This window comes from Cyprinodon tularosa, unplaced genomic scaffold (assembly GCF_016077235.1).
Source record: "Cyprinodon tularosa strain WSP-4 unplaced genomic scaffold, ASM1607723v1 ctg551, whole genome shotgun sequence".
Lineage (NCBI taxonomy): Eukaryota > Metazoa > Chordata > Actinopteri > Cyprinodontiformes > Cyprinodontidae > Cyprinodon > Cyprinodon tularosa.
The window spans coordinates 1,556,592-1,698,216 of record NW_024039287.1 but is presented as its reverse complement, the minus strand read 5'-3'; the positions used below and the strand labels follow the sequence as shown (position 1 = coordinate 1,698,216).

At 38.0% G+C, this 141,625-nt stretch overlaps 10 protein-coding genes across 20 annotated transcripts; 5 read left to right on the top strand and 5 right to left on the bottom strand.

The window, feature by feature from the left end:
- Positions 1-490: 490 nt before the first annotated feature.
- LOC119796510 (solute carrier family 43 member 3-like) lies at positions 491-10,725 on the bottom strand. Its single transcript, XM_038305106.1, has 13 exons — positions 10,559-10,725; positions 10,061-10,327; positions 9,834-9,963; positions 8,118-8,164; positions 7,955-8,031; positions 5,380-5,472; positions 5,145-5,284; positions 3,927-4,036; positions 3,704-3,847; positions 1,770-1,877; positions 1,399-1,585; positions 1,131-1,254; positions 491-1,040 (listed from the first exon to the last, which is right to left on the bottom strand). The coding sequence occupies exons 2-13, from the start codon at positions 10,245-10,247 to the stop codon at positions 918-920; spliced, it is 1,470 nt and encodes a 489-aa protein (XP_038161034.1). The 5' UTR covers positions 10,248-10,327; positions 10,559-10,725; the 3' UTR covers positions 491-917.
- Positions 10,726-16,164: 5,439 nt separating this feature from the next.
- LOC119796511 (solute carrier family 43 member 3-like) lies at positions 16,165-30,363 on the bottom strand. Its single transcript, XM_038305107.1, has 13 exons — positions 30,222-30,363; positions 29,775-30,070; positions 29,518-29,647; positions 28,324-28,370; positions 28,151-28,227; positions 26,433-26,525; positions 26,199-26,338; positions 24,495-24,604; positions 24,229-24,372; positions 21,850-21,957; positions 19,386-19,572; positions 18,095-18,218; positions 16,165-18,012 (listed from the first exon to the last, which is right to left on the bottom strand). The coding sequence occupies exons 2-13, from the start codon at positions 29,959-29,961 to the stop codon at positions 17,899-17,901; spliced, it is 1,461 nt and encodes a 486-aa protein (XP_038161035.1). The 5' UTR covers positions 29,962-30,070; positions 30,222-30,363; the 3' UTR covers positions 16,165-17,898.
- Positions 30,364-41,854: 11,491 nt separating this feature from the next.
- On the bottom strand, positions 41,855-48,224 carry LOC119796539. The gene is made up of 5 exons (XM_038305137.1): positions 48,207-48,224; positions 43,077-43,111; positions 42,944-42,996; positions 42,604-42,864; positions 41,855-42,522 (listed from the first exon to the last, which is right to left on the bottom strand). Exons 1-5 carry the CDS (start codon positions 48,222-48,224, stop codon positions 42,074-42,076), a joined length of 816 nt encoding a protein of 271 aa, XP_038161065.1. The 3' UTR covers positions 41,855-42,073.
- Positions 48,225-50,049: 1,825 nt separating this feature from the next.
- On the top strand, positions 50,050-55,350 carry smtnl1 (smoothelin-like 1). 2 transcript variants are annotated; one of them, XM_038305162.1, is made up of 6 exons: positions 50,056-50,129; positions 50,258-50,355; positions 53,606-54,177; positions 54,284-54,398; positions 54,488-54,639; positions 54,764-55,350. In XM_038305162.1, the coding sequence occupies exons 2-6, from the start codon at positions 50,287-50,289 to the stop codon at positions 55,110-55,112; spliced, it is 1,257 nt and encodes a 418-aa protein (XP_038161090.1). In that variant the 5' UTR covers positions 50,056-50,129; positions 50,258-50,286; the 3' UTR covers positions 55,113-55,350. The 2 variants fall into 2 exon arrangements, with proteins under 2 accessions (XP_038161088.1, XP_038161090.1); XM_038305160.1 differs by having other exon boundaries at positions 50,050-50,355.
- Positions 55,351-63,990: 8,640 nt separating this feature from the next.
- Positions 63,991-72,398, top strand: LOC119796559 (asparagine-rich zinc finger protein AZF1-like). Its single transcript, XM_038305165.1, has 4 exons — positions 63,991-64,382; positions 69,754-69,857; positions 69,941-70,016; positions 70,144-72,398. Exons 1-4 carry the CDS (start codon positions 64,082-64,084, stop codon positions 70,938-70,940), a joined length of 1,278 nt encoding a protein of 425 aa, XP_038161093.1. The 5' UTR covers positions 63,991-64,081; the 3' UTR covers positions 70,941-72,398.
- A 949-nt stretch (positions 72,399-73,347) lies between these two features.
- On the top strand, positions 73,348-97,472 carry LOC119796500 (catenin delta-1-like). Of its 8 annotated transcripts, none has more exons than XM_038305087.1 (22): positions 73,348-73,626; positions 78,940-79,068; positions 81,556-81,719; positions 84,205-84,273; positions 84,357-84,476; positions 84,588-84,844; positions 87,177-87,458; positions 87,545-87,785; positions 87,880-88,102; positions 88,561-88,753; positions 88,830-88,947; positions 89,057-89,210; positions 89,425-89,442; positions 89,742-89,810; positions 91,438-91,565; positions 91,651-91,801; positions 91,892-92,084; positions 93,353-93,561; positions 93,644-93,685; positions 93,762-93,829; positions 93,986-94,040; positions 96,030-97,472. In XM_038305087.1, the coding sequence occupies exons 3-22, from the start codon at positions 81,561-81,563 to the stop codon at positions 96,086-96,088; spliced, it is 2,808 nt and encodes a 935-aa protein (XP_038161015.1). In that variant the 5' UTR covers positions 73,348-73,626; positions 78,940-79,068; positions 81,556-81,560; the 3' UTR covers positions 96,089-97,472. The 8 variants fall into 8 exon arrangements, with proteins under 8 accessions (XP_038161015.1, XP_038161012.1, XP_038161014.1 ...); XM_038305084.1 differs by lacking the exon at positions 96,030-97,472 and adding an exon at positions 94,157-94,254; XM_038305088.1 differs by having other exon boundaries at positions 73,349-73,626; positions 93,986-94,089.
- A 7,480-nt stretch (positions 97,473-104,952) lies between these two features.
- LOC119796521 lies at positions 104,953-120,502 on the top strand. Its single transcript, XM_038305118.1, has 6 exons — positions 104,953-105,343; positions 106,006-106,119; positions 106,634-107,817; positions 109,223-109,894; positions 112,022-112,138; positions 119,087-120,502. The coding sequence occupies exons 3-6, from the start codon at positions 106,804-106,806 to the stop codon at positions 119,921-119,923; spliced, it is 2,640 nt and encodes an 879-aa protein (XP_038161046.1). The 5' UTR covers positions 104,953-105,343; positions 106,006-106,119; positions 106,634-106,803; the 3' UTR covers positions 119,924-120,502.
- A 724-nt stretch (positions 120,503-121,226) lies between these two features.
- Positions 121,227-123,266, bottom strand: cryba1l1 (crystallin, beta A1, like 1). Its single transcript, XM_038305120.1, has 6 exons — positions 123,108-123,266; positions 122,824-122,906; positions 122,598-122,716; positions 122,090-122,231; positions 121,877-122,019; positions 121,227-121,771 (listed from the first exon to the last, which is right to left on the bottom strand). The coding sequence occupies exons 2-6, from the start codon at positions 122,896-122,898 to the stop codon at positions 121,624-121,626; spliced, it is 627 nt and encodes a 208-aa protein (XP_038161048.1). The 5' UTR covers positions 122,899-122,906; positions 123,108-123,266; the 3' UTR covers positions 121,227-121,623.
- Positions 123,267-125,081: 1,815 nt separating this feature from the next.
- On the top strand, positions 125,082-126,816 carry LOC119796522 (beta-crystallin B1-like). Its single transcript, XM_038305119.1, has 6 exons — positions 125,082-125,200; positions 125,316-125,413; positions 125,504-125,622; positions 125,706-125,838; positions 125,921-126,063; positions 126,150-126,816. Exons 2-6 carry the CDS (start codon positions 125,321-125,323, stop codon positions 126,319-126,321), a joined length of 660 nt encoding a protein of 219 aa, XP_038161047.1. The 5' UTR covers positions 125,082-125,200; positions 125,316-125,320; the 3' UTR covers positions 126,322-126,816.
- A 2,989-nt stretch (positions 126,817-129,805) lies between these two features.
- On the bottom strand, positions 129,806-141,273 carry cabp2b (calcium binding protein 2b). Of its 3 annotated transcripts, XM_038305103.1 has the most exons (7): positions 140,848-141,273; positions 139,842-140,123; positions 133,110-133,140; positions 132,896-133,030; positions 131,721-131,830; positions 130,206-130,353; positions 129,806-130,132 (listed from the first exon to the last, which is right to left on the bottom strand). In XM_038305103.1, exons 1-7 carry the CDS (start codon positions 140,929-140,931, stop codon positions 130,107-130,109), a joined length of 816 nt encoding a protein of 271 aa, XP_038161031.1. In that variant the 5' UTR covers positions 140,932-141,273; the 3' UTR covers positions 129,806-130,106. The 3 variants fall into 3 exon arrangements, with proteins under 3 accessions (XP_038161031.1, XP_038161033.1, XP_038161032.1); XM_038305105.1 differs by lacking the exons at positions 139,842-140,123; positions 140,848-141,273 and adding an exon at positions 135,712-135,928; XM_038305104.1 differs by lacking the exons at positions 139,842-140,123; positions 140,848-141,273 and adding an exon at positions 134,423-134,903.
- Positions 141,274-141,625: the final 352 nt, after the last annotated feature.

Below are 141,625 nucleotides of genomic sequence, written 5' to 3'. Positions count from 1 at the left end.
TGGGGAACTAGACTTTTAATTTGGTGCATTAATGGACAGAGCACATGGAGGACTTGACTGATGCACTTACACTGATGGACAGGCCAAATTTACAGAACCAGGTTTGTTCATCATCTCATAAGAAGTGTCACAGGTAACGGAAAAGCTGAAGTTATTTGGTAAGGAGGACTGAATGAGATTCCCTTTGAAGCGTCTGGCAGTGACGAGCCATGAATTGTTGCATTAAAAACTTTAAAAATGTATATGTTGTGGCATAATAGGAAAACAGGCTTTTACTGATTATCGAGCCTCAGAAACAAGATGGCCACTGTGGCTTTAGTTGAATATGGACATCGCCACTAAAACGATTCCTGTCAGTAGGAAGAGAACCAGGATCAGACACAGAAACTGAGAAATGACCTAAATTAAACTTCTATTCATAGGAAGCTTTGAGGTTTCCATCAAAATGAGTGTGACATTTTACCAGGGGCCATTGATGTCCTGCTCTTCACTCCTGAACATGAAGGTTTGGATGTTTTTTTTTCCGTTTTTTTGGGAGGGGGTTCAATCAAAGTAGAATCCATAACATGGTCTCTCAGAGCCAGAACTGCCAGATTTAACACTTCAACAGGACTGTGGTATGTGCTCATGTGATTTTTGGAGTAGATAGGGGAAAGAAAGCTGTGTGTGTTGGTGAATTACAGATGACCTTTCATCAGCAGCATGGTTCCTGTGGCTCAGATAAATTGTGAAGCTCCGGGCAAACTATGTGGTTGTTAGGAAATAAACTCATGAAAAAGCCTGTCTGTTACACTTAGGGGTCACCATACTGTTTGCAGATCTTGTGTATTAGATAAAAACAAATTTCTGTCTCCATTGGTGAAATTGAAGAGTTATATCCTGTGTGTTGTCAACCTTATCCCATAAGTCTGTTGTCTTCAAGAGGACAAAGGGATGGCTTTGATCTTGTCTCTCTGAGATGCAAGTTTTCGACAATGAAGATATACAGAAAGGGGATGTATAAAAGCCAGCAGGCATAGCAGTGTCAGGCCAATGTTCACCTGCACACACAAAGAGTGATAGGTAGGAAGCCATTAGAGAAGGCCTCTCAACAATAACAACAAAAAATGAAAAAAAAAATGGGTGCTCACATATAAAGGATCTCCACCAAGAGCTCCGTTCACCAAAGCAAAGCAAGGATACTGGAGCAGAGAAAAAGACGCAGACAGCGACATGGCAAGACCATACAGCTTTCCAAAGTGACGTGAAGGAAATCTTATCAAGAGAACAGAAAAAATTGAAGATCAGAAAATTTTTTATACAGAATTTTTTTTAATAAATAGCATAAATCCTTATGTTTCTTGTCAAAACACAATCAGGCAACTCGCGTTCAAGCTTCCATTTGAGGATGATACTCACGCCACGCTGATGAAGGCTGCAATGCCACCGTACAGGAAGGAGCGGTTGAGCACCTGCAGGATGAAGGTGAGGTACTGAAGAGGCAGGTAGGGGGTGGAGGCACAAAGAGAGAACAACACGCACTGCAGCGCCGTCAGGAATAAGGAAAGCACAGAAGCTCGCAGGTCAGCCTCGTGCTCTGTTTCTCCTAAAAGCATAGAGAATCCTGTCAATTAATTTCACATTAATATTTCTGCAAACCGTTCCCTTTAATTTTTTATCAGCATCCTAAAATTGATGCTCGCAAGTTCAGAGAAACCTTAACTGATACTGTAAAAATTGGCTTTTGGGTGTAGAAATTTCAGAGATCCTGCTAAAAATCAGTAGGTTACCTGCAGCTCGAGACCTGCCCCTGTGTCTGTCCATAATGAGACCGTTCCAGGGAGCACACAGAACAGCACACAGCTGGGTGAAAGCAAAGGCATTGGTGTACTGGCTTACTGCAGGGAAAAGGTAGCATTAAAAAAAAAGAAGTCAGAAGAACATTCATTTGTAAATACTCCTACTCTTTCACCATGCTAAACAGTCTGAATACATGGCTGGTACAGGTGCTGGTCATAAAATTAGAATATCATGAAAAAGTAGATTGATTTCAGTAATTCCATTTAAAAAGTGAAACTTGTATATTATATTCATACATTACATACAAACTCATATATTTCAGATGTTTATTTTGTTTAATTTTGATGATTACAAATGACAACAAATGAAAATCTCAAATTCATCATATCAGAAAATTAGAATATTACTGAAGACCAATAAAAACAAAGGATTTATAGAAATGTTGGCCAACTGAAAAGTATGAACATGAAAAGTATGAGCATGTACAGCACTCAGTATTTAGTTGGGCCTCCTTTGGCCTGTATTACTGCAGCAATGCGGCGTGGCATGGAGTCGATCAGTCTGTGGCACTGCTCAGGTGTTATGATAGCCCAGGTTGCTCTAATAGTGGCTTTTAGCTCTTCTGAATTGTTGGGTCTGGTGTATTGCATCTTCTTCTTCACAATACCCCATAGATTTTCTATGGGGTTAAGGTCAGGAGAGTTTGCTGGCCAATTAAGAACAGGGATACCATGGTCCTTCAACCAGGTACTGGTAGCTTTGGCACTGTGTGCAGGTGCCAAGTCCTGTTGGAAAATGAAATCTGCATCTCCAAAAAGTTGGTCAGCTGCAGGAAGCATGAAGTGCTCTAAAACTTCCTGGTATGTGGCTGCGTTGACCCTGGACCTCAGAAAACACAATGGACCAACACCAGCAGATGACATGGCACCCCAAACCATCACTGACTGTGGAAACTTTACACTGGACTTCAAGCAACGTGGATGAAGTGCCTCTCTTCTTTTCCTCCAGACTCTGGGACCTTGATTTCCAAAGGAAATGCAAAATTTACTTTCATCAGAGAACATGACTTTGGACCACTCAACAGCAGTCCAGTCCTGTTTCTCTTTAGCCCAGGCAAGACGCTTCTGACGCTGTCTGTGGTTCAAGAGTGGCTTGACACAAGGAATGCGACAGCAGAAACCCATGTCTTTCATACGTCTGTGTGTGGTGGTTCTTGAAGCACTCACTCCAGGTGCAGTCCACTCTTTGTGAATCTCCCCCACATTTTTGAATGGGTTTTGTTTCACAATCCTCTCCAGGGTGCGGTTATCTCTCTTGCTTGTACACTTTTTTCGACCACATCTTTTCCTTCCCTTCGCCTCTCTATTAATGTGCTTGGACACTGAGCTCTGTGAACAGCCAGCCTCTTTAGCGATGACCTTTTGTGTCTTGCCCTCCTTGTGCAAGGTGTCGATGGTCGTCTTTTGGACAACTGTCAAGTCAGCAGTCTTCCCCATGATTGTGTAGCCTATAGAACTAGACTGAAAGACCATTTAAAGGCTTTTGCAGGTGGTTTGAGTTAATTAGCTGATTAGAGTGTGGCACCAGGGGCCATCAATTTTGAACCTTTTCACAATATTCTAATTTTCTGATATGATGAATTTGAGATTTTCATTTGTTGTCATTTGTAATCATCGAAATTAAACAAAATAAACATCTGAAATATATGAGTTTGTATGTAATGTATGAATATAATATACAAGTTTCACTTTTTAAATGGAATTACTGAAATCAATCTACTTTTTCATGATATTCTAATTTTATGACCAGCACCTGTATGTTAGATCTTCCAATAAATACATGTCAGCCTCAGCAAAGAAGAAACAGTCTGCAAAAATACATTTTCCTTTCCCGAAAAGAGTTAGGATAACTGTAAGGGTGTTACCCAGAGAGGAATCTCCTTCTGTCAGCCTCTGCAGCATGGGGTTGAGGGTGCCGATGAACAGGTAGTGCCTGAGCTGCATCACTGACAGCCAGAGCAGGTGGCACACAAAGAACCTGGACAGCAAACACTCACGAAAAGTCTTCTCTGAAAGGGAAAGATAGTTAATAAACCAAGAAAAGAAGATGGAACATAAAATACAAAAAAATGGGTAGAAATGACAAACCATGCTTGAATGGGACACTATGTGTACACATTGTGTCCTCCAGTGCTGAATGTCCACAACAATTTGCAGTCACCTCTCTGCTCACAGGCTGTGAAGCACCGCAAGAAATCCTGCAGATAAATGAGAAAGGAGTTCAGCTTCAAGGTGTTTTTCTTTATAAAACATTTTCTCTATAAAACATTTAAACATTTCCAGAATTAAAGGACTAATGTCTCAGCATGATCTGGAAAATGCGTTTATTTTAGTCCAATTGATTACTGCAACAGTGTTTTCACAGGTCTGCCTAAAAAGTGGATCAGACAGCTGCAGCTGATCTAGAACGCTGCTGCCCATGTCCTCACTAAGGACATATCACCCCAGTTCTAAAGTCCTTACACTGGCTCCCTGTATCTCAGAGAATAGACTTTAAAATACTTCGGTTAGTCTATACATCTCTGAATGGCTTAGCACCTAAATACATCATAGACTTTCTAGCAGTGTATCAACCCTCCAGACCACTCAGGTCTTCTAGCTGCAGCCTGCTCTGCATACCTAGAACCAGAACTAAACATGGAGAAGCAGCATTTTGCTCCTTTGCTCCACTTATCTGGAAAAAAAAAAAACTCCCAGAAAACTGTAAAATTGCAGAAAGCCTGAGTTCCTTGAAATCAAGACTAAAAACAACTTTGTTTAGGATTGCCTTCGACTGTTCTAGTTCAATTGAAACATCATTAGTTCAACTTTTTTATTTTCTTTAGTCCAACTGTTTTTAATGTTCTTTTTTGTTTCTGTATTTTTTATTTATTTATTTCCATACTTGCTTTGATTCTGTTTTATTTTCTTATATTTTAATTATGTAAAGCACTTTGCATTGTGTTTGTACTGAATTGTGCTATACAAAGAAATTTGCCTTGCCTATAAATGAGATTCTTTATTATATAAATATCACACTAATGCAGGGTCACAGCTAACACAATGTCTACCACTCCAGAAAGCTATAACAAAATTGATTAATTATTTTCTGCTTATCCAAACTGTTACTGTCTCTTTAAATCAGTGGAATTGTGACATATTTGAAATGACTGAGATTCATTTTTCATGTATAAAGAATTTGAGAAAAAAAAAATTCCAATTAGTCACTGCCTATCTAATGTGGTCCTGACCCCCGCTTTGGGAAATCTTGGATTATCGTGAAAAAAGAAAAACAGAAAATGCTGCTTCTGGTTAGTCTGTTCTCACCCGTATGAGTATTGATCAGGAAGCGGGTGAGGAATGAAGTTTCTGGGCAGCAGGAAGAAGGTTCTGAGGCTGTGAAAGATGCTGCAGGCAGTAAGAAATAGGAAGGCGGAATGAAGGGAGACGCCAGACTCATGCACCAACTGCAGAGAAAAGAAAGCTAAGTTATATCAGGTATATTTTTCATCCTAGATGATTTAAAAACACGAGCAATACTTTGATTCTAAATATCTGTTACCTTAATGATGAGGAAGAGTGCTGAGGAAGAATCAAAAGCACCATTGTAAAGATTGATGATGGTGGAGCGATGTGAACCAAAAAGGTTTCCAACCTTAAGGAGGTAGAAACAAAACAACATGGAATTAAAGTTTTTGTATGATGATATTGGGACTTAGAAAAACGATTTTGTTATGTTTTTTTGGTCGGTGAACTCAGGATGTGGACACGACATTATATTTAACTAAGCCATGGGTTTTTCAAAGAGGCCTTGTGGTTTGTCTGTTGAATATTAGCTGGACTTGGCTAGTGAAACAGACAGAAAAAAGAGAACCGTTTCTTCAGAAAGTGGGTCATGGAAAAGTTAATTGGTTCCTGATCATGTGTATTTTCTCTGTTTTCCTTTAGGGGATCAGACAATAATAGTACTTCAGATAATCCAAAGATGGATGTTTAAAATTAGTCAGACGATGGACTTTAATTTGCATCATTCAGTGCATCTAAGTTAACCATCTGTCCTGCGTGACACCAGTGGGGTCATGGTGTTCATTTGCAGCTGAAAAGGACTTAAGTTTAACAGCTGCATAATAAATGCAGTTTTATGGACTGCACTTTTCATGTTGCTGATGAAATGTATTTAAAGACACTGCATGAATTGCAGACACATATTGAGACAGTAACATAAACCCCTATATCTCAGAGCTTTTGCTTGAGGTTCGGAACATTGGCAGGGATCTAATTTAGATCAGCTTGCTGAATAACTGGAAGTGCAAGATCTTACACTTGAAAAAGAAAAAAATAAGGTTCTGAGAGTGAATACAAAATGTATCCACTATCCAAAATAATAAAAAAACAAAATATAAACAGACCTTTTGTGGAAATATAATTTCCTCCTATAATTTTGACAGCTAAGTTCACCTTCTCTTGACCTGAGAAGTTCCAGATTTGTAGAATCAAGAATTCACTCAATTCACTCTAATGTCTAATCTCCAGAAATAAAAAAAAAAAACAAGGAGAAAAAACTCAGCATTTGTTGGAAAGCATTTTTACCAAATACTGGTGAACCCTCCCAGGAGGAGGTAACTGATCACATTTCCCTAAGGGGCAAGCCGACAACCTGTCCAGCAGCTCTCACTGGAAACCAGAATCTAAAGCCCTGCAGCCTCATCTCCTTTGCTGTAATTAGGGTAAGAATTCATGAATTATTGATTGATTGATTATTTGATTGACTTTATTGATCTCACAGTGGAGAAATTTACTCGTTACAGTGGCTCAATAGTCAAAAAGACGAAAAGGAGGAAGTTGCCGCCAATATACATATACAGTGCACTGTATATACAGGGTTTTAAATGGTATTTTTTTTAAAAATAGGCTGAGCATAAATGGCAGACATAAAGGAAGTGCTTAATCCAAATTCATCCTGACTGACATGCACAAAGTTCTGTATCATCCTTTAAAAAAATAAAATATTCAGACAATACCCAGAATTTTGGGAAATCCGTATTTCCATTGCATAAGTAGAAGTTAGTTCAAAGTCTCTTCTGACTGAAAGTCCAAGTTTTGACAAACTCTTTTTCCAAGAAGGGCTAAAGTAGAAAGATCCATTTTGAGATGAAGTGAAAGAGAAAATGAATGTACAATGTTCCCATGACGGACATCAAGGTATGATTTAGAGAGGCTTATTTTTAGATGTACTGGAATGATCATGTTCAAATGCTTCCAACGTCATTCCCAGTTTATCAGATAAATAAAATATATAATTTTTTTTCCTTTCTAGCCCTTTTAAAGTTCACAAGTTTCCAGTATCTGAGTCTTTCTGTGAATTTAGCAATGGAAATAAGGGTAAACAAGAGCATACTATGATTAGGGAAACATGCGTTATACACTTTCACAGAGCTAAAAGACTCTATTCAAGCAGAAGCTTCCCTGAAAGCCTGCGGTTATTTCCGCCCCTCTGAGCAATGACTTGCCTTTCTGGCTCTTTTAAAGAAGCTCAGTTTAAGCACCTTGTCCTTTCCTTGAGGATAACGAAGATAGTCCCAATCTTACTTTAAATGCCATATGGTAGTTTTCAGATTGTATGTAAAATGTCTGAATAATGATGCTAATATTCTGAATTACCGGTAATTAAGTTCCTCTTTTGAGGAGAACTGATTTTCTCCAAGTTCTGATCTGATGGTCTCATGAGGGGCAGAAGAACACTACTTATCATCACCACCCCAACACCCTGCTTCTCAGTTGGTATGAGACCTTTGCGTTGTTACAGGTTTCTCAGAATATTTTGCTTCACCTTATCGACAAAACTCATTAATTTAATCAGCGTAAACAAAAACGTTCAAGAAATAATTAGGTCGATTATCCACAATTTTATCTTCTTATGTTGTGTGGGCTTATTATTTCAAGAATAAATCAACAAATTACGTTGTAGATTTATTGTATATATAGATATGTAGATACTTCTGTTATTAATTTGACAGGTCTGTTTAACCAGATCCACACAGCTGCTTTCTCCACTCCTTCGTCTTGCAGAAACACCAAAGACAAACCTAGTTTTCCTATGACTGTGTTGAGAGATTAATATTCAAAGACCAACTCACCTGCATGTTTGTGATGAGAAATAATATGCCGCCCACAGCCATTAATGGGAGGGCCGGGAAGAGCAGGTAAGGCAGAGCTGATAGGAAAAGCCAAAAAAAAAAAAGGTTATAAATAGATATAACAGCTTTTGATCAATTACTTGAATCTGTCATTGCTTTTCACCTGGTGAAGAGAAAGCCACCATCAGCGTACCCATGGTATAAAGAAATCTGGTGAGAGGCAGAGATGCTTTGACATAGATTGGCTCATGTATAACAGATCACTTTGTGTAATTACTAAGAAATGTTTATGATTCAAATACACCAATGCAAATGTTTTGGTCTGATAAAGACTATAGCAAATATCTATTTGAGAAGTTGATAGTTGACTTTCTTGATAATACACCTTTGTTTGTTTTAAAATGAGAACAATCTGCTGTCCCATGCAATGACACCTGATTTCTGTTGCTTAAATATGGTAACCTCTATAGTTATTTGCCTAAGATTTGTTGAATTTTTTTTTGACAGATTCTGGACTGTGGAAGTTCCGAAAAAGTAAAAAAAACAAACCACTGGACTTTCTTTTCAAAGTTTTAAGATGTCTCACTTCTCATCCAGGAAGCTTTTTCAATTCAAAATGTCAGTATTAGCTTTGAGTTTCAAGCTTTATAGAGTAGCCCAACAAAGCCTTGTTTTGGCTTAGAAAACAAGCAAATTGAACCTGAAGAACAGGTCCGCCCCCTAATAGTGAATCGTTGAGGTCTTTGCTAGCCTGCAATGCCCGATACTGGCCTATGCCTCTGAAAAGGGGGAGTCGTTAGTGGCATTGTTTGCCTGGCTGACCAGGCGAGACTTTGGAATTCACATGAGGATTTAGGCTTCAGATTTTGGACATTTCAATAAACACACAGTGCACTTTGCTTTGGTTACACACCAATCAGACTAATGAACAATCTTTTGCTTTGTGTCTACACTGGTCAATGATAAGGATTTGACTTTGGCCTGAAGGTGAAAATTGTTATTTTGCAGGAAGGATAGCCCTGCTCTGTGTTTTGCTGCCCCCAACAGGTTTCCATCCAGGTTTGTACTCTATTCAGCCCAAATCCACGTATGTACATATTTCAAAGTATTATAGGAGTTAATATATTAACATAATATTAGAATTTAAATTTGAATATGAAATGTTGGCCAAATTATTCCAGTGTCATTCCATCTAAGCTGGGACTCCAGATATTTAGTTTTTCCCCTAATGGCTTGTAACAAACTGAAAAGGGAACTTCTTAGGTTGTTCCTACAATGTCTTTAATTTAGATGTAAAGACATTACATTTTTTTAAAGAAGAGATTGAAAATAGATTGAAAATAAACAACTACGGTTGTCATGCTAACCTAACCTAACCTGACTTGACTTTACCTGACCTAACTTAACTTAACTTAACTTAACTTAACTTAACTTAACTTAACTTAACTTAACTTAACTTAACTTAACTTAACTTAACTTAACTGGTTGAATTAAGCTCCACATATTTTCCTGCCAAGTTTAGCTGGCTTCCCAATATCCCACAGCATCATCATACCACCATTATGTTTTACAATGGGGGTGATTGCAAACCTTTACTCCTATACTGAACAGTTATATTTAGATTGAGATTCGACACACAGCTGGACTCTTATGACCAATTAGTGGGTAATTGGTTGCATTTTAAGAGAATCAGGGAAGGGGGTAAAACTGAGTTCTGTTAGTTTGAAAGTTAAATATATTGATTTCTTATTTCCTGTCTATGACATGAATGATGTGGGGCTGTAACAGGAAAATAAATTGGACAAACTTAAAGTGCTTGCATAAAATAAATGAGTATCAGTGTAGTCTATATGTAATTCATAAATGTGGATGTACTTACATTGCAAAGAGCCGAGCAACTGTGGTACCAAAGTGATCAAAAAGGAAGCCATTGGGCAGAGTGAGGAAGTTGTTCATAAAAGAGGCAATGGTGAAAATAAGAGAGAACTGTTCATCCTGTGCACTGCAGTCTGTCGGGGATAAAGAGAATTACATTACAGTAGTAGTGTAAAACTGATTTTCTCAAATTAGATCTATAGTTTAAAGTAGTGGTAACATCAAACTAACCTAATATTTGAGTGTGATTGTCTCCTGTTGCATTAGCACACAGAAAGCTGAAGTATCCATCTGCTTTGAGGACAGTAACAAGACTAGCCCATCCAAAGACAGCCCCGGCGAAGCATAAGCACTCCACTAGCCCCGTAGCAAAGGTGAGGTAGCGTCTGACCGACAACCTCTTCTCCAACACCTGCATGATCACCCACGTACAAGTCCTCAGCAGCACAAAATTTACAAACTAATTCACACTGGCAGTTTAGTAACTGCAACAGGCTCCTAATAACAAAGACAAGAGAAAAAGAATAATGATTTAGACAAGCACAGGAAAAAGCATTAAATGTCAAACATTTTAAAGCGCTATCATAAGGTGAAACAGGATATGTCCTCTATAAGATGCTGTGAAGAGTTACATTTCGGCAAAGAAAGCAGAAAGTTAAAAATAAAAAAAATCAGCAGCAGTAAACTTTTTAATATTGCAAGTAAACAAACCTATAAAAACAAACTAACCTTCTCTGTTGCTGAGATAGTCTGGTTGCAGCTTAAAACTGTCTCAAGAAATAGTTTCTTTCTCTGGTCCTACTGTCTGACTTTATAAAGATTAGCTCTTCCCTCCTCTGCTTAACTCCAAAGTTTCCTCCCACTTATATCCCTCCAGTCGTTATCTCCCTCATCATCCTCATGGCTTTTAGTGTCTGTAAAGAATACAAAATACAAGGGGCTATGACAGATGTCTTATAGATGTGGAAGCTGAAAAGCTGTGGTCAAAGTGTCATATGATGGAAACACCGTGGGTGAATTTGCAGAAGCTGATAGGCCTAATCTGTGGTGCAAGATTTCGAGTCTCAGAAAAAAAAAAAAAACTTTGCTGTGTTAAATTGAGGCTAACAAATAGCTCCTTTCACTTTTTCAGAGCTATACAATAATAAAGGGGCTATGCATCTTGAGAGGAGGAATGGTTAGTAGGCACAAATATTAACCCATACTGGGAAATACCACAACGTGTTACGTGACTGAAATAGTAATGAGTCTATATGTCCATGGGATTATTGATTAACACTTTCTCAGGGCAAGTTAAAATGTTTAATAAGTCTGAATGGTCACTTTGTCCATTAAACCTTTAAATCTGTTGCAAAATCTCAAAGTTAGACTCAGCAGGTCTTTAATTGGGAGGCAAATGATAACAAATGATAAAGAAGCTGCAGGCGGTAATCATTAAAAGCCCTTTAGGTTGTAAAGAGAAAGATTAAAGCTGTTTAAACACAAGCATGACAGGTGAAATTCATATTCTCACATGGCAGACTATTACTAAAGCCCAATGAAAATTATGCATATTGTGGTGTAGAATAAAGGTAAATAAACATAGAAATACAACCATGCTAGAGATTCACAACAGCAGCTTTTTGTTTTATTAGAAGGATACAATTATTACAAATTGATTGTGATTAAATGTTTGGGTTATAAGTCACAGCAGGGCAGAGAGGAAACGAAACATCCTTCTCTATTCATGTAAATAAGGAAAAGAAATGTGGATCTATCACTATGGATATTTTTGATCTTTTATCAAAGAGGATATTAGAGCTTTTAGTTCATAAAAAGAATGGGAGAAAATCGGTTGGTTTCCTGTAGGAGTTCTTAACGATAAGGTTCAGCAAATCCAATGCAAAAATATTTAATTTTTCCACCAATGACTGTCATTCCTGATGCGTAACTTAAAAAAAACAAAAATGCTTTTTCAGCACTGGCCATGTGCGAACCACAGCATGAACAACTCCAACTCTAACAAACAGAGATAAGCTATTTATATCATGAAATATAACAACAAATCTTCGGACTGATAAACACAGGAAAATTCCACTTCTCCATATTTCCACAATGTCAGGGGCAATCTTGGATCTGACTTTTAATTGTGCTATACTGTATATAAACCCAGAAACTATACCAACATTGCATTTGAGCTTTGATCAATCATATTGGGGGTGTTTAATTACATTTAAATATTCTCCTCCCTGTATTTTGCATGTTTTGATTACAAGTAAATGGATCACGTATTTTGTTAATTTCAGAGATGCTATCTAATGTGCACTTTGTCAGTAGATTAGCTTTCCTCTACAATCAAGTTTTCATTTTTTTTTTTTTTTTTTTTTTACAGAAACCTTTATGGTCTAAATGTACGGATATGCTATATAAGTATGGTAGCCGTGTTGGATTTTGATTTCTAAATTAGTAAGTGAAGGAAAATTTATTTATATAGCAGGTTTTTGGACTGTGGGAGGATTATCTCTTAAAGTGCCTATATTTAAAATCAATTTAAGAGAAACAGAAATATGCTATAAATAGAACGATTTTTTTAATCTCTTTTAAAAGTTGCTAAGGGTGGGAGCGGTCTTACTTTCTACAAGTTTTTTGGCAGCTTTAGAGTGGAGCCAAATTCTATGCATTTTTTTCTAACTCTTGGTGTTAAAACACTTACAATGATCTAATGATCTTTGTAATTAGGGCTCTGATTAATATGTACTTAGAAGGCCATTGATAATCTAACCTTTTGAAAACCTCAGAGTTGGACTGATATGAAGATCCTTCTTTTTGTTTGTAAGGACACTATTAGCAGTATTTTAAATATATTGTATTTGTCATTTTTTTTTAGAAGTTTTGTAAAAATAGCTCACTGTAATTAAGTCTAATAAAAAGAAATCCAGGAATTTATTTTTCAGATTCTCGTTTGGACATATTTCATCAAATTCTAATTTTTTGAGCCGATGGTAAACGTGTCATGATGGGTTTCTCAAGTTAGCCCACATGCAGAACACCACTCTGGGGCAGGGTAAAAGTTTACCAGTTTATTGACTGAATGGAACTCAGAGAGACAAAACTAAGGGAATTATCAGCATGAACCGGAACTGGAAACTCTGGGGGAGAAATCACAGTGATGAGTTCAAGGTCCTTAGGGAATTTGATCGAAGTATATGAATGGTTTAGTTTTGACTCACAAGGAATGGTTCTTGGTTGATCCTTGGGTCCAGTTTGAGGGGGATTAGTCCAGAGATAATTGTATCTTGCTGGAGGGTGGACAAGCAGACTAATGGTGGGTCCTGAGGAGATGGTTTCTTGCTGGAGGGCGAACAGGCAGACTAATGGTGGGTCCAGAGGAGCAGCGGAGCAGACTGTCACAGAAATTCCTGAGGTGGGCTTGGACGGATCTGGTGAAGGTTTCCCCTTGCTCAGTTAGAGACAAATTATTCCTTCCAAGGGGAGAAGGACCAGGCTTATCAGCGGATCAGGGGGTAATCCTGCCGGAGAACACAAAGGAGACAAAAGGGTAAATAACCTTAAACTCAGAGAGACAAAGACTCAAAGGTTTGACTACGCTAATCTCTGTGAGGCTAGAGTACCCAATACTGGCAGACATTCTGGCGTCGAGGTGGTGACAGTCCGCTACTCAAATACTCCTCTGGTGATGACCCAATGAGCCGCAGGTGTGGGGGGGGGGACCGGAAGAGGCCCTCCAGGCCAAATAGTGGAAAGGGCACCATCTAGTGGATGGATGGAGAAACAAAAACGAACACAAAACAGCCTCCACAAACTGGAACCCTAACAAAACGGACTCTATGCTAAGTTTAATGTCAATATTCAGATCGGGGTTCATGATGTTCATGAACTTTGGCTTTTCAAACTGGCTTTCTATGAGCTCTTAAAACCAGCAGGCAAAAGGTGGATACTGGCTGCTATTTTATGCTCAAATAAAAATTTAGGCTTCAGTTTTATAGATTTTTTTTACCTGACCAGTATTATGACACACCGCTTTGTAGAGAGCAAGAACCCAAAACATCTGATACATTTCAAAATAAATTGGTAGTAGGGTAGCTGGACAACAGAGGTAGTGTTGAAAGTATTGTGACAAAATGACATGTATTCATCAGTTAAATTATTTTTTGGTGTAAAAAGAAGCAAATGATCTCCAGTAGCCAAAGTTCAAGAGTGTGGTGGGAGCAACAGTGTCTACAACAGTTTTGATTTTAGAAGTAATATTATCTACTAAATTACTAAGATAAATCAATGGACATACAGGAGTTGAGTAGAAAGCCTGGATTTTGTGCCTTTTAGAGATTACTTTAGTATGAAAATATCTTTGGACAGCAGGACAGCACAAAGCAGCGGCACAGGAATGATCAAATAACATCCACCTCTCTAAACAGAGATAAGAAGTCCTTTATAAATGATTCAATCAACAGTGTGTCTATAATTATTTTTGGGTTCTGTTACATGTTGCATCAGTTCATGACTAAAAAGCTCATTTAACCTTTTATAGGGCAAATTACCGTTATTGATCACCAGCATACTCCTTACAAACACAGTCCCCCCCAATCATATGAGGTTCTTTTTGTGTCAAAAATAAGCAGATGTAAAATGTCTAGATGTTGTGCTATTGTTGCATATGTTTTGTCTGCATATGTATAAGTTGCACATGTATTTATTGCATATGTAGATTCTGCATGTCTATGTTGTACATGTAGATGTTGCATATGTCTATGTTGTATACTATGTCAATGTTGCATATGTCTATGCTGCATATGTTTATGTTGTATACTATGTCAATGTTGCATTTGTCTATGTTGCATATGTAGAAGTTCCCTCACTGTAATCTTGCCAGTCTACATGTCTGAAACATCTGTGATTACGAACCTAGTGGCGGAAAAATTGTTCGGTTGGTTGAGCTGCGATTGAAAAACACAGTGATTCAAACACTAGATACCATATAAAGTATGAGGTTCCATTTGTATAAAAAATAAGCAGATGTAAAATGTCTAGATGTTGTGCTGTTGTTGCATATCTGTTGCCTGCATATGTACAAACGGAACCTCACAGTAGGAAAAAAAAGTGTTTCTTTCACTCTGTGGGTGTTTTTGATGAATTTATTAAAGAAGCACTTTTATTTTTCCTAATATATTAGGGCAAGTGGCTGTTTCTTGTTATTACATTGACCTTAGGTAATATAGGCTACATATTTTTGAATGTTGCATAAGTAATAAGGTCTTGTCCTATCCTCCAATAACCCTCCTGGCTTGAAATTTAGATTTTCAAAGTATTTAAATTAGTGCCCAGTAAAGAGTTTAAGTTCTTCAACACTTCATTCCTCTGCGTTACTAATATGAAGTTGTAATAACCAACAAGAACAGCAACATTAAAAATCTAAAAGGACAGTAGTTTAGTAAGATAATTCAAGAAAGCTATACAATCTTTGGGAAGTCAGTATATGTTCAACAATAGGATTTGAGAGAATGAGTGTAGCTGTAGAGCAACATAATCGAAAGAGAGAAAATTTACATTAGCAAGCTGACTGCATGTGAAGACCGCTTTGAATAAAACTGCAACTCCCCCTACATAGATCTGTTCATTCTTTTCTTGTTTACAAAACTAAAGGTTTGCGAGATGTTTTGATGAGAATAGATAAAAAGTCATTTTGGTCTAATCAGGTTTCAGTTAGAAATAGAAAGCCCAGCCTATGATGAATCAGAAATGATTTCCCAGCCTGATATCTCATATTCAATAAGGGAAACTTCAAGGACAGTTCTGAAGTCCTCTCATTTCTGTTTAGATCTGGCAATGGCTGAAGATTAAATTAAAGAACATTTAGAAATCGAAAGGATGCTTTGTTGTCCTGCTATTTAATAGCTTTTATTTATCAAAGTTGTGATTGATGAGCCTCCCATAATACAATGCAGTGGTTTCACCAGGAAGCAATCATGTATATCTCTAACCTTATTAGTTTTAAACCTTTTTTTCGTGACCCTTTAATTTAATTGAAATGAGAGGCAAACTCAGTCTTGTTTGAATAAACTGTGGAGGGTGAGGAAGACCAACAAGTGCCGAACCTGATAGCCCTGACCTTAAAACTGTGAAAAAACAGTTGAAATAAACTCCATCTCTGTTAAAAAGTTTGCATCATTTCATTAAAACACAAATTGTAGGTTCCACAGTATTCGGAAGATTCTGTTGGAGAGCCAGAGTGACATCCTAAAGAGGATTTTCATTTTTGAAAAACGTTAAATTAGGTGTATTCTAAAAGAGCAAAAAAAAAAATTAAGTCACTGAAACAAACAGTAACAAAGAAATGCTGATTTTAAAATTTTATTTAGGTTGTAAGTTTGTATACAAAAACATGTTTATCAGTCACGTTTCTTGAAAACAATGGTTCAATTTCACTTTTCATTATGTCCTCTAGGTGGCAGATGACCTCATTTTGACAAACTGGGTGAGGTTTAAAAAAAAATCCTTTTTTAACAGAGATAATCAAAAGCTTTATTTTGTTAAGTAAATGTGTGCATTTTTATTCTCTTTCAAAATCTCTTTCAAAAATACTTAGAGTTGAAAATGTCCCTTTCTGATCCTATACAAATGTTAGTACAACATAACATAATTACTAATTACTATAAAACACAGATAATAATACTCTATTTAAGAAAAAGGAGAAACAATTCCAGATTAAGACATGAATCTGCCTTACAGCCAGCAGAGGGCAGAGTTTCCCACTCTCCAGAACTGATTAACAAGCTTTAACTGTTTGCATAAATAAACATGACCCCTGTGACTTTACCCTTTCAGCCATAAATGACATAATATCAAATAGTAAACAAACAGTTTGCAAAAAACAACGTGAGTGAGTTGTTAAACATTCCAAAACGTTGCATTAGTGGGGAAAAAAGTAAGACCTACTTAAAATATCTTAACATAATGTAAGTAACTATTAAAACATAGGAAGAGGTATGTAACAAGCCCTGTAAATCTGTGCAAAAAAAGAGTATCTTCAAGCATCAGTTGACAAGGTAAACACAACAAAAAATACAAAACTAAAAAAAAATTGAAGTGAAACACACTTTTACTTTTATAAAGAATCTGTTTCCCTTCCCATTTCATTTAAAATCCCTTTTCTCTCCAAAAAAAGAATGGCAGTAGAAGTCATTTTATTGAGACTGTGCAGACCTAAAGAGGAGGTTTTGGAAAGGACTGCTGTTCTACATTATTTTACATTTACGGATGCTAACACTGAATTTTTGAGTAAAGAACTGACTTACAACATGCCACACTAAAAACCTTCATGTTTTTGTTCCCTTTTTTGTTTACTTCCTTTTTTCTTTTAATCATAATAGAAGCTCCGTATTCTAGTTTCCCATTTCATTATCCCAGAGTTTAAGAGAATATAACACTGCTACATAAAGGGGTGTTTGTGCATTTATAAATGGCTGATTCTATTCAAATGCTATCTGAAAAAGGTTATGTTTATATTAGAACAGGATATTTGGAATAAGTGCTTAATGTAGCTTTTATCCACATGTGAGGCTTTAATGATTCATTAGCCATTACACATGCGTTCTATCCCTTTGTACATTTAAATTGCTGCAAAACTTAGGATTGATATAGGACCATATTTAAGTATTTTATTTTTTATTTTATGCTAAGGTTTGCAGTTTGTAGATAAAACAAATGTCCTGTGCTGATAGGTTTAAAGCTGCATTAGATGGTAGGCTTTGGTCTGAAGTTAGATCGTTGCTCCTGAGTTTTCCAGAATAGCACTTTTAGGGCGTAAAAAATCCTCAACTTGACACTGTGACATAAAGATTTGTAATTTTATGCCTAATGTTTGTCTTCCCTTGGACAGTTAGGACCACAAACAAATAGAACATTAGCTTAAACTAAGTGTTAAATATTAAAAATGATCACCTTATTAACTGAAGGTAAAGTTTTCTTAGTTTCTAGTGAGGAAATGGTTTGCAGCCTTGTGCGGACCAGATGATAACACTATTCACGGTGGAAAGCTTTAAACACTAGTGACTGATCTCATTTTACTCTCTTTAATTTGAGGCTTTGCTCTTTGCTCTCTCAGAGGCGAGATTTCGGCAGTGCAGGTAGACAAACAACGGATGTATGAAGGCCAGCAGGCTGAGCACGGTCAGTCCGACGTTCACCTGCATGTACATGAAGAGGAAAGAGACCATGAGAGGAGGGTTCATAGCTAAGCTAACAAGGTGGTAAAAACAGAGCGCTTACATATAAAGGATCTCCACCCAGAGCTCCTTTCATCAGAGCAAAGCAGGGATACTGGAGCAGAGAAAAGACGGCAGACAGAGCCATGACCAGACCATACAGCTTCCCAAAGTGGCAGGATGGAAATCTAAAGAAAAAATAATAATTACCCAGAAGAACCACATTAAGTAGTTCCTTATACCTACACCAAAACAGCTATTGGTTTATTCTTGGTCAAAACGGGTCCTTTTATTGAGTGACAACATTCAAGGTGGGCAGAGTAGCCAAAACTTTCACTCAAGAGTAGCAATATTTCAGAATATTATTGGTTAAGTAATATTAGAAAGTATACTGAAATATTATCACTCCTAAAGGTATATTTTAGGAGTTCCTTTTCTCGCTGATGTGGAAAACTGAATTTGAAATACAAGTTGGAGAGATGCTTTACAGGCAGTAACCGAAGCATCTATCGGGACAGTCAAAACAACGAGAGGAAGGTCAGCATACATAGTCGATGCCTTTCAGAGGCATTAGGCCGCCTTACAAGCACCGGATGGCGTTTTCCTGAGGTAGGATGTCTGGATTTTGTGCTTAAGTACAATGCTAGAACCAATTGATAGATAAGGGCATACATACATCTTCTTTCTGTCTGTAATGAATCATGTATTGAATGAATCATGTAATCTGGTGACCATCATGACAGCTTTTACTGTTAGATGCTCCAGCAACTGCCTGTAACACATCCTTGGCTCATGATATCAGAGTTTAAAGAGATGCTGGTTCTATAAATTTGAAAAATTATCCTTATCAGTCATAATCAATTAATTAGATTTTTAAATGTTTCAATTCAAATGTATCAAAATAATCTTAATCAGCCCAAATTTCTGTTTTAATATGTTTTAGTCTGATGTCAATTTCTATTTTTTAAAATGTTATTAGCTGTATGCATTAAAATAATAATCATAATTATCAGAAATAAAAGCTCAAAAACAAAACAGTCTGTGCCAAATGATGCTATAAATATATTCACTTTGCAAATTGAGGTGCTGAAATTAATTAAATTTGCAATAACATTCGAATTGACTAAATGACTGTAGATGTCCACTAAAATATACATTTTCTGCCAGAGAGAATTTTTTTTTTTATTCATGAACAGGCCAAAATTAACATAAACAACACATTTTCTGAATGACCGAAAATAAAAAAACAGAGTAACAAAATGTTAAACTCTACAGTCTAATTATATTCATAGAGAGGGGCTTTTACAAACAACTCAGGTTCTTTTTATAATTTGAAAACAGGATTTGATACTCACGCCACGCTGATGAAGGCTGCATTGCCGCCATACAGGAAGGAGCGGTTGAGCACCTGCAGGATGAAGGTGAGGTACTGAAGAGGCAGGTAGGGGGTGGAGGCACAGAGAGAGAACAACACGCACTGCAGCGCCGTCAGGAACAAAGAAAGCACAGAAGCCCGCAGGTCAGCCTCATGCTCTGTTTCTCCTGTAAATATAAAAACATGAGAAGTTTACAGATAGACTTGGAATCCATAAACAACAACCAGGCATTCTGTTGGCATGATCCTATTCTACCTAAAGGCAGCCAAAGTGTCACTGACAGCTGATTTCGTGTTCTGTTTAATCTTAACTTCAGAAAAAAGAAAGCCGTGCTGGCAAATCTGGTCAATTAACATCTTTATTTAGTTATTTCTTTTCCTTTTTGATGAACCAGAACAAACAGACAACCAGTGCAGCAAAATGAAATGTTTACTTTTACAGCATCTTAAATTGTAGAGAAAAAAAACGACAGATAAGGGCAAACACGTTTCTCAACCTCTTAGCCTCATAATGAAGAAGCAAGCAGATGTGTCTGCTATTTAAAATCCCAAATTATCAAAGGACTTTATTTTCCATTAATAAACCAGCAAAGCTGAACTGGACTGCTCTACAGATGAGCAGACATCTTTAATTTGTCTCCTTACAACTTTTTGTTCAAGTTGCTATAAAATTAATTTACCAGCTTATTTCTCTAATGATGCTTATGAATCATTTACAAAGCCTTTTAGTAAGTCAAATTAACAGTTCCCACTGGAATCATTTCTATATGGATGTTGAAACTTTAAAGGATTGAGTTTGTTAAAGATATGCGCCTAACAAGTTTTAACCAGTTAAATTAGGGAGGTAAGGAATTCATTGTGTGTTTGGGTCAGAGGGCGCCCTGGTTCTGCCTGCCTGCCTAGGGCAGCTGTGGATGCAATATAGCTAACCACTATCAGTGCATGAACAACTGAACGTGTAAAACGCTTTGCTAACTCTATAAAGTGTGTTATAAGCACAGGTCCTTCTGACCAAAAAAGAGAAAAAAGGCAAAAAGCTGCAATATCTTCACTCTGTCTGAAATGTTTTCAATGCAAGAAGTCAGAAGTCTATGTGAGACTAATTCTAGATCAGGGGTCTTCAACGCTTTCGAGGCCAAGGAGCCCCAAACTGATTGCGAGATGGAGCGGGGACCCCCTAATTATATATATTGTATGAAATTGTGTTATATCAAACTGGTCCTATAGTCACTCTATTACAGATGGAGTCATGTAACAAAAGTAATTTCTCCCTGGGATTATTAAAGTATTTCTGATTCCTGGTTGATGGGACAGGTGTTGTGAATGAAATGGTGCCCAGGTTTGAAAGAGCCCCTGTGTGTTGCTAAATGTGTGCATTGATGATTGAAAGACATCTTCTGCTTTCATTTATCTGTTTACTACAGTGTGTTGAATTCATGTTGATGTGGATTTAAAGACATTTTAATTAGTGCAAAAAAATTGCAGGATGGGAATATAAAAAAAAGTACTCAACCAAGACATTCGTGACCCCCATGCAGTACCTCTGCGGACCCCCTAGGGGTCGCGGACCCCCTTTTGAAGACCTCTGTTCTAGATATTTTAATTTCACATTCCCACAATAAACTATACTGGAATATTTTGATTAATATAACCCAAACAGTATGATCATTATGGAAAGAGGCTGTAAACAATATACTAGACTTCAGACCTGGACGTTAACCCTATCAAAATAAAGGCAAACTACTGCCTTTTATTTCATCCTACACAACCTGCATTTGGGATTAATTTCCAAGTATGTTTGTGTCCAATCTATGTTTGTCAATATGTAGCATCTTACCACCAAAGTAAATCCCTGAATGTTTAAGACTATTTGATGATATGACTTTTTTCTTGAGTTGAATATTTTCCTATTTCTTGTTTTATAATTTATTAGTAACTGATTTTTTTGGTCCTTCTTACCAATATCATAGAAAGCAATGGATTATAAAATATATACCTTGTCTGGTAGCTTACATTTTTTATTTTCATAAATTTTTCTGATGTTTCATTGTTTGTTTTATTTGCTTTGTTTTTTTAAGCATCCACTTTCGCTGCAGTCAGGACAAAGAAAATCCTTTTACTGGCTACAAATAGCCAATTTGTCTTACGCTGGACCCCTCTAGAGCCCTAAAGCTCCTTTTCCAACTCCAGGCTCAATGAGTCAACAATAGGTAAAATATTTACTTCTAAAGATGTAAAAATGCTTTCTTTTTAATCAATCATTTAAATGCTCCCCCCTTTTTATTGGCTATTCGTCTGTATGCAGGGGAATATTTCTCATTAATCCAGGACATGGAAAATCAAAACAACTGGACATCAAAGCTTTTGTCTCTTTGCTTCGTCCAAATAGCTCTCTCAGGGAAAACATTAAATCTGAAATCACATGCAGATTATCGGTGTGTTACCTGCAGCTCGCGGTTTGCCTTTATGCCTGTCCATAATGAGCCCATTCCAGGGAGCGCACAGCACTCCACACAGCTGGGTGATGGCGAAGGCGTTGGTGTACTGGCTCACTGTAAAAACACAATGGTAGCATATCAAGAAACAGCAGTCTCACATAAATGCAATGATGTAAAAGTGTTAATTTGCAGTTTATAATTTAATGTTTATTACAAATGAAAACACCTTTCTAATCATGGAAACAATTATCAGACCTCTCTGATATGAAGTGGCAAACAAGGTGGTCTAATAACATTTTTCATGACTGTAAATATGTCAGAGGTTTTATCAGCAAATTCCTAAACTTTGTGATTATATCTTACAGTGTTGACTTTTCTTATTCTGTGCTAAACTCCCAACGAAATCATCAGCTTAGAGTTAATCATATATTATGACATATTCCTCATATGATTACTTGTCATTACAAATAATTACAAGTCATTACAGTTTGTTGGAAGATAAATCTGAATCAGAAAACCTATGTCCAAAGAATGCATAACTGTTATATCTATAACAGAAACTATTTATGCTATTTAACTAAGGAGGAATCCCTAAATAAATTAGACACTCCTGTATAAATCGGTCTGTGAATTTAATTATCAGAGTAACCCCAGCTGAATGCGTTCACATCTTTACCTTCTCAGGGCTGCCAAAATCCAGTGCTTTAGAGCTGCCATCCCATAACTTTTCAACACATGAGTTTAACAGCAGGATTCAAAGTCATTCAGCTCAGCATATATCTGGTAACAAACCATTAATTTTATTCATGCAAGTAAAACTTGCAGGTATTTCTCGAGGACCGGACTATGGACCCCCATGGGTTATTTGGTATACTTGACATGGATCTAGCTGCTTTGTTTTCTTTCTCAGCTCTCCTTCCCTGCAGTCAATCTCATCGATTCCACCTACCTACCATCAGGCTCATGCCATGCCCTTGCCCCCCTGCAGTTACATAAAGTTCCTTGGCAGGCAGATGGTTTTTTTGAAGCCTCAATGTGAGTCTGCTGCTTCCTTACTGATCTTGACCACATTCTTACTCCTGCTATCTAGTCATCGACCTTGTTTCTGCCCCACGATGCCTGTGTCCTGCTACGCCCACGGATTTGCCTACTCTAATATGACTAACATGGTTTCTTAACCAAACTCTGTCTTTTGACCTCCAACAGCTGCCAAGTTTCTGGGTTTGTAAAGCCGAGCCTGCCCCTGTTGTACGATCCAGTTTCTCTTGAATTAAAGAGGAAGTTCTCTCTGACTTGCCGTGATCCACTGCTAGCTCATCACCCACTACTGAGGAGCTGAGTTTCAGATTCGCCTAAAGTCCGTGGATTCAGAGAGGCTCCTGGTTCTGCTGTTGGTGGGTTCTAGTTGTTCCACGTCAGATTAAAAACCTTTTCACTGCTCAGATTGTGTCCTGATTAAATAATAGGTGCTTAAAAAATCCTTACAATACTAAAAAAAAAATTATCTAATATGGGCATCAAGACTAATCCTATTACGGTACTTTGCAAGTAGATTAACCTGTCGACTATTTTCTAGATTAACTAATCAACAAACAGCCAAAAGTGCTGATTAGAAGATTTTATACAATGTTTTACCAGGTGTTCTGGATAAATTATACTCTATAATAAATGCTAAGTGTATATTTTGTGTATTCTTTTGGTCTAGTTGATGCTGTGGTGGTTGTTTTGTCAGAAAATGACGTCTTTTAGAGTCTGTATACTCCAGGTAATGATTATTCGATTACGAAATCGGTAGGCAATCATTTCCATAATCAAATAATTGTCCTTGTCAGGTTTGCGGTGAGGCCGGTGCCTATCTCCGGCAGTCTACGGGCGAGAGGGAAGGTACAACCTGGACAGGTCGCCAGTCTGTCGCAGGGTAACACAAAGACACACAACCATGCACACACAAACTCACACCTAAGGACAGTTTAGAAAAGCCAATTAACCTAACAATCACATTTTGGACTGTGGGAAGAAGCCGGAGTACCTGGGGAGAACCCACACATGCACAGGGAGAACATGCAAACTCCACGCAGAAAGACGCCGGGCCGGGAATATAACCCACAACTTTCTTGCTGCGAGGCAACACAACCCACTGCACCACCATGAAGCTCCCTAATAAGGACCATTTTGTGCGAGAACAAAAGTACAATAAAAGTTTTTTTCTTTCAAAACAAAAAAATTAAATAAATCACATGTGAATCTGAGCCCTGGGTGCAATAATATAAAACAATGTACATCAGAAAGACTGAGACGGTTTTGTTAGGAAAATGTAACATTGGTTTCTCTGTCATAGACTTTTGCTCTGACATTGAGACAGTGATGAGTTTGAATGGCTGTTACCCAGTGAGGGGTCTCCTTCTGTCAGCCTCTGCAGCATGGGGTTGAGGGTGCCGATGAACAGGTAGTGCCGGAGCTGCATCACCGACAGCCAGAGCAGGTGCCAGATAAAGAACCTGGACAGCAAACACTCACGGAAAGTCTTCTCTAAGGATGGCAAAAAGAGGCAAAGTTTATAAATACAGTGAAATGACAAAAAGGATTCATATTTTACCAAATAAATAAGGGCATATAAGTAATATTCTTCATTTTTAGGTTAAATAATGAACCTTGTTTGATGGAAGCCTTCTCTGTGAGCGGGGTGTCCTCAGTTGCTGAATGTGCCTGACCATTTGCTGCCACCTCTGTGCTCGCATCCTCTGATTTACCACAAGAGACCCTGCAGAGGATGAGATTAAAACATTTTCTTTCTTTGATTCTTTGGAATAATTGATTCAGAGTGACTGAACCCTGAATCAGCTTTTTTCCCCCGCAGGTACCAGAACAGCTTTGTACGTGTCTGCTTCACGGCCGCCTGCAGCACGTTAGGACATTGGGCTGTGTGACTGAGCGGCCCCATGCTGCATGGAACGGTTCTGGTACTGTTCCTGTCTGAAGTTTATAACAGAGTGATTAGTTCTTCCCATAAAAGAGGAAAATAGTCACCCATGACTTTGTTTATCTCCCATATTGTTACAGCAGCAAATTACTTTGTCTCCACCTTATCAGTCCAGTGACCTTTATCAGCTTCATTGTTTAAGTGTCTTTTTTGCCCACAAGGACATTTTGCAAACTAGACCTGTTGTGCTTAGTCTGCACCTTCCATCAATATGCAAACAAGGGTTTTGAAGAGAGACTCAGATTCAAACCCTTTTCAATTTGATATACCTTAAAATTAATAAAATAAGTCCCATTCTTTGCACATTTCACATAAAGAAACAAAAACGTAATTATTAAGATTTTATGTACAGCATCTTCTGCCTCGATTCAGTGAACCATATTTGTGCAGACAAGTTTGAATTGTTAAGATGTGATGATGAATATAAGGGACCAATAAGGCACTACAGATCAGATCTAATACCAAAAAAGAAAACAGTGGGACAAAAAGCATGCTTATGAGGGATAAAACATAACAGATGCAGCTTTTTATGCTGCATATGTTTTTTTCTTTTTTAACCCACATTTATAGTGTTGCTTTATATCAAGCCCCAAATGAATCAAATCTAAAAATAAATTGGTAAACTTCAGAAAAAGCTCTCTAGGAATCACCCAGCTATTAACGACTTCACAGTCTTTATAGTGGAAGAGTTTTCCTTTCTTTGACCATCATATTCTCTGTTAAAATCCTTCAGCTCTTCTGCTTTAAAAGCATCAAGTGCAGCTTTGTGACACTGACTGTAGCTCTGCTTTCTTAATGTTTAGGAAAGATGCTTGTAGATATATTTTTGGACTTTTTTCCTCATTTGACTCAGCCAAATGCTGGACATCGCTTTCCTTTGTGGGACGGCAGAACAGAAGTGAAAAATATGGGCTTGCATTGCATATTTCAGGGCCTACAGATATAAATGATCAATACGCCTTCTGCTATACCCTTATATTGCACATACAGTAAATCCTACAAACATACTAAGAAATAATAGTTAAACACGGTGGTGGCAGAATTATGGTATGGGAACACTTTAATTTAGTAAGTGTAGGGAATCTGTTTGGATTTGATGGAAGGATGAACTGAGTGTCACACTGAATAATTGTAGAAGAAACCTGAGACTGAGTTGGAGCTTAACCTTTTACAGGGACATGAACCATAAACACAGCCAGAGGGCTATTTAGATCAAACCATAAGAAGCTGGTCAAACTGCCAGGTTTGAGTCAGGACCTAAATGTAATAAATATCACACTTTATGTGCAGAAAATGTTGTTCCCAGACATAAAACAACTCAAAGGGTGAGTAATTCCTGTTTTTCTCTCGATGTATTTATGAAGCCTGCTCTTACCCATATGTGTAACGATCGGGCAGTGGGTAAGGAATAAAGTTTCTGGGAAGCAGGAAGAAAGTCCTGAGGATATGAATGACGCTGCAGGAAGACAGGAAGAGGAAGGCAGCACGCAGGGAGACGCCAGACTCATGTAGCAGCTGCAGAGGAAAACAGACGTGATGCAGAACATTAGGGGCACATGTATTTATAGCTGAAATAGAGACATAAAAAAACACCTTTTACTTTTCTTACCTTGATGACGAGGAAGAGCGCTGAAGAAGAATCAAAAGCCCCGTTGTAGAGAGTGATGATGGTGGAGCGACGCGAGCCGAACAGGTTTCCAACCTTAAAGACATAAAGCGGGTTATTATTGTCGTAGGTTACATTTATGTGGATCTCTCTGAACTAGCGTTGAATGTCAGGATCTCTTTCTGGATTTTTTTGTCAACAGCTACATTTCATTTGGCATTTTCACAAAGGAGATTCATGTTTTCTTTGAACATCATCATGAATTGGATCAGAGATATAAAGCATCGTCCCAAAAATCAGGAACCTCTTTTACTGATGAAGCACTGGCACGTTGGCATGAATAACCTTTGTCACATAAAGTCTTTTGCAATAGCTTTGCAATGTTTCCTCAGAAACTGGATCACACATGAGAGGAGAAGTAGTTCCTAATGATGAGATTTTTCTTTTTTTTGTGTCCTTTTTTTGGAGCAGAGTTGGAAGCAGAAGCCTGCTGGAAACACAAGCGGATATTTCATAGATCTGATCTATTTTAAAATGCATATTTTCTCCACTTGTGATCTAAATCACCTTTCAGAAAAGATGCACCAATCAGGGTTGACCCCAAAAAATCCTCATGAATGCATTTAAGACATTCTTTCCAAACCTGCATCTTATTAGGCCATCAAAAAAGTGTCAAATTAACAGTGATGCATTTTCAGACCGAGTATCACACAGTTTAGATGAATTTAAATGACAGAAATACCTCAGATTTTTTCAGCTAATCTGCTCAACAGCAATTGGAGCAAACTGAACTAACTGGATTTCTTCCCGATTGATAGGTGTCTCTAATTTTTTAACATAATTATTTGGAAATGCAAAAAAAAAAATGTATTTATTTATTCAAAAAAGGCCTAATTGGGTCATCAATCCTAAAAATGGTCACTATTACTGATATGATAACATCATTTAGGAGAATTTCAGAGAGATGAAAGGTAAAACAGAAAGAAGCCTATTTATTTAAAGTAATCTACTCACTATGGCATCTTTTGTGTGCCCCAAGTCTCCATCCTCAATAAACTTTAAATTCAATATGAAAAATACTTTTTCTAATAAGTGTTCCAGACAAAGACTTTGGAACCAGACGAACCACCTTTGGCCAGATTGTTCTTTCAGTCAGGGGCAATAACATCTGGAACAGCATCCTACTCAATATTAGAGAATCCTCTACTTTTAACACATTCAAAACTCAGTTAAAAAACTGATTAAAATCAAATCAACAATTTGCTCATTAGACCTTACTGATCTCCTGGTGCATGACTCACCAAAATGTCAGGCTTGAGTGTTACCTTGTAAATATCTGTATATATTTATGCTTATGTCTCTGTTTGAACTATCTGACCCGCCCTTGTAAGTATTTTGCCTTATTTTCTTTTATAATTTTTTTTTGGCATTATACACCTTGCCCAGGTACAACAGTTGAAAACTAGCTTCATAGCTGATACTGACACATTTACAGAAATGTTTATTAATGTGTACTGTCCCTGACAAATAAACAAATGAATAAATAAGTAGGAAGAATCAGAGACTTTAAAGACATTTTCAAATGTCACCAAATATGCTTTAGTCCAAATTCTACAACACCGACACAGTGAAAGCAGCCATCCATGTTTTGGGATGATCGGTTGTCCCAGGATCATACAAAAAAATCCTTTTGATAATCAAACTATAAGATTCCAAAGTACCTGCATGTTTGTCATTAGGAATAAGATGCCTCCAACCGCCAGGAAAGAGAGAGCCGGGAAGAGAATGTAGGCAAGAGCTGTTAGGAGTAAAAAATATTGATGTCAAATAGCTTCCCTTCCTTACAGATTTTTGTGTGTTTTACTTTGAGACAGAAAACTTTTTGATCTTTTACCTGATGAAGAAAAAGCCAGCATCAAGGTACCCAGGGTGTAAATGAATCTGGAAGGAGAGAGAATATTGTTGTTGTTTTTTTGCCCTTAAGGTTTAATATACAGCATGGAGACACAGCTTATTAGTTAGTGTTATTCTCATGCAGATTGTTTTTCCTTTAGTAGACATTTATTTCCTTTTCTTGGCTTGCATTAAGCACACTTTATCCTCATCACCATTTTTGCTTTTAAGCTATTTTCATTCCATGGCTCTAAATATTACCTCCACCCTCTTCTAGTAGAAACATGTGTTGGCTTCTCACCAGGTTTTGGACAAATCTAAAATAAATAAGCAGTTTCGTGCTCCAAAGCCCAGGTTTTAGATTAGAGGGGTCTCAACGGCATTTAGAAAAGGTATGTTTAAAATGTAAAACATAAAATAATCCCAACCTCTTGACCTTTCTCCAAACCAAATCCGAGCAGAATTATTATTTTTTTTTTACCTTATCCAGGCTTCTTTTAATAATCTGTGCTTAGATGGATGATTCTTCATAATTACGTATATATATATTTTTTATTTGACCTTAACGTCTTTATCAAAAAAGGAACTCTAAAGGAACAAGTTTTGCTCCTGAAAAACATAAGGTGACTTTTACAGTTGGCTAAATTATGTAAAAAAAAAAAAAAAATGGAAGATAGCTCATGCAAATGTTATAGTGTGGCTTATTTACACTATGGAAATTGTATTTCATCTTAAAAAAAAAGAAAGTTCTCTATAAATGGTTAAAACAGGAAGGTAAACTATAGCATGATGATCTACCATCCTCATCAAATCTTGATGGCTCAAAAACTTAAGTATTAAATCTATAAAATGCCAATTCAGTCCTCATGTTGACCCGTTCTAATCTTTTTAACCGACCGCTGAACTTTTGCATACTGTGAATATTAGAACTGACAATAAAAATGATGTCACCATGCTTTACAGTGTAAAAATCAATGAAGAACAACATTATTTGACCTTTCTGTCAATAGGTTTGCATTTTTACAGATAGATAGAAGAGGATTCTGTAGAATTTTCTGTAAAAATCTGCATATGAATCACAAACCTTTGCAAAATGAGCAAAACGGATTTTCAAGTAATCATCATATTCTCTGTAGCCAGCTGAGTATTAAAGTGTTTTTATTCTTACTCATTTTTTGGGGGGTATTTTACTCACATTCCATAGAGGCGAGTCACTGTTGTACCGAATCGATCAAAGATGAAACCATTGGGCAACGTCAGAAAGTTGTTCATGAAGGAGGCGATGGTGAAAATGAGTGAGAACTGTTCATCCTGTGGGCCGCAGTCTGAGGCAATCCAGAAAGAGAGACAAACCAAGAAGTGTGAGATCAATAAGTGATAAGCAGGTCCAACTAACAATAGAACAAGAGTTTAAAATCAACCTTTTAATCAATGGCGGCAAATAAAACTCACCCAGCGTTTGTGTGCCGTTGGGTCCTGTGCCATTAACACACAAGGAGCTGAAATAACGGTCCTCCTTGAGGACAAAGACGAGGGAAGCCCACCCAAACACAGCTCCAGCAAAACAGAGGCACTCCACCAGGCCAGTAGCAAAGGTGAGGCAGCGTCGCACCGACAGCTTGTTGTCAGGCCCAGGCATGGTCGATCAGATGTAAACAGTCAGCAGCAGAAACTCACACACATGCTCACCGGCGTTTGTGTCAGCATGCACTTCCTGACATGTGGCTTTGGTCTTGTCCTCCTGCTTGCTACAAAAAACGACAAGAGAGGGCAGCATTTTCAGAGAGAATAGAGATTATAAAATATTTGTTCATCTGTAAGAAGCAACAAAGCTATTCTGAATGAAGATTATGAAGTTGCACCATAGCTGAAAACATCTGTTTTAAATATTTCACTTGCCTTTAAGGCTTTAGAAAAACACACAATCCGGAACTCACAGGCAATCATAAAAAAAAACACAAATATGGAAAATACAACTTTTTGTCCCAAAAGAAAGAAAAAAAAGAAGCAGCCTTTTCTATGATGGTTATAGAAACCTAAACGATACCTTCTTGAACGTTCTCCTTTTATACAGGCTAAATCCTCCTTCCTGTTTTTACCCTGCACAGGCCTCCCTCTGGTCCCACCCAAACTTTTTTTTTTTATCTCCCTTTCCCAGCCCCTCACGGCTCTGCAGAGAAACCCTTTTCCTCGGGAGTGTCAACTGTTAAAATAACACTCCTGCATTCCAGGCAGGCTTCACTATGGAGCAACAGAAGCTATGAAAAAAGCTGCCGACGGGGATGCTGTGGAGAGCTGCCGGTTTAGTCAAGAGGTCATATTACTAGTTTTCAGAACTACAGGACGGAAAATGACACACAGTTGAATAAATATTGAAAGGAATGAAAAAAAAAAAAAAAACACGATTCCTTAGAAATAAACTCCAGCCATACAGCCTGTAGTTTTCTTTCTAAGGCACGTCCGGCAGTTAAAATGGCTCGAATTGTTTTGGCGGATTTGCATTTCTGTTTGCATTTGCAAATATCAACTCTAAGCTCATGTTTTACGAGTCCTGTCTGTCATTGGAACATCCCAACCCTGGAAATCAGAAAGGATTTAAATCCATTAATGTTTGATCATCAGCAAAAAAAGGAAAATTCATAATTATAAAGCAGAAAATAAAACTGTAATGTTCAGACCTGCCCATCTTATTAAATGAATAAGTGAATTGTTCCCAATGTCATCAGGACAAGTGATGGAAACTCAGTCAGACTTTAATTTGAAATCGACAAATAAAACAGGAAGCCATTTGAATTAAACTAATAAGGGAAAGAATGAATAAAAGCTAAAAAAAATTAAGTAAATTAAGTAATGTGGTGCAATAAGGTAGTGAAAATTACTGACTGTATTATAGAGGAAACCAAAATTCTGTTTACAAAATCCGTCTGTAAAGTCAACAAGACATGAAGGTCTATAAAGTACCAGCTTAATAAAACCTCCACATTTTAAACAGCCTTGATCAATAAGAGTCTTTCAAATTGTATATATAATTTTACAAATAACTAATGTGGTACAAAAGGTGTAGGAGTAGAAATAATTTGTTTAGAAACAGACGCAGGGAGAGTGGAGTCATGTTACCATTTAGGTGGGAGAAAGATTGTAAGCTGCTCTATAATACACTATAAAGCTTTATAATGCACATGAAAAATAAAGCATTATTCTATTCTCATTCTGGAATATAATGACCAAGAATTTGGCAAATTTCTCATCAAATGTACATGTTTAAAAGTGAACTCATTAGAAAGGTACTAATGATAAAAACAGGTATGTTATCTGATAAATGTAACTTGTAGTAGTGCGCATTTCTCAACTCGTTTTGCAGCCTGTTGCAGATAGTCCTGTTTATTTCTCGTATTTTACTACTTTTAATACATTTGTGTCTTTTTAAACTTTTTATTTTTATACAATTAAAGAATTTCCTGCAAGGGATTAATAAAGTAATTCTGATTGTGATTCTGATTCTTTGTAAAAACAGTCAACACACATTCATACTATAATTCAAGTAATTATAAATGTGATAACCATGATTTATCATCTGACTGCATATCAGGTTTACATAAATATTCACTGACATAAAAGTTCAAACTAAGTTTGAACTAAGTTCATTTTAGAAATATTACTACATTTATTCAAACATTTAAAGCTGCAAAATATTTCACATTGCATTCATTCCGATGATTGCCTGGTTGCCATGTTTTTATCAGGTATGTTTTAAGTAAAATACATTATCGGGCTGAAAGCACATGATGCAGTGACCCAGAGACTGAAATACGTAGGCTCAAAGAAATGTTCTAAATACACTACCGTTCAAAAGTTTGGGGTCACATTGAAATGTCCTTATTTTTGAAGGAAAAGCACTGTACTTTTCAATGAAGATAACTTTAAACTAGTCTAACTTTAAAGAAATACACTCTGTACATTGCTAATGTGGTAAATAACTATTCCAGCTGCAAATGTCTGGTTTTTGGTGCAATATCTACATAGGTGTATAGGTGTGTTTACTCATTAGCTCAGAAGGCTAATTGATAATTAGAAAACCCTTGTGCAATCATGTTCACACATCTGAAAACAGTTTAGCTCATTACAGAAGCTACAAAACTCACCTTCCTTTGAGCAGATTGAGTTTCTGGAGCATCACATTTGTGGGGTCAATTAAATGCTTTTGAGAACTTTCATCTGAAACTCGACAGTCTATTCTTGTTCTTAGAAATGAAGGCTATTCCATACGAGAAATGACTAAGAAATTGAAGATTTCCTACAACGGAGTGTACTACTCCCTTCAGAGGACAGCACAAACAGGAGGCTCTAACCAGAGTAGAAAAAGAAGTGGGAGGCCGCGTTGCACAACTGAGCAAGAAGATAAGTACATTAGAGTCTCTAGTTTGAGAAACAGATGCCTCACAGGTCCCCAACTGGCATCTTCATTAAATAGTACCCACAAAACACCAGTGTCAACATCTACAGCAGGGATGTCAAACTGGTTCCAGAAAGGGCCGTGTGGCTGCAGGTCTTGTTTCCAACCAAGCAATAGCACACCAGACTCAATTCATCTCATCAAGTCATTGTGTTCAGATTGAACTCACTTAATGAGATGACTGGAGTCTGGTTTGCTACTGCTTGGTTGGAAAGAAAACCTGCAGCCACACGGCCCTTTCTGGAACCAGTTTGACATCCCTGATCTACAGTGAAGAGGCGGCTGTGGGATTCTGGGCTTCAGGGCAGAGTGGTGAAGAAAAAGCCATATCTGAGACTGCCCAATAAAAGAAAAAGATTAAGATAGGCAAAAGAACACAGACATTGGATGGAGGAAGACTGGAAAAAAGTGTTGTGGACGGATTAATCCAAATTTGAGATGTATGGATCACAAAGAAGAACGTTTGTGAGACGCAGAACAAATGAAAAGATGCTGGAAGAATGCCTGACACCATCTGTTAGGCATGGTGGAGGTAATGTGATGGTCTGGGGTTGCTTTGGTGCTGGTAAGGTGGGAGATTTGTCCAGGGTCACTCCATTTTGCAACGCCATGCCATACCCAGTGGACAGCGCTTGATTGGAGCCAATTTCATCCTACAACAGGACAATGACCCTAAACACACCTCCAAACTGTGCAAGAACTATTAAGAGCAGAAGGAGGCAGCTGGTATTCTATCGGTAATGGAGTGGCCAGCACAGTCACCAGATCTGAACCCCAATGAGCTGTTGTGGGAGCAGCTTGACCATATGGTACGCAAGAAGCGCCCATCCAACCAATCCAACTTGTGGGAGCTGCTTCTGGAAGAGTGGGGTGCAATTTCTCCAGATTACCTCAACAAATTAACAGCTAGAAAGCCAAAGGTCTGCAATGCTGTAATTGCTGCAAATGGAGACAAAAGCAAAGTTTGATGTAAAAAAAATCTTATTTCAAATACAAATCATAATATCTAACTTTGTCAATGTCTTGACTCTATTTTCTATTAATTTCACAATGTATGGTGGTAAATAAGTGTGACTTTTCAGGAAAACAAAAAATTCTTTGGGTGACCCCAAACCTTTGATAGTGTATGTCTAAATATTTTTCAGCAACACTGCAAATGCTTGACATGAGCTTAGCTGTAGCTTTAAGTTTGCTCCTTGTCTTATTTTTAAGCTGCTGTAGCCTCCAGTTCTGCTTCGTCTAAAGAAATGAGGCAGAACTTGATGACAACACCATGTTTATGTGGAAAAATGTGTTTATTTATTAATAATATAACAAGAAAAAAGTCAAATTAAGATTTGCTTTACTTCACATTTAGGGGTATGAGTCTGGGTTGCTGCTGCTGGAATATGGAATCAAAGCAGAGAGATTACATCTTTACAGCGTTACATGATAATCCAGGCTTTGTTAATTTGTTGTATCAGCTGGACTTTTAAGGCTAAAGAATATTCAGCACTCAGTTTCTATTTTAAATTAAAATATCACACTACTTATAAAACCAGTTTGCAACCACAGCGATCATCTCATCACAAGACAGACCAGCTTGTGGCACGCAAACCACTACTCACTTCCTAAAAGCTAAGTTTGACCCAGGAATCACAGCACTGCATGCCTATATGGATATGTGGTAATAACAGTGACATACTAAGCAATAAAAGTCATAAAACACATGACAGCACGCTTCATAACAATACAGTTACTCTAGGTCAAACAAAAATACTACTATAGCTCTACTATACTAGCTGTTTCACATGCAAAGATTAAATAATAATTAGGGCTGAAACAATTAATCAGATTAATCGTGATTAGTCGATTATTGAAATCGTCAACTAATGTATTAATCGAATAATCGTTAACCGGAGTATAGATTCTTTAAAACATGCTTTTAGCTGACAGAGCGATCCACTTTGAGCAGTAATTATATTAAAATTGTAAGAAAATAAATAAACATTTTGCATTTAAGATAAAAAAACAAAACATTTTTGTCTGTCAATATGCTCTATCCAAAACTCCTCAAGTTGAAAAGTTTTAGTTTAACCCGGTTTAATTTAATAAAAAATCTTCTTTGGGGAACCTTTGGCTATCCGATTATTAATCGATTAATTAAAAAAATTAATCAGATTAATCAATTCACTAAATAATCGTTAGTTGCAGCCCTAATAGAAATAGATGAATGAACTTAGAATGATGAGAGGAATTGACTATTCTAGGGAAGACTGAATTTTCTTAGAATATTTTTTAACATTGTGTTCGTGGTAAAACGCTCATGTCCCAAATGACTTAAAACATATTACTAAAACATATTGTTTTTTTGTCTTTTTTTTTTTTTTTTACATATTTAATATGGATTTGAAAATACCCCAAAAATCAGATCATATAAACAGAATCTAAAAGAAAAGAAAATGACTTCTAATCACATGCTTTTTAGAAGATAGGTAATAGAATAATTCAGATAATTAAACATTTATTCTAATTTTTAATCGTCTATAATTAGACTCGTCTTACGTTGGCCCTGCGATGGACTGGCGACCTTTCCAGGATGTACCCCGCCTCTCTCCTGCTGACCGCTGGAGATGGGCACCAGCACCCCCAAAACCCCGCTTTAGATAAGCGTGATGGAAAATGGATGAACAGATATTACGTTGAGCACCCATGATGATAAATCGGTCCCTTATATATCCCATTAAAAGTTCAGATGTTTAGTTTAGCTCAAAATTGATTAAGAATTTTGAATTAACAATTGAATGAAATGAAAACGTGTGTACAGCCGCAGAGCAACGTTTCCCTTTGATAGAAAACCCACTTTTGTTTTTTTTACTACAACAAGGTAAAATTTACAGGCTAACGATGGAACTAACGACCCATTCATCGGTTACCATTGCATGTTTCCAAGCGATACAAGGCGTTGTCTATATAAGACTTAACTCACTGCGGATCCAGACATTTGAATTGAGAAAGCTTCCTGGAGAGGTGGCGAAACGTCTTCAAATCTTGAAAACCAAGTCCAGTGGATATTTGTTTTTTTGTTTTTTTAATTTTTACGGAATGACTTTGACCTGGATGACTGAGAACCTTCATCAGCATAAAATTTACTTGTTTTTTTATGAATTGAAAATAAAATGAGAGATCAATATACTGTATGAACACTTTGTCCAAATGACATCCTAACTGCTACATTATATTTAAAAACGACTTTCATAAATGGGCTTAAGCAACTCTAATGCTGAAAGACAATAAAAATTATCCTTTATAGGCTCATGGGTAAATGGTTAACGCTGTTCTCCTGATGAATTTTGTAAAAGGATAACATTTATTTTTAGAGCAAGGACTCCCTTTTAAAATATGTCCATGATAAAAGCATATATTTCTACTAAATTCAAATTACTGTCCTGTCCTTAGAAATCTTGTAAAGTTTTTTCGTGTTTGCATAACTAGCAGTCAAAGGCCGACTTCATTTACGTCAAAATGCAACCATCAGCAACTTCTAGTCCTTACAAATATCAAACATGGTCATGCTTTCACAGAGAAAAGCCAAAATAGAAGGAAACCATGGGACTGTCACTCTTTCATATTTTTTACTTCTGTTTTTTTTTTTCCTTTCTATAACTTTCACGAGAAAGCTGAATGTTACGATGAAGAGCGACAAATTCCTCATTTCTGAATTATTATAGGAAAAGAGCAGAGTTAGCAACATGATTAAAACCCTCCAGTTTTACACTGGGTTTGCTGTACTTCGCACAACTTTTATTCCCTAAAATACAACTGATATTTAAAAAAATACCTTTTTGTTTGTTCTATGGCTGTTTGCATATGTCTTTAGGGTAATTCATAAAATGTGTGGATTTATGACACTTGCTGATTCCTTAGGTAGAGAAGCCTGTCAATAACTATTTGATCAAATTAAGCTTAAAGAACTTAAAATCTACCATAGGACACTTTAATAAGAATTACAATATTAAATACATAGTGCTTGTTTAACCTTATAATGAGCTCCTATTTTGAGTTGAATAAAATGTGAATTATATCTTATTGCAGAGTTTGCAGGGTCATTTTTGTCAAGTTAAAGTCAAGATAAATATCTTCCAAGTTTTTCCCTTAATGTTTTGTTAGAGATGCTGAATCCAGGAGGATAGAGATGCCGTCCCTCAGAGATGAGTTAATTAGATTAAATTCTAAAATGTTACAGAATCTAGGGCTGAAACAATTAATCTTAAATAATTAATTATTAAAATAATCATCAATTAATTCATTAATCGTAAACTGTAGTATAAAGGCTCTAGAATATGCATTCAGATAACAGGGCGACCCCCTTAGAGCAGTAATTAAACCAAAATTGTGATAAAATATTTTGCATTTCAGATTTTAAAAAATGTATCCTTTCTATATGCTCGACAAGTTGAAAAGTTTTAGTTTCACCTGGTTTAATTCTGTATAAAATCTTCTTTAAGGATCCTTTCGCTATTTGATCATTAATCGATTAATCGAAAAAATTATTTGACACAATAAATGATTATCAAAATAATCTTTAGTTGCAGCCCTTACTGAATCTCTCTTTAAGTTAAACTGTCTTTTAAGGTTTGTCTTCTAAGCTTGAAAAAAAGGAAAAACTTTGTAGCATTTCCATAATACGTTCTTTGAGTGTAAAAGAAGCATTTAAACAAATTTTACAAAACACTTGCATGGATGCTCTCTAGGTTTAATGTTCTCCATATTCTCATTTATGTCACAGCATCCTGTTGGATGTTTATATATATATATATATATATATTTTTTTTTTTTCTTTTTTTTTTTTTTCTCCATGTTGCATCTTTTTTTTACATTTTCTGTAATTTTAAATTCTGATTTTAAAGGTTTGCATTAGGGGACATCTAGCAGGATTTGGCGTTTAAGTACCTTTGTTTGGTAATGCATATAAACAATTAGCATTAAAGGTATAGTGGAGGATATTTGAAAAGACACTCCCTCTCCACTTGAATAAAGAAAATGCAAATGCACAACCTTGTTTTCGTACAAGCTTACTTTCCAAAAGAAGATTTGCTATTTTGGCTCTAGAATATGGTAAGTAAAAATGGGGACGAGCACGAAGGACAGCCTTACCTATAAATATCACAGGAATGATCAAAATTAGGAGGACCACTTATTTTGATGATCCACCCGGAAAAAGAAAATCATCCACTATACCTTTAAGTACCATTGTTTGGTAATGCATATAAAATATTAGCATTAATTTATTTATTGGAAAGTTTTGCAGAAATAATATCTTAGTAATGAAAACTGGAGATCTAGTAATGAGAAAAAAATCTATGTTTTAAGGTTGCTAAACCCAGCTGACCTGTTTCTGGGACTGGAGACAGATCTTTCAGGTCCAGGTGAAAGCAGACTGAAGTTAGTAAAAGCTTACAATCTGTTTTAAGAGCAAGGACCACCTTTTAAAGTGAATCTATCAATTTAAACGAATAGCATGTCCTCAGAAGTCATAGAAAACATATGCGTTTGTTTCACGTGTGTTTTCAGGAAAAAGGCCAACATTTTTTTTTTTATTCCCACTTTTTGGAATGAAAATTCAAAATAAAATGAAACCACAAGGCTGTCTTTATAAAAACCTCAACATCTGTCTTTTTACTAAATAGAAAGTCAAGATATTGTAATTGTCTCCTCTCTGAAAGCTTTCTGGAGTAAAATTAGAGTTAAAAAGTTCAAGTTTTACCGTTTGTGACCAGAGGTTCTGCTTGTTTTTCCCTCAAAGGAAGTGAGCTGAAAATCACGCTTAGCTGATTGATTCAGTGGAAAGAAATCAATGATCTGACATCATCAAACACAGTTAAACAGAAGCCAGATAATGTTTAAGGGTTCACCAGTTCACCCTGAGACCCAGTAAGTTACTAAAGCTCTGTCTTTTACTGTCAGTGCACAAACTAACTGTGCTAAAGTACTTTTAACAATTAAAGTTTTCATTGTTTTGAATAATGGGGGTGAGAGGGAGCTATACTCTGCACAGGATGCAAACCCTTCCCAACGTAAATAAATAAAGCTGCATAACAACAAAGAACAATAAGTATAAAACAAATATGAATAAGCAGGTTGAAAAATTGAGTGCAGAGGACACAGATGTTCACCTTTCAGAGGGAGACAAACAGCTGGAGATGTGGTGACTTTTATATAGTTGGAAAGACTTACACCTTTTTGATGCAATCAAACTCATGATTTAGTTTTATTAAGAATGGGGAAAAACATCTTTATGTGCAAAACATCCCATAAGTAGCAGACAAGAAAGATGTCTATAAACGGAGAGGCTGAACACAAACCCACCAAACGCTTTTCCAGGTTTTTAACTGGTGTAGATTCTCAGTCATCAGGGTCATAGTCATTTCAAAAAAATTAAATTAAAAACAATCTACTGGACTTTATTTCCGAGTTTGAAGACGTTTTGCTTACCATCCAGGAAGCTTTTTCAATTCAAACTGTCAGGAATTGAATTGACTTCCGTGTTTTATACTGCAGCCCATCAAAAGTCTGTTTGAATTTTCATGTTTTCAAAACCAAACCAGGTATTTATGGGCTACTGTATAAAACCTGGAACTCAACGCTATTCCTCACATTTCGAATTGAAAAAAGCTTCCTAGATGGGAAGTGAAACGTCTTCAAACTTGGAAACAAAGTCCAGCGGATTTTTTTTTAATAAAACATTTTTGGAACAGGTTGTTAACTGTTACATTAATTAGAAAACAGTGTATTGCTTTCTCTTAAAGTACATTGTGATTTGTTTGTGATCTTTTTAGCATAAAAGCAAGACTAGAAAACACCTAATTTTGTTGTCAAGTGATGCAAAAAGTTGTAAAACAGCTTTGGTCAGGCAGTGTAAATCAGCCCATCATCATCATCATCATCATCATCATCATCATCATCATCATCATCATCATCGTCATCATCATCATCATCATCATCATCACTGGTTTAGGATCCAACTATGGAGGATTAATTGCCCCCCAAAATAAAAAACAAACAAACAAATAAATGTAGGTAGAAGTTAAATTATAGCTTCTTTATTTTTTCACCTTTGTAATAATTACCTTATCTATTTCTTGTCCCTTATAATCTTCTACTTTATTTATTTATTTCTTACTTTTTAAGCATTTATTTATGTGTATGATATAATATTCTTATCTGTTTTATTCTTATTTTGTATTTTTTTTAAATAAATACAGAAATACATAAATGCTCAATAAATAAATAAGCATACAATTAATTGCCCCCAAAAATACAATAAACAAATAAATGTAAGTAGAAATTAAATTATAGCTTCTTTATTTATTCGCCTTTGTAATAATTACCTTATCTATTTATTGTCCCTTATAATCTTTAACTTTTTTATTTATTATTTTTTAAAGTATTTATTTATGTGCATATATTTTTGTCTGTTTTATTCTTACTTTGTTTTTTTTTTTAAATAAATACAGAAATAAATACTCAATAAATAAGCATACAATTATTTGCCCCCAAAAATACAATAAACAAATAAATGTAGGTACAAATTAAATTATAGCTTCTTTATTTATTTGTCTTTGTAATAATTCCCTTATCTATTTATTGTACCTTATAACCTTCAACTTTATTTATTTATTACTTACTTTTTAAGCATTTATGTGCATGCTTTAATATTTTTATCTGTTTTATTCTTCCTTTGGATTTTTTTTTTTACCCTCTTTATTTCTTCCATGCTATTTATTTCTGCCTGTCGTACATTTCTGTATGAATTTCTGCCTCACTATACAAACGAGGGGTGTGTCTTAGAGTCAATTTATGACACTTATGACATATGACAGAGTTGGTCCTCCATACAGACCTTTTACTTGATGTTAGAAAATTACCTTCATACAGAACCAGTTGATGTAATTTACTTTCCTGTCTGTGTGTTTTAACAGTTTTTCTTAACCTCATTCTATAACTGGATTCATCTTCCTGCAGAAACAGTGTTAATATCTGATTATCCACTTACTGCAGCCTCCTGTTGTTGGATAACCTTTGTTATATTTCCACACAGAGCGCTTCCTTTCCCTCCTCCCTGATAAAAGACGCACCAATCCTCTGTACCAAAACAAAATGCAGGTTAATTTGGGTGTTTCTTTTACATATTTGAAAATATAACTTGAAAAACAGAACAGGGTCTTACTAAACGATCAGCCCTTCATTGATGCTCGTCGCATCAGTCGGTTTATGAGGCGCAGTCCCGTTTCCCATCCCTCCCCACTCATTGCATGCGATCCCCTGCAGCGTCCCCCATTGTCAAAGCAGTGTAAATATTGTTCCTGGATCTGAAGCAGACAGGACGGTGCTTGGGGCGGTGCGTTTCCAGGTTCAAAAGAAGATGAACCAACCAGAACACTTTGGGTAACAAGGTTATCAGGTTCTTTAGCAGTTTACGTAGAGCATTAGAGATAAAGGGAAAGCCGTTTCTGATGGAAATTCGGAAAGTAGTCCGCGCGCGCCACCTTGTGGCAATCTTTGGTACTACCGCCTGTCTAATAGGTCATATGGTTCAGTATTCTGACTAGTGGAAGGAGGCCATGGAAGCAAATCGTTACCATATTTCAGAAATGCGTTTTAAGTTTAAGAATGTAGCTGCATTGTTTGACCCAATGAAATTAGTAATCATCCCATTTGCATTTTTAAACTGTAGCATCTACTTGTAAACAAGGTGTGTACTTTTGACACCACTGCACAAACTTAGATATTTTGCCCCCTAGTATGCCCTGTGTATCTGAGCATTTATTTCTGCATATTGAACATTGGTTTGTCCTTCAGATAATATTTTCAATCTAAGGATCTAGATACAGAGAAAATTGCAACCTGGTTTGTGACAGATTGTTACAAGTGACACAATCTTAAAACCCTGACCAATACAGACATTTCCCATCTCGTCTAAGGTTTTTAACATGGAAACATTTGGAGGCACAGAATTTTTTTTATTTTAGAGTAAAGTGTTCACAAATGCGATCGGAGCAAAAAAAAAAAAAAAAAAAAGCTGCTCAAGTCACATTCGGTGTAAACATAGCATAAGCCTTTACACTATGGTTCTCCCCTTCATATAACCATGGCCAAGTCATTCTGGCAAAACATATATACACCAAATGCGATGAGTGCTTGCATGATTTTTAATTGAAAATATGGCTTCCAACCATTTTAATCCCCAGAAGACCTGCAAACAATAGAACAAGTTGAGAGTTTTAATACAGTCCACCGAGTTTTCACACCACCAGCCTTAAGGAGTCCCAGGAAAGAGTTTCTGTTGCCCAGGTTCAGGGTTCTGAGGAGAATCTGGGCCATGCTCTTTCAAGTAATGGACTTCCTGAGAGTGTTCCTTCCCTTTTTCATGGTGTTGGCTAAAGGTACTGTAGGTTCCAGGAGGGTACAGGCCATAAATGAGCATGTAATCAAACTCAGGGTAAAGAAACGGATTTTCCCAAAGGCCATGAAAATCTGGTACTGCGTACTGAAAACCCTGAACAGGCCCCACATTGGAAGCCGGGAAACCAAAATGCTCTGTTAGCTGCTCATAGTTTCCAAGCTCCGCTTCCTTTACAGAGTTGGAAGCTTCCCCTGGCTGAGGGATGGGGGCCTGAGGGACGGATGGCCCAACAATGCTTGCATCGTCAGGCTGGATGTGTGTGGTTTCTTCAAAGTTTGGAGGTGGAACAAACCAATTCATCTCTGACAAAAACAAAAAATGCTAAGTTTTAGATCTCCATGTGCCTTAAAGCAACATTAGAGAACCATGATTAAGGAATTTACCTGATGGGGCAGCCTGAGTCTCAGACTGTTCAGGAATGACAGCGTATCTCCTGTCAGCAGGCATAGATAAGCCAGCAGCATATGCAGCAGGTTCAGAACCGCTAGAAATGAATTCTCCCTGACTGGGCAGGTAAGACCCAGTGACAACTTGATCCTGAGGAGGCATAAAATAAACACTGCTAGAGGCTGATCCCTGCTGGGAGCCAAAATGATCTGCAGCTACTGGATCACTGGGTATGCCCTGGTCTTGAGATTTAAAACCTGGAAGAAAAAAAATATACACACACACACACATCAGTCTTTAAAAAACATTTCCTTTCAAGCAAGTCTAATAGCTCACCTTTTACTGGAGCATTATGAACCTCCACACACAGCAAGGCAAAGAGGGATACCCTGAAAGGATTTTCAGACAAAATATTTGGAAAGCCTTTCAATTAAACAGTAATCACATTACAACACAACTTTCTCTGTACCTCAGCAAGACCTGTGCAGTCACCATTTTGAAGAGCTGCAATGAAAACAGAGAAGAAGGGAAGATTTTAAAGACTATGCCAACTCCAATCAGAGCTTACCTACCTAAAGCACAGCTGATGACAATTGTGTCTCATCAAGAGGACCAAAACACTGAAAGGCCCAGGTTCAGAAAGTCGGATAGGTGAGAACTCAGAATAAAAATATGGGGAAAATCCCTGCATACCCAGGATTTTTGCTTTCATAAGGCTGGACAGCCGTTATAATGAGAGAAGTCAATACTGCAAGTTATTTCAGCAATCAAATTTCACATAAGATTAATTTACAAATTCTGGGATAAAAGGTTAAGTCATACCTGACTAAGCCAAAAGAGCACATTCTGGCTTTAATTGTTTTACATAGAACAAGCCATTATATATAGGTGCAGCTATTTCAAGCCAATACGTTTAACAAATAAATATATATATATAATATTTAGATATAGATTAAATATTTATAATTAGCCTTTCCTGCTAAAATCGAAAGAAAATGCGCATAATTCGAAGAAAGTGTGGTTAATAACAGAAATGTGTCATTAAAAACTACTTACGGAGAAATTTCACAGAAATTGTGGTTCAACGACAATTTCTTCCATAAAAGGGCATGCCATTTGACACTTCTTTGTGCAGAAGTTAGCTAAAAAGTAGGAAATACCCAAGGTTAGGCCAACTCCAAACAAGCATCCTACTGTGCAGGAGTTCACCCCAGGAAATTACTTTTAAACTTACTCTGGATTACCACTAACCCTGCTTTGTGAAATTGGCCCATATATGTTGATAGTTTGCATGCCATCATCAAAACACACTTAGAAGCTTATGCCCTGCTGTTAACAGGGTGAAATGCATTATCAATATTTCATTAATGAGAGCTTCTTATATGATTGAGCAGGTGCTAAACTCAAAGTTAAAAGTATAGTTGTGGATTTTCGTGAATTTTTAAACGACTCGCCCTTTCCTCTTTTCCTCAATAAGGAGGACCACTTATTTTGATGATACACCTGGAAAAGGAACATCCTCCACTATACCTTTAATTAGATCCTCAGTTTAGTTACCCGATTGATCACCGATTCTGAAACCGAAACTCTGAGATGGGGGAGAGGGGTAGAGTTACTCTACTACTACAGAGTCTGTAGTAATAGACTACCTCAAATTGGTAAGGAAACTTAAACCACAGCAGAAGTGCTTCAGCTGTTGCCATGATAAGTGCTATTCAAATGCAGGAGGACGGAAGGAGGACGCATTCTTCCAGTTCAGTTAGGGGGCAACTGTGCAGCTCCTAGCAGGGGCTAGGAATGCCAGGAGGTCCCTAACTGAACTGGAAGAAAGCGTCCTCCTTCCTGGTCCTGGCTTCTTACTGGACCTCCTTTGCATGACAGGAAGTGTAGGCACAACCCATTTCACAGAGTATACAAAAATATATAAGTTCTTCACTTCTTTTAAAAATTAGATTTCATGATCAAACCTGATTATTCTTACCAAATACCTTCTTCCCAAATGCTAATTTACGAAAACCAACCCTAGGCATGCTGAAGGCATGCTCTGTTTGGGTTTATACGTGTATACTGTAAATGATGAAACTTAAGAATGCTTATCTTTATCTAAATAATGGTTTATTTTTAGGCTTTACAATTATGTGACATGACAAATACCCTAGTTGGAACATTTATCGATTTGTTTTTACACTAATTTGACCTTGTTACGAATTGTCTGAGATCAAGTTTGGCTTTCCATCAAAAAGAAACTTGTATTTAAAGAATAATTTTTTAATTTATTTTTGGTGGTGCTGAGGTGCTGAAACTCAGAGGTCTGCAAAGACTTATGTATTTTTCTTCTTTGGTACAGTTAGGGTTGTCTGAGTTTAAAGAATAGAAGAAACACATATAGAGTAAAGTTGCTTGTGGAAATAATGTGAAGCATATATTAGAATTTATTAACAATAGAAATGCCACTTATTGCCGTTTCAGTAAATCATTTGAAAGTTTAATGTCATTCATGTGTCCATTTGCTTCAAATTATCTGTTTGATTTGTGAATTTAAGAAAATTATTTTTTAATTGCTTGAAAACTAAAGCTTAAGCAAGGAAAGGTCAGTTACCTTAAGTAACTGACCTTTAGTTAGTGGTTAGTGGTTTGAGATTCTCTAATGCCCCCCCCCCCACCACCCCCCACCCCCCACCCCCCTAAGAGGAGAATGCTTTAGCTTTGAAGTAAATCAGTCAATGTTGAACTTTCTACTGTTCTGACCAACACCACAGTCTTAGTTTACTAAAACATCAAAAACTATATTTCCATATGGCTGTTTTACGAAAGATTAATCTGAAAACCAAGGATAACAGATAAATTCAGGCTTTATCCATTTCCCCCTTCAAGTAGTGTATCAACTAAATGTCTAAACAGCATGAAATATACACCTTTTAACCACTTTTCTTAATGGAAAATACAATATTTTAAAGATTTGCTTGTCTTTTACCCAAATTAGCAACCATTGCTATTAAAAATCTACAGTAGAAGTTAATATTGTAACATGCACATATCGGACAGCTGTCAGATTTGTAAATCTTTGACACTATGGATCTCAGGATCAAATTCCAGCTATATCAAGCCTAGCATCCAGCATAGAAACTTTGTCAAGCTGTAGAAATAATTCATCACTTTTGTTTTGGATAGACCTCCTGTCAATATCTATATAAAACTAAGAACTAGACCAAAAAGTACCTGATAGCATGTATCTGTATCAAATGTTAACTATTGTACAAATTATTGGTACTAATGACTTAGAAGATGACTGCAAAAATATTATATTATATTACTTGTTTTAAGTATTAAATTGCCTCATGTATCTGGCACAAGGAGTGCCCCACCATCCCAAGAAATCCCACCAGAGGAAAAGTTGGACCTTAATTTAAAAAAGCAGACCTATTTTAAAATGGATACAGTGAGGGACAGGTTTTTGAGTCATGAGCTGAGCCAGGCCATGTTGCTCAAGGTGCAGTCTACATCACAGGTCATCTGAAACACTTGGGACATTTAAGTAATTTAATACACATATTAAATATACAGTATGTAATTGAAAATAGGGCTAACCATAAATAATTCTTACATGGATGTTTATAATATTTTTTTTATAACAATGATGTTTCAGCACACCAACAGCATTAGGAATCCTGCTTTAAAAAATCTAAAAAAGTAGTCCCACCTGCTCTAAAATTTCTTTTGATCTATAGCCAAATGAGTGTTACGTGCAATGTTGTAGAATCCTTGCTCGATTTAGTAAATTCCTCTGTTGAAGAAGGTTCCTGAAAATGTATGCGTACCCTTTTAATGACAAATAAACACTTCCGATAGTGAAGCATCTTTTCAGAATCTCCTACTGATACATATCATCTGCGTCATGGTCAGGGCATGGCTCTATTTGGTGCAGTGCTGAACTGGGACTAAGCAGTCTGCTCAGATAGCTGATACCACCACCACCACCAAGCAATAGCATTCATGCAGGTAAATCTCAGGAATAATTCAAATATTGGCACACCCTTGTAAAGCAGGATGCAAATTACTATTAAAGGCCTTTCTGTCAAATTTAGTACAAAAGTGATCTTCCAAAACACAGTCAAACAGTAATTATGTCCACATATTGATTGACTGATTGATTGGCTTTATTGATTTCACAGCGGAGAAATGTTTTAGTTACATCAGCACAAAGAAGAAGAAGAATGTGCCAAAGGAAGAAAAAGGTGCATGGGATATATATAGTAGCCTATATACAGTGCATCCACATATGAAAGCTTTTTTTTAATAGTAGGATCACTATACAGGATCATTGCACAGGGTGTTTACATAAAATTATTAAGCAAATAATTGTATAGGCTACAATAATAATGTTAAAGTAATGTAACTATTTGGCTAAATAACAATATGCATTAGTGTTTTTTTAAAGGTGGCTCATAAAAAAAAAGAAAAACAAAAACAGATAAAAAAAATAAATGAGGACAAACAAAATCGCTGACAAAATTCATTGGGTTTTAAATATGCATCTACTGGCTGAACAGATTAATTACCAGAATAAAGCCAGTATGGCTTTTAGCCTGGTCTGGAGCAGACTAGCCCCACAGAATCAATCACCATGGTAACTGATGTGTTACTGCTTTTTTGAGGTTTAATTAAGTAAGGATATCTAAAATATCCAAGCTTAATCCCTTATCTTGGTTTTGTTAAACAGGCGTCAGGGTAAATACTACTGGTTGGGTAGCCAAGATCTTCAGTTTGCTGATAGTTGTTCCAATGCTCTTTGTCCTTTAAATGATTGGAAGTTTTTCCAGGCTGAAGTTAAAATCCAGGTGGTGGAGCAGGTTAGGCTAAATAGGCTGCTAGATCTGGTTGAGAAGATCTTTGAGAAACTGATCTTGCACATCTGCTCTGACTGGTTTGAATTCCCAACATCAAAGGTTGTATGATCCAGGTGTCTTCTCCTTGGTAAGAAGCAAAGCCATCTCTACTCTTTGTAAAGCTGCTGGTTTGATATTGGGCTTTTGATGTTGAAAGCAGATAGATACAGGCTTACCCTCTTTAGTCATGAATGTTCAAATAATCTTTGATTTGGAGGGGCTTCATAAAAAAAAACCCATGCATTTTGCTGGAGCTCTTGTTTGTTCATATAAAGCAAAGTGGAGAGGAAGAATACAGAAAGAAAACAAAAATGGATTTCCAACAGTGATAAAAACATTTCAGATTAGAGGTAATAGTCCAAGACATAACCGATAAAAACTTGTGTAGCCATCATACTGACATCCAGTACATTTCCTAAAATGTATGGCTAACCAGTGAGAGAGGATGAAATAGTAGAAATATGATCGAACTTTGATGTGTCTGTTAACAACAGCACTCTGTACCGTCTAAAGCTAAGAGACGCTTTCAATGGAAATAATTAGATTAGATAACAACGCAAAAATGATTTTATGCTTAAAGTGGTATTACAGTTTTACAAATATACTGCCATCAGTGGACAAAACACAAAACTGCAGCACTCTTCTGCTCGTTCTTGTAGCTTGCACTTGTACTTGACTTGGAAGGTTTCTTTCTCCTGCTTTTTTCACCTTACCTGGATGTCATTGGTCATGTCTGATAATTCACAAAATCCATCTTCAATCTAATGCTTCAATTGGTTGCTGCTACGTCAGCGAAGGAACATCTGACTGGAAGAAATTCAAGGAAAAAAGGCTAAAGACATATAGATGCCAAAGATGAATCTTCCAAAGGACCTCAGCAGCTGCAGGCTGGTAGGGCTGACTTCACACCTGATGAAGACCCTCAAATGGTTGGTGTTACACCATCTACGCCCCCTGGTGAAGACTTTATTGAATCCACTGCAGTTTGCTTAACCTGGGATTGGAGCTGATGATGGCATTATTTTCCTTCTTCACCAAGCTCTTACTCACCTAGAGAAACCTGGAAGCACTGTGAGGATCATGTTCTTTGATTTCTCCAGTGCTTTCAACACCATCCAGCCAGGTCTCCTAAGGGACTATTAGAGGACAGACAACCTCAATAAGTTATTCATACTAATTTTGCACCTTTTCTACCATAGTCGGTTAAATAGCATGCTGCTGTCATTTTGTTGACATGTTGCTGCTGTTTTCACATACCAATTACTGTAAAAATTTCCTTAGCTGTATATTGGTTATTTATTCTCCAGGTGCACAGTTTTATATTGTTAACACACTTTACTGTACAGTATTTTATTGTTTTACTTTTTACTCTTCACTATTATGTTATTATGTTATACATTTTTTCTAAGGTCCACATTTGTGTGACCATTTTTTCTATAATCTTTTTGCTGCTGTAAACACCAGAATTTCCCCATTGTGGGACAATACATTCTATATAGTCTGCTCTTAAAACTATGTTTTAGTCGTAAAGGGTAAAATAAAAAAGCTATTTCAAAGATATTTTTCAGTAAAAATTTACATAATGTCTTTTTATGTCCAGCCTTCACTTTGACCCCCTAAAAGCAGCAACAGTTGGCCTGATGTAGATACTGGGCCAAGGAACCAACACCTACTGTATTGAGAGCTTGCAAAGATTTGCATCTCAGTCTTCTTCTTGGTAAGTTTTAAAAAGTTAAGAGCCATCTAGACTTTTGTCTTCTAAGCAATTAAATTGAGACCTACAAGAAGTGGATTCCATCTTCTTAAGAAGGACATAAATCTGGATGTCAGGCACATAACAATGAGTGGAGATCCATTATTTTTATAAATGAAGCCAGGAGGGAGGAAGTATGGCTGAAATATGGTCATCAAAAATACAGCTTCTTCAAAAAATACTCTTGCAGTCTTCAACAATACTCCCAATCTATGTTTTGCATTCAGATGGAATAAGTCCAGTATGGTATACATGCAGAAGTGCCATGACTGCCAGAGAGACAGCTGAGTGCTCTCTTTAATGCGGTTAAATTGGGATTAAGGTAATCTTAAGTTAAACTGATCAATTCATGTACTCATTTTCACAAAGTCTGATCCCGACTAATTTCCTTTCAAGAAGGGACTACAGGGAGAAAATCTGAGCTAAAGAGTTTAAAGTTCAAGAGATCCATGAAAAAAACATCTTTACTTATCCTTCCCTGCTCTATACCGACACCTTGGAAATATAAATAAAAGATGAGTTAAAATGAGTAGATGGAAATCCTTAATAAACTAATTTGGACACCCTGTAAACACACAGAGCTGGGAGTATTTAACCAAGAAAGCAGTATCTCCATAGTATATTACAGAGAACCTGTGCATTAAATAGATCTGATAATGTCACTCCTGGATCTATGTGTACATCTGTGGTTTCCACAGCAGAGGCAGCTGTCAGGTCTGTAGAACTGGGCCCATGCCATTAGGGCTCTATTTTAGGAACACGTGTTCAAAAGGTCAGATAAAGAAGCATAGGAATCCTTACAAAGCAGAGGGTGGGGGGTAAAGGCGGATAACCACAAACACAAGAGCACATCTTCTGATACACAGCACTGTTGTTTGAGAGGGTAAGAAGCAGAAACTGAGATGTAGAATTAGTCATTTCCAAACATTTGATCTCATTTGATTTAATTTGATTTAAAAATTCAGACAAAGGTAGAGAACATTGTGTCAGTATAACAGAAAGTCTTTATAGAACCAACAAACTCCCTTCATTTGGACATCATGGATGGAGAATCACCAAACCAAGAGAAAGACGTGACCTCCCAGGCAGAAACCATCACCAACAAGGAGGTTTGTGTCTTTTTTTGTATGTTACTGTTGCTTGTACAGTGAAAGCTTACATTGTTAGAACATACTCTGGCTTTATCGACTCTACCGGGATCGGGCAACTGGTGCGTTTGTAGCCACAGCAGGTGTTGTGGATCGGTGATTCTGGATGTCATGTTACACCTGTTTTTATTCCTTTCTGGAGAATGACTCATACGTTATACAGCGGCGTGATGCACACAGAGCCTGCTCTCTCCTTGGTGTTTCCTATTCTTGATGATGACTCAGTTCAAAGAGAACTGACCTGGTGTCACTTTCATTTCATTCAACTCAGTTTATTTAGCACTTAAGTTACTTTACAAAAAAATTAAAATAAAACTCAATTCAATTAAATCATTCAGACAGACTTTAAGACAAGTAGATCAGTTAAAATAATCCTCGTTATCTAGGTTTGCAGCCATGTTGTTTATTATTCAGGTTAGTTAAAATGTGTTTTTTTTTTATCAAAGAAAAACCGGGAGGTTTAATTGTTTCTTGACTTGCAGCATTCACTCCTCCTAGAGAGATTTGGAGCCCAAAAGGCATAGGCATTTTCTTGTCCTTGTAAGTTTTTCTATTTCTCTTGTCCTCTATTTCTGTCCTTTTAAACATCTTTTTGACCAATTTTCTTGTTGCCTTGATCTCCGTGTTTACTTAACTCATAGTCTTTGTATTTTCTTCTTTTTGTCCATAAAACCCTTTGTGTGAGTATTGGCCTCAGAAAATCTCACAATGAAGAGATCTATATCCAGGGATTTCAAAATCCCAAAGGAATCATATTTCCCTGAAAATCCAATACTTACAGTATTTGCTAATTTTAACAAGCCACCCTAGAGATACCTTCATTTATTTGCCATCACTACCACCAGTATGCTGGGGGCTGTAGCACAGGGCACATCTTCACCTTTGACTTGCAGTGAGAATTCACCAAATCCATTTCAAAACTTAAAAAAGAACATGGCAAAAAAAAAGCTGTACCAATGAGCCTCTTTTAACATTATCTTTTTCAGTTATAATAACAATAAAATATATAAAACAAAAATGCAATTTATGTTCATTTTGCCCTGGTAGTAAGATCTGCACACAACTGGCTTTGTTTCAAAGTTAAACAGTAAAAGGGTAATGGCAATAGTTGATCCTTAAGTGGCTTTATCCTATTGAGAAACACTGCGTAAGATAAGCTATGAGCCAAGTCCAGATGATAAAAGACAGCATATGTGGTAAGTTACAGTATATACTCAAACAATAGTTATGTGTTAGAGGACTAATCGGTCCACTAAAAGACAGGGTCAGGTGTTTTATCAAAATAAGGACATAAAGTTGCTGGCAGCAGTAGCTCAACCTATACTTCCTATCGAGGACAGAGTCACAGCTAAAAACAACGCCCTGACAGTTGCATCTATTATCAAGAAGAAAAAAAAATGGAGAGAAAGAAAATGTCAAAGCTGAAATAACAGAAAATAATGCAGAGTGAGGTAAAGTTGTCATTATGTCCTCCAGCAGCCAAAGGGCAAATGAAGGAGAAACACATGGACTGGTTGTTGGGTGTCATTTTGGTCAGGATATGTTTAATTTGGCTATTATTCTGGTGAAAGAAGGAAATCCTAGAAACTTCCTTAATATGCATTTTAAATCACCTTTTCTTTTGAATTAACACCACAGTTTATCGACTTATTTTCAATTTTCACTATTACTGGATACCAAATTCCTTATTCAGTGATTAGCCAAGCAGTTTCTTTTCCAGAGTCAACCTGTGTCTTGTCTGAATGTAAAAGCTGTCATAAAGTCATGCCTGTAGACTGTCTGGCTGGATTTATATGTTTTTATGAATAAAAATAGCTTATCGTCATTGGCATACCAGTGTAAATCTATTCCATACTGTGTTATGATTTCATTAATTGGATGCATACTTATAGAAAATGAGACTGACCTAAGAACCGAACCCTGTGGAGTTTGACCTGTAACCTCACCTTTTGATGGAAAATGTATCCTTGACAAGAAAAGAAAAAAATTAATCTGTGGGACAAAATGGTGTTTTTTTCCTGGACTCCTCAAGCGTGTTCAAGCCTATCTAAGAAAATACTGTGATCAGCTGTATCAAAAGCAGAGGTGTCAGGTAACAAAGTATGAATACTTTGTTAGGTATACAAGATGATGGCTCTCTATACTTTATTGGAGTCATTATTTTTTAAAGAACCTTTTACTTCTACTCCTTATTTTTTTTTTTTTTTTTGCAATTAACTCTACTTTCCACTACTTACATTCTAAAAATAGACTTGTTAATTTTGTTTAATTTAAGTTCGTTTTCATTATAGCTGGTTGGTATAAATAATTAAGAACCCTCAAAAAATTGATTTCATCCAGATAGTGAATTTTTCTGTGGTTGGACTCGGTACTACACCAACTTGTTGTTCGCCACCTATCAAAAAAAATGTTTTTAAGGATGATGCAAAGTTAAATTTGACATTGTTGCCATTAGTTATAAAACTAAAAAAATTAAGTATACAGAAGTTATCATCCAGAAAATATTGAAAAATGTTCCCTTAATAGGGTAATGAAGTAACCAGTATGAGCTTTAAAGCTTTAAAGCTTCTGTCCTTAGCATTTTTCCTAATTTAATTTTACTTTTATACTTTAGTTAAGTAAAAAGCTTAAGGTGACGCACTAACTTCTACAAGAGTGTTTTTTAACAGTGGGATTTATACTTCTATTTGAGTAATAAATATTAATAGTTTTCACACCTCTGATCAAGTCTATTACCTCAGGCCATGAAAACACAATTTGTAACTTTCTCCAGAACTGTTTCAGTGCTTCTTGATATAGGTTTACAATTTTGAATTGCACCCTGATCAGAAAATTATGTTGTTGTTTTTTTTTCAAGTTAAAGTTTATTTACAGTTACCTTAAAAGCCTGCAGTATGTATCATTGCACTAGTGATATATTAATCATTTCTACATTTCTCTGCAGTAAAAAGGATCATTTCACATTAGGGGTGCTTGAATAATCTTAATTTCACAGATGTCTTCTATCTATCTATGCAGATAGACACAGATATACATACTTGCACACATATATCTTAACTTGTACTTTTGCATCTTTTTTGTTCATTAAAGTTATTTGCTGTATGACCTAGAAAAGTCAAAACTTTAAACATATTTTAGATAAGTATTCAAAATCCCCAAATTAATGCCATTCTCTCTGACACTTCATATTATTGTTTTTATTCTAATCCAGGCAAATGAGTCACAACAAGATGGATGTGAGGGCACTAATGACACACCAGAACCTCAAGGGGTAACTGAGGTGGAAGAGAGTGACGAGCCAGAAAAAGCACAAGATAAAGCCAATGCTGAAGATACAAACAAGATGCAAAGCTTCTCTCAGCCTGCTGAAGAGGCTGGACAAGATAAAAACACACCGGCTGCTGATGATGTGAAAGACACTGATACGGTAAAAGAGAAACAAGATGGGAAAGAAGATGTGGAAGATGGAGACAAGGAAGAAGAACCAGTGAAAAAGATGCAAAATCAAGAAAATGAGAATGTCAAAGAGGAGATCAAAGACAAGGAGGAGGGTGAAATAAAGGGAGAGAGTCTAGAAGATGCTAAAAACAATATATCTAAAGAGACTGAGCCAGAAAAAGAGATGACTGATAAAGGAAAGGTAAATGAGACTGAAAAACAAACAAAACCTAAAAGAAAGGGCGGGGCTCCCTCTTCTATCTCTCGACCAAGATCCTCTGCACGCTCTATTAGAGCATCCAATAGAAATGATATTATTGCAAAGTTCCAAAAAGGTGCACCAGAGTGAGTAACAACCATGGGATACTTAAACTTTAGCATTTAAATATGATTTAACAAATTTTAAAGGAAGCTGTATTTTGTTATTGATCTTTGGGGGGTTTTTTTGTAGGACACCGATAGCTCGCAACTTCAAAATTCAGAAGTCCTCTAGTGCTGGGGCAACAGGAGCTTCAATCAAACAGAAGATTCTTCAATGGTGCCGCAACAAGACACGCAAATATGAGGCAATCTCATCATGTTAAACCCAAACTGTTTAACACCAAACAAATGTGGAGCAGAAGAAATGACCTGTACTGTTCTTTGGTTCCTATAGGGTATAAATATTGAAAACTTCTCCTCATCCTGGAGTGATGGGCTTGCATTCTGCGCTCTAATCCATCGCTTCTTTCCTGATGCTTTTGACTACAGTTCTCTAAAACCAGAGGAGAGGGAGAAAAACTTCACGCTGGCCTTCCAAACAGCAGAGTAAAAAACTTTTTATGAGATTAAGTATATCAAAATTCAAGTTTAACTTGTTTTTAAAACAAATGTTATTATTATAAAGACACTTCCATGACCTTTGTGTCTGACTGTTGCTGTCATTCTCCAGGTCCCTAGCTGACTGCTGCCCTTTGCTGGACGTGCCAGATATGATCATGATGGGCAACCACCCAGATCCCATGTGTGTGTTCACATACGTGCAGTCCCTCTGCCACAGCCTCTCCAAAATAGAGAAAGAGAGGAAGGACAAGGAGAAGGAGAAGGCTGACAATGAGAAAGAGGAAAAAGAGGAAGGTAATGATGAAACGGGAGAGGAACCACGCGCTGACTGTGAGAAGATGGAAGAGAAGAAAGAAGAAGATGACAAAGAGTCAAACAGAAAGGAAGAAGAGGAAGACTGTCCAAAGATGAGTCAAGATGAAGATATTGAGGGAGTTTCCGTTGAGATAGAAACCTAGAAAAAATGTGAGAGATAAGATAAATGACCGAGAATATCTCACATTTCTGCTGACAGTAATTTAGTTTTGGGTTGCATAAGTTGGCTGTCTCAACTCAGACACTTTTTTTTTATTGTTCTAAATATATGGAGGTTTGTTTGGGGGTTGGGGTGTCACTGTTCTGTATCTATTAAGTTTTTGTTTTGAGCACACTTCCAAAAATATATAAATCTGTGTAAATAAAATATTATATGAGGGATTAAGTGTTTGTATTTCAAAGATCTATTATATTCATTTTAAAACTCATCTTTCACTTTAACATGCATATAGAGAAACATTAAATACTGTTCACATGGCACTTCCAGCAACAGTTTTTGGCATCGGCAGGGGCGGATCCAGGATTTTTCAAAGGGGGGTGCGCACCTAGGGGTCATGGGGTCACGGGGTCAAGGGTCACAGGTCAAGACAATGTGAGGCTAAAAGACCAAAGAATACCATCTTCACTCTTTCACACTACCCTAATTATTCATCCAAGGGTTTTTAATTGATAATTTTAATGGATGAACATAAGTAGAATTAGCATGATTACATTACATTTTTTAAGCATGCGCAAGGTTAAAAGGTAGTTTGAAGAAAAAAATGATCCTCATCAACAATTAAACAAGGAGTTTCTTTATTTCCAGAAATTATATTTACACAGAACATGAAATAAAAAAACCCCAAGGACTTGGGTTCAAGTAAGACAAAGGAGTTTTGAATATATTTTAACAAGATAAACTGTTGAAAAGCAAAAAAAACAAAGTTAAACCAGACAAAGAATATTGTTCTCTACTACAAACTTTATGATGATGATAATGGGTTTACAAATGTCAACTTTCTGGGCAAATATGTCTATGATTTTGTTGATGTCTAGCTGAATGTCCTTGTGCATATACAAAAAGCCACAAACCTTTCCTGTCCCATTGTTGAACTCAGCAAAGTTTTCACTGCTTTAAGACCCGAGTTAGCACTTTCCACAGAAGCACTGGTAACAGGAATGACTGACAGAAGGTAAAGAATCATATAAATCTTGGGTAGCACTTCATATGTGTTATCTTTAGAATTTCAGGGAGAGAGCTGGGTTTTTCCACTGATGATGACCACTTTGTGTGCCACAACTTCACTTCCTGCCTATATGTTGATCCTGACGGTAGATCATCTTTATATGATGTAAAAATGATAAAAAGTCATACTTGTCCAGCCAGTCCCTCTGGCATGTTCTTTTGGTCACCCCACTGGCTCTTCGGTTGTCTTTAAATTCTCTGGCAGGGAAATTGAAAGATTTGGGTTTTCTAGTCTGAAGAAGTTGGAATTTTCCAGAGTCGTCCATTTCACTAATCTGGTCCTTGGCCTTTGATATATCTGTAATAAGATTGATTTTTACATTGTCGATTTTGTATGGGTGCTGGTGGAGTTGTAAATCTGCCTACATGAAGCTTTTGTATAGTCTTGCTTTATTATGAAATAAGTATTATGAAATGTAAGATTTCAAGATTAAGCAAAAAAGTCAATCGTGTAAAACAAAAACAAAATTAGTTGTTTTGACATTGAAAAAAATACAACTATTACTAACCTATGTCGTAATTTGTTTGGGGCAAATCCGCTTGGTTGATCGCCGGCTCTTCCGTTGTCTTTACATCGAAGCACAGTCCTTGTTGTTCATCTGGAAAAGAAAATAATTGTTGTGATCAGGTGAACCTTGTAATCTCAGGAGTAGCCACAAAACAATTTAATGTTTTTATCATAAATTATTAAATTCACTAAACACATATCACCAGGTGCACAAAACTGAATATACTTAAAAGTAAATTGTATTTTTATTGTAAAATATTAAATGCACTGAAAACAAATAACACCAGATTTGTAGTTATCATATCACAATGTTAACAAGACTCCCTTAGACTCCAAGCATGTGCTTAGAGCATTCATTGATTTGGATCCTTACCAATTGATAAGTCAGTAATGTTTGCATAAAGAATACCATTCTTATTTTTAACACTACAACACATGTGGTACAGGTTTAGACCCAAAAATACACACTACAAAATAACTATTGTATGCATGTCAATGGCAACTAATGTTGCTTATTTTTGTTAATTGTACACTCTTTTTATTAGTTATCAAACACTGCAATTTTCATAACTTCCCCGTTACTGGTTAAAGTATTCCTACAATTGCATTATTTTGCAACTTTAAACAACTTGTTTATCAACAATCAACAATGTTGATAATGTTTTCTCATTATCAACATTTTCTAGCAATCATCATACCTTTTATCTGTGTCTCCAATATCTGAAGGTTCATAATGGTCAACGCTGTGGTCATTTTCTGTAGTTGTGCCAGGTCCACTGAAGAATAGAAAAGATATAAACATTTCAATCTGTGTTATTTAAATTATAGACATAAGCCTATAGAAAATAAAGTGATAAAGTTGGTTTCTACCTACCCTTCTGTTGGATTGGACCAGAATCTTAAAAGAGATGGTTGTCTGGTTTTCTTGTTTGGCCTTAAATCTTCCAGGTCTCCTCGTGCTCGCAACGACGCTATTGCAGTATGGCAAGCCTATTGGGCCAATAATCGTCCGTACAATAACGCGCAGTTCCAACCCGTATTTTACGCGAGCGAGCGTTTTTACGTCACCGCATGTTCTGGCTGGAAACGCGCGGTGACGTAAAAACGCGCGCTCGCGTAAAATACAGGTTGGAACTGCGCGTTATTGTACGGACGATTATTTGCCCAAATGGTTTGCCATATCCCAAAGGGGGGTGCGCGCGCCCCCCGCGCCCCCGCCTGAATCCGCGCCTGATCGGCAATATAAGTCTCTGTCCAGAGCGGCACAGAATAGGATCTGCCATCAGAACAATGGAAATATTTTCAGTTGTCTGTTTTTTCTTTTAATGGTGATGATGAAAAGAAGGATTTAATTTTGTGATTGCTTTAGTTGTTATGCTTTTCCATGAACAATACAGATTATCATCATTTCCCAATTACTGTGTTTGCAATTGTCAGGACTGGGGTTTGAGGACCCAAATGCAGAGGCAGGGAGGCAGAGGTGAGTTTCTTGAAGTTTTAATGAACAGTTAACAGACTACAGAGGCAGGAATCCAAAAAACCAAAAAGTCAAATGTGAAAAAAAGTCAAACAAAGCAGAAACCATGGAGACATCAGAGGAAAAACAATTACGACGAGAAAGACTCAGAGAGACAGAGTTGGAGAAAGTTAGATGAGGAACCAGCACTGAAGAACTGCACAGAGAGAGTATTTATAGGAGACTGAAACAAAGAGAGGGCTAATGAGCAGATTGGGAACAGGTGTGAACAGAGCAGAACAGGAAAGGAGCTAGGGAAAAAAGAGAACACAAGAGGGCAGCAGAGGGCAACAAATAAAAACCTGAAAATAACCAGAAAACACAACAAAATAAGAAATAAAACACTAAAACTAGAAAACATGGAGCAAAGTAAAACTGAATACTCAAAAGAAAACATAACAAAACCAAGACTGTGACAGCAATTACACTTCTTTTATTAAGAAAGATAATTATAAAGGTAAATTATAGTTAATAATTTATCATTGTAATCTAAATTCATCCACAACAAGAATAAATTTATATAACTTTGATTAATAGCTACCAGCCTTCAATGGTTATAACAATTAGATACTAATAATTAGATACTAATTATTAACCAGTTAGGGTGGGTATTAAAACTAGCAATGGGCCTTTGTTGAATCAACCACTAGTAAATAGAAACATTTTTAGTATACAACTACAATTGATAGCTTTACATCTTTAACTAAACCCCTATAAAATGTCTCTATATATTAATTTATTTTTTTTCAGCACTGGCCCCTAGTAGAGACAACAGTTAATTGATATAAACTAAGCACAGACAACTACACTTTATATAGACCATTTTTCTGTTCAATAATACTACCACAACGCACACAACTACCCAGAGAAGGAACGCAAAACAAAGGGAAAGCAGCAAAAATTATAAATCTTGATACCAGCAAGACCAGCAATTTAAACAGTTATTTAAGCTTTGACAGCAAACCAGCAAATATGCAATAAACAGAGCCCTAAAGCGATTTAAGAGATTGCAAAATTATTGGAACCCTGTATCAGGAACGACAAAGGTAATATGCTATCATCCATCCATCCATCCATCCATCCATCCATCCATCCATCCATCCATCCATCCATCCATCCATCATATCCTGCTAATCCATCAGGGTCACAGTGGGGCTGGTGCCTATCTCCAGCAGCTTATAGGTGGGGTACACCCTGGTGAGGTCACCAGTCTGTCACAGTATAGCATTTACTGTCACAGTTTCAGCATTTAAGTTTAGTTCTAATTAACTCCCTGTCCAGGTCATTTTGAAGTAGCAGAAAAAAAAGACATGTTTTACTTATTGATGTCTTCTCTGGAAGCAAGCTAGGTGGTCCTCGCTGTAGCTTTGCAAGCAACTTCAGTGACAAGAGGAGGAGAGCAGGCTGCTGCAGCTCTCTTTGGGAAGCAGGCAGTGTGGTCATTGGTTCTTGGCCATGGCTCAGCTCGGTTTGGTTTGCACCAGGAAGAGGCAAACTGTAGGTTCCTTGCTGCTGTTGCAGCTGTACGCTCCTTGCTGCTTTGATTCAGAGGAACTGGTAAAACCACAAGATACCTTTCAGATCAGCCATCTTTAGATGATCAGTCATCTAAAGATAACTGATCTGCAAATCTCTGCTAATCCTCGGATTTTCTCTGTTGTGGTAAAAACGGAGGCAGTGGTGTCTCGGAAGAATTTTGATGATAGGCAATCAGAGAGCTCTTTGCAGCATCTTTCCACTTTCTCATTATTATCTGTTTACCAATCATGATGCTTTTCTGGACCCAGTTAGCAAAGGGTTTTGCCACGTGGTTAAAATATTTAAGATTTCCTAGTATATAGAGTTAAGGGCAGAGTTTGTAGTCCATCCCAACTATCACTGAATTATATTGGTCCAGAAAGCCTGTTCATTGGGCATGACCACAGTGCATGAATTAAGTCCACTACCAGCCCGTTCATTCTCATAGTACATTTTAAAAAATCTGAAAAGCCCAAATCTGAAATGAATTGAGGATTCCCTCCTGAATTTTGTGACCAAAATAAATTAGCTGATTCAGGTTGCACTTGGCAGAAATAACATGTAACGTCTCTAAATTGTACGGAAGAGGATTAGGGCCACTAAAAAAAAAGAGAGAGAGAGATTAAAGTCAGAATTCTGAGAAAACAGTCAGAATGTCAGAATTCTGAGATTAAAGTCAGAATTCTGAGAAATAAATCAGAATTCTGAGATTCTTTGCTCCGGATACAATAGGGCTCGGGATCCACGTTGCATTGTGGGACGTCGTGGTCATATTGACGGCTACGCGAACGTAAACATAGCTCTGACACAACGTTGTTGTTGAAAGAAGAGACGTAGAAGTAGAGAGAAAAAAGATGTTAAAATCCCGAAAAGGATCTGGAATTTACCGGAACACTAAATAGAGAAGCCAGGGACCGGTATGGTGACAAAATCAGCATTATTAATCATTTGGATCCATATGAAGTTCCAAACAATGAGTGGAGCACCGATGAGTGAGCGCCTAAACTTCAAAACAGTTCCCAAGCTACAAGTCCTTGGAGTCTCATGTGCAGTTCATGAATGGATGCGTTCAGGAGCTGCAGATCATAAAGCCAGCAAACAGTGGGAACACAGTAATCCGTACGAAGGTAAGCTGTGATCAGAGGGGCTCTGGAACCTGCTAGTTTAGCAACTGCTAACCGCTAATGCTAACAACCACTCACGCATGTAATGTACTTTTAAGTAGCTGCTATGTGTTTCAAAGGTGTAGTTAGTAACGTTAACTGCCAACCCTCCTGGTTTCTCACGTATTTGAGCCTTTTCCCGCTGCCGTTTTTATTATTTTCCCGTAAAAGATCCCAACTTTGAAGGAAAGAAACAAAGTAGGCTATAAAATAAAACCGTGCATCTTTAACTCACCAGAATGAAAATGCAGGGAACACACTCTCAATGACATTGGAATACTGTGGAAAGTTATGTTCGGTCGTCTTACAGCCGCGATCCAAGCTAGCCGACGACTCTTTATCTCTGACGCTTGGTCTCCATGGTTACGCGTCCATTCAGGAAAGCGGTGGAAAGTTAACCCATTTTCTATGTTCCCATGGCGATCATGCGTTGAGCTGTTACAGCCCACAATACAGCAACGGTTTACCATGGTTGAAATCAAGTTAAGGTGAAATTAATCAAATTAAAACATGGCTGAGAGGGAGTACAGTACCCGATAGTCATAGTCTGATAGTCTGAGCCGCGGTAAAAGACGCATTCAACATGGCGGCGACGCGAAGTGCCTACGTCACGACGACCAAGCCCTATACGATGGGAGGAAGCTGCTTCAACACTTCAAGTGCACCCTTATTATAGACTTTACAGTAAAAACACGGCAAATGAAAACGACTTCATCGTGTACCGACTTCCTGTTTTCAAAATAAAACAGTGGGCCTAGATTTTGAAGCCAATAAGCTATCAAACTGATATTTGTCATATTTACAACAAATAAACATGTTTTAGAGATTTCATATTAAAACTAAAAGGTGTATCTCATGTAACCAGTGTAGTACCATGGTGTCTTATAGATTTTGTGTCAGTCCATCGCAAAACCTATTCTGCAAAACTGCCAATATCTACACATAAATATTATTTAAAACTATTAAGAGACTTGAAATTCAAAAATAAAAAAGGTGTTTCTCCTGAAGCCAGTGGAGAACTATGATCCAACACTAATTTTGAGTCAATTCATCACATGACCTGGTAGCTGTTGAGCATAAGTGTTAATATTTTCATATAAAATTTTGATAAACATAGATATTAAAGATTTGAAATGCAAAAATAAAAGGCATACCTTTTGAAGATGACACAGTGCTATGATCCAACACTGATTTTGAGTCAATTGATCACATTACCTAGAAGCTATCGAGTAAATATGCTAATATTTCTATATAAAATTAATTTAAAAATATAAAACTTCTAAAACTAAAAACTAAACTAAACCAAAAACTTCTTAAAGCCATTTTACCTTAGTAGCCAAAAAGGTCTAGGTAGAATGTTGGTTGCTAGGCAACGGTACCAAACGTCAATTGCCCGCGGGAAGAAACTTCAATGCAACTAATAAAGCCGTCAAAATGACGGCTGTGGGAGATCGAGGTCAAATTAACCATATTTATTTTTTACCTTTTAATTTCTTTTAAAAGACCACGTGAAAATGAAGGAATTATAGAAACAGAAAAAGTCAGTTAACATGCAACATAAGATTGATTTTAAATAAACTTCTTTTCCTTTAAAATCTCAGAACAGTCAAAATGACGGCCTTGGGAGTTCTAGTGTTAAGGGAAAAAAATAATATATATATATATATATATATATATATATATATATATATATATATATATATATATATATATATATATATATTTTTTTTTTTGGAACATTTTAATATACGTGTTTGAATTTGTTTTGCACCATTTGTTTTAGATTAACTGTAATAAAACTGAATGACAGACATTTTTTACGTGCAACTCAGAGCACAATTTGTGTACTTGTACTCAAAATTTGAAGAGGTGTGACTTTTTTTGTAATTGTGTCAGATTGAAAAAAATATATAGTTACAAAACACCAAAGTTACAATGCACAAATAATTTTGCAACAAACGTTCTGAACCATCTGAAGCAAAACAAAGAATGTAAGAGGGTTTTGATGTGCAACTTGTAGAACATAAGTTGTGTACTTGTACTTATAATTTAAACAGGTGTAAAAAAAAATTTAGTTTTTTTTTTTTTTTTTTTTTTTTTTTTTTTTTATTCTACACAAACAAAACTTGGCATGTAACTCTTTCTACAACTTCAAATCCACACTTACAATGCAAAAATAGTTTTGCATTGTAAGTGTGGTCCTTGCCGAAAATTGCATCCCGTGCTATCTCATATGGGGTTGATACAAATGGAACCCCATAACTGTATGATCTGAAGCTTCATTTGGAGATTTTAAACAGGCTTTTGAAAAACTTTGATAATTTGCTGCTGTAATATTATAGATTTTTTAGAATAAAAGGCTAGCAGATCTGCATAATCAAAAAATAACAGAAATACAATTATAGAGCATTCAGTATTGTAAGAAAGCCCACAGTGTTTCTGAATAAATACGAGTTCTGTTCCGTTTGTGCCTCTTTCCTTGTAAGTATTAAATATCCTATGCTCTGAATGCACCATAGCTTTCTGACGCTCGTGAATGCATCACACTGGTCTGCGTAGATGCGCGTTTGATTTTTCCCTTAACACAAAAGCTTTAAAGTTTCAAAACTCACCTCGGCTATCACTGTTTATTGTTGTGTGTGAATAAAAAGAGACTACAACAAATAAATCAGCTTTACCTCGGACAAAATCTTTGGATTTAATGTTGTTCATAACACCCTTTACTTTTGTAAATGAATCTGCCAAATAAACATCATTTTTCTTCCCCACGAGAGGTATATTTAAACGTTTTTATATCATTATTCTAACAACAAGTAGCTCCATTGGTCATATTTTAATCCGTTTTCCTCATCGATATGCAGTTGTACAGAGCGAGGCGCGCCCTCGCGACATGGGATGCATATCTCGGCAGACATGCACTTTTCGACATAACACCTGTATGTGGGGTGTTATGCCCTAAAATAACAGGCATGCATTTTTGGGCATAACAGTTGTTCCACCCAAAGAGCATCAACCCCATTCGCGTCAGAACCCTCTTCCGTAAAATTGTGATTGAAGACGAGCTGCTTCTGCAAGAGTTACGGTAATCGTCCTTTGACAACCCGGAAGGAAGGCCATTACGCCTGGTTATCAGGGCTCGCGCAGACCGTGCAGCGTTGTTTTCCAACCTTTCCCTGTTAAACATGTCCGCAGACATGCCAGCTGCACTCGACAGCCTAAACATGGAGTCCCAGCTTCACTCCATCATGAACGTGTTGGTGAAAGCTGCCGTGGCGGAGATTGTTCAGCTCTTCTTGGAGAGTTCCGAGTCTCTGCGGCTGCATCTGAGTCAGAGTCTGAGGGAGAACGAAAACCTGAGGTCGAGGATGAAGATGATGAGGAGTGAGCTGTTCTCCCTGAAGCTCCAAACCCGGACGAACCAACCGACCAGCCGCTTCTCTGCCCTCAGAGCGAATATAAGCAAACCCCGGCCAAAACCGCAGGGTAAATACCCTATTTCCTTAAGCACTACTTTTAATACAGTAAAATAACCCCAAACAAAAGAGGAACCCCACACATCTAGAGAGAAGCATGCTGTTTATAGCAGGGCCGACCTGAGATTATATGGGGCCATAATCACAGTATAATTGAAGGGGGGCAATTCGAGTCTGAATACAGGACCTGATATTTCCCTTTTAGCAACCACCATTCCCCATATCTAGATGTTGGAGGATGTATGCAGAATTTCTGTTATTTTTTATGTTTATTGAATTCAGACTGATCTATGTGAAAAACCAAATTTACATTGGCATTGGCCTATATCAGGGTTCTGAAACGTTTTCCAGGTTAAGTATGAGGTTCCGTTTGTATTAAAAATAAGCAGATGTAAAATGTCTAGATGTTGTGCTGCTGTTGCATATGTGTTGTCTGCATATGTATAAGTTGCAAATGTATTTGTTGCATATGTAGATTCTGCACATGTCTAAGTTGCATCTGTAGATGTTGCATCTGTCTATGCTGCATTTACTGTACTGCTGCCTCTTGGCCAGGTCTCCCTCGAAAAAGAGATTTCATCTCTAGGGACTTCCTGGTAAAATAAAGGTAAAATAAAAATAAATAGGTCTATGTTGCATCTGCAGATGTTGCCTCACTGTAATCTTGCCAGTCTGCATGTCTGAAACATCCGTGATTGGTTAGTGCCTCTGCTCTCAGCTGTTGGTCCATGTCGTTGCTTCTTGTTGTTGGTCTTGTCGTATTATCCCGTCGCTATTTGAACCTACGCCCTCTCCTTCCTCCTTTGCTGTCCTAATTAATGCCTGGAGTAAATACGAGATTTGCCAAAATCTAAACATTTTGGAGTTATTGATAAAGACAACCTTTCAGTAATTTCTAATAAACACAAAATAATCTACTTCCATTTTTTGTAATGGCGAGGGAAACAGGCATCCAAGACCAACGACATGGACCAACAGCTGAGAGCAAACGCATTAACCAATGCATCATCTACATAGGCAACGTGGACATATGCAGAAACTACATATGCAACATAGACATATACAGCATCTACATATACAACATAGATGTATGAAACATCTACATATGCAACATAGACATATGCAGAATCTACATATGCAACAAATACATGTGCAACTTATACATATGCAGAGAACACATATGCAACAACGGCATAACATGTAGACATTTTACATCTGCTTATTTTTTATACAAACGGAACCCCAAACTAATGGAGCGGGGACCCCCTGATTATATATATATATATTGTATGAAATTGTGTTATATCAAACTGGTCCTATAGTCACTCTATTACAGATGGTGTCATGTAACGGAAAAAAATTTTGCCCTGGGATTATTATAGTATTTCTAAATTCTCATTGATGGGACAGGTGTTGTGAATGAAACAGTGCCCAGCTTGAAAGAGCTCCTGTGTGTCGCTGAATGTGTGCATTGATGATTGAAAGACATCTTCTGCCTCCATTTATTTGTTTACTACATGAATTCATGTCAATGTGTATTTAAAGACATTTCAATTAGTGGAAAAATTGCTGGGGGGACTATAAAAAAAAAAAAAATAATAATAAAAAAAAAATAAGTTTAATCAACCAAAACTTTCATGACCCCCATGCATTACCTCAGATGACCCCACATTGAAGACCTCCGGACTATATGATAGCACTGGGTGTGAAGACGATGGTTTCATGTTGGAGCGTATTTTTGACTCAGAAATGTAAACAATGAGCTAAGTGGATTTATCTTAATTTACAATTTAAGATATTGCAGTTGTCTTCTATAGTTGTAGTATTGTCTTATTCAAATTTTGATGCATTAAAGTATGAGGTTTTAGTTGGACCTTTTTGCTCTTCTCCTTATAAGAGTAGCACATCTGTAACGAATTAATAACAGATGATTAATCAATTGGGCTATCTGCTCTGACAGATGTAATCAAGTCAGATGCAGAACAAACAAGTTGTTCTCAAAATGCCAAACGTGTTACCTTGTTTAGACTCATTAGTAGCGCTCCTTTAGTTTTCAAACTAGGACTTTGTGTCCTTATAAAAGTAAATTTACCAAGAAGCTGAATCTGCCTTTCCTACAATTATGGTAGAACTACATCAGCCTTCTTTCAACCTGCTGACCACCTCTGCCAAGCAGTAAATTTTGCCTCAAATTGTGACTTGCATCTAAAGCTAAAACCCACTAATGAGCTGGATCATTACCAAATTGAAATGAATTGTTCCTTGGCTCGAGGAACACCTCAAAAAAAAAAAAAAAAAAAAATAGAAATAGAAATGATAAAATCAGTTCAAAAGTTTTCAATTGATTCTGCTAACAAACCAACAATGTTCTTTTATCTTGTGTTTTTGACTTCAGTAAAATACCTTCTGACTTTTTGAGTCTGATGCTGATGCTGCCAAAAGTCACTGCTGCCACCCTCTGGTTTAGTGGGGAACTGCTTGTTCTGCCAAATATCCCTATCTCACAATGTTGGAGAATCTTTAAAAAAAAAAACTGTATCCAGATTATGATTTGGATCATCACCAACATTTAATTGATTGTTCCTTAGCACGAGGGACACCTCATTATACCATGATGTAGGTGAATAATCGATTCTGATTGGCTGAAGGCTGTCTGGTAAAAAGTTTGATAGGACACCTCAGTTCAGTTCAGTTTATTTCTATAGCGCATATTCACAAAACATGTCATCTCAAGACACTTTACAGCTCACCAGATCATACAGTGAAACTGATTCAAAGTTTTCTATCTAAGGAAAACCAGTTGATTGCATCGACTCATTGACTCGAATGCAATCCCTCACACTAAGCATATTTGTGTGACCTATTAAAAAAATGGTCAGCTCAAATATAATTTGAAATTGAACCTGCTACCTTTGAAAGTTTATTTCTTCTCTTAACATAACCTTATGAAACGGCCAACCGAGCAGCAGGTTATGTAGCCGGAGCCGGTTACCATGGCAACATGTCACAACAAAAGAGTTAAATACTCTACTCAGCCACTTGGAGTGAAACATTTGCTATTTAATCTGTCAAAAAACATCAACATATTAATAGCTGATTTAATAATTATTTTGTTTAATGACCATGGTACAAGCAGGACAAACCCTTTAAGGCTTCCATTATCAGAAATGAAATAAATTATAAATTAGTTTTAGCTGTTAAACTGATAAAAAGGAACAGGTCTCATCATGGTCAATGTTTCCCTTAAGATGCCGAGGCACCACTGCTTACCGTCCCATTTATCTTATGTGTGCACACTGTGCCTGTGCAGTTGAGTCCTTATCTGCACTTCAACCAAGTGCCTACTACATAGAGGGGCATAGGGGGTAGTGCGAATATGAAGATGGGATCACTGCTAATGCCTGGAGCACAGATGGGAGACTTGCTGTTGAGGCTGAGCACTGCTGCACAGTGAGGGTGACTGTCAGGATGCAAAGCAGCCAGACCAGCGAAGTTTTTTTTCCTAACAAACCATGTTTGCTGATTCATGTTTTTGCATGTGGATAACAATAACTAAATGCCTCATTATTACACAACAGTATATAATGTGAAAATGCTTAACGACTGTTTTTACCTATGTTACATCCTTTGCTAGTTATTTCATGATGAGAATAAACACAATCCTCTTTTATTTCTGTGTTTAACTTTGGCTTTCCATATATTTAAAAGAAATCTCCATTGTCAGGATAGAAAGGGCCGATTTAGGGAGAGCAGAATCCAGAAGCAGTGGATGATGATGGTGCTGGGTCTTCACAGGGAGGAAGATGAGGGTAAAATATATAACACAAGCAGAAACCGAGTAGGTATTAGGACATGGTTTCCATGAATCAGAATAACTCTCATTCTCACTCTAAAGTATTTTTTGACTTTATTTTAAGTACCCTAGGGATAAGGCCATGTGTATGGGTGGAGATGTGGCTGCAGCACTGATACAGTCCTGACTGAATGGTTGCTGTGTGTCATATCCACAAAGATGAATAAGACAGACTACTAAATAAGAGGGAAACTACACAGAGATTCATTGAGGCTATTAAGAGCTCTAGAAACATGTCTGTCACACTAAAGTGAGACCAGTGTAATTTATTAAATAATCAAAATTTTTTTTTACATATTTTTACATGTAAATATCAATTTTATGCAGAATGTTTATAGACATTTATCTAGAAAGCACGGATGTTTAAATATATGCGTCTATTTGTTAGCAAAGGCTGTAGGAAAGTATAGTTAGTCTTATCTTTGGCTTGACCGTGAGGTTCTGGCACTTATCCACTTTCGGCCACCCCTCCGTGTACATTGGTTATCGCCTGGCCACCCTTATAAAAATGTTCTGGCTACGCCTCTGCCGCTACAGTTCCAAAAATACAGTAGTTCTTGCCCAAAACAAATGCTAGCATCACAGTTATTTAACTATTGAGGATTGACAACAAAGAGACTAACTTTCTGTTTTTAATATTTTATTTTGTTTATATTCTCATTCTGTTAAAAAAAAACTGCCATTATTATTTATATTTAATCTATAGATTATTTAAGACTGAAAAACAAATATACTGTATAAAGATCCAGTATATATTTAGACATTTTATTTATTTTCATACATACTTTGATTTCTGCATTAAAGGAAGCTGGTGTTGGTTTTACCTTCTTAAATTAAAGTATGTGGCTTATTATCTTGTTATTTTGTCATTTTATTTTCATATATTGTGCTAAGTAAAATTAGCTTGAAAGAATTGTGAGCCAATTATTTAATTTCCTCCCAAATATCTCATGTTCAGTGTCGTCATGCAGCATGTAATGATCAGGCTATTTACCCTGTAGATGTCAAAGGTCAGTTGTTACTCTGCCAGAGTTTTTTTATTAGCTTAAAGAACTAAAGTCTGTCAGCTTAAGCAATATTACTTAACCCTATTTTAAAGAAAGCCTCCAGAGGTTGTCTTGGTAACTTAAAATAACAAGTTTCTTTATATATATATATATATATATATAAATTGCTTTAATGTGAACTCACCACCAGAGGTTGACTTTGCTCCATTGTTATGTTGCATTGGTGGCATGCCACTTCCTATGTCGTATAGAGTATCTTGGGTGTACGGTTACAACTTTTTAATTTTAGAAATGATACCGACATTGATACTTAAAGAATTTATCTGATAAGGTATCAGCAAGAATCATCCATACATTTAGTTATTTATTTTTGTAGTGTCAGAAAAGGCTTGATTGTGTGAGTTTACTCAGAGAGCTTTATATTCAGGGAGCAGTATTGGATCAGGACAGCCCTAATAGCATCTATCTTCATAATAACTTTTGATTTTCACCATAAAATTGTGTTTTTCTGTTCCTCTCAGTATTTCTGAAGCCAACAGAGGCTAAGAAAGCTTCTGCTGCTGACGCTGCTTCCACCTCTTCTCAAACTCAGACCAAGGGTTCCTCCTCCACTGTTAAAGAGCAGGTGAATATTGTTTTTGTTTATTTTGTTATTTTTATTCCTGTGAATCTGGTTGAGGTGTTGCCCTGTACACCCTTGTTTGTCAGTGTGCAGATTTGGACAGTCCAGATGTAATTCTGATTAAAGATGAGGACGACGTTATTGGATCTGGGCCAGCCGTTGGTGAGTTGACGAAATAACTATGGAAGTGAAGCTAATAAGTCTTTTTTTTTAGTTTCAACATAACCTTAAACTTTTTGGAAGGGCTTTTTTCTTGCTATCAGTGTGTTTTAATACTTTTTTTTTTCAGCTCAGCATAGCTTTGGAGATGATTGCATGCAGGAGGCAGGGAATCAGAGTTTGGACTCATCTGGCTCCTCCTGTTTGATCGGTGATAACAATGAACTGAAAATCGTAAGTGTTCACAGTGGCGGAGGAGCACCACTGCAGGAGGACAGTGATATCCTTTTTTCTTCCTCTGAGCTTCAGGCTTTAAGCTCTCTGTCTGACCAGAGCATCCCTGTGGAGAATTATCTGAATTTCACCGGAGGCACAAATGGCCAGGAAACTATAGGAGCGATGCAGGATAACAGTGCTGCAGTGGCAAGGAACCTCCAACTAGAAAGGGATCCTTCCACACACAGGGGCTCAACAGGAGCCAGCCAAGCATTAAAGCCCGCTGCAGCCGGGGCGAATGGACAGCCCAGCCACATCACCCAGTTATCCCAACAGCAGGATTTGCTCCCCAACCCCATCATCAAACCCCTGGACTGCACCTTCTGCGGTGAGCAATTTCACAGCCGGGAGGAGCTCATCTTGCACCGTGCCAGCCACACCGGCGAGTCACCATTGCCTTGCTCCTTGTGCAGCAAGACCTTTGCAAACAAAGCCACACTGGCCATCCACATGCGAATTCACACGGGGGAGAAGCCGTACGCCTGCACGCAGTGTGGAAAACGCTTCACTCAAAACGGCAGCCTGAAGATCCATCTGAGGACCCATTCTGGAGAGAAACCATACTTGTGTAATCAGTGCAACGCCAGCTTCAACAACCCCAGCAACCTGCGCAGGCACATGATCACGCACAATACGAATGTAGGGTTTTGATCATGGGTTAGAACAGATATCACCACTTTTAATGTTCTGCTGTTGCTTCTTCCTGTAATGCACATTTTTTTATTTTATCAGGAAGCACACAGTTGTATTGTGCCAGCATGTGCTATTAGATGGTTGCAGTACGTACAAATTGGTCACTAAAATGAAGAGAAATAATAAAATATGACTGAGGACACTTCTATGGAATGAAATTTACTCCAATATTATTCTGGCCAAAAAAACAACAGATTTTTGAAAAACTTCATGATTTAACAAAAAAAGTTTAAAGAGAAATTCACAATGTGAGCACCAAAGCTAAACTGAGATTTTGTTAGTTTTCTTCTTTTTTCATGTTTTCACCTTTTTGTTGACAAAGCTTTTTACAGTTTTTACAGATAAACATCCTCTACATTTCTGAAGCAAGGTGGTGTCTCTCACAGTGGACATGCACCTACGTTGACAATATCAGACCCCTCCATGATTTCTAAGTGAGAGAACTTGCAAAATAGCAGTGTGTTCAAATACTTATTCTCCTCAATGTAATTTAACCTGATTTAATGCTACATACATAAATTACAACAGCTGCAAATGGTCAAAGTTGGAACATTTAACTATTGTTGATGTGAATAGTATCTATCTTGATTGTAGAAGTCGGGTACCATCCGTTTGCACTGACTTTTTAACTCATAGTTCCAACTTTCTGGGGTGTTCCAGTAAATGCTTAATAGCCATGCAGACCATTAAAGAATATCTTGCTCCATCATTCAGTAGAAGAAAAAAACTTATAGGATAAATCAGAATAAAAAAAAAGAAAACAATGATTCTGAAAATTTAAAAAAAGATTTATTTTTGTTTTATTTATCAAACCCTTTTTATTAAATTTCCTTAAACACAACATGTTTTTTTTCCTGCATAAATAATGGCACAAAACCTTTTACAAATTATTCCCTTTATTTATCAGTGATATGTTTGAACTAAAGGATGTGTGCTATGAGAATGGAGTTGCCTTTTGTGGTCTAATGGAGACTCAGGTTCACATTTACATGAGATACGTTTTAGGACATAATATAAAAATTCAGACAGGAGAAAAGTAGAAGACTTATGGAAATGCAGTGTCACAATGTTAACAATAATATATAATAAAGAAGAAATATTCACTGTCAAATAGACTAAAAAGAACAATGTTTAAAAACATTTTTTTAATTTAATTTGGATAGATTTGGAGAAGGATTACATTCCTTCAATACCTCTAAAACCTGAGAGTGTTAAATGCTTTTGTGTAAAAGGGACCTCTGCTGTTTGGCCTAGTTTTATACACGTCTTAGTGACTAGTAGAAATAGAAAGGTAGGAAGTATTGCCAGCTATTTTTATATTTTTTTATAAGACCTTTTGTAATTTTCATTTGTAAACCAACTACCTCTACTGTTTCTGTTAAGTTTTCAAGTTTTTTATTGTACTTTTTTTTGTTGTCTTTTTGTTAAAATGTTTTTTATTCTCTCTTCAGTGTTGCATATTCTGTCATAAATAAATACTTTTCCACATTGCATGGACAGAGGCTTGAACTATTCTTTTAGATATGTTTTTCATCTTCATTACTTGTTCTGAAGTGCAATGGGAGTGGGGGGAGCGTGGCTCTCAAGGAAACTCGGGAGGGGAAATTCCTTGCATTGTTCCTCTTTCCACTATGCCTCTTGTTAAACCCATGACTGCAAAGATTTTGTAAAGTTTAAGCAAAGAAAATTATTTTGCAGTTTCTTTTTTATTGCATAATGTATTAGAAACATATTTACAAATAAAAACATGAAAAGTGCAGCATGTTAATTGAGTTGTAAGATGGCATCCCACCTGCTCCTGGGATCTCTGCAGTTCTTCCAGGGTAACGGTAGGCCTCCTAGCCTCTACTCTCCTTGCCTTTGATATATTTGTAGATTGCCATATCTTTTAAAATTTTAATTGTTAAATCTTGAGAGATTTCTTTACAACATAAGAGCTTTACCACCAGCCTATTTGCATTTGTACTCTAATAAACTTACAAGGCCATCAATTAATAGCTGTAATAGATGTTAAGGCAGTTATTCCAGTGGTTTTAGTTTAAAGGGTATTGGAATCTTAATATTGTCAAAACTTCAAATTTTAAGTCTGGAATCTAATATTTAACTTTCCTTGAAAACAGTCAGGATATCCCTGAACACTAAAGTGGACTTCAGAAAAAAATAGTGTAACGGTTATGATTATTTTTTTGTTTTCTATTTTCTTTTTCTTGTACCGTACATTTTCTCGTGCCAGTGTGGAATGCTGCTGCTTCCTCCATGACTATTGTTCTTGAGCAATCAATGAAATGACATCAGCGTGAGTACAGAGGCGGAAATAAATGGGAGGAGACAGAGGCGAACTTAAATCCCACTATTTTACATTTGACTCCTCGGACCTGCTCACATAAAGCGTTGTTTGATCCAGACAGGTAGTCTGATTCCTGTCTGCTGTGCGAAGACGTAGCACACCTGTACAATACATTTTTAAGTGCGCCGTGATTACCGTAAAATTTTAAATCCCGCCCTCCATTTGGTAGAAAACTCTGATGTTGCTTGGTTTTTCCACAAGGCTGACCCACAGGACGGGGAAGGAGGGGGCGACTGGGTAGAAAACACTAAAAACGGAGTAGCCTGGAAGGGGTCGGGGCTAATTTTCCCTGAGCAGGTGAGTGAATCCGTAATTATTCCCAGATGTTTGTTTGTAATCTGCGCTTCCATCTCCTTGGCTGGTACATTTTGAGGGGTACTGCAGCGCTGGTAAGGAGTGGTCGCTTATTCCACAGAAGAGCACGACTCTCAGTGGCTAACATTAGCTAACGATGCTAATATAAAACTTTGTAATGATAAACCTCACAATGCACTGTGCGACAAAAATAGCAAAGCAGTTCCACGTAAAATAGTAGGAAATACAGGGATGGGGTATCTATAAACCCCATTTGGGCTTTCCGTTAAGATTATTTAGCGAATATTGTTTGCTATGCTAACGCTATCTGTGCTCTCGGATGGGTTTTTTGTGATGCTAACGTTGCAAGACGACCAACCCAGGTCATTTTGCTGCTGTTAGAGCTTTCATTCGAGCTGATTCAAATGTTACAGTGCTGACCACGTAAGTAAAATACAAAATGTCTTCATTTATATCAGTCAAGTTTATTTATTGCGGTTGTTTGATGCCGTCCTCTTCGGCGCTCGTGACCCATATTGGCAAATAATCTGTGATTCCTACTTGTTTGCTAAATCCTTGTATTTCGACATGGTTTGCGCTTTGGCTCCAAAGCTATATTTATGCACCTCATATTTATGGCCTATTTAACATGGTTATTATAAATGTTACCGTTTCATCTTTTTTTATGATGTGGAAGATAGGTGATGCTTTTGTGCGCTGGCAGTTAAAACGCAGCTGTGAAGCCATTTAACACATTTTTGTAGAGCAGTTTACTAAATAGTGCCAAAAAGGATGAATAATAATTGGTTTATTGGGTTTGATCACATCACAAGAGGCGATATAATCGAGATGATCAGCTGGGAAAGTAAAAGCTTTAACAAACTAGTGACTTTTTACAGAAATCAACATTGATCCTGGTTTATTCTTTATATGAAGAAGGCAAGACAAATTTATTTGTATAGCACAATTCAGCACAAAGACAATGCAAAGTGCTTTACATGATTTAAAATATAGGAAAATAAAACAGAATCAAAGCAAGTAGGGAAAAAAAACAACTTATTTAAAAAAAAAAATGGTTGTTGTAGGGGAAAAAATACTGAGAAATCCAAATTTCCACACTACTTATGGACTCTGATCATTTGACTTGTGTTGTCTAAAGAGGCATGTGCACATGCTAGATGTTCTGATATTAGTTTATGAATGTTTGAAGGTTTCATCAATCCCGATAGCTTCTGTTGGTGAATAAACCTGAAGGTTGGTGCTTTCAGGCATGATTTGGTTGTTCAATATATTTTCCGTAAACTGTATTAGTGGTGGTCTGTTTAAAACCCCGAAATCATCACTAACCTGTTGGGTAGGTCTTGTGTGAACTTGTTTTGTTAGTGGCGAAACAGAAAAGCATGGGTGGGGATAACCGTCATGAGTTTGAACATATAAACTGCCCTTTTTCCTCTTTGTAAACATACGTTTCTTGCAGACCTGTAGGACATTGTGGTTCAGAGACTTCAATTTGAGCTTTATCTCTGTCCCGGTGGATGTTTATGCAGAGGCTGTTTGAACTATAGGTGTAACAAGCTCAGGTCTGTTGTTGATCTGCAGGTGCCGCCACTAATAACAGCACACGCCGGGCTTTCCTGGCGACTTGTCTCCAAGCCACTGTTTGATTGCTGACACATGCTCTGAACACAGCCTGTGATTGTGTCTGCTCTTTTAAGGACTCTGGGTTAATCCATAAAGAGCCATAGCAGTGGGTGTCTGCATATGTGCCTACATGTTAGCTTCTCATGTGTATGTGTGGAGAGGTAAGTGGATTAGTGGGGTAAAGCTTCAATCCCATTACTAGTCTTGCTCAGCTTTAGCATCACGCTGACTAGACATCAAATTTCAGTGTTGGTTTACCTGATATCCTATGACCAGATGTGCAATTTTGTCGGCGAATCTCTTGTTTCAGCAGGTGGTGAGCGCTTATTTTAATAACTGGAGTCTATTAAGTCGACAAAGACTTCATTGACGGTTGCATGGTCACAGATGTCTTCTGACAGGGTTAAGTGAGTCATGCTGACTGATGGATGCAGAATCAGATGGGGAGTATATGACTCGTGGTGTGTCAGGGTTCAATCAGATGTTGTTGACCTGGGAGGCAACGTGCTTGTCGTTTTGAACTTTTGTTACTGTCAAGCTTTGGACGGGCGAGCATGAACTTTCCTCTGTGCGCTCTTGTTCCCTTCAAAAGAACGGACACACTGTTGGGACTCTTAAGGGACAAAGTGTGACCAGTGATTTAAAAAGGGAATATATCTAGCTCTATTATGTATGAAAATCTGAAAACATTTTGCTGGTATAAGAATGATTGGTCTCTTGAAATTCATTTCATAATTTAGAAAAGTTTTCTGCATATGACCTGTTCAAACTATTTTTTTTTTCACATTAACTTCTCAGAATATGCCAGTTTCTGCTAAAATTGTTAAATGCTCACATGATCATCATCAGCATAGACTATCAACGATTTTAATAAAGTTGATATTTAAGAAGAGTTTGGTTTGGAAAGTGTGATCTTTAGGGTTTAACGTGACGATTTCTGCATACTATAAGATAAACTGTGTATAATCCTAGACTAGACAGAGTTGAAGAAAGTTAGTTTTGTCTAAATTATCTAGGTCTTTAAATAATGGTCATTAAATCTCACTAAAGTTGCTCATAGAATTGCCACAAAGTTATTTAATAAGCAACCAAGGCTTGATAAATGTTTTTCTAGCTGAACATTTAAGAAAAATCCCCTTATCCCATTGTAAGCTAATATGAAACATTATCAGAGGTCTTAACTTTTTTTAAATATTAATAATTTTTTACTTTTTGAGACTCATTCATTGACAATAATATAGAACTATTTTTCTTTATGGATGGAATAAATCAGCAATTGGGTGATTTTAATTCTATAATCACTTTCTCTTTTTCCCTACCTGTCAGATGAAGATGTAGCACCATAGGAAGTGTATTGTCGTTGCATTATTGTTGTAAAAGACACGGAGCGCACCGATGTAGAAGCTTGGCCATCATGGCCCCATCACAGTGGGCTCTATAGGTAGCGCTTCTGTCGTGGAATTTCTTTTATTTTTTATTTTTCGGGGAGCCAGAAGCTCATCTCTGATGTTGAATTCATAACATCCTGTTTCTCAGGAAGCTGCCGTGAAGGGAAAGGGGAGGGTCGGGGCAATGGGACTACATTGATTGTTTTCATTGTTTGGCGAAACGCGCTTCTAACTTTCAAGGCCAAAACTAACAGCTGCAAAAGAGAGAGACAGAAGTGGTTGGTATCCAAGTTGGAACCAAATTTATCCCCTTTAGATGGACAGACGCATACAGGCTTACTCACATGTGTCTGCTGATGTTATCTCTGCTCCCCGGCTCTTTTCACATTTGTGTCTGTTCTGTCAGTTGCACAAACTTCACATTGTTCCCACCAACCTCCCAGACTGACAGCTGCAAATTCCCTCCTGCCTGCGGTTAGGCTCCAGTCACTCACACACTCTGCGCTCTTACAAAATCCCTCTCCCTAATATGCTTGCCAAGAAATAACAATCATGGTTTATATATATCATCTTCTGGAAGCTGATTATTTTTCTTTGTGTATGGAGGCAGAACTTATAGATAGTGAAAACGGTGGTTAAAAAGATATGTGGTTGGTTTTTATTTTCTACCGCTTGTGTCACAGCGACCGTATAACTTGGCTTGAAATGCCACAAAAGTAAACACTGATAGCTGAATGATGATTAGCCACTTGTCCTTAGCTGTTTCACTGGTTTTCATTAAAGGGGTGGGTGGGCTATTGGGTTGAACTGCCCCAAGACAATGCCAGGAATGCAAGATTAGCTATTATCCCTCTATTCGTCCAGCCCCACCTTATCTCCTTTATCGGTACCGGCCTTTTATCCTCATGTTTACCCTCCCATTCCCTTTGTTTTCCCACCTGAGAGGGGGAAACTTTCTGCTTGTTGCTGTTCTTCGCTGCCCTATCTGTCTGTCTGTGGATCAAATCTGCCCTTTCCTGGCTCTGACCAAATATGGTTATGTGTGAAGCAGAGCGGCAGTTTGGTATTCGTTCAGGTAGGAGGCAGTGACTCCAGCTGAGCGTTTGGTTTGTGACATCATGTCTTCCTGTCAGTCTCTCCTAACCCACATGTAAATCCAGCTTGTGGTTGTTGATGATTTTTTTTTTCCTCCTTGGGAAATTTGATGCTGCTCCTTTTCCCATTAGACTAGCCTCCTTTTCTCCCTTTTTACAAAGAAATTTCCACTCTTGCCACACCCCAAGCTGAGAATACTGTAATTTGATTCCAAGATAAAGATGCACAACAGCTTTTCCTAGTAAAGATATAACTATGTCGTAACAGGTGCCCTGTAGGGACATTGTGGAGTCTGAGGGGGACTTGCTCAATCTGAGGAAGGTGAAACTGTGAGTCACTCATGACCATCTCTTGCTCTCATTATGCCTCTGCTTGTCTCACAGTTTGCACTTGTTAGTGCTCTGACTGTCAGATTCCAGAGAACCTGCTGATTGAAGTGTAAATGTGCGCTCATATTGGTTGCCCAAACTCCAGACTCTTTGGTGTGTGTCTGTGCTTGTTGACCATAAGCAGAGGGAGAAGGAAAAACAGGAATCAAGCGGCTGCCCCTCCCCTATCTGGTCAAACCAGTCTGGCAGGTGTGTGTGGCAATCCATGGTTGATTCACCTCTGTGGAGCCAGGCTGCTGCGGTGAAGTGTGGAGCAGCAGATAAGGGCATCAGATTCTCCATGGTCTACTTTTTGAGCTGTTTGTTCAATCTTACATGTTGTTATAGCTCAAACAGCGGTTAATAAAAGCTTATTTAGTGAACAAAGAAAAATCAGAGTGATCTGTTTGTGTGCGTGTATGTATGTGCGTGTGTATATAATATATATATATACACACAGATAAAAATTGATTGTAGTGGAGACAGAAATCTGAGTTCTTTGTGGCTTGTTTCAATCGCAAAAAACATACTTTTCCTTTTATGCTGACAGTGAAATTTTCTGTGGCTAAGAAAGAGCTGCAGGTTGGTCAGCTTCCCACAGCTAGCTACTGTATGCAGGCTAAATGTTGAGTAAATACAGGGTGTGTCTAAAGGCTGGGACTACTGTGCATCTCTCTGCTTTTTCTGCACACAGTGCAAACGCAGCCCTGCTGACACGCATGTACGCTTTTTCTCACCATGTTGTTGTTTTTCAAACTCTGAGTCTTTCACTGAAAACATTTCGCCCTCTCTGACTCTGTTGTTCTCCCGGTCCTTCTCTGCAGCTCATCCTGCTCCCCCCCCCCTCTTGTTTTTGCTTGGATGCTGGAGAGGCCTTCCACACATGTTCCACTAGAGCCCCGTCTCTGAGCGCAGCGTGATCCCTCACCTCTTCTACCAAACCACGCCTACAGGTAAAGGTTCATATACAGGATTTTAGATGTTTTTTTTTTCTTCTTAACCACTCTGAAAAAACTTCTTGTTTTGAATCAATGCACTTTGTCCACCTTATTTTAGTAGTTTTGTTGTTTTCAACAGAAATTTAACTCTGTGTTGCTTATATGCTTTCATCTAACATTGCTTTACAGAATGAAGTAAATTCGCTTATAAGTTTCTGTCATATAGTTCCCTAAAAAAAAAATAAAGCTTTAAAATTTATCCTGAAGAGGCAACTTCATTTTTCAAGCTGAAATGAACTCCTGTGTTTGTAGAGCTTGTTAAGTGATCTGAATGCAGGAGCTAACAGTATGCTGATGGATCAATATACTCTTTTATTTATAATTGTGCATTAACTGGAACACTGAAGTGTCTGAGTTTCTCTTGTCGCTGTTCTGCACTCGGTACATACCAGACATTTTAATAGTATTATTACCTCAGTAAAAATGCCAGTCGATTGATTTTTCAGAAATGTACAGAATAATTGCTTTTTTTTTTTCAATGAAAGGGTTAAAGCTTGTTGTTCTGCTGGTAAAATGCATACCATTATGGGGAAAAGGCTAGAAAAATACACTAGCTTTATTTAAGTGGTTTGGAAGTTGTAAACATTTTTAGCCATTCTGCTTTTTACAGTTAAAACACTGTCTAAAACCTACCACACTCAAATGTTAAGTTATGTAAGTTAGGTCATCTGCTCAGGCAACATTGGGTTAAACTACTGTATAATGCATGCAGCATCCAGCTGTAGCTTTAATGCATAACTGTTTAATATACAGTGATGCATTGCTGCCATTTGTCTTTGAACAATTGCATTAAAACAGTGCATTGTTGCAGTGTTCTTACAGACATTAATATTCGGTAAAACATTTCTGACTTGATGCATCACATAGTTTCTACTTTGTCCCCAACATATTGAGGCTTCTGTGTTTTACTGTCGTGTTGAAACTGGACATTTTGTGAGAACTGAAGCTTTTTTTAGTGTTTGCTTTAAACATGTCCAAAATTCTTGGTAACGGAAATGTAGACTGTGAGCCTCAAACCTCTGACATAGATCTGTTAAAAATGTAAGAAGAGAAAAAAAAAACCACCATGTTTTAAATGCTTTTAGCTTGCATCAGATTGCTGTGGTTATAAGCAAAAGGCTGTGTTTTAACTTTCAAAACTAAAACTGATCAAATAGTTCTGTCTTTCTTTGAAGTATGCACATCAGGTTCGTAGAGCAACATGGGGGGTCCAACTCTAATAATTTTGCTGCCCCTATTAAAGAAACTCGATGCAATCATTTTACTAAGCAGTCATTCTTACCCTTAAAGCTGCCCCAACATAGAGTTCTACTTTTTTTGCTTATTTTAATCACATTTATACTTACCGGTATGTAATTTGAAATTAAATGAAAATGAATTTCTATAATACTAGTAATCTATAACTAATGGACCTTGTTGTCTAACAGAAAGAAAGACTTTTTAAACAAAGTTTGAATTATTGACCTGAAGTAAAAATAGACAAATGGCAATACAGTGGAAATGCATTTAAAGGAAAAAAAAGAAATTACTCTTTGAACTAGTGCTGCACCTAATGATTATTTTGCAAGTCGATTAATCGGTTGATTACTTTTTTTTCTATTAATCGATCAATAATCGGATAAGCAAAAGGCTCCGTAAAGAAGACTTTTTATGAAATAAAACCATTTGAAACTAAAACCCTTCCACTTGAGCTCTGTATAGAACATATTGACAGACGAAAAGGGTATTTTTGTCTTAAAAGCTCAATATTTATATATTGTTTTTACAATTTTGGAATAATAAATGCTCTAATTGGGTCGCTCTTTCAGCTAAAGGCATATTTTAAAACCTCTGCACTCCAGTTAACGATTAATCGATTACTAAATTAGTTGACATTTATTTCAATAACTGATTAATCATGATTACGCTGATTGTTTCAGCCCTTGTTTGAACTATTAAATTCATTTTCGAATTACCACATTTCATATTTTTACCATAATTGTTTTTAAGAATCTTTACTTTGTGTGTTTTTGATTTTATGCAGTTTGACTTCAGTCTAGACAAACTGAGAGTATTTAGTATTTTATGTTGATATTAATGTGTGGGAGTGGGAATACTATGAAAGTCCATATTTCAATAATCCACTGTAGTCTAGAGCATGTTTTTTTTCATAGGTGTCAGATATGTCTTAATGATTTTTTTTTTAATGCTCTTTCCCTGCTAAAGGGTAAAAATGAGGCCAGCTGTTGTGCTATCTGGAACTTCTGACATAACGAGTCATTAGAGATGGGTTTTTTTTTTGTTTTGTTTTTTTAACGTTTAACATAAATCAAAAGCTAAACTCCTGGGTGATCAGATCCAGCTCGTGTTTTCTTGGGGTACCGGTTGTAATTTTTCGAACCCCTCTCCTTGTATCTGTGTGGTTGTATTTGATGCCCCCCTCTCACCACTTGGGCTGGTCAGTGTGTATGGAGCAGTGTGAGAACGCAGCGGCTCTGCTGGAGTCAGTCAGGGAGCAGGAGGTGCAGTTTGAACAGCTGAGCCGGGCTCTGGAGGAGGAGAGGAGGAGAGTTGGCCTCCCCGCCACCAGCCCCACGGCGCTGGGTCACCCCTTCCCTCACACACAGGTAACACGCCCAGAAGAATCCAAAACATCCTCATCCTCTAGCTTCTCCCACCTTTTGCTTCCCCATTTCCATCACCATGGATTTAATGTATCCACGGCATCTTAATTATTTTTTTTTTTTTGCATTTAAATCCCGTCATTCATTCTCGCCTTCTCTTGTCGGCTCCACTTCCTTATCATCAAAACTCAGCAAACTTGTGCTGTTGTGTGTTTGCGTTTAGAGTTTCTCTTTAAGCTCTTGCTTGCAGATAATGGATGCATGCCTTCGTACTCCCATCATCTGCATTTTTGAGATGACCATCACACTTCAGCTCTCTGTCACTCACCGGATGTTCTCTTTAACACCCATGTACATCTTTTGTTGCCTGTTATGGCGTTTCAGGAATGCTCCCCTCTTCCTTCAGCATGATGAAATGACCCCGTCGGTTGTGCATGTGTCATTTAGTGTTGCATATAAAAGAAGTCCAGACTTGTTTTCTTTTTTACCAGATCCTAGCACTTTACTATCTATCTCAGCTTAATCTCCTAATATAATTTGATGTGTGTTTATTTAGTTGTTCTTGAAGTCTTTAGTTTTGTTCTCAGATTGTATACGTATATGCTGTCTAAATGTTGGGTGTTAACTGTTAGAATATGTTTTAAAATGTAGAACAATCTCCATCCAAATGTTGTGGTGCCTGTGCTGATGTATTCAAATGGCTTATTTTGGCTGACAGTGTGAATTAAAAGCTATTCAAATTGTTGCTAAAGAAAAACAAAAGAAGTTTGCAGCTGTCAGAATCCTTTATTAGATTGTCTGGTTTTGCCTCATTTGCTTAAAGGAAGAAGCCAGACGCCAGCATTGTCATTTTTATAAACTCAACATATTCCTAATTTAAACTTCTGTAATTATGTTTTGACCCATTCTCATGAAACACATTTTTTCTGTGAAGCGTTACGATTATTCTGTTATTTCCTCTTTAACATTTATCTACTTTTTCCTTTAATGCACCGTAATCTCAGCTTCTTATAGCACTAAGGTCTTTAGATAGACTCTGATGACTTACTAAGATTGGGTTTAGTTTCTGGATTATTTTGTGTCTTGAAGGTTTCGCTATCAGAGATGATGACCCTTAGAAGGGCAGGGATGTCTTCAAGTTGAGAGAAAAGAAACTTTGATTAGATTCTCTCCATTAGATAAGTTTAAAGAAACTTTAAACAGCTGTCAGAATCCTTTATTAGATTGTCTGGTTTTGCCTCATTTGCTTAAAAGAAGAAGCCAGACGCCAGCATTGTCATTTTTATAAACTCAACATATTCCTAATTTAAACTTCTGTAATAATATTTTCACCCATTCTCATGAAGCACATTTTTTCTGTGAAGCGTTAAGATTATCCTGTTATTTCCTCTTAACATTCATCTCTACTTTTTCCTTTAATGCACCGTAATCTCAGCTTCTTATAGCAGTAAGGTCTTTAGATAGACTCTGATTTGATGTGACTCTAGTAAAAAAAAAAAAATTAAGCCACCTTTATCTTGCTTAAGGTTTGATCATCATAATAACTATTTTTTATTTACAAAGATTGGGTTTAGTTTCTGGATTATTTTGTGTCTTGAAGGTTTCGTTATCAGAGATGATGACCCTCAGAAGGGCAGGGATGTCTTCAAGTTGAGAGAAAAGAAACTTGGATTAGATTCTCTCCATTAGATAAGTTTAAAGAAACTTTTTGGATTTATTTATATGTTCAGGTGGGTGGAGGGTTGCATCATAAAACTTAAGCGGTTTTGGTTTCGTAACCAAATGGCCTTCTCTTAAAAAGAAGGAAGAAATTGTTGTCACGGTGATGGAGCAAATCGCAGTGACTCCAGCAGGCACAAAGTTCGTCGGGGTTTTTAGACTAGAAATGACGACCTGTAGAGGAAGTGTGCCCCCCTGGACATAAAAAAAAAAAAAAAAACTGCCTCCACTTCCCCTAGTTTTAGAATAAGACCTTCCTCTTTTCTAGACATAACATCTAACCCTGTATGATGTACTTAAAGTGAGTCATGAGTCAGTGTTTGATGATTAGAGGTCCTCTTAGTCACCATCACTGTAATAGAGAAACTGATAGTAACCATTGGTGGCTGACTAATGACTGGAAAAGATTTACAAACCGACCTGTGCTCACATGCTGTCTCATATCTGAGGCAGTTTATCTAACTTCAGAGTGAAAATATTGGTTGCAGTTGATTTTAAATGTGGAGCAAGAGCTGATTATGTAAGAGTGCAGAGCAGGAGGAAGAAGAACGACCGCCTGCATTCCCAAATGTTCTTCCTTTTTTTGTGTGGTGCTGATTTACAGACCGAGGGAGGGGTCTATCTGCACCGAATGGGCTTTAACAGAAGTTAAAGCGACTCTGGTTGTTTTTAAAACAAAGCACAGCGTCAACTATAAATATTCAACAGTACAGCAAACTGAAAGGATGTATAAGATCGTGTTTTCAGTACTTTTTTTTGTCTGTCTTAGAACGGGCGTTTAGGGGATGCAGACATAGAGCGTCTGAAGCTGACCGACTCATACATAAACGGCACACAGGTCTGGTTTTATGTTATTTTTCTTGTTTACCCTTGATCTCTTCGTTTTGTTTGTGGTTAATTTGTGAGCTGCTCCTGTTACAGTACAGAATGGTGGACCCTGCACATGGAGCTCTTGATGAGAGCTACACACCTGAGGACGAATCCCATGAAGTACACTCGGTCTTTTCTGAGGAAGGAACCACTCGGGGGATGAATAATGGGGTACAGCCACTCACTGGAGTTTTTTTTTCTTTTTTTTTTTTCTTTTTTTTTATACTTTTATGAAACTTTCTAAACACATTTTAACATATTTTCCCTCCCTCTGTGTGTCAGATGAAGAAACCAATTTCTCGTACAGTTCCACCCTCTCATTCGTCCATTGATGGGATGATGTCGCCTGGTATGGGCGTCCACAGTGCCACGCTGGACAGGCCTTACAGGCCCACTGGGGTTGGCGACTACCCCACTGCGACTGTACCCCGAAATTATCACTACGGTCCTGTGGGCGGGTATGAGGACTACCGGCCGGGTCCACCGTCTGAGGCCTATCCCAGTCTGAGCAGAGGCTCTCACATGGACGAGCGATACAGGTAGAAAAAACGAGCAGCTGAAACAGAACATCTGCTCTGCTTCTGATAGTAGTACACAAAAATTGCATGTCTTGCAGATGTATTTCAGGATGAGAGCAAAACCAATGGTAGTTACCACTAATGAGTCTGCAAATTTATTTCAGTAATTACTGCATCTTAGTTCCTACAAAGGGGTTATTTAACTATTTATAACATTTAACCAACTGGATTAATAAACACGGTAGTTCCCTTTTTTTATGCTTATGTTGTATAACAATCAGACTGAAACATCTGATCTACCCCTGAGATATGAGAGCAGCAGAGCATAAGCTTGACACGAACCGTTCTCAGTGCATTTGACACAGGAAGCTCTCTGGTAGACAAGCCACCACATACCACCATTTTCTGAGTTTATCAATCTATATATAATGATTGCCTTGTTCGTATGAAATGGCATTCATACGAACCACTTTCTTTTGGGGTTTTTAAAATGGCTGAAATCTGCTTCGCTGTTGGCTTCTTATTAGCCATTAACTACTGAAGAAGCCAAGAAAGATTTGGTCATATAAATCCCATCCCTGTTACGGTTCTCATTTGGTCTTTTTCTATTTGTGCCGATGATTCATTTTGATTTGGGAACTGAGAGACGATAAAAGACAAGTTTTCGGTTTTTATTTGGACAACTATAAAAGAAGACAGCCAGAAAGGAGTGAGGGCAGCAAGAAGAAAAAAGCCACAGGGCAGTTTCTAGCTGAAGGATGAGAGCTGGTGAACACATGAGGTTAGGCTAGTTAATGCCGACTAGCTGTTGTGGTCATATAAACAATAAGCCTAAGTGAAAAAATTAGTTAGGATTAGACATGCACCGGTCAGGATTTTTGGAGCAGATTACAAAAATCAGTATCTGCTGATCAGCGCATCAATTCTTCAGGTGCTGTCTCGTGTAAATTGACATTTTATTATTAGGTACCAAAATTATTGGAGATTAGATAGTATTATGAACGGACCAATTTTTATTGAAAGAGGCAGTGGGGATGCACTTTTTTTAATCAAAATGGAAGAAAAATATTTACAAAGGATGATACGGGGATGCTTTTAAAATGTTTTATGTGGCTTTTTAAAAGAGCAGTTTTAATTTAGTCCTACATTGCTACGCGGACCAGCAGTCACATTCTCTCCCTGCTCTGATACGCTCCCTGCCAGCAGGCTCCTCTGATCCTGAAGAGGTCATCATGGGGTGCCACAGCATCAGTGGGCTAAGATTGAATTTTTTTTAATTCTGTTGCTCTTTATTTTAAAGCATTTAGAGAGATTTCAAAATAATAACAAAAAAAATGAGGATTTAAAATAAACAATAAAAATATGCTTATTATGTATGAAGTTTAGATTAACTCTGATCCCTCCAGTTCATATGTCAGTATTGTAGCCCTTCCTATGATGCGGTACATATGAAATATCCCTCAGCCTTAAATAGGTTGGTGATCCCTGCTCTAGAGTCTAGCCTGGGTTAGCTGTAGCCTCTCCCTGCTTATTCTCCGTGGCAGGCTCCTCCAAACTACTGCTGTCCTACTCCCGGCCAGCAGTATCCTCTGCCATTTAGCGCTTTTAGCACTGCACATTAAGCTTACCATTTCCCCAGGGGATTTATCCGATCTCCCCGCCGTGCTCCTTCAGTCCATCACAGTTAGCCTCAGTCAGTTGTAGCCTCTTCCCGCCCTGCCTCTGTTTCCGCAACGTTTCACAGATCTAGCGCTGAGCTCCATCATTCTCCTCTTTAGCTGCCTTGTCTCCGTGTTTGACGTGCCAGCTGCCCAGCGGACTCCCCCATTCTACTTCTGTTCTTCCTTGGCTCCGTAGGGCAGCACAGCTAGCCTCCTCATCCTGCTTGTGGTGCTCTATCTTCCAGTGTTCTCAGTTAGATTCCCCCTCTTTCCTCTGCTTTTAGATCATTCTTCCCCTTTTTTAAGTGCTCTGACCAAAACAACTGGGAAACAAGCATATGAGATGGATGCAAGTTCTCTCAGAAAAAATGAATAAACAACTCAACGACCAACACTTAAAATTGGTGATCTTCATAATTACCGATCACCTGAAAACAGATTCCCGAGCAGGGCTGATGCAAGTCTAATTAAGAATATTGATGCTGAGCAGCTGGTAACTCCACTCTCTGGTGAACCGGTGAATGGCAGTCATCTGATGTCATGTTAGATTAATAACGGTTTTATGTAGTTACTATTTAAAGCCTAAAAAAAAAAAAAAAATAGCTGTACTGAAACGTGCAGAGTATGTTTGAGCCGATTAGAGGCATGCATTTCAGCTTTCAGTCTCCATAACTTCCCCTTTTCTCCCCCAGGCCTGTAGATGGCTACAGAACTCTGGACTCTGGCTACAGAGCCCCCAGCCGCCAGCAGCTGGACCCGTACGCTCCGCAGCCCCAGGTCAGTCGAGGAATGAGGGCTTTGGGCTCAGCGTTGGAGATGAGGTATGGCATCGGCCACTACGGTCTGGAGGATGATCAACGCAGCATGGGGTATGAGGACTACAGCATGGGGCCTCCACCTATGCACCCTGGAGGCTACGGTACAATGCCGCGCCTTGGGCCGGGTCCAGGTGCAATGGACAGACGCAGACTTAGGTAAAACATAACTTGTTAAACTATATCTCCAGTCTGTGCTCTGGGAATCTCTTAAATATTTTGTCATGTCCTGCTGATACCTGCAGGAGCTGTGAAGACACTTTGGATGGGGATGTGGGGGGAGTGGACCCCTATACCTGGGCGGTTCCCATGCCAATGGATGGGAGTAGCATGATTTCACTGGATAGCACGCTGAGAAAGGCCCCTCCCTCTTCATGGAGGCAGCCAGAACTACCAGAGGTTATAGCCATGCTGAACTACCGCCTGGATCCTGTCAAGACCAACGCTGCTGCCTACCTTCAGCACCTCACATTTAAAAATGATAAGGTGGACTATTCCTCCATTACAATCCATGATTCACTGTCTGCTCTGTTGATTGGATTTTTGCAAGTGTTTTTACATGAACTTTTTCCATCCTTAGGTGAAGTCAGAAGTGCGCCGCCTGAAGGGCATTCCAGCATTGGTGTCAATGTTGGACCATCCGAGTAAAGACGTTCATCACTCAGCCTGTGGCGCGCTGAAGAACATTTCATTTGGACGGGACGCTGATAACAAGATAGCCATTAAGAACTGTGATGGAGTCCCCGCCCTCGTCAGGTTGCTGAGGAAAACCAATGACCAGGACCTCACTGATACAATCACAGGTGCGCTGCCTCTCTGCGTTGTTTTAAGTGATGTTTTTAGATAGCTAAACAGTAAAATAAACAACAAAGAATGGCTGTTAAACTCTTTCCTAAACACTTAGTTGATTGAGTGAATATGGAGAGAGAAAAGGGTGACATTAGAGAAAAACCATCACACCCTGACGGCCCTCATCAGTCAAATGGTTTACTTCACACGTTTCATCCTTATCTCCATATGCTGCATAAAAATGGGGCCGTAAAGAAGTTCTGCATTATTCAAAGATGTCAGATGATTTGATTTTCCATGTAATCTGCTTACATTTCTCAGGTTTAGACTCACATAACATTGTTTTCTAGCACGAGAATAAGAGGCAATGTATTTAAAAAAAAAAAAAAAACCTTAACATTTAATGTTTCAGTTAAATGTCTGCAAATCCTTTGTTTTTGCATTAATTCATTAGTCTATAATTCTGTTGTAGGCACCTTGTGGAACCTCTCCTCCCATGATTCAGTAAAGATGGAGATTGTGGACCATGCTTTGCATGCTCTAGCTGATGAGGTGATTGTTCCTCACTCTGGGTGGGAGAGAGGCAACATCGGGGGAGAGGAGAGTTGCAAACCACGGCATTTGGAGTGGGAGACCTCCTTGACCAACACTGCTGGCTGCCTTAGGTATTAGATGAATAAGAGTTTAAGAAGCGGAGAAAATGGGGAACAAACTGCTTAACTTTTCCAACTCCTTCAACAGGAACGTCAGTTCAGAACGGAGTGAGGCCAGACGAAAGCTGAGAGAATGCACAGGGCTGGTGGATTCTCTTATGTACATTGTCCAGTCACAGATCAACCGCAAAGATGTGGATAATAAGGTAATTTCCCCCTGGAAACGATTTCCCCTTCCATGAAGTGTCTTTATTCCTCGCGGTATTTATCATAATCTTGGACGTTTGTCTGTTCTTCCAACTTTTCTTCCTGTAGTTGGTGGAGAATTGTGTCTGCCTCCTGAGGAACCTTTCATATCAGGTTCACCGCGAAGTCCCCGGCTGCGAACGCTACGCAGAGGCAGCTCCAATAAACCAGGGCCCAGCCTCGGCCAACAAGGGAGGCTGCTTTGGTTCCAGAAAGGGCAAAGGTCGGTGTCCAACATGTTTTTAAGGCCAACATCTCCTCTGTGTCTGAGAGATCTGCTGTTTGAAAGACAGGCAGTTGCTGTTTGGATTGAGCTTGCTGGTGGCGGAAGCACCTGTTGCTGTTTTTCACACTTTGCCACTGTTTCCCTCCTCCCCCCCTGCTCCTTCTGTCCTCCCACCCTCCTTCATGTCTTCCTTTGTCTCCGCTGTGTTTAGATGAGTGGTTTTCCAAAGGTAAGATTTTCCTCTTGGTATTGTTGTCATGAATGCTAAAAGACTGCTGCAATCACCCATCTTACTAATGCTTAACAAATATCTCTGAGAAACGAGGGCTTCTGACCAAGGACTTTTCTTGTCTCATAATGGCATGAATGCTCATCACTGAAGCAAAACTGCATGCTGTTGGTGCTTGCATCATATTACATGTTCATCTTTCTAGAAGCAATTGACTAAAGTAAAAGGCAGAACAGTCATATCATGCATGGGGTTTTTATGGTATGAATAGGAAAATGATTTTCTGAAATGACTTGCAGGAAAGAAGGATGGAGACAATGGGAGTGCAGATAATTATGAGTTCCCAAAGAGGGCAACACCTGCTAAAGGTACGGCTGTAGTTTTCAGACACTTATTGTTCTCCAAGGGCCATTCAAAGAAAATGTATATTATTTTTATTCTTTTAAATATATTTGTTTTTAGAAAGCAGGCTCAAGAGTTTAAAGACTTATCAGGCTTGTTTTGTCTGTGTATCATCCTAAAACCATAAGGATATCTTGTCTTTGCCAAATAATTGGTATTAAATAACCTGTCTAAACTTTTAATACAGCTCAAGCTGAGGTTAAAAGGTCTAAAAAAATTTAAAATCTGTTTTATTAACTAAGAATATAATCTATTTGTAAAATAAATTAAAAATTTTCACTGAATTTTTTGTACTCAAAAATCTAAATCTTTAGAAAAGTTTAGCTTAAACCTAATCTGCTGAAATGTTTTTTCTTAAAGGAATAGTACACCCAAAACATGATTAGCCTTCATTTTCTACTCACCCCCATGCTGAACAAAACTCTGGAGTACTTTTTTGATATCTCAAATGCATCTGGAGATCTGGGAGGCTTCTTGCTGTCTGCTGACATTCAAATAATGGAGGTCTATGGCGCCCGAGACAGAAAGGTCCACAAAAGTCCACAAAAACTTGTCAATATTCCTCCATACTGCTCGTCCAATGTAATCCAAGTGTCCTGAGTGGGTAGCATGTTTTTAGAGCCTAAACAGTAGTGTATAGGATTTCCTAATAGCGCCCCCATGCGCGCTCACGATTCTACGGAAGCCGGCAGACCAAACCAGCGCATTCAGCTCGGCAAAGAACTCATGCTCTTCCTCAACACTGAAGTCCTCAGACATTTTTCTTTCGTTGTTTCTTTCTTTGCACAGGTAAACAGCACATTTCTTCTTCTACGCTTGCATTATCGGCAGAGCAGACGCTGAATGCGCACTCTCTTCCGGTTTGGTCTGCCGGCTTCCGTAGAATCGTGAGCGCGCATGGGGGCGCTATTAGGAAATCCTATACACTACTGTTTATGCTCTAAAAACATTCTAAATGACTTCGTTTCGAGTAAATTCTGGATGCTACCCACTCAGGACACTTGGATTACATTGGACGAGCAGTATGGAGGAATATTGACACGTTTTTGTGGACTTTTATGGACCTTTCTGTCTCGGGCGCCATGGACCTCCATTATTTGAATGTCAGCAGACAGCAAGAAGCCTCCCAGATCTCCAGATGCATTTGAGATATCAAAAAAGTACTCCAGAGTGTTGTTCAGCATGGAGGTGAGTAGAAAATGAAGGCTAATCATGTTTTGGGTGTACTATTCCTTTAAGCAAAGAAATTAGCTTTTTGAAAACGCATAGAAACAAATTTTGCTGATGTTTAAATGCAAAAAACAACTTGATGAGTTCAAAAAAGAACCAAATGTGAACTTTTTTTTTCTTTCTTTTTGTTTTACATATTTTTGTATTTGTTCTTTTTACAATTTATTGTTGCAAATCAATTGACTTCATTATCCAGAAAGGATCTGGTCAGTGTATAAAGCAGAAACATAAAATGTATTCATGTATTTGTTTTTAACTCTATAATAAAGGTGTTTATAAAAAAGTATTTCACACACAAACCCCTTTTTAAGCTTTCAACATGTCTTTAGCTAAACATTAAAAGCTTTGTTTTCTTGGCGTCAGGTTACGAGCTGTTGTACCAGCCAGAGGTAGTCCGTGTTTACACATCTCTGTTCAAAGAAAGCAAGAACCCCTCTGTGCTTGAGGCGGCAGCCGGCGCCATTCAAAACCTGTGCGCCGGTCGATGGACTGTAAGTATCTAACAGAATCCTGCTGTAAAGCTTAGGAAAAGCTTTGCTCGTTCAAATAATAATGTGCGTCTCTGCTTCCGTTCAGTTTGGTCGGTATATACGGACCAATGTGCGTCTGGAAAAGGGTCTTCCCTTGATCACAGAACTTCTATGTCATAATAACGATCGTGTCGTTCGGGCAATGTCTGGAGCCTTGAGGAATCTTGCTATTGACAGTCGCAACTGTGATCTCTTAGGTAAATTGTTTTTTGTTTTTTTTTTGTTTACTAAGAAACATGTATCAGTGTTTATTAGTGCTGTAAAATTAAAGTCTGGTTCTCCTGTAGGTGTGCATGCTGTGCCAAGTCTTGTGGCCATCTTGCCTGGAGGGCATGGCCAGTCCAGGAGTAATCTGACTGAGGAAACGACAGTGTCTGTACTGAGCACTCTGACTGAGGTTCTTGGCAACAACCTGGAGGCAGCAAAGCAGCTCAGATCCTCTTCAGGCATTGATAAGCTGGTCCTCATCACTAAGGATGGGTAAGTGCTGTAGCATTTTAGATTTAAGAACAATCCAGAGATGATGTTGGAGAATACTCTTGAAAATCCAGCTCTTTTGCTCCCTACTTAAGAGAATTCTTAGTTAATCCAATATTTCCCTTACAGAATCTAGCACTGGGTTCATCTTTTTGTGATGCAGGGATGATGACCTTTTTATACCCTTAGCTTTACTTCCCTTTTGTAGCCAGAGGGTGTTTATGAGAAGAACCATGTCCGACACAGTCAATCCGGACTTTGTGTCAGTTTGCATCTGGGACAGACTCCTTATTTACCTGCCTTGAGAACAGATTTGGAAGTATATTTTCTATCTGCTTATAATGTAGCTTTATGACTTCAGTGAGTAACATCTACAAACCGAAGATGTCTCTCTGCTTTTATCATTTGATAAGGGACATATTCTACCATTACTTTGGAAGAAAACATTTGACATAAACACAAAATTGGATTTGAAACACCTAAGATCAAAATTTCCCAATTAAGATCTGCATTGTAATTTTAGAGGAACGTTCAATCTATATTTGATATAAAACAGCATAATCTTAGCCAGGATGTCGCTTTGACATAAATCTTTACCAGTCTACAGGTTGCTCTGTAGTTCAGGCATGTGTAGAAATGACCACATCATCTGCATACAGTAAAATCTATTGTTTGCAAATGGATTTTTATGGGGACAAGATGCAAGATTTTACTATTCTATATAGAAAACAAATCAATTGGTTTCAGTTAGGGTTGCTGATTCTTTGGTTAGCTAAGGAATCTAGCTAGCTATGCTAGCTCAAGAGTGGATTTGTTGTTTTGTTTTTGTACGTTTAGGCCTTAAACCAAAGTGGTGTCGATGGCGCTAAAGAATTGTAATACAATCAGTGGTATAACATATTTTTCTAACATCTTAGTTCTCGACGTGGGCGACCGGGGTTTGAATCCGGGCCTGTGATCATTTCTTCCATGTCTCTCCCTCTCTCTCATACCCCCTTTCCTGTCAACCTACTGTCGAAAAAAACGAGCCACTAGTGCAGTAAAAACAAAAACAAAAAAGATAAATCTTAAAGAGTTTGGTCAAAAAAAAGTAAGTTTGAATGTAGAAATAACTAAAACAAAGGATAACATCTGTCATCATCTCTTAATCCAGAAATAAGTAATTGTTTTTTGTTTTTTTAATAATCCAAATATGATGCCTATACGTCAGCTATTTGCAGTCTAAGATAAGATAAGCAGCCGTTCATGATTAATCTTTGGGCTTCTCGCAGCAAAAGCTCTGATCGTGAGGTCCGAGGAGCCGCTCAGGTGCTGCAGCTCATCTGGGCTCACAAAGAGCTGCGCCGGCAGCTTGAGAAAGAAGGCTGGAAGAAGGTCGACTTCATGGTGAACCTGAATCCAAGCACCACAACCACCAATGGCCCCAGCACCAGAGCCAACGGCACCTACGAGGATAGTACCACACCCTTACTGGACAGAGGTATGGAAATGATCAGTGCTGCTGACCGTACATCCAAGTCAAACCCTTTGAAGAAAGTGTTGACATTGTTGTTTGTTTTTAGGAGAGAAGAGGGATGTGATTCCCATGAATGATCTTGGCCCTGGTAAGTATATTTAATTGTGTTTTTTTTATTAACTTCTTAAAGTTGCTGTCTAAACCTTTGTATTGTATTTTTTCAGATGCTTACTCTACACTGGACCAGAAGGAGAGGAGGCACACTCTGGATGACACCATAGACACTTTACCGGTACTTTTAAAGCTCTGTTCCTGCTCTAACCAAACTAACCCCTGAACTACTACACTACTGCAATATTTCCTCACTGTGGCCTTTTTGCTTTAACATTTACTGACACTTCTTTCACATTCACTTCCTCTCTGCCTTCTTTTTCTTTCTGTCCCTCAGCGGGGCGTGTATGGGAGCAGAAAGGGCTCCTTGCCTCTGTTGGACTCCTACGATGGTTAGCCCCACCCCCTCCCCTCTACCCCCCTTCTGCATGTAACAGCATGGTATGTCCAACTGACCTCTAATCCTGCATGATGTACTCTGAGCTTCTTTTGTCTTCTATTACTTCAGACCCTCGAATAAACTGCTCTAAATCCACGGTGGCGTTCTGGGACAGAGGTGGAGGTTTATTGTGGTCTTGTTTAGATCTGTGATACCCCGATGTTCTGTAGTATGCTCCTGAGATGGTCCTTGTGCTTTTTGGAATTTAGTTTTTTTTTTTTATGTAGTGGGATAATTTAGGTTTTCTAAAGATGGATAATATAGATTTGAAGCATTTTTTTTAGAATAAGTGTGCAGTGGTGTTGTCACAGTATCATCACTCTGACAATGTTTGAATTTTGTTTTTTTGCCGTCACTGAATGATGCAGATCATTTTATTATTGGAAAATCCTGATTTCAAATTCTTCTGATTTAAACCTTATGTTTTTTTTTTTTTTTTATGAGGGCAGAGGAGACTGTACTAATCTATTCAGCTCTAGTGGGGACTTTGTGTTCAAATTCCTTCCCTCTTGTGTATAGGAGCGCTCTCTTGTGGTTGAAGCTCAAACTGCACGCTGTTCCTCAGTGTGTACAAAGATTTAAATTGTCTGGATTGTATTTTTATTTACTTTATCTATGCAGATTATTGTTTTTGAACTGTCCTAGTATTCAAATTATTTTCTGGCAACACCTTAATATTTCAATTGTGGTAGGAAAAAATGTACTGTTGGAGGGGAACCAAGGATTAAACTGTGAGGGAAATTAAGTTCTATTTACTGTGTGTTTTAGAACCCCTTTCTTTTTGTCTTATTTGGAAAAAGGTTTTCAAGATGCATATTTTGACACAAAATTGATAAAACATCACAAGGGTTTTAGGGAGATTCCTAAGCAGGGTGCCTGTGTAAATCCTCAGTCATCAGTGTCATGGCAACCACAAACGGGTTTAAATTAGAAAGATGTTTTGACACCAGAGAGAAACGATCACTGAACAGAGGGTGAGGATTATGGTTACAGCTTCCAAGCATTTACATTTCAGTCATGGAACTCATCCCAAAGACATTATGATTCAAAAGGCCAATCACATAGCCCATGCACAACGGGGCGGCTATTTGATTTGCATCTGACTTGAAATCTGGTTTGGAGGATGGACCTCCATCCTGATTAAATACATCAGCACTCCAACTATAGATTGCTCTGGTGGTGCGAGCCAACAGAACTGACGAAGACTCCTGGATAGGCGTCATAACATCTTGAAAAAACTGAATGAAAAAGTCTGGTTGCCAATTTAAGCACATGATTTAGTTTAAAAGGATAGTTTTAAGTTAGTTTCAAGTTAGCTCTGGATATTAGAAAGTTAATCTGGATATTTTTTTAATTTTTTTGTACTTTTGCTATTTTTATCCTTTTTATGGAAAGTATGGAATTTTTTAAAACAATATTGCCAGTCAGTTCATCCAGAGTTAATCTGATTTCTAAAGTCCCTTTATTTTTTTATTTTATAAAAAAAAAAAAAAAAAAAAAAGGTTTAAAATCAGATAATAGATATATATAAACTAAATTTTGGTGAATCAGATCTGTGTTTGGCATAATAAGTTAATAATTTTTATTAAAAACAGGGTTGATCCTGTTGTCAGGTCCTGATGCTCGATGAAAACTCTGAAGTTTATTGCTTGTACATGAGTTGAGTGATTTTACACGTAGGTTATAATCATGAGGCTATGTTTAACCTGCTAAGTTCTGAAGTTTAAAATTAACCTAAAAAAAAATGTAGAGGTGAAAAAAAAAAAGATGCAGAAACCATTTCCATCCACATAAATTCTCTACCTAAATATTTTTTATTTTCGTTGGGTATTTGTGACAGCACCAGTGTGCAGCAGCCATATTGTCTTTGTCATGTGTCATTTATAAATACTCTTTGTTTTCTCTAAAATTTTAAATCCTTTTTGCTTTTTGTTTCCTCCAGAAAAACTCATAGTGTGCATCACCCAGACTGGGCCGCCTCTGCCCTACCACTGCTACTGAGGTGAGGCGGACATGGACGCTGTCTCCTCCTCTCCTCTCTCTTTAAGCTCCTCTCTTATCGCCACGCAGCTGGGATGAAAAGATGAGGATAAGCATCCAAAGAATGGTCGTGTCGCAGGCAAAAGAGTTGCAGACCGCAAACACACACCTATTTCATCCAACTGTAGCAGCAGAAATGTATTCAGTTCATAAATTATAGTTGTCTTCTGTTGAGGCAATCACCTTTGTTGACAATCACTTAATTCTGCAGCCGTCATCCTGCTGTTTCCGTTTCTTTTTCCTGCTACTAAGTAATCAAATAATTATGGTCACTATGTTGCTGCCAGCCCCTGCATCCGTTTTAGAGCTCTGTAGGGTTTCTACTGTATATAAACGTGAAACAGGACGACTGCATTAGTTTTGGCTCATTAATTTAACTCGTCCCTTTCCTGGTAATGTTGGGAGGCTGTCTGCACTCCGAGGCTGCCCTGTAGATGGAGAATGTTTATATAGGAGTTATTTTCCTGTCTAGAGTTATTTTCTCTCTGTGGGATCAGCACAGACCTGAAACGGTTTGTGTGTATTTTTGTCAAATGCTAAACCTGTGACTGTGTGTTTATTGTCAAAATGAGTATGGACCTTTTTTTTTTTATTTTATTTCTTTTGAGTAATATTTTTGCTTGCACAGAGCAAAACATCATTAATGTCTGACTGTCCTCTATTACTTTAAGTTGTCTTATGTTCCTGCTGCCTCTGTAATCCTCCCCTAGCTGCTGTCTTTTTCTTTGCTTCTGGTTCAGCAGACTCATCCAGTACAGCGTATCAACCCTGGTACTGGGAGCAAACACTACATGTAAACCACTAATTGAACCAGTCCTGTCGGAAAAAAAAACAGAAGGTCAACGCGCTCCTCACTTTTCAAATAAGCGTGCCATGTAGCCATTTATACCTGCACCTCTAAATCTATTTAGAAATATGAATTTCAGAGGATTTTGTTACTCAGAGGAGACTCGAGTTTTCCTACAGATTTGGGAGAAAGTTGTTTGATTGAAATCCAGGTCTGACCCCTTTGTTTTGTCCTCTGTGTGTCTGCTTTTTATTTTATTTTTGGGGCTTTGTCTATGGATGAGAGCATTATGCAATTGTTTTTGGGTTATTTTGTATTTTAATTTTAATTTCAACTTTTACCATGTTTTTAAAAACAAGAGACCAATCTTTTTAGTTTTTGTTTTTCTGAATCTCTTCACACACATGGTATATTTGTACTGTTGCCTATCCATGTAAAATTAAGACGTTCCATTCACACCTGCCTTGGCTCTGAGCAGTTGCTTTGTCAGTGAAGTATGTAACTGGTAATACTGTTGTTTTTTGTTTTTATATAAATAAAGATTTTTTTCTTAGACAAGTTTTTGCAACATGTGTCAGTTAACCATTAGTAACTTTAACAGCACCTCTCACCTCCATTATTAGCCTGACTCAGGATCAGATGTCAAAAATTATTGATCTTTTGAAAGGAGATCATAATATTTTACATCCAATTCATTTTTTTTACTAGTTTTTCGTTTTAATAGAGGTCAGAAACTTGAGCTGTTCATCTTGAATAAAGGTAAATCCAGCCAGATGTTATGTTCTACGCAGTTACCCCTTAAACTAGATGAACCTATTGTTAATCTATAATATAATAGAAGGTTCCTTTTGTGTAGCAGTAATAGACATTTCACCCTCTGACCCTCAGAATAACAGCTTCTATAGAAATTAATCATTCTGCTCCATTTAAGTACATATTAAGTAAAACAATAGTTTAAAAAAAAACATATTAACCCATTTTATTATTTAAAAGATAAAAATTTGAGATTTTATAATTGGTCTTTTTTAATGTAAATCAACATGAATGGTCATATAAATGTTATATTTCCTAAAGCATTCACATTTAATTAGTAGTTTATATAATTTTGGCCCTCCATATGAGGTTCTTAAAATGATCTTGCTACCCTTGCTTTGGATCCCAAACTCTGCCCTTAAAATTTTCATAGCATCAGTGGCTAAGCACACATTGGGAACATTCTTAAAGTTCTTAGAATCTAAAGGTTGAACCTTGAATATTCTAATAGTTGGTTCTCGATATGTTCTTTAGAATCAGATTATAGTTTTCTCTCTCTTTTTCCCCCCCAATAATTTCAACATATTTTTTGGTTCGTGTAAATCTTGATTCTGTTGGAAAATAGTTTCTTAAATATAGCTTATCAACTTTTAGCGTTAATATTCTTATTTTCAAAAAAAACAACACACTAATATGGCAGAGTTGGATCAAAAGCAGCCTTAAGATTTCCTACATGTTTCTTATGACTGCAAATAAAGTAGATAAAAATTAGGGCGATGGTAGGGAGTCCTTCCAACCTCAAAGAACTGGAGTTCATCACCAAAAACAAATCAAAATACCTCCTGCAAATAAAAGCAGTGTTTTCAATCTTTGTAATAACAGTTTAGAAAGATTTTTCCGTTGATTTATCGAGGTATTTAACATTTATACTCGTTTAATTTCTTTATCTTTTGGAAGATGTCTTCCTCATCCGCTATCTGCTCTATGCTTTGTAAAGCGTAATTAGAAAACACTGGTGGAGCATGGCCATCCAGATTAAGTTTTTACAGGTATAAAATAATTTTTTTTTTTTTTTACTCCCTTGATACTTGAGTTTGGTTGTCATTCCCCTACTAGAGATAAGCTGGGACTTCTGTCACTAAACCTTTCTAATTAAAGAGCCGGTCTGTCTTGGTAATTTCATCCCCTGGCACTTGTTGGGCCAAGTGGTAAACACTTAAACTTGACCTCCGCGCGATCTTCTCTCTAACATCAGTTTGCTCTGTCAAGCTTCCTTTTTGGATTTACGAATTATCAAAGCTTTGAGTCCAGAAAGTCGCTTGGTCTGTTTAAGTCTGGGAAATATAATGTAAGGAGGTGTGGTTATGCCCATCCAACACCTCTGTCTAACATATAACCTAAATGTTCTCTATAAAGGAGCAGAAGAGCAGAGTGCTGACATTCTCAGCTCTCCTGTTACATACTGACATGGTATAGTTACGTGCTTTAGGGTTGCGCTCCAGAACATAAAGTTGTCTTGTCATTTTCAGTATGTGGCACATTCAAAAGGCAGCTGCTGGATCACGAGGGGGTTTTTGGAAGCGAATATCTGACTGTAGATGGTTTTGGTGTTAGTCAGGATTCATTATGTGTCTCAACCAGGGAGCCAGATTTAATTTAGTTTTACAGGGTATGATGCCAGAGAGCGGAATATCGGATGGCTTAAAGTGTCTTTTAGCAACATATCAGAGATTAAATCAAAGTTTAAAAGGAATAATTTAAACAAACTTATTTTTTCTATTTGACATTAAGGATGACAATAGAAATGCATCCTTTTTCAGCTGTGGTCATTTCCTTCACTGATTTTATTTGCTAAGCAGTCTCTGATATAGTGTCTGCAAACAGATTCATACTTTTTCCAACACAAACAAAGCGCTTTATTGGTACGCTATGTAATAGACAAATGGAAGTGGGTAATTATGGAGTGGAAGGGAAAGGAAAAATGATTTTCAATTAGTAAATTTAAACAAAATACATTGAAGGTTTGTTGGAGATCTCAGTGGTCAAACAGCTTAAAGAAGATCAAGGAATGCATCAGACAGGTCATCAATGAAATAGATTGATCAAACACTGGGCTGTTCGAAAACACAGTGAGAGAAGAAACCCTGAAGAAGTCCTGTCAAAGATTTTTCAAAGCGTGGACACAGATTATGTTTCGATTTGCTAAACATTATGGCCTTCATGAAAAAAAGGTATCTAATGGCAAGATTAAAAGCCAAATGATTGGATCTCCTGAAGACAAGCAGTAAGATTTCGGATGGGATGAGAAGGTTTAGCCTGCAGCAAGATAAAGATGCTAAACATTTAGCTGTAGCTACAGTGGTACAGTGGTTTGAACATCCCAAAACATAAAATGTGTGGCTCACAAACACTTTTCATCCAATCTGAACAATCTCGAACAAGTTTGTTTTGCAAATAAGCATACAGGGATAAATGCCAGTTCCTGGATCTGGAAAACCCCTCAACTGTAAGGTGGCAGGTCGGTAGTGTGACTGAGGCTGTACACCTGTCAAAACGGTATTGCATGTGTCCTACGGTGAGATCAGGGAGGACAGACACCTCCCGTGGAGCAGAAGTACAAAAAACTTGCTTGATCTATATTTTCAATGTGGATACAGACCGTGAAAGAGGGACCTCACGATCCTTCTGACTTTTTGGGTTTTAAGAAGCAGGTGTCAATTTAAACATCGTCCTAGGGGGACATGGCAGGAAATCTGGAAAAAAAAAAATCCTGTTTCTTTCACTATTTTACAGCATTTTCTATCACCAAAACTCCCAATGACGTACATTCATGTCTGAGCATTAACATATTGACATTTCAAAGGATATAAACACTTTTCTATGGACTTTAAGTGTCACTAAGAAGAATAATCCAACATGTTGAGAAATGTTCTTGAGTTAAACTCTATTTTTAACCTTTGGGTTTAAAATAAAACCAAAAGTGTAAATGATAGCATTAACACAGAGCTTTGATGCATCATTAGCTTTTAATGAGCTGTAGAAACTCACCAGCAGCACCTGTCTTAGAGTAAAAACTGCCAAAGCTGTATTATTAGAAACAAAATAAACGCGTTAGACGTGCAAAGGCCCTCCTGCTGCTGAATGCTCATCTCTGAAATGCTTGTGTTTGCATGTGTCTGTAAGCCACACTCTGTTTGTATTTGTTGATGCGGATGTATAATATTTTAACCTCTTGTGCAGGCACACACGCAGTCCTTAGAACCAAGACCACCAAAAGCAGCAGCACCCCTCCTTACAAGTGTCCACTCATTGGGTGTCAAATCTATTTATGGCTTCCCTGCAGCTCTTTGATTCCTCTCGGCCTGTCCAAAGCTCAAAGAGAAGTAGCAACATTTGATTTCAGTGGTGTGACTCTGACTGGGAGGACTGCTTGACAAAGAGAAGAAGGACTGGTTTTGTGAGGGATTTGTCAGTGGATTAATCACGGCAGGAGGGAGCGTCTATGTCAGACGAATCGCCAAGCAGGGCTTCATCCTTCTTTCTTCATGATCTCAAAGGCTGATTTTTGTGGGGGTAATGTGAGTACCTACAACATCAGTTTGGGTTGAAAGTAACAACTTATAATGTCCATGGATTCATCCGAGGGCCCAGCTGAGGAGTCTTTGGATTATAATCCGGCCCCGGATTCCTCCCGCCAAACAACCCATACGGGCAACCAGAGTGGGCTCAGCAGCCTCAGCTACGGAGTCGGTGTTGCATGGCATCACCTGAGGCCCTTCCTCCCCTTCTTCCTCATCAGCTTCATGGTTGTGGCTCTTGTCTATCTGATGCAGGCTATCATCTATGGGGGGCCCTTCAAGGACCCACTCTTCTTTGTCAAATTTTATGAGCGATGGCCACGACCAACTCCTCGGCCGGAGTCTCCATCCCCTACAAAGCTTTTTACCACAGTCCCCACGCCATCGTTTTCCCAAATCCTTAGCGGTGTGCTCAGACATAACGATACATCATAAACTGCAGGAACTGCTTCCTTACTATGTGAAAAAAAAAAAAAAACATCCAGTCAACTCAGAACAAAACTGATCTCTGACAGGGAACTCTCTTTAAAAAAGAGCAGCACTGCAGCCTCTGCAGAAAGATCAGAAGAAAGTTCCATATACTGATTGAAAGGATATGACCAACACTGATCTTGTTGTTTATGTTAAGGTTTTATATATCTTACTTCACTTTTGTGAAATATATTAAATGGTAGTTTAACAGTTTGGGGCTTTTTTTGATGTCTCTGATTCAGATTGGTGTACGATTACCAAGCAAGTCATTCTGATGTGTACAAGTGATTTCTGAAGGGATGTTTCTGAATGTCTGTCAAAGAGTTAAACGTAACACAATCAAAAGGGTTGGAGGTCCAAAAGAGGATGAGTTTTTGAAGGAATTCTAGGCTGAAATGTAAAAGAGGAAATGAGTCAAAGGATCTCAATCAGATGAGCAGAACTCTTCCACAGTTCCTGGAAAAGTTGAGTAAGAGGATCCCTGAATAAACCTAAAGAAAGCAAGAGGTTACCAGTAACAGTTGCAAAATACATGTTTTTTTTTCTTCAGGTACTAAATTATTTTTCCTTTTATGCATCTTAATTATGTAATAATTGATTGATGCCTCACTCCAGGGAGAAAAAGGTGAAAAAATCCCAAGGATTACAGAAATTAAACTTTAATTTAACCAAAAGTGCTAATCAGTTGATTTACAAGAGATTAACTAAGGAATTTATTCCACAGTTTTTAACCAGCAAAATAATTGATTATTTATCTCCTATAGAACATTTCTATGTCAATTTACTGTTTTAATGTTTGCCATCACATTAACATGTGATAAATTATTAACTGTTGAAAATGTTTTACAGGAAAGAATTCAACTTTATTGTCATTACACTTTCACAAGTACAAAGCAATGTAGTTTGCATCTATTCAGAAGCGCTAAGAAGTATATAAATGTTTATTTACATGTGCACAGATACTATGTATTTAAAGACTTTAAATGGTGTATATATAAAATTGAGTAATTGTAAGAGGCTATAAAAGATACAAGATAAGACAAGTATGTGTAAGAGGTGTTGAATCACTAGGTTGTTGTGTTGTGTTTGTTTTACGATGCAAAGCAATAAAATCTGTTTTTGTTTTTTAAGTATTTGTATTTTAGTTTGAAAGATGTTAAAATCTCTTTAGAAATCTAAGCTGTATAAATCTGGAAATGTTATTACACCCAAATGCCTGTATGGGTTGTGTTTCCATCTCCATGGCTTAGCACACAAACACCACACTCATAGATGTGAGGACACCTGAGGTCTCACGATCTTTTTTTAATCCGTTTACTGCTTAGGAACTGGTTCAATGGGCACATTAGGTCATTCCCTGTTGGAGGCACCATAACATATGTGGAAGAGATTCACTGTCCATCAAAAGTCAAAAAGTACCAGCCTGTTTTTTTCCCGTTTGTTTTCCCACAAGTTTTACCGTTGTCTGTGTTTTTTACATTTTTACATGTCTTCGTCATTTGATTGTTACTATTAACTCAAGCCAACCACTACTTCAATGAATCTTAACAGCAGAAAGTGAAAAGAATCTTTCATATAAATGTTGTCATCCAGTCTGTCTTTGAAAACACGTCACTATGATGCTGCATTATGCTTTAAAACTAACTAGGTTATTAGGTGTATTTTTTGTTATTTACATTTTCAGGATGAAGGATAAGAAAAAATAGCTTTGTTATTTATCACATTGGCTTTGTTAGGAATTTTACAGCAATGTGAAATATTTTTGTACTCCTTTAAGGACGTCTTACTTATTTCCTTTTCTGTTTATCAAATTTTAAAGTCATAATAAAAAGTAAAACAGAGTTAATAAACAATGTCTTTCTTTCATTCATTTGGGGGAAAAGTTGTTGAAACATGTCCGGCCTTATATGAACAAGTAATGTCTTTCCAAACCTGTCAGCTGGTTTGGTTAGTCTGAGTGGAAAAAAGATGGAAAATTCATAACTGGAAATGCATTGTTAAATCTCGTCGGAGGAATTTTGATCCACTTTTCTTTGCAGAATTGTCCTGAAGCAGCAAAGCAGCATGGTGTCAGCAGCCTGACACCATGCTTGACTGTTGGACTGAGTCGGTATGATCAGCTTCTTTGATATATTATATAAATAGTATTATCTTTACTCCAGATGTACAACTTAAAAAATAACCACCGTTTCTAAGTAGTCTATAAAATATTTTCCCTACTTCATTTTATCATAAAGGTTTTAATTTAGTGAATTCTAGATTCTGAAAGTCCTGCCCAAAGTTATGGTTAAATTAAAACTAATTTCTTTAGAATGAGATTAAACAGCAAATTAATGATTTTGCAAGGAGATAATTTTTTCATGAAGGCATGTTTGTTCAGACATTTTTTCCAACATAGAAGGAAACACTTGGTGAAACTTTTCTTTTTATTGAGCTGTGGGGAAGAATACTGGGAATAAAAGAAATCCTTAAATGGCTAAATAAAAGGTCAATACCTACTTCTCTTTCAGACATTTCATCATATAATGGTTAAGAAAAATTCCAAAAATCCATATCTGGCATCTGGTTTACTTAAAGGTATAGTAACCAAAATGAACAACAGAATTTGATTAAAATGAATATTTTATAGTTTTGATTTTACAATCTCAAGAAAAGCAACATTGTTAGACACTTTTTTTAATATTTTTAAGGGGTCTTTCCAATTCTGGCCTTAAGGAGAAAATTATTGCTTAATCAAGCCTTTTATTGCTGTTTAAAAACTTTCCCTTTCTGTATATTTTCCTCTAGAATTCTATTTTATATATATTTATCTTTACTAACAGACACATAACAGCAGACAAGTGAACAGGAAAAGAAAGGACAATTCTTATATACGGTAGTCCTCTTTCTATGAAAAGAAACTTCTAGAAAAAAAAACAAAAACAGTAAGATAATATGAACATATGAGAGGCGTTCAATAAGTAATGCCCCTGACCCTTTTATCTGGCAGGCAGCTAGAAGATAAGAAAAACAACAAAAATAAAAAATTTAATTAAATTGATTTTTAGATTTCTTTTGTAATAATTTATTCCTTTTTCAGATTTTTTCTAACTTACTTCATTGCATAATACGTTTGCTACAGCAAACAATTACTATTATTATTACAAAATAGATAATGCTTGTGGTAAAGCATCCATAATATTACTCAAACCCAAAACGGTTCCGTAGTTGTTATGATGTTGTGGGGTTCGTATGATATATTATATTTTAAATGAACAAATACAACGAATTATTCAACAGATTCAATTACATTTTAATTACAAACCGATTATTTTTTTTTACTACGGTTTTGTTTTTCATGTACAAACGAAGACGGAAGTGCCGCATACAGAATCCTCTTCTTCTTTTCATTCTTTGGTTACCTGATCGTTTCGTGACTCTCTCTCTCGCCACCTTTTGGCGTAGCAGCAAACTGCAGGGTTCCCATCCCGCTTTGACCATCAATCTGACCTGTGATTGACCTCTTTTTCAGACAGAGAAAAAAAACAAACCCACAGTCCATCCTTTTATATTTGCTATATAAAATATTAACTTCACATTTTTGGAAGCGAATTATTTTTTATAGCTTATTAAGACTGGCACGCGGTGGTAAGTACAGTCGTTGGACACCTGCTCGCATTTTACTGCAGCCTGATTTAGCTAGCTCAAAGAGTTCGTTATTTTAGCAATAACACAAAGTACATGTATTAATTTGCGTTTTATAATGTGTGTGACATATTAAATAAGAACTGGTCTGCCATGACTGCTTTAGAAAAGCTTAATTTAGACACTTTGGTCTTGTAGTTAGCCTGCAGTCAGATGTGATGCTAAACGCAGGTGTGCTGAGGTCCATCCTAGTTAACATTTGTCTCAATATTTATCCTTTATCTTATTTAAATAAATGGTACAACATAATTGATTAGTTGAAGATAAAAAAAAAATATATATATATATATAGGTAACTTCAATGTAGAATTCTTTGCTAAATAAAAAAATAAAGCTGATAAGGTTATTAACATGTTAGAATAAATAAGTTAATTATGTTTTTAATACAATAATATAAGGACAATAGAGCTAGGGTTTCAGTTGGAAATGCAGTTTTTGCAGTCAAGACATTTTATTTTCTAAGTATTGGACTTTTTCTTAGCAATTCAAAACAAATGCTAATATGCATCATGTTACGCTGTAGGTTTTATATATTTAAAACATTAACAAAAACATGCTTTTACGGTCTACTAGTCTAATCCTTCTTCACTCTTTGCCTCTTAAAGTGGTTGGAGAGATGTGGTGCTTCCAAAAACCAGGCTTTGAGTCCCTCCTTCTGGCAGAGCTGCAGAGGCAACAGCAGTGCAACCAGTTCTGTGACACTTTGCTCAGAGCCGGAGGTATTAGCAAACGCATAAATAAGTGAAAATCCTCTGAGCTGGGTAATTAAATGAGGTTGCTGCTGATATTTGCATGTAGATCATGTTTATATTGCAATACTGTGCATAAGTCTTTATTCATCCATCCATCATCTTTATAGCTAAAAACTCCTTGTAATCTGTTATAAATTGGTGTTGTTCAACTGTTATTCAGGCTTTCTACATTGTTGTAACTTTTTATTTGCACTTTGGCTACTTTTTTACTCATTGCATCTAAAGTGTAATCAATTTCTTTAGCTAATCCACTGTGAACAATTAATCTTTTAGGCAAATGTAAAAAAAAAGAAAAAAGAAGAAGCTCAGTTTACAGTTAATACAGTCTGAGAACAACATTCATACACCCAGCAGTTACATATCAACCATCCAAAACAGGAACCATCAATTTCATATGAAATAATCAAACAAATTTCTTATTTGTGGTTTAAAGATTGTTGCATCACTTTTGGATGTTTTTTTGTTTTTTTTTTACCTTCAGGATCTCATCATCAGGTATATCGGTCCCAGCACACAACTGCGTTCTGTCAACCTTAAGCCCTCACGTCTCCTCGGCTGTTTCCCCTCGCTGTCGTCCCCTATTGGACCGGGACGCCTCCTGGAGTCTCCGGGACCCTACTCCAAATCGCCAGGCTTCTTTACTCTGGAGAGATGGCTGGGGAGGGGGAGAATGAGAAGCAGGAGGCCATCTGTGCCGCAGCCAAGCTCGGCATCAGCGGGTTGGTGGAGGTAACAAGCAGGCTTAGTGCAGGGATGAAGCAGCACGCTGAGGCAGGGGTCCAGACTGAGCCTCTGAGGATGGAGGGGGGAAGACTGGTGAAATGGAGGAGAGAGGTGAGGGATGGGTTCACCTATTTGTGGAAAGACACGCTGTCAGAGAGCGGGAGAGACGTGTGGACTCAGACTGAGGAAGAGCTCGTTAACTCCCTCCCTCCTCTTCATCCAGCAGTGCCCTACGAGACCATCAGCATGGACGTTCTACAGAGTTTAGGGCAGACAGTCACACTAGTTTACCCACCAGCTGAAAACCAAATGCTCCAATCTTCCTCTGCTTCTACAAACTGTCTGCAAGAAGCATCTGGAAGCACATACGTAGCCATGGTGACCCCACAGTACATGCCTCCCCCAGATTTGCCCCCAGAGACTCCCTCACATGAGGCCACCTCTCAGAGCTGCCAGGCTGAACCCAACCCTAACGAGTTGGAGCAGTTTGAGGCGAGCATCGCTGGATTCATCGACTCCTTTCTGAACCTGGAGAAAAAGGAGAACACCTGCAGAGGGAGGGGAGGGGGGAGGCCAAGAGGAGACAGGAAGGGACAGCAGAGAACCAGGACTCCCACAGGGAGGACAGCAAGGAGGCCCCGGGGAGGGCTGACTCAGAAGGTGGACACGCAGGAGATCGGGGTGAGCAAGCTGCAGAAGTTGTTCCCACACAGGTGGGTGGTGAGTAAGCCCAGAACGGGTCAGGGTGGGGGCACTGTGGGGAGGAAACTGTGCCAGAAAACCAGAGAGGAGCTGGAGTCCATCAGTAAGGGTCGAAGGAGGAGACGACGTAAGACAGTGTTTGAGGTGGGCCAGAGTCCATACCTGCATCAGGGCGGGGTTGGAGGGACGGCAAAACCCCAGCGAGGGCGGAGACACACCCCACAGAAGCTCAGCGCAGCGGTGAGTAACCAGAAACAGGAATGCAGCCTTTTGCAATACATGTAAAGAACGATCGTTTGGATCTATTTGAATAAAAAAAATCTAAGAATACAGAACAACTACAGTGCTTTATGTAGCAAGTAAAATAATGACGTTTTCCTAGAATGTGATCTGAATTCAGAAACCATAATGCCAGTTAATCTTCATCTTTCCACAAACATTAAACCTGTTTTATTAAGACTTAATGTGTCAGTTCACCACAAAGTTAGCTGTGATACAGAGGGAAAATGAGGCTTTTCAGTTTAGTTTACAAGTACTTTATATGGAGCAAAATCGTGGCCATAGTTTGTTTGACAAATTAAAAGTTTGTTTGAATAAAAAAAAAGTTTATACCATAAAAAAAGAATGTTAAAGTCATAGGAAAATCATATTTAAATGTCAAATCATTCTGGCTTAAACATGTATATAAATGCACTCTTAAACAGACGATTTTGTCCCAAAATTTAAAAAATTTCTGTTAAATTTAAAATTATGTTCAAAATAAATCCTGTCCAAAAACTGTTTTTTTTTTCGCTATCTTATGCAGGCCAGTTCGTTATACGTCAACCTGAACACCTACATTCAGCTAATCATATATCAAAGGTCATCTTGATTCATATGTTGCAGCTAATATATGCAACGGTTAAAATAAGTAATAAGAATCATTTAATTTACAATTGAGTTCCGTCCCAGTGTTCACAGGGATGGACGTCTTTGTCTTCAGCAGGCGTAGAGCTAACAGAGTCACCATTTAGTCACCATTTAGTGCAACTTGGTCCCAATGTAATTTCCCATTGGGAACCTACTAGCACTAAGTTGCTAACTGGTTAGCAAGATGCTTCCGAGAAACCGGCCACAATCAAACTTGCTTGTGAACCTTCCGTCACAAAAACCTGGATAAACAACCAATCACATTTTCTTTATTCACTCCTGTAAAGTCGGGCACCACTCGGAACCGCCGCTTCCCAACGACTTTTAAAAAATGATACCTGGAAGTTTAACTTTTTTTTTTTTAAACTTACAGATTTTTTTTTTACTTGCAGATAAAAAAAAAACTTAAACTTGTGGCCTTGTTTTGGCGCGGCGGGGCCTCAGATGAAGGTGGGGTGGAATTGTAACTAACAGCTCAACACGTTTCCAGTTCCCACTGTCCTTGAATGCATTTAAAACATCATCAGTATTCTGTGTATGTGATCAGTTTTAAAGAATAACATGCCTCTGCTCCCTACGCCAAAACAGTAGTCCAAATCTGCGAGTTTGGAAAAAAAAAACAGCTTGAAAATATCTGAAAAGTAATTTTTCTTTTAAACAAACCTTTTTTTTTGTGGAACAAGGCTCTTGTTTAGCTTCATAGGTTCACCTTTGTCCTTTCCCCACAATTTCCCAGTCCCCTCCTCCAGCTCCACGGCCTCAGGAGGACAAGCCTGAGGAGATTGAATCCCTGCTGGAGGAAGTCATGATGGGGCTGGATATTCTGCCGAACAGAGCTACCCACTCTCGGCATCCTCTTTCAAGAAGCGGCCACACATTCAGCAGCTCTGAAGTGCCCGTGCTGCAGCAGCAATCTGAGGGCGAGCTGCATGACGAGCTGGAGAACTTCCTCCACTGCTTTGATATCCATACTGAAAGCAGCAGCCCCAGGAAGGAGAAGGAGACAGGTGATGAGACTTCTTCACGGGGAAAACACAGTAGAGTTACGATTCCCCACACACCTCATCGGCTGCTTCAAGCTAGCTGCTCTCAGACACCCAGAGTTCAGGGGGCTGATCCAGAACCGTCATCGCTGAATGATGCCATTTTCCTCAGTGAGGAGACTAAGGAGAAAACTGTCAAACGCAAAAGGAGACCGAACAGGAGGAAGTGCAACACATATCTGTTCTCTTTAGAGAAAAGAAGCATGAAAAGAAAGACAGCACCTCAGGAGCTGAAGGCTGGGAAAGCCCAGGGTCAGAGAGATCAGCAGCTGCAGCAGACACCGGTGGTGAAACTAGAGAGGAGTAGGTTGATGGCTGTCGGAGCGATGCTGCAGGGGGACAGCAGTCAGAGCGCCTCGCAAAAGGTGAATTCATAGCAGCGTTCTCCTAATATTTTTGTAATTTCTGGTTTTGTCACAATTTTAGAAATTAAGAAAAAGAATGGCAGCTAAACCCAGATGATATTTAACTGAAAGGAAGGAAAACCTACAGTATAGTCTATTATTCAGGGATCTGTTTTTGATTACTTTATCTTAAAAGCTAATTAAACCCAACATTCAGTTTCCTGTTTAATGCAGTGTGTGGAAGACGTCCTAATCAGGCTTTTAGCTAGCTATGTATGCAGCCATACATACAGCCTGTTTTTCCCCTGGAAACTTCCCTCAAATTTTCTATCCAGCTGTGTCCGAACGGCCTAGATCCTTCAATCACTAGATCAGGTGAGGTCTATTTAGTGGACTTTATAGTGATCTCAGTTAACCGACCATTCGGACAGTTGATCACTACTTTTTGCTCCCCTTTGGTCGCATGATTCCACCTCCTAACATGATGCCTGCGCCATCTTTGTTATTAGTCGCCGCTGTTGGTAGTGACAGCCTAAAGCGACAGCAGGCCGCTGTGACAACAAATCATATAATCCTTTGCAAGGATGCTGTCCTCGCAAAGCATTCCAGTATATATCTAGTGACCATGGATAATCACCACTTTTCAAGGTGCATTATAGGAAATTTCAAGTTCCCAACTTTTCCATTCACTCAGACACTCATTAAAATAATGTAACCACTATATTGTAATTAAGGCGGACATTTGGACTTATCGGTCACAATCGATGTGTAACCAGATACACATCCGGGTCGCCCTCGATATTATTTTGTAAAAAAAAATACTTTAACTATGTTTTTCCCTCCCCCAAAATAGTAAGCTTATTAAACTATTATTTGTTAAATGTTAATAATGTATTTCCTGAGAAAATAATTGCCTTAAAATCCCTTTCTTTTTCATCACCCGCTTGTGCCCGATCCGTACCAAAAATGGGATCCCACACTATTTTGCGAGCTAACTTCCGTGAGCTAACTTTTTCGGTTTTGGATTGAAACCTAAAATCTTCTCTTTTTGAGTTTTATGGTTTCCTTTCGTGTTAGCATTATTGTATATATTGCAACACCTAAAGAAAGAAACAACTAAAATGCAGATAAACATGGTTTAATCATATTATGTTGAACTACTTTGAGCCTGTCCGATGATGACGTTAGTCAAGGAGTTTAACGGACAAAATGCAAAAAGCATCAAAATTGTCTCAGAAAAGTCAACCACGGATGTCTGGGGGACAGTGATTCGCCTACATGTTATGAATGCTGGCGTACCATAAAGAATAAATTATGAACAGTTTAGTTTGTGCCTTCAAGTCGTTGTCCATAGGAAGACGTTACTTGGATATAACCTAACAGAATATCTTCAGAACAGCTCCAAATGACACAAAACTCATATGGGTGAGTAGAACATGATGTAATAATGTAAAATCAAGGGCCCAATGTAAAAAAAAAAAGGCATTTCCCTTTAAGTGAACATGTGAATAAGGATGTTTATTGACTAGGATTCATTTGTTTACATTTTTTTCAACATAACTGATAAGGAGTTTATGAATTTGAGGAAAAGGGAGAACCATATAGAGAGCAATCTTCATCTTCTTCAGGAGCAATCAGACAAGACATGTGACCTATAACATTTTGTGTTAAAGATTAACAAATTAAATTAGTAATCACTGGTTTCAACCTGGAATTACTAGGAATCTCCAGCAATATTAATTTAAACTAAGGTCTCTCTTATTTTTTTTCTTATTGTTCTTTTGATATGTACTAGATACTATTTTTTATGTGTGCTGGAAATAATCTAATTCCAGCTCTAACAGTTAACAATTCCAAGATCAGCAGGAATTATAACCCACCCCATGCCTATTGTTCCCTACAAGAAAAGACAATTGTCATTTTTACCTATGAAGGTGTAAGCTAAAAGCCTGATCCTAATATATTTTTGGCAGCTAAGAAATGAGAAAATGTGAAAAAATGTAAAAACTAGATATCAGTTCCTGAAAGAGCTTGTAGCATGTCCCACTGTAGATTATAAAATAACAGATTGTTGAAATTGTTACCCTTTACTAGAAAACAGAGTGGGTTTATGCTCTCTTTATTTTTCCTTTGGGATGTTTCCTGTAGCGTCCATCAGAAGCAAAGACCATCTCAGAGAAAAACTCCTCTATTAACCATATTGGAAAGAACCCGGTGATCAAATCCTACATAACCAGGAGCAAATGTAGGGAAGCAAAGATCCAGGTGAGCTTGAACCTTTCACTCTTTAGCTCAGAAAGATGTAGAGGCTGACCAGTGAAGATGTATTTCCAGTTAATAGCTTCATTCAGACATTATTGATATGATTCACTTGTTAATTTTGGGGCTTCAAGTGATTTGATTTAAAGGTAGAGTGGAGGATGTTCTTCTTCCGGGTGGATCATCTATATAAGTGGTCCTCCTAATTGTAAACCATTCTGGTAATATGTTTACGTAAGGTTGTCCTACGTGCTCGTCTGCATTTTCACTTACCGGTGGTGATGAGTCTGACATAGTGAAGTAAGCTTGTATGAGAGATGCAAACAGCAACTTTTAAACAGAGCGTGCATGAGGACAAATGGACTTGGGGTTCCCTCTCAGGTGCGAGTACAGGGTTGTGCATGTGTATTTTTTGTGGAGAGGGCAGGTCTTTTCAAAAATTCGCAAAAATCCGCCACTATAACTTTAACAAAAAGAAATTGGGTGAATAAGTTAGTATTTTTCATACTGATCCAGATCCAAGGTAAGATATATAAATAATATGCTTCAGGAAGGGTTTTTATTCATTGCTAAAGTTAATAAAGACTTTATTTGGGTGAGGTGAATTACCATATTTTCAGGACTATAAGCCACTACTTTTTCCTCACACTTTGAACCACGCGGCTTATAAGAAGGTGCAGCTTTTCTCTTGATTTTTCCTAACTGCCAGAGGGGGAAGTCAAAGTTGGAACTGAAAGAATATGTGGGTAATTTCTATTTAGCACAAGAACATGCTAGCAGCATGCACAATGGAGAACTAATTCCCCGAATTCACACATGTTGACATTTTTTTGTCACATTAAAGCTGCCGAACCAATGAAGAGACTGGGCTCAATTCCAGCAGAGGTGAAATAAAGAGCTAATGAAGCTTCATCTTTCAGTAGAAGCTCATACTCCTGTGAGCCAACAAGCTAATGGGAGCTAGCATTCTTCTTTGTCCCTATTCCAGGGGATAGATTTTTGTGATATCGTAAGAGAATTTGTTTTGGACAGTTCCGCATTTTTACGGCACTACTTTGTAGGGGTGTGGGAAATATTCGTTTTGGCGATATATCGTGATATTTGGCTGCCCAATATAATATCGATCTTTCACTTCTTAATATCGATTTATAAAAAAAAAAATGGTTACATAAAACATTGATGGGAAAATGGGCTACCCCTGCACCACCACTCTGGCAGAAAGCGCTGTGGAGCCCTTTAACTGTGCGTGGAGCACCAAATCTGTATTTGAGGCAGTCACAGTGGAAGAAAACCCCAAACAACATGGATAATAATACCTAATCAATATTTTCTGATGAAAATATACAGCACTTGATGTTTTATCTCATCATTAGTTTTTGATAGCTGGGGAAAATATGGCAATATATAGTGATACTGCAATATCGTGATAATATCGTATCGTGACCCAAGTATCGCGATATGTATCGAATCGCAACACTCATGCCAATACTCACCTCTACTACTTTGCCTGGTGGAAGTGCATGTGATCAGACACATATTGAAAAAGGTTGGTACGTTGGTCACATGTCCGTCCGGCAGGCAAAGTAGTGCTGTAAGATTTAGTGTGAAAAAGAAGCAACTGCAGCCACTTGTCATCAGTGTGAATTGTGTGTTCGAAGTAGCACTACACCTTTAGTGGGAGGCATGGATGACGAGCGGCAATAAATCATTCACCAAAACTGGTCACATGCAAAAAGCAAGTTTTTGCACAAGTCTGCCAGTGGATTCTGACAGCGTGGAGAAGTGTCCACGATCACCAACAGATTTCGAAGGCATGGACAGCAGCACGGTGAAGTGGAGGACACCGTACAGTACATGTTTCTAAGTTGCAGTTACCGGTAGTCAGTGGTGTCAAAAGTACACACAATTGTTACTTAAGTAGAAGTATAGATACTGCAGTAAAAGTAAAAGTATCAACTTGACCTCTATATTCAAGTAAAAGTGAAAAAGTATGTGCTCCAAAAACTACTTAAAGTATAAAAGTATCAAGTAACCTTTAAAAAAAAAACAGCCAGATGCCACTATAAGAATTAAAAACTAAATTTTTCGACTATTTCGATAAAATCTTGGAGATAGGGCCAAGGATGAGGGAGGTCTATTGGTCTCCATCTCCCGATAGGCTCTCGCCTGTGTTCCACTTTCAGACATTTCAACTTCTTCTTCGACATCTTTTTCTGAATCCGACATTCTAGCATGGCATAGACAATTCGCGTTTGCAGTTTGAAGAAAACCCTCATTGGCTCTGATGATTTGCTTTGGCATCAGCACAATTCGTCAGCACAAATCTGACGAATAGCCAACCAATAGCTAATAGCTGACTCCTCCAATTACTCTAGTTTTCACTAGATCTGGATGGCGCCAATGATCTGCATTGGATGGCACACATGAAGTGAAAAAAATATTTATAAACATTAAACCGAAGCCAAGAGTAACGAGTTTAAAAAATATAAGGAATAAAAATTACAGATACTTGAAAATGTAAGGAGTAGAAGTCAGAAATAGGAAGAAAAATAAGTAATGGAGTAAAGTATAGATACCTAAAAAGTGTACTTCCCTTCAAGTACAGTAACAAAGTATTTGTACTTTGTTACTTGACACCTTTGCAGGTAGTTATTCATTTATCTGAAAAGTTATGCTAATGTGTAGCGCTAGCTTGTTTTTCAAACTTAATAAAAGGAATATGTTCCCAAACAGCTGTCCCATTCCTGACAATCCCCTTTGTGCACATTCTCCTACATATGGTAATTAAACATCAACACACCTGCAGCTATAGACTTTCCACCTTCCACATGGGACCAAAGCTTTAAGAGATGGGCAGCTAAAGGTCTTAAAATATTAAACCATTTATTCTATGGGGCTGACTTAAAGTCCTTAGCACAACTTCAGGAACAGTTTGATCTCCCTGCAAATGATTTATATAGATATCTGCAAATTAGGCACTACATTATTAGTCACAAGGAACGTAATAGACTTAATAGAAACCCAAATGATATAGAACAATATTTTATTACTATTGGAGAAAAGACCTTTCCAACCCGGAAACATGTCTCACATTTGTATAAAATTCTCTCATCTAATAATTATCAAAATACCTATAATGTAAAAGAAAACTGGGAATTAGAATCCAATTCTATAATAGAGGACGAACAATGGGACAAATTGTGCGAGGGCAGTCACAAAGGAACTAACAGCCAAATGTGGAAAGAATTCAGTTGGAAAATTTTAATAAGATTTTTTCGCACCCCATTTTTAATTTCTAGATTTGTCAAAAATCCTTCAGCTGCCCTATGTTGGAGACAGTGTGGGAAGATTGGTGACCATACGCACATTCTTTGGGACTGTCCTGTTATCAGTGAGCATTGGAAGGGGATTAGGGATGAAATAGAGACAATTATAAACAGAGAAATACCTTTAAATGCCTTGTTTTATTTACTGAATATAATACCAGACTATTTTAATGTAGACCAAAAGTATATTTTGCACATTTTACTATTAGTAGCTAAAAAAAACTATAACGGCTAACTGGAGACAAGTTTTGTCACCATCTATAGCAGAGTGGAAGAATCGGGTAAAACAAGTGTATATGATGGAAAAAATGACCGCATGTTTACAACTCAAAGTGGACAAGTTCAATCAAAGATGGCATTTGGTGAAATTATATTTGGGTGTGTGATTTTGGGCTGTAGTGATTCTAATGGATCGCAATCTGCTCCGTCATCGGTATTACTAAGGTATATAGTTGAATATGTATATGTATGTGTATGTATACATGTAGGTGGGTATATATTATATATATATAATTTTTTGCTGTTTGTTTACTGTATATTGTATTTTTGGCCTGTGGGTAAGCACCCTGGAGGGGAGGGGGAGGGATGTGGGTTTGTGTGTATGTATATGTACATATGGTATTATATATGTGCAGTTCTCTCTTGTAAGGTATTCAAAGTTTCAGGTGACCTGGTTTATCGTGCTGCATTTATGTTGAAATATTGTATATGTGGCATCAGTATTTCTGTTATTGATTTAATTGCTCTTGGCTCAGGGAATGTTCTTTTGTTGTGAAAAGTTTTAAAAATAAAAAGTTCTAAAAAAAAGAAAAAAACACCTGCAGCTTTTAGTCAGGTGCAGCTACTGTTTTAACAAAACAGGATTTTTCTAAGGATTTATAATTTTAGCTTGTGCAGCTAAAACACAGTAAATAGAGAGAGCTCTACTGACGCCTTTCATTTTTTGTGAGGTTACACGTGATAATTTCACCTGTGTTTTTTCATGTTCATGTGGAACGTTAAAAGTTTGCTATATCTGACATAGTCTTTTCGCTGATGGCTGGCTTAATTGTTCATTCCTTTCACCTGTCTATCTGCCCGTTTGTTTATCTGATCCACCTGGGTCCTGCTGCTATTTATGCTGCCTGTTTGCCTGCCATCTGTGCCGGGTTATTGGAGCTGATTTTCTGATCCTGACCTGTTTCTTCTTTTGGGACTTCCGCGTTTTGCTTTGCCCCTGTTTATGCTCTTCTATTCTTATCTGTTCTGGACCGATTGCTGGATTCTGCCGGCTAACCAAACTTGGACCTGTCTTCTTACATCGGATTGAGTTCTCCTCTGGTACATCCTCGACTCTCTGATGTTCTGGTCTGGTAACCCGGTTCTGTAACGACTCCGGCTCTGGATTTTCCCCCCATGGATACTCCTGCTCCTTGGCGTCGGCTGGCGTCTGCTCATTAGTCTGCTCAGCTCATCACTCGGAACTCTGGGGGCAGCTCCCGCCGCAGGCTGTGGAGAAACCTCCCGTTTAGAATCTTCTCCTTCCTCCGGGCTCCGTCTGCACTCAGTTCCAGGTTAGTGACTTATACTCATAGTCTTGGCCCATCTAAGATTCAAAGTCACTAAACTGAATTTCTATCTCTACAGAGTATCCATTGAATCCGCCCCAGCTGATGAGCAGCCAGACGTTCACGTTTTAATAAACGCTTGTTTTGAAATCACCATGAGCTGTTTTGCTTTCCGAGCCTCTGACAATCTGGTGGAAATTAAAGATGTTTTTTTTTTTTTTTTTATCAAATGGATTCATGAAATATAACAGCAAGAACTGATTAATCAGTTATGAAATTCACTTGTTGGACCTTTTCATCACTGTTAGGTGGATCTGTTAGTATTTTTAGTTTCTGTTTGTGGTCAGAGGACTGACACGGAGTCAATAGTGATTGTGTATTGTAATATCTTGAAATGTTAAATAATTTTCCATTGGGCTTGTTGTGTAAGGAAGCACTATTTTAGCAAGCTAGCATTAGGCAGCGTTAGTTGACCTTCACACGATCTGCAGCTCGTTTCTGTCATGATCTTGGCACTGCTGACTGGCTTAATTACTCATTTCATTCACCTGTCCAATTCTGCCCGGTTGCTCATTACCTCTCACCTGATCCACCTGCTCCTGCCTCTTTTTAACCTGCTCGAATCCAGTAATCAGGGCCAGATTATCTCGTTCTCTCTAGCCAGTGGTGAGAGTGTTTTTAGAGTTCCTTGGTGTGTCTTATTTCCTCATTCTGACCTGTTCTTCCTCAACCCCCGAGCCTGCCTGTTCCCGTCTGAATGCTTTGCCTGAACTGTCTTTGGACTCCTGGATATCTGAGCCTGCCTGTTGGTGTTCTGATCTGTTGGCCTGACCTGGCCTCTGTGTTGTGACAGTATCCTTCTACTTGATTGTTTCTCTCTCTCCTGTATACATCCATATTCCTTTATCTAGCTAGTCACAACCTTCCCTGGTCTCCTTCATTACTCTGAGTCTAGCATAAACCAAGCATTGTGTAGGGCTGCCTTGCTATCAGAGAGCCCACCCCTAAGATGATATTTCTCCACTTGAAGGGAAAATGAATCAAACTGAACTGACTCGACCCATTTTAACCTGAGTGAATCATTGGTCACTTTAATGCCCACCAGTTTGTAGGAACAGCATATAAAAGCTAGGTCCATAAAGACATGGATTAGCCAGAGTTCTATGTTATCATTCTGGGACCGCTGCCATTCAGTCTATCCGTGAAAAGGAGGGAATTTTAAGCTGATTGGGTGAAGTGCTAGCTAGTACCTGCCTTCCATAAGACGCTTTCAGCCAATCGTCTTGGTTGTTCATGAGACCCATCAACGGAGAAACAATGATCACAATAAGATTGGTCTGCAGCTTCTTGAGGGTTTTCACAACTAGCGGAGTAAGATGATAAATCAAACATTTTCCAAATCCTGTCAGAAGAAAAGCACAGACATATTTCTCATCTACAAATACACAAGGTGCTTCTCTTTACTCCTTTTATGAATGAGAATTTGTACATTTTAGCTAAAACCAAGTCACTTGCAATATCGACAGGTAAGTCCTCCAGTGTAGCCATGTTTGTTATGCACGTGCAAATCCCTTTTGACTGTCGTCATTCCCGCATGTCTCACCCCAAAAAAACACTGCTGGCATGTCATTGGTCCGACCCGCTGGTGGTTATGAGACAGACGTACTAGCGGCAGTCTTTCAAGATGGACTTGTTGTGAGACTGAAAACTCAGATCTCGTGATAGTCCATCAATGTTACGGTAAAACAGCTCTGGGATGAATTCGGAGAATATAATCCACTTCTTCCCCTGCAATGAAAGCCTTCTTTCCTCAGGAGTCGAAGCTGTTAAAGCTGAAAGGACTGATCAATGCCATATTGAAACATCGCATACTATTTATAGCGTGTAGATTTATCAATATTCACAATAAATTTAGGACAGGAGCTCCTAATTATTTCTCAGTGACTGAACTGGTGAAGACCAGAACCAGACAGTCAGGCTTATCCACGACTCTGCTTTCGACACATTGTCAGTGGAGGATTAACGGATCCGCTGCCTACTTATTCTTCAGAAAGTTAATATTGTGTTTCTGTTTTTTCTAGGACTTTACGCCTTTGCTGCAGCACAATCCTGCCTGGAATGTAGACCAGCAGAGAGGAGGCAGGCCAAAGATAAATGGAAGTCTTCCTGCTTCGTCTCATGTTGACAGAACAAGTGTAGTTCAGCCACAATCGCCGGGATCCTGTTGCACAGATGAGCAGAAAAACCAGAGAAGACATGGGGAAGTTTTGATAGGAGAGGAAGAGGCCCAAGAGAGAGGAACAAAACGTGAAGCAGAACCTATGAAAGAAATCGATAATGAGGTCCGTGTGGACAAAAGAGTTTGCGCAGACCTCGCTATCACCAGGGAAACAAGCATGCTGAGCCCTCCGTCTGCAGTAGCACCTTTAGATCAAGATGAGATAATTGATGTAGAAACCCTCTCATTGAGCAGTTTCCCAGACTGTTTCCAAGAACCAACACAAAAGGAAGAACCTCCCTTTCAAGACAAGGAAATTTTATCAGGTCAAGATTCAGAGAGCAGTGATTCGATCATCGATGTAGAAGGAGACCAAGGAGGCACAGCTGAGGATTGGTTAGAACAACAAAGATGCTCTGTTAGTCCTAAACACCCCAACAAACAGCTCAGCCTAGGATGGATGGGAAAATGGGAAGAAGATGGAGAGGACCAGTACATTGATGTGATTGGAAGCAGGAGTAAAGCCTCAGATCCTGGGAGAGTTACTTGGATGAAGTCCTCTGGAGATGATAGGGAGGACAGAGGCCAAGAGGAAGTGGACGTTGTTGTAGAAAAGATGGATGGTATACCTCCTTCCTCTGTGAACCTCTCTGCAGTGCATCACACAAAGATCAGCCAGAGCAAGATGCTCTCTCACTGACTCACCACATCCACCTCTTCTCTAGTTTCATGTTTAGGATCAGCCTCATTTACCCAGACTTTGTGCAAAGAGTTCAAGAAGTTGTGTTGATCATTGTCTGCTCTTTTAATGTTTTAGATCAAAGTATTCATAAAACATCTGGGACATTTTGTTTTGACAGTTAGGAAAAAAAATGTGTTTTACGATCATAAGTATTCATAGTTAGTTTACTAATCAAGAAAACAGCAGTGAACTGTAATCAGACGGGATTAATATCAAAGAATGTTCAGTAAGGTTTGTTTTAGCTCTAAACAATGTTGTTTTAAAGCCCAGGAAAGCATGTCTTTTTTAGTGCCAGGAAAATCTGGATTGTTGGGATTGTTGTTTTAGTTGTACTTCTCAGTATACTTATACTATCAGTATGACTATGGGTTGTAGATTTAGCTTAGAAATTCAGCTTGTTTTCTACTAATATCTGTCAAATGTTTCAGGAAAACTTTTGTAGACCTTTAATTGTTTATCGAAGCATTCACTGTCAGGATTTTGTATATGAGTTTGACTATAAAGATATTATGACAGGAAATTAATGGTTTTTATTTTCGATGGATGGATGGATGGATGGATGGATGGATGGATGGATGGATGGATGGATGGATGGATGGATGGATGGATGGATGGATGGATGGATGGATGGATGGATGGATGGATGGATGGATGGATGGATGGATGGATGGATGGATGGATGGATGGATGGATGGATGGATGGATGGATGGATGGACTTATTTGCTTCATGAGCTGCAAATATATGTAAACATTTTTTGCCTCTAATTTAAAGATTTAATTGCATCAAACGTAGGTTTTGGAAAATTCTGACTAGTGAATTCTGGAGCAGTCAGTTTTAATTTATATGGAAAAGACATTAGTATTTATCTAAAATATGTAAACTTGTGTAGAGCTAGAGTTTATTAAAAAAATGTGTGTCTTTTCTCTGTGACTTTGAATGCAACACTTGTTTTAGTTTATTTTTGTAAAATAATTCAGAATTAAAGAGATAGTGTTTTAAACCTGACACACAGCAAATATATTCAAGCAGTATCAATAAAGTTCTAGTTTTTACTTTGTTAATTAGATAGTTTTATCAAGTTGATTCAACCTGTTGCTTTATGTCTCGGTTTATTTATTTCTTTGCATCGTTTCCAACAATTTATCCACCAGACATTCAGCCATCATTTATCATCTTTTAATAATATCTATGTAATTATAGATAATCCTTATAATGCGAGGAAACATAAATAACAGACTCAGTAATAAGACAAGAACACATGAAGTAAAATTATTTTATTAGTAATCAACCTGTGGGTCGGTCTCCAGCACACAAACAACACATCTGAGCTGCACCTTTGCCTCACTCATTGGGGAGGGGGGGCACTCCCTGTTTATCTCCAGGTTTTACACTTATCCAATCGAGTACAGCTCAGGTGTGTGCCTGATGCGTGGAGGAGCCTTTAAACCAAATAAAAAGACACTCTGTGCATCATTCATGTCAGCATGTGTGTGAAGTATGCAATTCCCTGTGCTTTAACAGTGCGATATTGTCTCTTATCACACTCTGGGTCTGCGGTGTCAGGTTGGGGTGGCTTAAGTCAAGAGGAGGATGATAAATGAGGGGAGGAGGAAATGAGGAAGAGTATGGGGGAAGAGGAGCTGCTTGGCCTGAGTCTCAGTGCTGGATGCGTCTGATGGACTGGATCTGAGGGGTCTGGCAGTGGGAGCCCCAGATAGTCCAGTGCTTGTAGTCTCCACTGTGTTTCTCACACTCCATGAGGTACTGCTGACCCCTGTAGCCAGGGAACTCGTAGCACACAAAGCTGTAAGGGAACAGCATCAGGATCATACAGGGTTAGAGGGATTAACAGCACAGCTTCCTGCTGAGGCCTTCTGTCAATCGCAAAGAGCTTAGAGTTAGAACTTACGCGCCACACTGCACATGCATGGAGCCGACCTCGGGCAGCATCCAGCCCATGGCCCTCAGAGAGGGGTAGTCATCACAGATCTCCACACTGCGACCCATAAAGTTGTCCCTCTCATAAATGATCATACGGCTGTTCTGGTGGGACTGAGGGGGAACGCAAAGGTATCAGTCGGCTGGACTCTGTGTGAGACCAGGATCAGGAGGATGTACTCACGGCGCAGTAGATGGGGTACAAAGACATGAGACGCTCCACGTGGTAGGAGATGGAGCCGCTGTAGGCTTCCCAGCGGGGATACTCTCCTCTCTCCAGGATGAACTGCTGGCCCTGGAAATTGTGGTGCTCGAAACCCATCCAGCTTTACACAAAGATACAGAAACAGAACAGGTCACAGATGTGCTTCTAGTTTGACGGTTGAAAAAAAGTACATAGCCAGGGATGTACAATCTTAGAAGAAAAAAGGAATCAGTTACTGAGAAACCACATTTTGATCAGTTTATCTTTTCCATTATCGGCCCCCTCCTCTCACTGTGAGCTGCATGATCTTCATCATTCAAATTTATGTTAGCTGTGTTAATTCTTAAAGTTAATCCAAATTAATTAGGCTTATGCCTAAATATGTCTGCCAAATATTTCAACCAAAGCAGTCCAAGGATTTAGCTGACACTGACGTTGCAAGGACGGTTGTCCAGCCTGGTGATGTCAGTACAATACTGTGACTTACGCTCCACTCTCCACCCTGATGGAGCGGATGTTGTCCAGTCCACACTCCTGGATATTGCAGCATTGAGTAGTGAACTCCACACACTTCCCTTGGAAATCCTCTTGCTCAAACACAGTCACCTGGGAAGATTAAACGATTCTTATCTAATCGTTCCTTTGCACCGAGCAGGTATGATCACAAATCAACTGCATGCTTTCTGTTGGTGCACAGAAGAGCAGGTGATTACCTTGAAGAAAGGAGCCATGGCGTTTCCTGAGTGGACCAAAGGCTTCATCATTGGTGACCTTGTAGTTCTGGACATCTTGACTCCTGATAGAGAAAATAATACAAAAACAATATCAAGCATTTTAGATGATGTTCATTATTTTTGCCAGTGCTCATTTATAAATGGGATAAAACATCTGTAAAAGTGTCATTTGGAGGAGGTTTGGGCAGATCAGGTTGAAATATGTATCTAATTGCAGTTAAAGTGCTTCTGGGTTGACCAAGTTAGAACAGAGGTCGCCTTACCTAGACTGGCACTGTATTGGAAGAACTCTGGATTGGTGTGCGCCTACCGCCTGCCTCTAGTAGAGCTTTGAGAGAACCTGGCGCTTCAGTTTTATACCGAGCAGTTGGTGGGAGGAGCGTTCATCCATGCGCACCCAGTCTCTCTGGCTTCGTGTTAAATTGTCCACTTGGCATGAGGAGCAGTGGCGACGCGCGCGCTCCAGCGACCCTGCATGACCGCCGCATGCTGTTGTCCAGCTGCATCGGCCAGCTCAGCAGATCCTATAGTTCTCCTGAGGCTGGAGAACAAAGGGCGCTCCGGCATGTTCGGACCCCGGTCAGCAGTCCACCGCCTGACCCCCGAACAAAAGGGTTGGAATCGGGGAGGAGAATGTAGGAGGATTAAGGTGGCATAAAAAAAGAGATCCGTGAGGGGTCTGAACTAAAGCACAGAAACCTTTCAGAGAAGGTAAAATCATATTTCCTTATTCACGCGTGCACACATCTGGAGCAGCCGTGCACGCGCGTTTGCACAGGGGTTCCCAAGGTTGGGGTCTGGACACCAAAGTAAACACCAAACTGGAGCGCACTGGGATTAATAAATAAACTAAATAAACCAAAGTGTTTTATATTGGAATAGTTCTAGCAGAATCACTACAAGGCAGAAAACCAATAGTTTTTTTCCCCAAAATCTTTTTATTGTTCCTTATCTTTTAATTTTGAAGTTTGAATCACTAATCTAAACCTCTGCTGTGTTTGTTTACAATAAAACAAAGATTTGTTCACTGATTGAATAATTAACCATTAAAATATGTTCAATTCTATAATGAATATTTAAACAGAATTGGAGAGACATAATGTTGTCATTTGGTCACATACAGCAGGTAGCAAAACTTAGCAGAGAGCCTTCATCTTATTTAAAACTGCAACAATCACTCATGTTTCTGATCTTCATAGTACGTATTTTACTGCTGGCTCGGTGTTTGTAAGTTCTGTGTTTCACTAAAGGAACTCATCCTGCTATCAACCCTAATATAATGCTTTAATCTCTTTTAGTGCTGTTTTTAACTGGTCTTAGATTTATAGAATGAACATGTCCTATAATAATCTCTATTATGATTTAGCTTAGATAGATAGATAGATAGATAGATAGATAGATAGATAGATAGATAGATAGATAGATAGATAGATAGATAGATAGATAGATAGATAGATAGATAGATAGATAGATAGATAGATAGATAGATAGATAGATAGATAGATAGATAGATAGATAGATAGATAGATAGATAGATAATCTGTAGTTTTCATAGCAGCACAGCGAGCTATTACAAAAAGTTAGAAAAGCACTAACAGAAAACTAAAACAATGCTTTGGGATCCATCTTTGACCATATATGGCACTGTCATAATATAGCTGTGACTGTCCTTGGTATCTGCCACATAATAAGCAATCAGTTTTTTTGTTCTTTGCCGGTTCAATAAGAAAAAAGAAAAAAATATATATTTGTAATATTTTTCAAATTTTCCACTGAAATGTCTCATTTTATCCAGATGTTGCCTAGTTTGCCTTTGTCTCTCATGTATTCAAGGTAGCGTGCTGAAAAGTTGAGAATCCACTGGAAAAAGAGTTCTAGAAAACAACACTTGGTGGATGAAGTGATAAAAAAATGGATAATTTGATTTCTTAGAAAAGTATTTCTCATTTTCTTTACTTATATATAATCTCTCCCAGTCAGAGGTCCTTACATAATAAAAAGGAGTGTGCCATTGGACACAATTCATTAGAATTGTTCCAAGTCAGCCGCAGTCAAACTTAAAGCATATATTATGTGAGAGACGGGGATGAAAACAATCTAAAACTACACAGGATACTTCAAGTCATGGCAGCTACATTGAAATTGTCTTGCTGCCGCCCTGCTTCTGTCTATCCTCTCTGCCTGTCCCCCTCTGATGATGAGGGGTTTCTTTTGTCTCTCTGCTCTGACCTCAGCAGGTTTGTTTCTCTCTGCATAATCCTCCTCCTGTGGGCGCCAGCGTATAAAAGCGAGGGGGGCTCTCTGAGCCACACACACTCTCAGTGAAGCTCGGTGCAGGCATCACACACACAGACAGGTAAGACACACTAGACATTTTTGGAAGTTCAGTCCTATATATTCATTCAGCTCATATTTTTGTCAAAGAAAAAAAAAAGAAAAAGAGCCATGAACCTCCATGTTTTTTCATTCAGCAATCATGTCCACTGGAGATAAGGCCAAGACTTCTTCCCAGACTGACGGCAAGGCCGCTCAGAGCAAGAAGTCTGAGATGGGGATGATGTCCTACAAGGTCTGTCGCCCTCACTCAGCTGCCCCTCTGTAAATGATGTAACATAAGCTGATAAACATATAACGTGTGAGTTTTCTTTCCATCCACCAGATGTTCGTGTTTGACCAGGAGAACTTCCAGGGTCGCATGATTGAGATCAACAATGAGTGTATGAATGTGTGTGAGATGGGCATGGACCGCGTCCGTTCTCTGCGCGTTGAGTGTGGACCGTAAGTTTCCTCCAAACCACATGTTTCGACTTCATTTCAGACAAAAAAACGTTGAATGGTTGTCTCCCAACTTTGTGTTGCAGCTTTGTTGGATTTGAGCAGATGAACTTCTGTGGTGAGATGTTCATCCTGGAGAAGGGCGAGTATCCTCGTTGGAGCTCCTGGAGCAGCAACAACCGCAATGACTACCTGATGTCCTTCAGGCCTGTCCGAATGGTAAAAAAAACATCTACATTCTCATCTTATTTTAGGTTCTATATAGACATTGAGCATTCTTTCCTGATGTGTTAACCTTTAGGACCCAGAGAAGCACAAGATCTGCCTATATGAGATGGAAAACTTCCAGGGTCGCAAGATGGAGATCATGGACGATGACGTTCCCAGCCTTTACTCCTATGGCTTCACAGATATCGTGAGCAGCATTATGGTCAGCTGTGGAACGTGAGTACCAAACCACCAAAGAGGACAAACAGCAAATGAAAGTCCCTACTTTATGACCCATTTCTGTTTCTCGTTGCTTTCCCCAGCTGGGTGGGATACCAGTACCCTGGATACCGTGGCACCCAGTACCTGCTGGAGAAGGGCGACTACAGGCACTTCAATGAATACGGTGCCCGCTTCCCTGAGTTCCAGTCCGTGAGGCGTATTATTGACATGCAGTTTCACCCACATGGCTGCTACACCATGGCCAGCAAGTGAGGCTTTGGGAAGGAGAGAAAGAGAAAGAGCGGAAGTGAGGGAGAGGGGCGGAGCAAGAGGGAACGGGGGAGAGACGTCTGGGGGTCTTCACCTCAGTGCCTTTGAGAGGTCTGTGATCTAACGGAGTGAAAGGAGAAGGTATATTTCTACCCCCCCGACCAGCTGGACCAGTTAAACCACCAATTCCACCCTCCATCCCTCTCTGTCTCTTTCTCCCCTCTGGCCTGTACTTTGCTTCCTCTCTTTTTCTTTCTTATTTTTTTTAACTCTCTCAACTCAACCCCCCCATCCAGTCCTCTGAGACTCCAAAGAGAAAACTCAGTACCTCTTGCTGTTTCACACATGATTCTCGGCTAAGGGTATGATGCACCATGGGAAACGGAGTCCCTCATCACCCCCTACCCCGTCTCCTCTTGCCCTTGTGCTTTACAAACCTTTTCTGCTGTACAGATCCTTAGCCAAGTTTTCAATAAAAGGAAAAACATTGATTTCAAAGATCTTGCTCTTGTGAATTATTAACAAAAATAAGAAAAAACTTTAAAAAAGACCGAAACAAATCATAAAACAACAATTTATGCCTATGGTGATGTTTTTACCTACTAAGGATACACTGTGTGAGGTTGGAATGATTTGCAGCATAAATCTTTAAACAGAACCTCATAGTTGCACATTGTATAACTGCTGAAGTCCTTAACAGGTTTCATGCAACGGAAAATTCATGGCTGTGTTAGAATTAATAAATGTAACAGGGATAAATCATCTTCACTTATGTTAATGTACACACATGTATGCAGGTCTCTTTGCTTTATTAGCTATTTTCTAGATTTCATCTATTTTGTTTAACTAATTTCTGCAGCTTTGGGCCTAAATAACAAAAAAACCATGTGTCACGATTTGGTGGAGTTGGTTAGAGGACCCAAATGCAGAGATGAGTTGGTTGAAGTGAATAAAGTGTTTTAATTGGTAAACAGGCTCTGAGGCAGGAGTCAAAAATCCAACAAAAATATCTCACAAGACAGGAGTCAAAAAATCCAACAAAAATATCTTCAGAACCAGAATCTAGGAGACATCAGGGAAAAACCCAAACTAAGAACCAGGAAGAGACAAGGAAGGACGACAGAGAACTGACCAGAGGTTTGATGAGATGTAAGACAAGGATCCAGCAAACAAGAACTGAAGAGGGAGGGTTTTTAAAGGGGACAGAGACAAGGAGAGAGCTGATGAGGAAATTGGCAACAGGTGCTAGCAGCACAGAGAAAACAGCAAGGGAGGACAGAGCAGAGAACAGAGCTAGGGATAGAGGACACAAGAGGGCAGCAGAGGACAACAAATGGAAAACCTGGAGGACAGGAACTAACAAGAAAACAAAATAATAATTAGACATTAAAACAAGAAGCAAAGTAAGACTGAATACTCTAAATAAACATAACAAAACCAAGACTGTGACACCATGAAGTTGTTATTTTTAAACTTGTGTTTTTTTGTTTTCTTAAATGCTTTATAGCTATTTATCACCATTTTATTTCAATAGTTATTTTGTAATAAATAAAAAGAGAATTACTGAATTGGTAACGTCTAAAATGTTAGCGGCTAACATACTGTCTTGTTCGCCTTCACATGAACTTAAGAGAAATCCTATTTTTAGTGGACAGAGTTCATTAAGATGTCAGCCCAGCCTTAAAAGTGGAAATCATTGCAAAACTTCTAAAAAAGGTTTTTTAAATGTTTTTTTTTTATTTACTTACGTTTTTTTTTTTTTTTTATATATATAATAAGTTTTTATGATGCTTCTTCCAAAAGACAATTTTTCAAGATTAGAAACTGATGATAAATAAGAAGACCTGGTTTGTAATCTCACCTCCCCAACAGGGGCGGAGCTAGATGGGGGGCCCCTGTGGCCACCCCAACCATTTTTTTCCCTCTAATACAGATGATGGCAACAGTAATACTCTCAAGTGAAATATTCAAAACATTTAAATTTTTCCTATGTAAACATTTACTTGACAACAAAAACACTGGTTAAAGATGAAAAGTACAGAATTCAAGCTCTTTTCAGAACTACATTTTGTGTTATATGGGGTAAAGAGAAAATTATTTCTCTCTGCAAGTCATATAGGAGTATTCAGTGAAATCATAGATAACTATTTTTATAAAAAGGTATTAATAATTTTATGTAGATATTAGTACTTGTAAATATATACTTTTTGCAGAATGATTATTGATAAAAGTAACTAATGAAAATTGAAACGATATTCACCCCAGAACTCAAACCTGAAAGAATTTAATCCACTTTACCTTTTATCTAGGAAGATGTTTAAATATATGCATTTATTTTTAGCAAAGGCTGTAGGAAAGGATATTTTGTCTTTATTTGGAAAATATGGATGTTGTGCTCATTAATGTTCCTGTTGGAACAGTGTAGATTGACCCAGAGGTTCTGATGCCTATCCACTTTTCGCCACCCCTTAGTGTACATTGGACATTGCCTGGCCACCCTTATAAAATTTTTCTGGCTACGCCTCTGCTCCTCAAAAGGATGATATCAGTTGGAGAACAGGACTGTTTGGAAACCAGTACAGTTCTTTACAAAACTGGTTTTGTGTCACACTGGAACAATAATTAACCAGTCTAAATGTCCCACAGAATCAAGGCTGTAAAACTGCCCAAAATTCATTGTTATGATAAAGAATTATTGAAAGTTGATGTGACTGAAACTAAAGAGCCAACCCAACTCCTGAAATCAACATGAAGATATTTTAAATATAAATATATTAAAATGGAAATTGACTAGTGTTTTAATGTGTGTTTCTAGTTTTCAGTGTATCAATTTGCCTTTTTTAGCTGTGATTGTTTGGGTTCATCAGATTAACCTGGGGAAGAAACTGGGTCTGTGGGGGATGTTTTTGTTAAAAGAGCTTTGAAGAGTCACAGATGCTGTCATCTCTGCAGACAAACTGTCAACCACATTTCTTCTATCTCTAGACCCATACAACTCATGGAAGGAGGGAATCTAACAATTTAACAGGGTTATTGCACATGATATTACTGTGCAATAACCTGTGCAATAACCCTGTTAAATAAGATACTTCAGCTGTACAGTGTGGACACACTGTACATACCCCATGCACCTTTTCCTCATTTTGGCACCTTCTTTTGCCAGTTAGCTGATGTGACAAGTGAATTTCTCCAATGTGAGATCAACATAGTCAATCTTATCTTGTCTGGTGATCCTCTTTGCAGATATTTCTAGTTGGAATTTGCACATCTTTTGTAAAAGAAAAAAGCCAAAAAGGGATACTTGATTGATTGGGATAAGTTTAAAAACTTTTTTCAATTTCTGATTTCTAAAAAGAGGAGGAAATTAATCTAGAAAACTATTAAAATCTCCTCTTTTCTCTTCTGAACATCACAAATTAAAAGTTTTCCATTTCACCTTAAATAGAAATAAATGATAATAATAAATAATACATAAATAACTGGCTTCTGTTTCTCCATTCATCTGTTTATTTATTCGCTATTAAAATAGGAATATTTACAAAAAAAATACACCCCGAAAAAAGAATAACTTACATATAAAAAATATGATAAAATCAAGAGATTATACATTTTCATTTGCAAGCTGATATGTATTATACTGCTATTCATATGTTTTCCTTTGTCTCAGTTATATATTTTCCTGTTTTGATATTTGATAGAAAAATATTTATATTAAACACATTGAAAATAAAGTTCACAGCAGGAACGTGTTGCTTTTTCCTGTGTTACATGCAGGACAGCTGGGATGATCAGCGAGACATCATTCGCACAAACTCTGAGAAGACAGAAACACAGAAATGAGAAGCATTGAGGTGGATGTCGAAGACATTATGTTGAATCTTTCTTACCCTCAAAGTCAACCAGGCCGTCTCCATTCAGATCAACATCCTTAAGGATCTCGTTAATCTCTCTGTTTGTCACTTGTTCTCCCATCAGCTTCTTCATGGCCTCACGCAGCTCCGTCAAACTGATCTGACCGTCGCCATTAGAGTCGAACTGCGCACAGACAAGGTGACCAATGAGACAGCAATTTGAGTAAAATGGGGAGAAGAATAAAAATTTACTTATTATTATTAAACTGCTGGATTTATTGATTTCTAAAGCGTCACCCATGAAGTAAACACTACTGATGATGCCTCTTGTTGTTTTCCAAGTACTTTGCTTAAATCACATCTATATTCGTAAAAAAGTTTATGTCCTACCTAAAAATAGTGCATTTTTACAAAGGAATCTTAAAAAATATATGACATGTGATTATATATTTTTAGTTTTCTGACTTTGAACAAATTAGATATACATTTCTGATCAGCCTGAAGTAATTCAGACCATTTACAAGAAGAGTTTGCCCTGTTTTTTATTTTAATTTGTGAATATTGTTTCTCAGTGTGGTTATTCTGAGTTTCAAAGTGAGGGGAAAGTGTTGGCCTAGCGTTTTAAAGTGTGCTTGTGCTCTAAGAACGTTGCGAGTACCTGGTTCAATCCACAAAGCCTGAACTCTGGGTCCCTGAGCAAGACCCTTAACCCCAAAATGCTCCCCAGGTGCTGCACAATGGCAGCCCACTGCTCTCCAAGGGGATGGGTTAAATGCAGAGGTAAATTTGTCCAGTGTGAGATCAATAAAGTTCAATAAAAAAAAAAAAAAGGCCAATAAATTACATAAAACTTATCCTTTCCATGATTGACTGATATCAGAAACTTTCTTTTTTTATCTGTTCCTGATTTTCTAGTGTTTTCTTGCTTTTACATACATTGCACTAATTAAGAAATTTGATGAGTGAAGCACACAACTTGGTAGATGACAGTCAATCCATGATTCTACACACTTTAAATCCATTTGATAAATTTTTTACAGTGTGATTCCTTATGTGTTTTCTTTGTTTTATATAGACAGGAGTGGGCCAGGTTTACAAAAAAGTTAGCTTCGTTAACCCATATTAAAGAAATTAAATATTAGCTTTGCTAATGCTAAACCATTACTCAAGTAGAGACTTTAGGAGACTATCGCTAACCACCTACACAACTATCAATAAGAGCTGCCAGATCTGTAGACAGTTTCTCATTAAAACGCAACATAAAACCTGTCTACTCTAATGAGAAAACAGCGCAAATCCCCACCTATATTGAAACTTATGTTAACAGTGTAAAACTTGTGCACTCATAATAATTAACTAACATAAAACACTGAAACAAAGAAAAAATCCAACTTAGATTAAAATTATTGGGGTTCTTAAACTCAGATCTCTAAGGGAGCTCAGTGTTTGTTTGTGAGCTGTGAGTAATTAATTAGATCAGTCAGTATTTCTCGTGCGTGGAGTCTTTATTTCTTTATGTGTCCAAAAATAATGAATTATATCTATTTGAACCTCTTTGAATGCGTCTCGTAGCTCTTTGACCCCGATCATGTCTGCTGTCTCTGCCAGCAACTTTGGTCCCATCAGCTCCACAAAATCCTCAAAGTCCACTTTGCCTCCAGCTAGAAAACACAAACACAGTCACATTAAAATACAATCAATTCTGCTCACATCCTCTTGGTTATGGAATAACAGAATTAAGCTATGTTGTGGTGAGCACCAAGTAGCTGATGCTTTTTCTGCACATTGAAGCTTTCCATTCTAAACACAAAAAACATAAATCTGACAGACAAGCTCCATTTTTATCATGTCATGTCCAGGGGGCGGACATTGAGATACTGTAGTGGACACTTAAAAGTATATGGGAGTCATTACTGTTTTGAGTCCAGTCCAGTGTACTGTTTAGTACACTGGACTGGACTCATAACAGTGATGATGTCTATAAGAAAGGATCAGAGCAGGCTGAGGTGACTGAAGTCTTTTGGAACTGCAGGACCACCCCTGAAGTCTATCTTTGACTCTGTTGTTGCATCGACCAACTTCTATGGTGTAGTGTTTTGGAGCAGTGGATTATCTGTGGCTCAGAGGAATCGGTTGGATAAACTCGTCAGGAAGGCCAGCTTTGTGCTTGGATGCCCCCTGGACTCAGCTCAGGTGGTTGGAAACAAAAGGACTGTAACTAAACTAACATATCTGTTGGAAAATGTCTACCACCCCATGCATGAAGCTGCAGCTGAACTGCAGAGCTCCTGCTTTACGGTGAATGCACAAAAGAGCGTTTATCGCAGCTTCTTCCTCCCTGCAGCTGGAGGACTATAACATATTTTCTGTTGCTGCTATTTCTATACATACTCACTTACTGAATTTATTGGTTATTTATCCTTCTTTTTACTGACTGTTTTTGTTTAACCTTTTTTCACTTTATTCTGTTATTATTTTTTGGTACATATATACACTTTTTTATTTCTATACCTGTGTGACCCTTTTACTGTATATTACCTGTCACTTGCTGACATTAACTAAATTTCCCCATTGTGGAACAATAAAGGGATTTTCTATTCTATTTTGTGCGATGTTCACCATTTTCTAATGCCGCCCTGGACAACTGCCCATATGACCCATTTAAGAAAGCATTATTTGTCTCATATTTTATTCCTTTTTCTGTGATCTGCAGTTGCTTCACTCACAGATCTGTTGGCTGAGTTCGATGAGCTCCATCTCTGTAGGCATGTATCCCATAGTCCTCATGCACTCCCCGAGATCTCTGTGACTGATGTAGCCCTTCTTGTTCTTGTCAAATTCCACAAATGCCTCACGGAGCTCTGATCAGAAATTCAAATCTTTTTATTATTGTAAGCACAATCAATGTTCACAGTTCAGATAGATTTGCAATTGTCTTACCTTCCAGCTCCTCTGGTCTCAGCTCTCTATCCTGTTGGGGGGAAAAGAGTTAAGGGAACTTATTTATTAAAGCTCAGAGACAAAATCACATTTTCCAAACATTTATACACAAAATAAGCACATCAGCTCATGGGGGTACACTAAACAACAATGAAAGCAAGTTCAACATGATGGAATATGTTTTGAGTGGAAAATTCAGATATATATAAAAAAAAACTTTATGTTGATTGATAGGCTAACTGTGATGTAATCATGATTAGATGTCTTTATAAACAGTTATTTTTCATATGTATTCTTATCAATCAGATAACATTAACCTTACTTTTTAGTCACTCTTAATTTTGCCTCATTCTTCCTTTCTAAAGAAAACCTTCTGACTTTGACTAGGCCATTCTGCATGGTTACAGTCTTTGCCAGGCCTTTAGATTTCAGTTTTGTTTCCTTTAGCTTTCTGCCAAGTATGCCCCATTACTTAGCTTGATCAATCTTCCTGTCAGATCTTTCTTGCTTGGTACAGAAAAGCCACCCCACAGCATGATGCTGCAACTACTGTGTTTTCCTAAGGGGCTGGTGTATTTAGGGTGATAAGAAACAGGTGTTTTTTTTTAAATTGCATTGAAGCAGAGCTAGCTGAATAAAATTGCATTAAAAATTTGAAAACCATATGATTTTCAGATGAAACACTGACTAAAGATTTAGTTCTGCTGCTTTGCAGAAAGAAAGATCTGGTTCCCAGTCCTGATCAGGAACTTTATGCATGTAGTTGACAGGTTGCCCCCATAGTCGACTCAGGTCTTACAGTCCAAAGACATTAGTTTTAAATCATTGTTTTTTTCTTTAGGTGTGGGTGTGTGCATACTGTCTCCCCTATGACACCTCTCAGCCAGTGAGCTGGAGATAGTGTGGATAAGCAGATATAGACAGTGGACAAAGGGATCAATTTATTGCAGAGTCATAGTTTACATTTGAAATATAAAGCAGAAGAATGATACAAGTGACTAGGTTTAGAGCTAGATGATTTAGCAAGTATTGCTGTCTCACCAAGACCTAATTTGTCTGATCGCCCACTTGTCTCAGTTGGAAACTAACACATTTTCCTGTCCCAGATTTTAAAGACAAGCTTTACAAAGTGAGTCGATAATTTTCCATCAAAGTCGGCAATCAATCCTTCCCAGGACATGTTGTGCTGCGGGATCTGATTGTCTGACCCAGGCCTGTGTGATGAGGGGAGGAGGCTGATGGAGGGCCCAGATGTGGGGATGAAACGAGTGGAAAAGCTTAATGAGGAGGACAGAGTGATTTCTGTTACATACGGTTGTCTGAACAAAGCCCTTTTTAAGGAAGATGCAGGCAGGGCCTATGATGTTCTGCAGCACTTTGTAGTTCCTCATCAGCGCCCTGAAGGAATCCTTAAATGACTTATCCTCCATATCCTGATCTTCTTCGTCTTCCTCCTGCAGACCCTGCTGGCCCCTCAGCCTACCCCGCTGTGTCCCATATGTGTTCCTCTTATAAAGACACATCGGCTGTTAGATTAAAGCTCTCACAGCAACATAAACCTGATTTGTCACTGATGGAACACAATATGGACCACTGTTTTCTGCACATGCCAACGTGAGCCTTAATGGGACTTTAAGCCTGAATTACATAAGAATCTCATTATTTCACAGAAATCCTCACTAACACCTACATCAAGCATTTTATTGTCTGTGAATCGCTTCAAAAATCAGCTTAATAATTGGTTGGTTCTTCGCGTAAAGCTCCGGCTTTATTTTGTAAAAGACCCTGGTCGCGATATATACTGCAATGAAAAAAAGGCTTTTTGATCAGAACAAAAAACCTTTTAACTGTATAGAAAGAAAGCCCCAGTAAATATAAACAGGTTTTCAGTGCTAACTGTAATATCAGCAGTCTATAATATCAATAAAACTTAAAGAGAACCAGTCTGTTAACATGTAGTAGGATAAGAGATCTAAAAATATGTCATGCTCTAAACAAAAGAAATTTTAGGACCAAAGAGAAGTCACTGAAATCTATTAGTCCGGAAAAGTTTTAAAGACATTTTTAAGGCTTCGAGACCTTTTTAAACCCAGTTCTAAGAAAGTTATAAAATACAACAATTTAACTTAATGTAATGTTCTGCAATGTTTAATCAACCTGTAGTTTTGTGCTATATCTTCATTTTTTATTCTTACAAGACAGAATAGCAGTGAAATATAAAGATATAATGACAAATCTATACATCTGGTGAGTCTTAGTGATCTAATTAAAAGTACTTTTGAAAATAACAATCCTTACGCAACAAGTAAGCTCACATTTGTGCTTTTAAAATATTTTTTCCTTTTTGTCTGATCTAATATTCTTATCTTAGTATGTTGTATTTTAAACTTCCCCATAGCTATAAGCAGAAAATGACCAAAATAGGCAATAAATAAATAAACCTTTCAATGATATTCCAATTTATTGAATATTGCTGTACGTTTTAACTATTCGAACACATATATATAGGTCAATTCCTTCCCTAAAATATTAAATTTAGCAACTAAAAGTAAAAAAGGGTTATAGAAAATCAGAAAGAAAAGACTAATCATAGTCCTCCTACCTTCTTTAGTTTCCGTTTAATAGCTGGTTCGTTGCAGTTTCCCATCACCAGAACTCTAGATCAAAAACGTCACCCCCTGCAACCAACCTTTCTCTCCTTTCTCTTATTCTTATTTCTTTACACGTTTAAAATCCATACATGAGCAAACCAACCCAACAATACAAAAACTAACCCTGTCCAACCGACCTTCCTCTGATGGCACTTGTCTCTGCAGACACAGCTTCCCTCTCCTCCTCCTCCCACAGGGTTTTTAATCCACCCATCAAACGACCCCTCCTCTTCTTTTTTCCTTTATCTATCTCTATCGTTCACATGTTGCACAATGATTCCAATGACTTCAGTTTAAGAGGAAGAATTAGGAGGCCAAGGCAGATAGGCGTTAATCTCCCTGCCTGATTAAAAGGGAAGTAGAAGGGAATGGAAAAGAAGTGAAAAGGCTGAGCTGCTCAAATGATGTCTCATTCTGTGATGATTTTAGAAATCATGTACACAGATACCTTATGGTTGTAAAGCAAGATTGTTAAAATTCAGTTTAATTCTTTGATTTGACTCGAGCTTCAATACAAATATTAGAATTTATGTAAAAACTTATACAGGTAAAAGAGCTAATCAAAATGTTTTATTTCTTTATTATGATAATATGTATAAATAACGGGGGAGTTATTGTATAAAATGTTGCCCTAAGGTTAATGAAATGAGCAAAAGTCACATTGAGGGGAAACATTACAAATCTGCAAAAACTAAAGCATTATTTCCTTTAAAATATTTAACAAATATAAATTAAAAAAATGTAAAATTAGCTTAACCAACCAGCAGTGAGCGGTGAAATAATTTAAGGCAAAACAGAAAATATTGCTGGAAGAATAAACAGGATTCAATAAGCAACAGTATCCAGCGGACGCGTCACTGCAGCTGCTACAGAGAATCTTCATGATGAGAAAACGGAGATCGTCTGAACCTACAGTGAGATTTAAAGTTAAACACACCGATAAATAAAATACAATATTGCTGTTTATAGTGTGCCCTGATTGGTGAAATTCAAGATATCAATCAGCAGATTATCTGGAGTTACCATGGGCCTCTTTGCTACTTCCCTGACATATATCCATCTACAGTACGATGAGCCTTTTAGTTTAGGTAGATGACTGTTTCTTAGTATTTTACAGTTTCAACATAACAGACAGAAAAAGGCTCTGAGAGATTCTTGGAATGAACTAGATTCATATATGATTAAATTACACAAAAAAAGATAATATATTTCTGAATGAGTTGACTTCAAAAGTTGTTGCACTATAGTTTATTTGAAGGGTATTAGAGCAAAGGGGGCCGAATAAAAGTCTGCACCACACATGAATGCACTACTTCCTGCACTACAGATCACTGAGTAAGATGTTTATAAGGTCTTTCAGCATCTGAAGACTAGAATAGCTCCAGGATTCAAGGGTATTTTCCCCTTTTACCTCAAAACCTTTGCTGGCTGTTCTCACCTCCATCTTTACTTGGATTTTTAACAGGTATCTGGAGCAGAATGAGGCTCCCTCATGTTTTAAACTCTCCACCATCATCCCGGTCCTCAAGAAACACAACAATACAGGATTAAATGACAACAGACCGGTCGCCCTGATAGCTATGGTCATTAAATCCTTTGAACACAGGTTGGCAGATGATCTTGTTGGCAGATGATCTTGTTAACCTGAGAGTGTGTTGCATCTTGCAGTACCTCAACCACCCAGAAATATAAGCTAGGATCCTGCCTTTAACACCAAACTTGGATAATCTCCAAACAGAAGCTCATCTAGGTCGCCATACTGGCCTCCACCATTCAGTGGATCACCAGCTTCCTCCAGAATATTCAAGAACCATTAGGACTGGCGTCCCCAAGGATGTGTCTTCTCCCAACTCCTTTTCTCCCTTGGCATAAATCTCAGCAGACGAGTCTATAACAATCTTGCAAATGACACCCGTCTCTCCTGCTACCATTCATCATAGTGTGGTTTGACTGATCCACAAAACAGGACAGATCTAAACTGCAGCAAACATTTGGATCTGCAGAGAGGGTCATTGGGACAGACCTTTCCTCTTGCAGGGATTCGTACATGTCTAGGGTCTGATAAAGGGGCAAAGGGAACACCTCTAAGACCCCATGCACCCTGTACAGAAACTGTTCAGACTTCACAGTGGTACAGAGCACTATTTCCATAAAAACAACCATCAGGGAGACAGTTCCTTCCTACATACTGTCAATCTGATGAAGACAATCAACACCTTACAGCGTGCCTCTGCACAAATGTAGGCTGCTTTGCTGAAGAACATCAGCATAAATTGCCCATTCACAACCTCCCTTATTTACATAATATAACCCCTGCCCTGAAAAACAAGAAAAAATGTCCTCTATAGATATTTATTCTTACAGCAACACTGCTATTCTAGAGAGCCTAATGTCATTTCCTCATGCTTATGTAAATTATTTGTGACAGAACCAACATTAACAGCTGCAACTGAAGACCCCCTCCTTGGCTGATTCTTTTCTCCTCCTGGTTTCAATTGTCTTTGTCCTTAAAGCGCTCAGTAGGTAAGCACATGTGTTTATTTACGTCTCTGTGTTTGTGTTTTGATTACACGTCTCACCCCCAACTGTCCCATCTCTAACAAGGTATGTTACATGAGAATACAGAAGTAACTTAACTCTGTGCATTGTGTTTTTCCAGTGAACCACTGCTGGTGTGTGTGCGCTGATCTAGTGTGTGTGGCTACCTATCTATCTAATCCAATTAACTAACTAACTATCTATCTATCTATCTATCTATCTATCTATCTATCTATCTATCTATCTATCTATCTATCTATCTATCTATCTATCTATCTATCTATCTATCTATCTATCTATCTATCTATCTATCTATCTATCTATCTATCTATCTATCTATCTATCTATCTATCTATCTATCTATCTATCTATCTATCTATCTATCTATCTATCTATCTATCTATCTATCTATCTATCTATCTATCTATCTATCTATCTATCTATCTATCTATATATGTATACATATATATGTATATTTTGACATCTTTTAAATAGTTAGAGCAGGACAAAATAATGCATCTTCTTCCAAATATATATAAAGTTTGATTTGAAACACTGGGAACAAACTCTAGAGAGGTATTCTCTTTTCTGCCTCCTGCTGCTGAATTAATAAAATAATGCAAAGGTTGTCTTTTTTTAGGAGATATCGCTCTTTTTGCCAGCCATCTGCTTCCCTTCGTTTTATTATGTGGGGGCCGAGGGGCTGTGGTTGTCTCTCTGCTCAACCTAAGCTTTCATGTAATAAAGCACTGACTGATCCAATCTTCAGCTTCGCTCTGTTCTCTTCTCTCCAGACTTTCCTGACTTCTGTCTCCCACTCACTCAGCAGATTTCTTCTTTTTTTGGATCACTTGCATCACCACTCACATCACATTTTTTTCTAACTTCCTGCTGCTAACTTCATCCTCAGCTCTCCTGAGTTTTTCTGATGTAATTAGGTGGCATTAACTTCGTCATTATGAATGAGGAGAAATGACTAAGGAGATGAGCTCAGGTCAGCAGCAGCAGAAGAACAAGACTTTAACTCCAGCTTGGTGTTATTTACATACACTTTCCCACACTATGGTTGCTGGACCGAGCCGTGACAGACGTCTGCCATGTTCCTGTGTTCTTGTGTCTTCTGTGTCGCCTTTGACCACCTGAGTGATGGGATGTGATACTGGGGTAAAAGACGACACCAGAGACAGTGGGCTCATCGGATACCAATGCTGTATCTGTTACAGATTAAGATTTAATGATGTTCCCCAAAGCAGCCTAAAATCATGTCCTTCAGCATTCAGACATCCCAGCTTTTCTACATGACTTTCTTAGAGTTAAATAAGGCAACATTTGTTTTGTTTTGGCTTTGAAAACTTCTGGTGAGACCAGAGGTCAGGTTGGGTGTTGGGCTTTAAACTGCTGGCTTTGGGTTCCCTTCAAATTAGAGGACAGACACATGAGAAGATGAAGAACTTGATGCAGGAGAACCACAATAAAACACACACAGGGCCACACTTAGGCAATCGAAACCAAAACAGAAACACACAGATGGTTCCAGTCTTACCTGTCCAAACACAGAGTTGACTATAGGCAGCAGGTCTGCGGGCTCGTCCTCCACCTCATTCTCTCCATTACTCCTGTGAGGTCCCTCCAGCATCTCCTCCAGCTGTTCCTCCAAAGCTTCGCTGTCTTCACCCTCGTCAGCTGTCGTCATCGGGGGCGGCTGTCGGGACCTCTGACGCTGTGGAGGTACATGGATCATGCCCTGACCCTCCGCCGCGACCATCCCCTGCTCAATGCTTCTCCTCTTCTGCCTCTCCATCTTCCTCTTGATGGCAGCCTGCACCTGAGTGGGGTTAAGAAAACAACACATTAAAACATTTTTTTTTTCTCTGGTTGTGGAAGATGCTGATTTTATTCAATTAACACGAGAATAGGTAAATTAAAAGAGCTTCACTGGTTGATGATTTGTAGGATTGTTTCAAGAGGATAAATAATTCCTTAAAAAATAGACTATGAATGCAATTTTTGTCCTTTCATTTTAAAGCTGATAGCTTAAGAACCCTAACCTCAACCAGACTAACAAGAACAATAAAAATCTGGCTAAATATAAAAGTATCTGAGTTCACCAAATCATAACAGTATACTTTGTTGACAGAAATTGGAAAGAAAAAAAAACAAGAAACCTAACTAGAAATGAAGGCACGGCACAGGTCCTATTCAGACATGCAGCCAAATATACAGAAATGCAGAAAAGTTAAATTCCTGCTGATTTTTAAAGGTTTATTTCCAGGTAAATATTTAAAATTTGTCCACAGTCTAGCTCAGCTTATATCAAAACTGCAACTTTTCAAATTGTAATATTTATTCTGCAAAACTATTCATCTATTTACAACATTTACTTATGAATTTATTGATTTCAGGACCTATTTTAGGGAGCATGAAATTGTGCAAAGCCCACCAATGTAAATTTGATCATATAATATCAATGTTTCTTCTACCCGTGGAGAGAAGAACAACAGAAAAACTGATAAGCATTGACAAACCTGTCCAGATGCCCTCATACACACCTGCTTTGCGCTCCTCTCCTGCGGTGCGCTCATTGCTGCAGCACCACCTCCTCCGGTGGACGGCTCTCGAATGAGCATGAACATCTCGCTGAGGCAGGCTCAGACGCACAGACACCACGCTCTCTCTTTCCTCCCCCTCCCTCGCCTTCTCCCTTCTCTTCACTTCTGTCCTCTACACCACGTCTGCTTGGTTTTACTACAGTTTATTTAAAAAATCTCCAAAACTCTTCTAAATAACATTGGATTTATTAGAATACGCTTTTAGAAAATGTTGCAGCATTTTTTTAAAGCACATAAAAAATAAAGCAATAATAAAACCAAAGAAAAAAATTAATTAATTTAATTTCTTCTCTCTTCTCCCTATTAACTCCTTGTGATTCCTCTGCCTGTTTTCCAGATGCTTCTATCCATATATGCCTTCTGGTGTGCTCAGGTGAGGGGGTTTTATTATCTACAGCCGTCTTGGCTCTGGGATTGAGTTCCTGCACCTCTACCCCTGATGGCTATCTCCTGATTCTTCAGGTGACACTCTATACCTCCTGAACTTTACCTTCCTAGTGTTATCTACCTCTAAAATGTCGACCTCTGTCTCTCCTTCCCTTCTCCCTCCTTCTTGTCATCCTTTTCTGTTCATCAGAGGTAAACAACACTCTCCTACAACCAGAATATATGCCTCTATCCCTTTTACATCCTTTTGTATCTTTATCCTCTCTCATTATTCCCCGTAATCCCTTCCATGCATTTCCTTATAAGTCATTTCTATAGTAACAAACAGGAT

What these genes read in the sequence shown, in the direction of transcription:
- LOC119796510 (XM_038305106.1), bottom strand. Translation starts at nt 10,247, where the DNA reads ATGCAGGTGTTGGAGAAGAGGTTGTCGGTCAGACGCTACCTCACCTTT. An exon ending in GGGCAGGTCTCGAGCTGCAG is followed by an intron (nt 1,586 to 1,769) that starts GTAACCTACTGA and finishes CTATGCTTTTAG; the next exon opens with GAGAAACAGAGCACGAGGCT. An exon ending in TTGGTGGAGATCCTTTATAT is followed by an intron (nt 1,041 to 1,130) that starts GTGAGCACCCAT and finishes TTGTGTGTGCAG; the next exon opens with GTGAACATTGGCCTGACACT.
- cabp2b (XM_038305103.1), bottom strand. Translation starts at nt 140,931, where the DNA reads ATGTTCATGCTCATTCGAGAGCCGTCCACCGGAGGAGGTGGTGCTGCA. An exon ending in TCAACTCTGTGTTTGGACAG is followed by an intron (nt 133,141 to 139,841) that starts GTAAGACTGGAA and finishes TCCCCCCAACAG; the next exon opens with GATAGAGAGCTGAGACCAGA. An exon ending in TACGAGACGCATTCAAAGAG is followed by an intron (nt 130,354 to 131,720) that starts GTTCAAATAGAT and finishes GTCTGTGCGCAG; the next exon opens with TTCGACTCTAATGGCGACGG.
- LOC119796500 (XM_038305084.1), top strand. Translation starts at nt 81,561, where the DNA reads ATGGAGCAGTGTGAGAACGCAGCGGCTCTGCTGGAGTCAGTCAGGGAG. An exon ending in ATGGACAGACGCAGACTTAG is followed by an intron (nt 87,459 to 87,544) that starts GTAAAACATAAC and finishes TGATACCTGCAG; the next exon opens with GAGCTGTGAAGACACTTTGG. An exon ending in TCTGTTGGACTCCTACGATG is followed by an intron (nt 94,041 to 94,156) that starts GTTAGCCCCACC and finishes CTATTACTTCAG; the next exon opens with ACCCTCGAATAAACTGCTCT.
- LOC119796539 (XM_038305137.1), bottom strand. An exon ending in ACTGCACAGGTCTTGCTGAG is followed by an intron (nt 42,997 to 43,076) that starts GTACAGAGAAAG and finishes AAATCCTTTCAG; the next exon opens with GGTATCCCTCTTTGCCTTGC. An exon ending in TCATAATGCTCCAGTAAAAG is followed by an intron (nt 42,865 to 42,943) that starts GTGAGCTATTAG and finishes TTTTTCTTCCAG; the next exon opens with GTTTTAAATCTCAAGACCAG.
- smtnl1 (XM_038305160.1), top strand. Translation starts at nt 50,287, where the DNA reads ATGGATGGAGAATCACCAAACCAAGAGAAAGACGTGACCTCCCAGGCA. An exon ending in AAACCATCACCAACAAGGAG is followed by an intron (nt 50,356 to 53,605) that starts GTTTGTGTCTTT and finishes ATTCTAATCCAG; the next exon opens with GCAAATGAGTCACAACAAGA. An exon ending in ACAAGACACGCAAATATGAG is followed by an intron (nt 54,399 to 54,487) that starts GCAATCTCATCA and finishes TGGTTCCTATAG; the next exon opens with GGTATAAATATTGAAAACTT.
- LOC119796522 (XM_038305119.1), top strand. Translation starts at nt 125,321, where the DNA reads ATGTCCACTGGAGATAAGGCCAAGACTTCTTCCCAGACTGACGGCAAG. An exon ending in CCTTCAGGCCTGTCCGAATG is followed by an intron (nt 125,839 to 125,920) that starts GTAAAAAAAACA and finishes GTTAACCTTTAG; the next exon opens with GACCCAGAGAAGCACAAGAT. An exon ending in ATTATGGTCAGCTGTGGAAC is followed by an intron (nt 126,064 to 126,149) that starts GTGAGTACCAAA and finishes TGCTTTCCCCAG; the next exon opens with CTGGGTGGGATACCAGTACC.
- cryba1l1 (XM_038305120.1), bottom strand. Translation starts at nt 122,898, where the DNA reads ATGTCCAGAACTACAAGGTCACCAATGATGAAGCCTTTGGTCCACTCA. An exon ending in CCATGGCTCCTTTCTTCAAG is followed by an intron (nt 122,717 to 122,823) that starts GTAATCACCTGC and finishes TAATCTTCCCAG; the next exon opens with GTGACTGTGTTTGAGCAAGA. An exon ending in ATCAGGGTGGAGAGTGGAGC is followed by an intron (nt 122,232 to 122,597) that starts GTAAGTCACAGT and finishes CTTTGTGTAAAG; the next exon opens with CTGGATGGGTTTCGAGCACC.
- LOC119796559 (XM_038305165.1), top strand. Translation starts at nt 64,082, where the DNA reads ATGTCCGCAGACATGCCAGCTGCACTCGACAGCCTAAACATGGAGTCC. An exon ending in ACCCCGGCCAAAACCGCAGG is followed by an intron (nt 64,383 to 69,753) that starts GTAAATACCCTA and finishes TGTTCCTCTCAG; the next exon opens with TATTTCTGAAGCCAACAGAG. An exon ending in CCTCCACTGTTAAAGAGCAG is followed by an intron (nt 69,858 to 69,940) that starts GTGAATATTGTT and finishes CTTGTTTGTCAG; the next exon opens with TGTGCAGATTTGGACAGTCC.
- LOC119796521 (XM_038305118.1), top strand. Translation starts at nt 106,804, where the DNA reads ATGGCTGGGGAGGGGGAGAATGAGAAGCAGGAGGCCATCTGTGCCGCA. An exon ending in CACAGAAGCTCAGCGCAGCG is followed by an intron (nt 107,818 to 109,222) that starts GTGAGTAACCAG and finishes ACAATTTCCCAG; the next exon opens with TCCCCTCCTCCAGCTCCACG. An exon ending in GTCAGAGCGCCTCGCAAAAG is followed by an intron (nt 109,895 to 112,021) that starts GTGAATTCATAG and finishes TGTTTCCTGTAG; the next exon opens with CGTCCATCAGAAGCAAAGAC.
- LOC119796511 (XM_038305107.1), bottom strand. Translation starts at nt 29,961, where the DNA reads ATGCCTGGGCCTGACAACAAGCTGTCGGTGCGACGCTGCCTCACCTTT. An exon ending in GCTGGCTTTTTCTTCATCAG is followed by an intron (nt 28,228 to 28,323) that starts GTAAAAGATCAA and finishes TACTCCTAACAG; the next exon opens with CTCTTGCCTACATTCTCTTC. An exon ending in GAAGGCTTCCATCAAACAAG is followed by an intron (nt 24,373 to 24,494) that starts GTTCATTATTTA and finishes TGCCATCCTTAG; the next exon opens with AGAAGACTTTCCGTGAGTGT.